The sequence below is a fragment of the Myotis daubentonii genome, chromosome 2, assembly GCF_963259705.1.
Source record: "Myotis daubentonii chromosome 2, mMyoDau2.1, whole genome shotgun sequence".
Classification (NCBI taxonomy): domain Eukaryota; kingdom Metazoa; phylum Chordata; class Mammalia; order Chiroptera; family Vespertilionidae; genus Myotis; species Myotis daubentonii.
Genome location: NC_081841.1, coordinates 71,071,933 through 71,216,111, shown reverse-complemented (window position 1 = coordinate 71,216,111; position 144,179 = coordinate 71,071,933). Strand labels below are relative to the sequence as shown.

Genomic DNA, 144,179 nt, shown 5'->3' with positions numbered 1-144,179 from the left:
TATCACACTATGTTGCCACGTTTTAGGTAAGATGTCTTCATACATTGTTTCCACTTTTTCAGTACTCAAACTACTCCATCGGCTTCCATGGCATTTCTCAGGTATAATTAACAGTAATCTTCATATTGTAAAATTCCGATAGACATTTCTCAGTTATCTGTTTGGCCTTCTCTGCTGCATTTAACTTTATTACCCCTCTAAACTGGGTTACCTATGTCTTCTCTGTGCTCCCATAATACCCTATATATATTTTTATTTTGTGGTTATATAATGCATCATAATTAAATGTACAAGACTTGTCTACTCACTATCTCATAAGCCCCCTGACATCAGATATTGTTTCTTACTTATCTTTGTATGGCTTACCATAGTGCCTGGCACATTGTAGGCATTTAAAAATATTTGTTCAATCAGTGAATAATTGAAAACCATTTACTGATAATTAGTATATTACTTATGGTCATTTCTACACAGACAAACAAAAATCTCTCAAAGGCACAGACTTTATGACCTCCATTATTTATTATAATTGCATAAGAAGTAGGTGGAGGTTGGCCGAGACTCGGCCATTTTTTTCTTCCCCAGTGGGATCCCTGGATGCTCTGTGGAAAAAATGAATTAACAATATTTGTCTTCTTTATGTTCTATAAAGCCTCTGGCGTGGTTTACATTAGAAAAACAACTTCCAATGAACTATGAACTTGACAGCATTAACAGCATCTTTACTACTTCCATCCTCGTGTGTTTTCTCCAAATTTAGGAGCAAAGGAACTTTCATCAGTCATTTTCAGATGCTTTCTTGTTCAGGAACATCAGGGACTACTATTAAGAATCAGTTTGTGTCAGGGCCAGCCTGACAAGGTTGAGCCGGGCTGAGGCAGGGAGGTGGGAATTGAGAAAAGAAAGAAAGACAGGAAAGCGGGATCGGGAGGCCCCCAGTTCTCTCGATGAACTGAAGCGAGTTTATTAGCCACACAATCTTATTTATACACACACTGAATAGGAGGTCTGTCAAGAGGAATGTATTCTTTGTTCCTCTTAATCTCTAAGGGTGGGACAGAGCAGAAGGACAAGTTCTCAGTACAGCATATCTCAGTAAATAGTTACAGACTTCTTGGTAAGCCATGAAAGGCTGTTCTTATTCTACAAATGTTACTCCCATTCTACTGATAATCACCATCCAAACAAGTCTGGGAAAACTGTGTGGGTAAGGGTTCCAGCCTCGCTAGCCCCTTCAGGTGCAAGGACCTAGCCAGCTTACATCTGGCCCCCAACAGATCCCCCTTCTTTGTTTTTTAGGCGAAGTTCATGTTTCAGTGTCCGACAGTTTTTTATGTGTACATGTCAGCAGTAATATTTCAGTTCTGGATGGTGGACAAATGGTGGCAATGTAGGTCCAACCCTCTCTGGTTTGGTCCTGGGCAACCTGCAGCGACGCACAGCTGCTGTCTGCTAGCATGATAAGGCGTCATCACTATCTTCATTTCTGGACCGCTTCTCTTCTTGTTGTCTCATGGGGCCACTGCTATTCTGTGGCTGGAGCAGTCCTGATAATTCCTCTCTGTTGCAGGAATCCATATGGTCTTGGAGTTGTTTTCTGAAAATATACAAATGTATTCTCGACCAAAGGTTAATAAAGGAATCATATCTATAATTTAGACTTGGGATTCTTTTAATTTTTGTCCAAACAATTTTCCTTTGGCTTATTTTGACACCACGTATGTTTTTTATGGGTGTCTTGCTGTTAGCATTATAAATGAAAAAACTTTTCTAGATGTAAATTAGTTACAGGATATATTTCCTTATATGGTATTCTTCCCCTATCCCCCCCCCTTTTTTTAATTATCAGGAGACTTTTTGGAAAATTTATAATGTAGTCTAGATAACTTTAAATTTTAATTTTTTGCACAAAAATATGACTGCTTTAGGTTTATTGTATGTTAAGCAATTTTGCTATGAAATGATAATTATAGTTAATACTTTTTAAATAATTTTAATTAATCTGAAAACTTGAAAACTATTTTACTGTCAAATTTAATACTCTAACAACAATCTTAGTTTATACTGTAAATATTAATGGAAAGGATTATTCTGTATCCTTGAGAAGGCCCTGAGCATTCCTGGTGTTAAGCTAGATTTAGATATAGGGTAGTTGCTGTTAGCCAAGTCTCTGTTATCTGGGTACTGATTTCGGCTGGACTAAGTCTCTATCTGTTATCTGGGTCCCGATCTGAGCTGGGCATGGGAAGTGCAGCAGCCATGGGGGCAGGAGACCTCCCTCAGAAGGGGCGAGTGTTCAAGCCCCTGCACAATTGGGGGGATGAGGATCTGTGCCCCACCTCTGTTGAACCCTAAGTTCTCTCCTACTGGCCCCCCCCCCCGCGACTGTGCCTGTCTTAGTTGCCCCTCCCAGAGGGGTCTTACCCGTCATTGACTACCAGCCATCCTCCGGGGCCAAGCAGGGTGATGTGAGGTTTAGTTCTGTCTCCTTGGTAGCGTATGCCCCTGTGGCCTCCATGCCCAGTAACTGCCTTTGGATCCTCTTGCCTGTTGGCAGGGCCCCGGCATTGATCATGGGGACCCCAGGTTTCTTCTCTAGAGAGGGCCCAGCTTACGCCATTGGGCAAGAGACAGATCTATGGTACCAGCCACCATGAGGCTTTAACCTCAGTATGAGCAGAGAGCTTAGGTAACAGCTATGGGCAATTGGATTGTGAGAAGAGGGACCCTCTTGGCAAAAAGGTCAAGAGAGGTCAATAGAGAATGCTTAAGTGCCTTCCCAGGGGGCCTTCCACACAGTGGAATGGATAAAATCCTTTTATGTTCTTATTAAATTGCTACCAAATATTTAAAGAATTTGTAAGTTTGTTTTGGTATAAATGTACAATATGCTGTTGTAAAATATTAAAAATTATGAATGAGCTTTTGTAGAATAATATCATGTAAGGATATTCTTTGCTCTAGGCCATGGTAATTTAATTTTAAACGGGCTGTCAATTTCTTTTTGTATAGACAAGCTCATAGCTATATTTTCTGTACCTCTCCCAGGAGCAAGTAGTGACAGTCCTCTACTTCCTTGCCCCACCTATGTTCCTACAGGATACTATATTAGGCGGGGGATCAGCCCACGTAAGGGTTCTTACCTATGAAGGGTCAGGAGCATAAGTCTGAAATACTTCTATATTTGCCCTAGGTAATATTACCATATAGATGATTACTGCTAGTATGGTAAGAAAGACATTCTCAGGCGTCAGGCATCTTCTTTACCATGCCTCAGGTGGGCTCCAGGCTGTTTGTTGTCTGGCTCGTCTTCCTCCTGCTGGGTTATACTTGGAAAACTTCAATTAAAAAAAAAAATCTTTTTCTTTTATATTAGGTAATCTACAGGTTACTTCTTGGATGTGGATTGATAGTGCCGTAAGGCTATGTATATCAAGTTAAAGTTATTAAATATTTAATATTTATGGTGATTGTACTTATTTTTAGATTTGGTATTTTAACAGCAAATCATTAGATTATCTTATAAATATTAGCGGCAGATACTTCAAAATTTTAAAATTTCTTCTTTTTATTAAAGTTAAGATAATATTTTTAGAGAAACCAAGATGGCGGCATAGGTTAATGCCGGAGATTGCTGCCTCGAACAACCAATTCAAAAATACACCTAAAAGACAGAACGGACACCATCCAGAACCACAGGAAGGCTGGCTGAGTGGAAATTCTACAACTAGGAGGAAAGAGAATATCATACCCAGACTCAGAGGAGGCGCAGTGCTGAAGTGAAATACTAAGGTGTGGAGTGCACGCGGAGCGGGCTGGAGGCGGAGGGCGCTGTTGTTGTTTTCAATCGGGAGGGAGTTTCAGACTCTGAGCTCCAGATCCGGGCGAGTCTCTAGGGACCCAGACTCAAACGGGAGAAGCAGGACTGTCTGGCTTCGGTCGGAACTCGAAGGCAGCTTTCTCTCCGAGGCTTGCAGCAGTTGCTGGGACTCTATGAGGCAGAGCCCCTAGGGACGGAACTGAGAGCAGCCATAACTGCTCCCTCCACCCACCCTGTAGATCCCCAGGGACCCGCCCCGCCCAAGCCCTGCGCAGAGCCATTTGCGGGATAGCCTCAGGCAAACGCTAGATTAGCACTGCCCTAGGGATCCAGCACAGAAGCTCTCCCACTGCAGACACAGCGGACTCTCATAGCCAGTTAGCCTGGAGGTCAAATCACCCCCAGTATTGCCGACAACAATCAAGGCTTAACTACAACAAGACTGCGCACAAAGACCACTAGGGGGTGCACCAAGAAAGCATAAAAAATGCGGAGACAAAGAAACAGGACGTAAATGTCAGAATTGGAGGATATAGAGCTTAAAACCACACTTTTAAGGTCTTTCAATAATTTTCTAGAAACTGCCGATAAACTTAATGAGATCTACAAGAAATCTAATGAGACCCTCGATGTTGTGATAAAGAACCAACTAGAAATTAAGCATACACTGACTGAAATAAAAAATATTATACAGATACCCAACAGCAGACCAGAGGAGCGCAAGAATCAAGTCAAAGATTTGAAATGCGAAGAAGCAAAAAACACCCAACTGGAAAAGCAAAATGAAAAAAGAATCTGAAAATACGAAGATAGTGTAAGGAGCCTCTGGGACAGCTTCAAGCGTACCAACATCAGAATTATAGGGGTGCCAGAAGATGAGAGAGAGCAAGATATTGAAAACCTATTTGAAGAAATAATGACAGAAAACTTCCCCCACCTGGTGAAAGAAATAGACTTACAGGTCCAGGAAGCGCAGAGAACCCCAAACAAAAGGAATCCAAAGAGGACCACACCAAGACACATCATAATTAAAATGCCAAGAGCAAAAGACAAAGAGAGAATCCTAAAAGCAGCAAGAGAAAGAAACTCAGTTACCTACAAGGGAATACCCATATGACTGTCAGCTGATTTCTCAACAGAAACTTTGCAGGCCAGAAGGGAATGGCAAGAAATATTCAAAGTGATGAATACCAAGAACCTACAACCAAGATTACTTTATCCAGCAAAGCTATCATTCAGAACGGAAGGTCAGATAAAGAGCTTCACAGATAAGGAAAAGCTAAAGGAGTTCATCACCACCAAACCAGTATTATATGAAATGCTAAAAGGTATCCTTTAAGAACAGGAAGAAGAAGAAAAAGGTAAAGATACAAATTATGAACAACAAACATGCATCTATCAACAAGTGAATCTAAGAATCAAGTGAATAAATAATCTGGTGATCATAATAGAATCAGGGACATAGAAAGGGAATGGACTGACTATTCTTGGGGGGGGAAAGGGGTGTGGTAGATGTGGGAAGAGACTGGACAAAAATCATGCACCTATGGATGAGGACAGTGGGTGGGAGTGAGGGCGGAGGGTGGGGCGGGAACTGGGAGGAGGGGAGTTATGGTGGGAAAAAAGAGGAACAAATGTAATAATCTGAACAATAAAGATTTAATTTAAAAAAAAATTTAAGATAATATTTTTAAACAATATTCCCTTTTTGCTTATTTGTATATACAGAGGGATTATGGGAAGTCTTCAGTAATTGTTTTAGAAGAATTTACTTTACTAGGATTTAATTGCTTATAAAGATACTGGCTTCTTATGATAAGTACTTTGATTAATAAAGTTAGTAAATTTAGTAAAGTTTTATGTCTGATTTACAAGGTGTAAAGGCTGCCTATCTCTAGCCTAATTTAAAATGTAGCAGCGAGGAGCTTTTGTTATTTTAAATTACATTTTAAAATTCTATTCCTATATTTTAAGAAATAAAATAACTTGTTTTGCCCTTTCTTAGAGGCAAAAACTTAAAATATATATTTATTAATATTTATTTGATAAAGCTGTCTATGTGATTTCAAGTATATTAAATTGGCTTTATTAAAAAATCCTTTAAGAAAAGAGAATAAACTTTTGAAAACATTTCAGGGCCCATGAAATGTCCTAAAGTTATTCCTCGGTTATAGTTTTGAAATCTGACTTGAAAGACTATTAAATATATATGTGTATATATAATTATTAAGAGATATTAATAAAATTAAAAACTGATCTTTGTATATAAAAATTTTGGTTGGGATTATAGAATTTATCCTCTTTTTTCAATTTTACTATAATTATATGATTTCTCCCAATTTATTTAACCAGAACTTTAAACTCTTAGCTGGCAAGTTAAATATTTAGAATTTCTTAATCAGTAACATTTTTAAGAATAAACTTCAAAAATACAAGATATAATTAATAGATTTAATTCTGTCCTCTAGATTTTTTGTGAGGGAAATTTAGATTAATATTTTAGCATTTTGTTATTTCAGAATATCTAATTCAATTTAGCTAACTCCTAAGCCTCGGGGTGCCATTGACTGAAAACAGGTAACCATTAAAATGCAAATTAGTTACATTCCTTCTACTAAGGATGGGAAACTGAGAAGCAAGCCTCTCTTTAGAAGTTGCCACTGGTAGGAAATTTTTGGCCTACCTGCTCTGTTGGGGCAAGGGAGGCTAGCCCTTCCTCTATTAGAAATTGCTTTGGGAAGCCAGCCTGAATTAAAGGGCGTAGCCGTCTTTTACCTGGGCTACTTAGATTTTTATAATTAATATATTTTAATAATTCTTTTTTTTTTTTTTTTAATATATTTTATTGATTTTTTACAGAGAGGAAGGGAGAGAGATAGAGAGTTAGAAACATCGATGAGAGAGAAACATCGACCAGCTGCCTCCTGCACATCTCCTACTGGGGATGTGCCCGCAACCCAGGTACATGCCCTTGACCGGAATCGAACCTGGGACCCTTCAGTCCGCAGGCCAAGGCTCCATCCACTGAGCCAAACCGGTTTCGGCTTTTAATAATTCTTGAGATTAAAATCCAATTTGTTATTTTAAGGCATATTCTTTAGCAAATTTTTGTAACAGAGACAATTTTACTGAATTTCTTTTTTGGCCTTGAAGTTAACCTTTTAACACCCTTTATTAGTATTTAAAAACTGTTCTTTATTATGGAAATGCCAATCCTGCTGCTAGAATCTAGCCAGCATCTTTTTTCCTTTGGGTTAAATTTTCTATTTTTCTTAGGAAATAATCAGTCTTGGGTTTTATTTTGTATATTTGTAAAGAGATTTCAGCTCGCCGAAACCGGTTTGGCTCAGTGGATAGAGCGTCGGCCTGTGGACTGAAAGGTCCCAGGTTCGATTCCGGTCAAGGGCATGTACCTGGGTTGCGGACACATCCCCAGTGGGGGTTGTTTAGGAGGCAGCTGATCGATGTTTCTAGCTCTCTATCCCTCTCCCTTCCTCTCTGTAAAAAATCAATAAAATACGTACATATTTTTTTAAAAAGGATAATCCTTACCCTGGCCAATGTGGCTCAGTTGGTCGCATGTCGTCCAGTGCACCAAAAGGTTGAGGGCTTGATTCCCGGTCAGGGCACATACCCAAGGTTGTGGGTTACTCCAGTTGGGGTGCATATGGGAGGCCACCAATTGATGTTATGTTTCTCTCTCTCTCCCCCTCTCCCTTTCTCTCTCTCTCTTAAATCAATAAAAACATATATATATATTTCAGACACTGTTTGTGGGAATGTAAAATAATGCAACCATTATGGAGAACAGTATGCAGGTTCCTAAAAAAATTTTTTTAATTACCCTATGATTCCAGCAATCACATGTCTAGGTACATAGCCAGAAGAATTCAAAGCAGGATCATAAAAGATCCTGCATGTCTGTGTTCATTGTAGCATTATTCACTATAGCCACAAGATGGAAGTAACCTGAGTGTCCACCGACAGAGTAATAGGTAAAGAGAATATAGAATAGTCCTGGCCTGGTAGTTCACTTGGTTAGAGCGTCGTCCCAATACGCCAAGGTTGTGGATTCAATCCCTGGTCAGGACACATACAAGAATCAACGAATGAATGCACAAATGGGTGGAACAACAAATCAGTGTTTCTCTTCCTACAATCAATAAATAAAAATTTTAAAAAGGAGAGAGAGAAAATGTAGAATATACATACAATGAAACATTATGCAACATGCCTTGGCCAGTGTGGCTCAGTTGGTTGAGCATTTTCCTATGCACCAAAAGGTCACAGGTTCAATTCCTCAGTCAGGGCACATACCCAAGTGGCAGGTTTGATCCCCAGTTGGGGTGCTACAGGAGGTAGCTGATCAATGCTTCTCTCTCTCTCTTTCTCTCTCTCTCTCTCTCTCTCTCTCTCTCTCTCTCTCTCTCTCTCTCAAAATCAATTTTAAAATACTAAAAAAATTATGCAGCCTTAAAGAAAGAAGGAAATCCTGTCACGTGCTACAATGTGGATGAACCTCAAAGACATTATGCTTAGCTAAATAAGCCAATCATAAAAGGACAAATACTGCATGATTCCACTCATATGAAGTATCTAATGCTGTCAGAATCATGGAGACATAAAGAAGAAAGGTGTTTGTCAAAAGATGGGGGGAATAGGGAGGGAGAGGAGGAATTAGTGTGTATAGAGTTTCAGTTTCATAAGATGAAAAAGTTCTATAGATCTGTTGTCCAACAGTTAACACTACTGAACTTAAAAATGGTTAAGATGGTGCCCAGCCAGTATAGCTCAGTGGTTGAGCATCGACCTTTGAACCAGGAGGTCACAGTTTGATTCCCAGTCAGGGCACACGCTTGGGTTTTGGGCTCAATCCCCAGTGTGGGATGTGCAGGAGGCAGCTGATCAATGATTCTCTCTCATCATTGAGAGAGAATAGATGTTTCTTTCTTTTCTTTTTTTCCTTTTTATTGCTTAAAGTATTACAAAGGGTATTACATATGTGTCCTTTTTTTTTTTTCTTTTTCCGCCCTTGACAATCCCCTGGCCTCCCCTACCCCCCAGTGTCTACAATCCCCTGGCCTCCCCTACCCCCCAGTGTCTTATGTCCATTGATTATGCTTGTATGCATGCATACAAGTCCTTCTGTGAGAATAGATGTTTCTATTTCTCTCTTCCTCTCCTTCCTCTCAATAAAAATATATTTTAAAAAATGGTTAAGATGGTAAATTTAATGTTATATGCTTTTTACTATAATAAAAACAAAAATCCCTCCTCTCGCCAGTTAATCTATCACCTAAGTTCATGTGTATATAGTGTTTTTTCTTTCTATTCTATTGACCTGTTTGTCTTTTCCTACTATATCATATTGATTTGATCGAGTATTTGTATTAAATGTTTAAAATTTAATAAGACAAATATCACTTTTTTATTTTTCATAATATTTTGGCTAATTCTTAGTAATTTCTCTTAGTAATACTACTAGCATTTTATTGGATCTCTTGGGTTTTCTAGGTAAATAATGTCATCATCAGCAGAAAGAAATCATTTAAACTGTTTTTTTAAAATTTTTATATCTTACTGTGTTTATTAAAACTTCCAAGACAGTGTTAAATAAAGATGGTAATACTGTAATTCTATGACTAGTTTCTGACTTAAATTTAAATTGTTTACTTGGCTTGCTATTTAGAATAAATACTACTTGCACAGTTTTAAATAAATGTTTTTTTGTTATATTTTGGTAGTTTCCTTCTACATCTTTTATACTTATGAGACAGCATAGGGACTTAGGGACAGGCGGAAGGAACACCAGATATGCTGACCACAAGAATGCAACCACCCCTTCACTTCCCATGAAAAATGCAAAAGTAGTTATTCTTATCTCCCTTCTAACCACTTACACCAGTGCAGATGTTGAGAACACTGTTCTGCATGTGCAGTGGAATATGGTTTGACCACTCTACACCTCCCTGGGGTGGTGGTAGTGAGCAACACTGCTACCTTGCTCTCCTCAAAGCAGCAGGCTCAGGGGTTGTTGCTAAGCAACTCAAATGCAGGAGGAATTGATCTGACCCTGACACAGAAAAATATTCATGCCCTGCCCAATCTTTTTGCAATCTGTCCTTATCCCCAGCCTATTAAAACAATCCAACAAAACCTCCCAGAGAGCCTAGTCAGGAACCCTGTACTCCTGTGCTGTCTTCCACAGTTCCTCTTGATTTCCATCTTGGGGAACCCGAGAACCCCAATTCAGGTAACACTTAGAATTTTTATTAGGATGGCTTTTATTTCATCAAATAACCTTTTGGCATTTAATTAATGAATTATTTATTTATCCTCACTCGAGGATATTTTTCTATTGATTTTTAGAGAGAGTAGAAGGGAGCGGGGAAAACATACAGAGAGAAGCATCCATGTGAGAGAGATACATCGGTTGGTTGCCTCCTGCACACCCCTCTCCCTGACCAGGGCTGAGGATCAAGACTGCAACAGAGGTATGTGCTCTTGACTGAATTTGAACCTGGGACCCTTCAGTTGAGAGCTGATGCTCTATCCACTGAGCCAAACCAACTAGGGTTCTTTTTGGCGTTTATTGATGGCAACCTATGTTTTTTACTCTTTAATTGTTATAGCAATGCATTATGTTAGAGATTTCCTGATGTTCAAATACCATTACATTCCTGAAAACAATCTTGCATATATATATATATATATATATATATATATATATATATATATATATATATGAGGCCCAATGCACTAAATTCATGCAAGAGTAGGCCTTTGCAGCCACAGCAACTGCCTCAATTCTTCCCTCATAGCTGAGGCAGCTGCAGCCCCAGCTCGGTCCAAAAAGACGTCTGGTCTAATTAGCATATTATGCTTTTATTATTATAGATGAATTTAGTAATTCTATTTACTAAAGTTTTTAAAAACTTTTATTGTTGAGATTATTACAGATGTTCCTCTTTTTCCCCCTCCACTCAGTTCCTGTCCCACACCAGGCCTTTGCCACCCTATTGCCTGTGTCCATAAGTAATGCATACATGCATTTAAGATCTTTGTTTAATCTCTTCCTGCCCCCCACCACAGCCCCTTCCCTCTGAGAATCGTCAGTCTGTTCCATTTCCGTGCCTCTGATTCTATTTTATTCACCAGTTTATTCTGTTCATTAGATTTCTTATTCGTTTGATTTTTAGATTCAATTGTTGATAGATATGTATTTGTTGCCTTTTTTTGTTCATATTTTTAATCTTTTTCTTCTTCTTCCTCTTCTTAAAGAATACCCTTCAATATTTCATATAATACTGGTTTGGTGGTGATGAAATCCTTTAGCTTTTTCTTATCTGTAAAGCTCTTTATCTGACCTTCAATTCTAAATGATAGCTTTGCTGGTTAGAGTAATCTTGGTTGTAGGTTCTTGCTATTCATCACTTTGAATATTTCTTGCCACTCCCTTCTGGCCTGCATAGTTTCTGCTGAGAAATCAGCTGACAATCTTATGGGCACTCCCTTGTTGGTAACTAACTGCTTTTTACTTGCTGCTTTAAAAATTCTCTCTTTGACTTCAGCTGCTTTTAAGATTCTCTCTTTGTCTTTTGCTCTTGGCATTTTAATTATGATGTGTCTTGGTGTGGTCCTCTTTGGATTCCTTTTGTTTGGGGTTCTCTGCGTTTCCTGGACTTGTAAGTCTATTTCTTTTACCAGGTAGGGGAAGATTTCTGTTATTATTTCTTCAAATAGGTTTTCAATATCTTGCTTTCTCTCTTCTTCTGGCACCCCCATAATTTGAATGTTGGTGCACTTGAAGTTGTCCCAGAGGCTCCTTATACTATCTCCATATTTTTGCATTCTTTATTCTTTTTGCATTTCCGGTTGGGTGTTTTTTGCTTCCTTGCATTTCAAATCGATTTGAATCTTGAGATCCTCTAGTCTACTGTTGAATCCCTATATATTATTCTTTATTTCAGTGTATGTTTAATTTCTGACTGGTCCTTTTCCATTTTTTTTTTTTTTTTTACATTCTCCCTAAGATCCTTGAAGGTCTAAGTTCCTTGGAGGTTTCTAGAAAATTCTTGAAAAACCTTATAACCATGGTTTTGAACTCTATATCCAGTAGTTTGCTTTCTTCCATTTCTTTCATTTGTGACATGTTTCTTTGTCTCCACATTTTGGTTGCTTTCGCTTCCCTGTGTTTGTTTCTATGTATTGAATAGAGCTTCTTAGAGTCCCTGAGTTGATAGAATGGTCTTGTGTAGTAGGTGTCCTATAGGGCCCAGTGGCTCAGCCTCCCCAATCACCTGAGGTGGACACTATAGGTGCATTCCTTTGTGGTCTATGTGCACAGTCTTGTTGTAGTTGAGCCTTGATTGCTATTGGTGTCACTGGGAGGAATTGACCTCCAAGTCAATTGGCTGTGAGGACCAGCTGTGGCTACAGTGGGAGAGCTGCTGTGCAGGAGACACCCTTATGGAGAAGGACTTGCTTCAGTGGGGCTTTGGTGCTCACTGAGTCTGCCCCTTAAGTGGGTTGCTTATGAATGTGTAGAGTTGTAATCTGGTATAGTCTGACACTGACCACTGGGTACACTGGCTCTTGGGTCTCCAGGGAGGTGTAAAGTCAGCCACTGCCTGGGGCCACCCAGCAGGAGCTACAGAGATATCTGAAGATTCCTCCTCTTCGTATTGGGTTTGGCAGTTCCCAGACAAGGCTCACTGTGAAGCAAAGTAGGCTGTTGCTGGTACAGGGTCTTGGGCCTTTCATTGATAGGTTTGGGGCTCCCTGACCCAGCTACAGCTTGTTTCACAGGTTTTAGCCTGAGCAAAGACAGGCCATTCATATGCAAAAGCCGCTAGGCACAGCTTGGGTGGGGTTGTAAATTGGATGGGGTGGGGTGTCAGGGAATCACCAGGGTGGAGCAAACAGAAATGGCTGCCAGTCAGCCCTGCAACTGGGGAGGTCCCAGCACAGGAACAATGACCACTGCGAGCACCTCCTTCTGGGAGAAAGCTGCCTGCAAGTTCCTGACCTAATGCCAGACAGTCCAGTTTCTCCTCATATATGTCTGGGTCCCCCAGAGCCTCACCCAGCACTGGAGCTCAGAAGAAGCAGGACCTTGTAAGTTCAGTTTGTGTGCCAGCCTTTTAAGAGGAGCAGGTGGGTCTCCAGCAGCCTCTGTGTCACTGAGTCCCAATCCACACTGGCTTTTTCAGCCTGTAGGGACTTCTTTTCCCAGCTCTGGGACGCTGGGCTGGGTGTCTGGTGTGGGGCTGGGACCCCTCCCTCCTGATTAAAAAAGCGTCATACCTGGGTGCCCGACCAGCCTGTTTGGTGCCTCCACTCCCACCAGTCTCAGTGTGCTTTCTTCTTTACTTCTCTGGTTGTAGGACTTCTATTCAGCCAGCTTCCTGGTGGTTCTGGATGATGGTTGTTCTGTATTTTAGTTGTAATTATGATGTGGTTGTGGGAAGCAGTGAATACAGGCATTTGCCTATGCTGCCATCTTGGTTCCTATCTTTCTAGTTACTAAATTTTTTTTTAAGAGAATTATGCCTCTATAATTGTGAGGTAGAACTAAAATAGATGTTAAATTTAGTACAACTATGGAAAAGAAGCAAAAGGAAAATAGAATAAATATTAACATGATCAAACCAGCTAAAATATGGAAAAAGATATGTAGAAAAGTAAAATATAAATATTACATATAAAGTATGAAGGAGGGAATAACATGTAGTGTATGTTAGGTCTCTTGCCTTTCTCCTCTAATTACTTACATTTTTTAAAAATATATATTTTATTGATTTTTTACAGAGAGGAAGGGAGAGGGATAGAGAGTTAGAAACATTGATGAGAGAGAAACATCGATCAGCTGCCTCCTGCACACCCCCCGCTGGGGATGTGCCCACAACCAAGGTACATGCCCTTGACCGGAATCGAACCTGGGACCCTTGAGTCCGCAGGCTGATGCTCTATCCATTGAGCCAAACCAGTTAGGGCTGCTTACATTTTTTTGTCTTGATTTCCATTTCTCTTTGTTTTCACATTGCACTTTGAGAGGGTATTTACTCTTTTTTACCTTCTAAACCATTGCAGTGACCAATCTCTTTCAATTTGTCTACCAACATATATAGTTGGGGATTCTGTTTTTTATATCTCTAGTAATTTTTCTTTACTACATTGAATTTCATTAACTGTGTTTTGTTTTTTAAATACACACACGTAATTTGTTCTCTTTGTGTTATCAGCGGAATACACCAGTGGAATTCCTCTTTTGTTAGTGGGTGTGGAGTTCCTGGGGTGCCACTGAAATAAGCATTTTCAGAAGCCCCCTTGGGGGAATGAGATGTGGTAAAAGAATTTATTTGCATGAAGTTACATTCCTTGGGTTGTAAAGTCCCATGCCCCTTAACCTAGTCCTGGAAAATGTGCAGCTGTGGGTTCAGCAAAGCCAGAAGCAGGGCCAGTGTCCAGAGTTTCCGTTCAGCATCAGGCAGATTCCGTCTATTAGTCCATTATGGGGAGTCCACATGACCGTGGGCCACATGGGCAAATTCAGGGGAATGGGCCCCCTGCAACAGGAGTCCCAAAAGGCTAGAGGGCCAAGAACCAAGAGAGCGGAGCTCCCTTTTTCTAGGAGTTTAAATATGTAGATTTCATGTGTTTGCAGTGGCCATGCCTGTTCTGGCCACTGACTTGTTCTCAGGTGTGACTGATAGATAGACACCTCTCACGTTGTCCATATCTTACTGGGCATGTGTCTAAACTGCCTTTGTCCAGTCCCTTTCCCCATCAATCTGTGGAGAACATAGAGAATGTTAAGTGCAGCTTCCTGGCAAAGCTGAATAATGAGTATGCCTATATTATCTAGTCTTTCCTCTACTCCTTTCCTGTTTAATAATAACCAGATTATTGCGACAGTATAATTTTGGGGGGATTATTTCTGTTTATCATTTCCCCCCTGGTCTTACCTATATAAGCTCTTTTTCTTTTAATTAATTATTCACCAACACTGTAGTTGCCTTCATAACATCTACCACCACAATGTGCATCTATTTATTTATTTGTGTAATTATTGACTTAATGCCTAACTCCTAGCTAGACTATAAGCTTTATGTTTATTTTGTTCTACTTCCTTAACTTAATGACTTGTGCCCAATATTATGCAATATGCCCATTGTTCATGACTAACTGAGTAAAAAGCTGTTAGTTCTAAATTTTGATTAGTAATTGAAAGATTAAAATTTAGTCCTGAAGGTTTTTTTAAAATATGGTTTTGTTGATTTTAGAGAGAAAGAGATAGAGAAATAGAAACATCAATGAGAGAGAAACATCGATTGGCTGCCTCCTGCATGCCCCCTACAAGGGATCAAGCCCACAACCTGGGATGTGCCCTGACCAGGAATCAGGGCATGTGCCCTGACCAGGAAACCGGGACCTCTTGGTTCATGGGTCGATGCTCAACCACTGAGCCACATTGCCTGGGCCTGAAGGGTTTTCTATTTTTTAAAATATATTTTTATTGATTTCAGAGAGGAAGGGAGAGGGGGAGAGAGATAGAAACATCAGTGATGAGAAATAATCATTGATCGGCTGCCTCCTGCATGCCCCCTACTGGGGATCAAGCCCGCAACTGGGCATGTGCTCCTGACTGGAATTGAACCCAGGACCCTTCAGTCTGTAGGCCAATGCTCTATCCACTGAGCCAAACCGGCTAGGGCTGAAGGGGGTTTTTGATGCTCTATTTCAAAAGTTTATGGTTTGGATGAAGAAATTGATATCTAAGTATTTAAGTGCTTTGGTCAAAATCATTCAACTAATTAGTGATGGAATTAGGACTCAGTCTCATTTCTTCCACTGTCAGTCCAGTGAACTTTCTAGTACTTAGTGATTTGCTACTGCAGATATAAAACAAGGAAATCAAGAAACTAATATTTAGAAATATGGAATGAATAAAGTTAGAATGCAGTCATTCAGAAAAACAATATTTGATGTAAAGAGTTAGAAGATATTGAAAACTGAACTGAGTTTTAGTTTTCAAGTGAAAGCAGGAATAAAACCTTATTTAACCATTGTGAAAGGTTGCTAATCTTTAGTTCATTTTATATTACCATTTGGAACTTGCCCAGTTCCTCAGAAAAGTGGGCCATCAACCAATAAGAAAGCTACCACTCATCAGATTCCTTTACCATTCCAAGTGATTTGCAAACACGGACCAAAAATCTTTTTGCAACTTTTAAGAGTATGTATTTTCTATCATAGATGAGAAAATGAGGTTCATTATCACACAACTTATAAATGTTTTTTAAAATTTATCTTTATTATTGAAAGTATTACAAATGTTCCCTTTTTCCCCCATTGACCCTCCCCACCTCCCCACCCCCTTTCAGGCCATCACCACAATATTGTCTGTGTCCATGGATTATGCATATCCTATCTAATAATAGACAAACATGGTAATTAACCATACCTCCCCTACGCTTCCCATTGGCTAATCAGGGCGGTATGCAAATTAACTGCCAACCAAGATGGCGGCCGGCTGAAGCGAATAGGAGGCTTGCTTGCTCCAGTGATGGAGGAAGCCAAGGTTCCCCACCTGCCGCAGCCCAGCTCTGAGCTGCACTCTACGCAACAATGTTGCAATTATAGAAGCTAAACAAACCCAGAAACCTGCTTTCAGCCACCCGGCCTCGGAGCTGGAGCCGCAACAAAGTTTCAATTACAGAAGGTAAATAAATCCCAGAATAAAAAAAAGAAAAGAAAAAAAGGAGAGACTGGGAGCTTCAGTTGCAGGCTTGGCCCACCTGAAAACAGCCCTCAGCCCCTCATCCAGGCTGGCCAGGCACCCCAGTGGGGAACCCTACCATAAAGGGGGTGCGGGCAGCCTGAAAACAGCCATCAGCCCCTCATCCAGGCTGGCCAGGCACCCCAGTGGGGAACCCCACCGTAAAGGGGGTGCGGGCAGCCTGAAAACAGCAATCAGCCCCTCACCCAGGCTGGCCAGGCACCCAAAGGGACCCCCACCCTGATCCAGGACACCCTTCAGGGCAAACCAGCCGGCCCCCACCTGTGAACCAGGCCTCTATCCTATATAGTAAAAGGGTAATATGCAAACTGACTCTAACAGCAGAAAGACTGGGAATGACTGGTCACTATGACACACACTGACCACCAGGGGGCAGACACTCAATGCAGGAGCTGCCCTCTGGTGGTCAGTGAGCTCCCACATGGAGGAGCTCTGCTCAGCCACAAGCCAGGCTGATGGATGCCAGTACAGCAGTGGTGGTGGGAGCCTCTCCTGCCTCCTCAGCAGCGCTAAGGATGTCTGACTGCAGCTTAGGTCTGCTCCCCACTGGCAAGTGGACATCCTCCGAGGGCTGCCGGGCTGCCAGAGGGATGTCTGATTGCCAGCTTAGGCCCAATCCCCTGGGGAGCAGGCCTCAGCCAGCAGATGGTCATCCCCCGAGGTGTCCCAGACTGTGAGAGGGCATAGGCCGAGCTGACGGACCACCCCCTCCCCCCGCCGAGTGCACAAATTTTTGTGCACCGGGCCTCTAGTATGCATATAAGTTGTTTGGTTAATATCTTCCCGCCTTCCCTCTGAGATTCGTCAGTCTGTTCCATGCTTCTATGTCTCTGGATCTATTTTGTTTGTCCATTTATGTTGTTCATTAGATTCCACATGTGAGTGAGATCATGTGATACTTGTCTTTCTCTGACTGGTTTATTTTGCTTAGCATAATACTCTCCAGGTCCCTCCATGCTATCTCAAAGAGATGCTTCTTTTTTATTGCTCCACAGTATTCCATGTTGTAAATGTACCACATCTTTTTTTATCCACTCATCTACTGATGGGCACTTAGGCTGTTTCCATGTCTTAGCTATTGTAAATAGTGCTGCTATGAACATAGGGTGCATATATTCTTCTGATTGGCGTTTCAGGTTTCTTAGGCATCAAAATTAAATACCACATTTAGTGACTTTCGGTTTCCCATTCGACATGCAAACAGCTTAAAAGTTGTCGATTCCATTTTCACAACAAGAAAAAAAAAAAAAGCTGAAGAAACCGGAAATCAGCAGCACTTCTTAGATTGAGGTCACAGGGAAACTGCTGCCCTGAAAACTGGACAGAATCACAGTTTACAGGGAGCAGAAAGAAGTCCAGGAGTGCAAGCCAGAAGCTCAAGCCAATTTCAGTAGGAACACTTTAAACTGTAATTAACCAATTGCTGGAAGCTTAGTGCAGACTAGCTTGAGAGTTAAAAATTCCTAGAGGGTCCAGGATTAGCGAGGTCCCCACTTTCCTGAATTTTACTTTCAAGAGCCATACCAAGTTCTCACTGTAAAAACCAGAGAAAAATTCCTCTAGTGCAGCGGTTCTCAACCTGTGGGTCGAGACCCCTTTGGGGGTTGAACAACCCTTTCACAGGGGTCACCTAAGACCATCGGAAAACACATATATAATTACATATTGTTTTTGTGATTAATCACTATGCTTTAATTATGTTCAATTTGTAACAATGAAAATACATCCTGCATATCAGATATTTACATTACGATTCATAACAGTAGCAAAATTACAGTTATGAAGGAGCAACGAAAATAATTTTATGGTTGGGGTCACCACAACATGAAGAACTGTATTAAAGGGTTGCGGCATTGGGAAGGTTGAGAACCACTGCTCTAGTGGGAGGGGGCGAGTTTTTTGAAAGATGCCCAGTTTTCCTTAACAAGGTGTCTGTCCCTCAAGGGAAACAATTTTACCCGAGCTTAACTGACTGGGGTTTCACCGAAGCCTAACCCACATGGGGGAAGGGAAATACCAACTCCAGCCTCTTTTAGCCTACTCAAGCTCACTTAAGATTGAGACCTAATTATAGGATTATAGAACACTTCTCCCACACTTCACTACCACACCAATAGGGCTCCGGCATAATAAGAGGAGATTACAGCCAAAAGAACTGCAAGCCTCAGACTTTATTCTTAAATTCCTGTTCTAGGAAAACCCAAAGACAATGAGGTAGACAAAAACAAAGACCCTAGAGAAAATTCTAGCCTCTGACCTCACAGCAAAGAAAACAGACACAGTCTAATTTACAGTCAGATAAACATAAGACCTCATACAAAAAAGCAATCTCAGTTCCTTTTACCTGATGCAGCATGTCCAGCTTTCAACAAAAATTACAAGGCATGCCAAAAGGCAAAAACCACAGTTTGAGAGACAAAACAAGCATCAGACCAGACTCAGATATGGCGGAGATTTTGTAATTATGAGGCCAGGAATTTAAAATAACTGATTATATACTAAGGGCTCTAATGGAAAAAGTAGACAACATGGACATGTAATGGGTGGGTAATGTAAGCGGGGAGATGAAAACCCTAAGAAAGAAAGAATCAAAAGGAAATGCTGCAAATTAAAAACACAGTAACAGAAATGAAGAATGCCTCGCCAGTAGATTGGACATAGCTGAGAAAAGAATAAGTGAGCTTGAAGGTATGTGAGACAAAAACTGATAGAATTCAAGGAGAAATAAAGAAATGCACTGTTATAGTTAAAGACTTCAATACCCTTCTATCAGTAATTGACAGATGTAAGAGGCAAAAAACAGCAAGGATAGAGTTGAATTGAAGAGCACCATCACTCAGCTGGATTTAATTGACTTCAACAACAGCAAAATACACATTCTTCACATTCTGGGATATAAAACACACCTTGCAAATTTAAAAGAATGAACATCAGCCCTGGCTGGTGTGGCTCAGTTGATTGGGCATCATCCCTATGCACTGAAAGGTTATATGTTTGATTTCAGGTCAGGGCACGGGCCAGGGTTGCGGGCTCCATCCCTTGTAGGGGGCGTGTGGAGGCAGCCGATCCATGTTTCTCACACTGATATTTTTTCTCTCTCCCTCTCCCTTCCTCTTTCTCTAAAAATCAATAAAAATATTATTAAAAATAAAGATCTAAGAATAATAATAAAATCAAGGTGTCAGGAGGACTGTGCTCCTTCTTTCTGGAGGCTGTAGGGAAGAATATGTTTCCTGTCTTTTCCAGCTTCCAGACACCATCCACATTCCTTAGGTCATGGCCCCCTTGCTCCATCTTCAAAACTAGCATCTCACTGACTCTTCTTCTGTATTACATCTCTCTTTGACCACTACCAGGAAGTGTTTTCCACTCCCCGCCCCCCCATATTTATTTCTTTTATTTATAGCTTATGGTCAATACAAATCAACTCCATAAAGTGAAACATTATTAAAACATTAAAGCATTATTATGTAAAAAGCATAAAAGCAGGTTCATAGGCACACACACAGCAGCATGAGACCCAGCAGGTGTTTCAGAGGGCAGGACGCTTGCTTTCCTCTTCAAAGCCAAGGCCATATCAAACACTAGAATGCTTCCGCCTTTAGTGTGTATTCATGTGAACCAAAATTTGTATCTAAACATGTTCTTCACGCTGAAACTGTTGTTATTCAGATTCTTAAAGGTTAAAGCAGGTATTTTCAGAGAGAATTTAAAAGAATTATTACAAACTTAATCATGCTGGTGCCCTCCCAGCCTTACTCCGGCATGGGCGTCTTCATCTCTGGTTTTGTTTCGGAGGCTCAGGGCCAGGCCTTCACCACAGCTCCCACCTCTGCTTGCTTCCTTCCCAGGCTCCATTGGCAGCTCCACCCTGGCTCCGGGCAGCATTTTGGCTGTGACTGCACCTACTTCCAAAGTCCTGGCCTAGAACCTCATCCCACAGGGGCCAAAGCTCAGGAATGCCTCCATAGTGATGAGACTTGGGGGCTCCTGCTCCAGCCAGCAGACCCTGCATACAGGCTGCCACAATCCACATCAGGCCAAGGAACTCTTACAGTCTTTGTCTTTCCCAGAAACAATTTGGAGATTTTGTCGATAAAGGTCCAGAATCCGTCACTGCTGCTGCCTCCCTGGGATAGTCTCCAAACCTTTCTGACCTTGGGTGACCGGTGACTGCTCTTTAAACTTTTTAAATTGTCACCTTCTTGCTGAACAAGGTGCTATCAGTAGGTCAGGAGCAGAAACCCATAGAAGCCTGCTGGTAGAGCCAGTACCTGCCACCACAATCGTTACCCGAGGCTCTGTCCCCGTGATGTGAGTCTGTGGGGGCCTTGTCAGGGCCTGGGCAGCTCAGTCTTTGGTGGCCAGTCCCAGGAGGTCTGGGAGCTCAAAGCTGGACCTAGATTGTGGCCTTGCTGGACTGGCTGAGGTCTGACCTGGAGGGGCCAGACTATAGTCTGATTTCCAGTGGCTTTTCCTTCCACACCTTGGACAGGGACCAGGCAGGGGTCTGAGGTTTGGGCAGGACTTGGCCCAGTGTCCTTCTGTTGTAGGCAGCAGGAATGGCACCAGGTGTCTGACTGGTGGGGTCAGACCAAACCTGGGTTCAGCAACCTTGGTACTTGAGTTCTGGCTAAGAAAAGTATTCAGAGCTAAGACCCTAACTCAGTAAAGAAAATTTATTTGAGCAAGCAGAGAGGAAGTACACTCAAAGAGAAATTTTGAGTGGACAGTCCAAAGAGCTGCTGTTTTCCACTTTTAAAGACTGGGATTCGATTGGACCCACTTGATTAACCCAGGATAATCTCATCTCAAGGTTCTTAACCTTAATCCCTTCTGAAAGTCCCGCTTTGCTGTGGAAATAGTTACAGCTTCCGAGGATTGGGACATGGACATCTTTCAGGGACATTATTCTGCCTAGCACACATGGCTTCTCCAAAGGCTTTCACATATATTGACTCATTTAATATCAACAGTGTGGTGGAATAGAAAGTACACATATTAAACTTAATTTTCCATACAGAGAGGCAAACAGAAAGATTGTATTTTGCCCCAAGGTCATACAACTCATATTAGGGCTCTTTACAAAAGGATCTTACCCTACCTCCCCAGCTTCATTTTATACAATTGCCTTCCATCTAATCTCTAGTGAAAGTGACACCATCGTAATTAACCTAGTTATTAATAACAGGAAAGGAGCAAAGAGAAAGCCAAATAGTATAGACATGTCATTTGTTCAACTTTGCCAAGAAGCTGCAGTTTAACACTCCCCAAGGAGCAACCGGTCTATTCCCTGCAGATAGCTGGGGGAAGGGGCTGAACCAGGGGGAGTACAGACACATGCTGGTAAAGTCTGGGTGACATGGGGAAGGTACTTGCTTGTTAGCCATACCTGGGACCAGGTCATTGGCCAGAGTAGGTGTGGCCACTGCAAGCATGGGAAGAGTTGGAATATTTAATCCCCTCAACAAAGAAGTTCTCTCTCTCGTGTTTTCAGAACTCTTGGGATTCTTGTTGCAGGGCGCGCACTCTCTTGGCTCCCCTGCTGTGAGCCATGTGGAACCCACACACACGGATTAATGGACTGCAACTAGCCTAATGCTAAACCGGACCCAATTCCAATCCAACATGGAACAGAAACTCTAGACACTGGCTTTGCTTCTAACTCTGCTGAGGCCCCAGCTGCACATGTTCCACGACTGAATGAAGAGAAATGGGGTTTTGGAAACTCAGGGATGTAATTTCATGCAAATAAAACCCACTCATCCTTCCATGTGAGTCTCAGAACATTCTTTATCTTTCGATATTGTAAGGACCCGCCCCCAGCACTCAGTGCAGAAAAGGATAACCCATTTCCACTGATAATAAAAGTGAACATTTTCCCCCTCAAAAATGTCATACCTGCCTGTCCAGTGTGGCTCAGTGGTTGAGTATCGACCTATGGAACCAGGAGGTCATGATTCGATTCCTGGTCAGGGCATATGCCCGGGTTTCGGGCTTGACCCCAAGTAGGGTGCATGCAGGAGGCAGACGATCAATGATTCTCTCTCATCATTGATGTTTCTCTCTCTCCCTCTCCCTTCCTCTGTGAAATTATATATATATATATGTGTCATGCCCTTTCACAACCCAGTCTTTTGATGCGTCATTGTTTGGTAAATCGGAACCTGGGCCCCTTCCCATGCTCCAACTTCCCCTCCCACCCCGTGGGAATAATAGTGAAGGCCATCTGAATGTGAGATCGTGGGAATCTGGCCAGTAACTTGGTTTAAGAAAGGTCAAAGAGAAACCGCTTGTAGATGTGAGCCTGGATTGTAAACAGGTAGTGTTTTGATCTTACATAGCTTATACACAGATCCCCTCCCACTGCATGCCCTGTTTTCCTCTGTTGTCTGTACTCTAGAAAACCTTGTGTTGGGAAAGTCTGGGTGGTGACAAAACAATAGTGCTGGCTGGCTGCCCACAGTGGGGCCTGTCCAAAGGCCAGATGGGACTTAGCGAGACTGAACCAGTGGCAGCCGGTGCGGCAGTAAACTTCACCCTTCTACCACCACTGGTGCACTCGAAAGTCCTAATAAACCCGTGTCTTTCACAGCCAGTCTTCTAGGCTCTTTATTTGGAATCCACAAACAATACATTGAGGATTTTTGGAACCTCAACACTTTGCATAACAGTTGTCATACCCTCTGGCAGGGAATCCCCTCCATCTTGACTTGGCAAACATTTACTCATCTTCTAATGTTCCACTTAATGTTGTCCGCCAGCTCTTCCTAGATCACCCCGGCAGCCAGTGGCAGAGTCCTCGCTGTGCTTCGTCATGACCTTGCCACACATCATAATACATGTGAACGCGGGGTGTTAGGATGGGGATGACTCTAATTGCCTAGTTTTGATGGAGATGGTAATGAGACACATCAGGAGACTAAAATCAGAATAACACAAACACCCTTCTAGAGAGAATTTGAAACCTGTTACGTAACTCCTGGACTCCGCAGCCAGACCAGAGTTACAAAATGGGGCCAGGGAGGAGAAAACTTTTGCGAGGAGAATAGTGAAGAGTTTCTTAGAAGTGGTAGCCAGACCATGAGTCTCCACTCTAGAGAGGGGACTTGAGAGAGAGAGAGAGAGAGAGAGAGAGAGATTATTAGTGCCTAAATCATGCCTAAGAAAGTTAAAGCTGACTTTCATCCTGGGGGCTGTCTCCTGCCCAGGGATTCCAGAAGGCAAGAAAATGCCTGACTCTTTGATGGTAAAACCAGAGAGGTGCTGCTGCACTGAGATCAGCTAGCACTTTCAGGGGTTGTCAAGGCAAGGGAATTTCCCATGGAGCATATGTAGATCACCTGGTGAAACTCTATTAATAGGTTGTCTTGACAATAGGGCTGCCTGGGAGGTAAGAATATCTCAGCAGAAAGAGGTGAGATGCCCAGGAGTTGAGGAAATAAGAGTGGTAGATTGTTGGAATGAGGCCCCCTCTCCTCCAGTGCAGCACACCTGTCGCCTTTCTCCTTTACAATGTAATGGTACCCCTTCCATGAAGAGGCGGACTACGTTGCCCTACCCTTGGAATCTGAGTGGCCTTTTCACTTTTTTGACCAATAATTGTCACAAAATGACATCATGAGACTTCCTAGGCTAAGCCTTAAGAGACCTTGCAGCTCCTCCTTTTGCTTTCTTGGAGCACCTGTGTCATCAGGCTGTCAGGTGAAAAAGCCTACTGGAGGATGCAGACAGGTCATGCCACAAGCCCAGCCAAGAATCAGCATCAAGTGCCACACATACAAATGAGGCATCGCGACTATCCCCCACCTTACCTGTCAACTGACTGCAAACATGAATGAGCCCAGATGGCAGGATGTAGAATAGCATTGCCCAGCTGAGCCCAACACAAATGGTCAGCCACAAATCGTGAATAAATGGTTTTTGGCTTAAACCACTAAGCTTTGTGTTATTTACATTCATGGACAACTGATACAAGCAACTACCTGCACTAGAGATGAATATGCTGCTGTAAGAACTATAAAAAGAGGAGGGCAGCAGGAAACCTCCAAATAGCCCACAAAAGCATCCTACAAGCTGACACTAGTGTTAACCTTCTACCTACCAGACTCACCCAATAACACCAACTTTGGCCATGCCTACACAACCAAACCTATGTTTACATACCTCTCTTCTTCCTGCCTCTATCTCCACTCCCACACCTGTGTCCTGGTCTGTTCAGGCTGCTATAACAAAGTACCATAGACTGGGTGACTTACACACAACAGGAATTTATTTCTCACAGTTCCAGAGGCTGGAAGTCCAAGGTCAGGGAGCCAACAAGGTTGGGCTTTATGAGGGCCCTTTTCTGGGTTGCAGATAGCCATTTTCTATTTCCTCACATGGTGGAGAGGCTAAGACAGCGGTTCTCAACCTGTGGGCCGCGAACCCTTTGGGTATGGAACGTCCTTTTCACAGGGGTCCTCTAAAACCATTGGAAAACACACATATAATTACATATTGTTTTTGTGATTAATCACTATGCTTTAATTATGTTCAATTTGTAACAATGAAATTGGGGGTCACCACACACAACATGAGGAACTGTATTAAAGGGTCTCGGCATTAGGAAGGTTGAGAACCACTGGGCTAAGAGCTCTTTGGCGTCTCTTTTATAAGGGCACTAATCCCATTCATGAGGGTTCTACTCTCATGACCCAATTACCTCCCAAAGGCCCCATCTCCTAACACCATCGCTTTGGGGTTTAGGATTTCCACATATAAATTTTGGAGGGTAATTGGGTCAATCAGGCAGGCAGGCATACAAACATTCAGACCATAATTCAGCATCTAGATTGGCCAAAACTGGGTTAAAAAACCATCAAAGTAAGAAATGTCTAAACCTGTAAAAATTTTTATGACTTTATTTGAGCCAAACTTACAACAATTGCCGGAAAGCAAACTCTCAACAGATTAAGAAAACACTCCAGAAAATGGCAGTTTTACCACTTATTTTATTTTATTATTTATTTTTTATTGATTTCAGAGAGGAAGGGAGAGAAAGAGATAGAAACATCAAGGATGAGAATCATTGATTGGCTACCTCCTGCATGCCCCCTACTGAGGATCGAGCCTGCAACCTGGGCTTGTGCCCTTGACCAGAATCAAACCATGGACCCTTAAGTCTGCAGGCTGACGCTCTATCCACTGAGCCAAACTGGCCAGAGCTACCACTTATTTTACACATCAGAATCAAAGGGGAAAAGGGAAGGAGGTTACATGAAATTCCCTGGATACAGATTAGGGAGGCAGGGGAAACCTTTGGGATTGAATAAAAAGTAAAATGAATGGAAATACTTTTTTTATTTTTTGTGGGTACAGTCAACAATTAACATGATAACAAAAACAATGAGGGGATTTGTGGTCTCTGCTCTGATATTGTGCTTTGAGGGGTCAGGAAAAAAGGAAGTTACCCTTGTTACCAGAGGGGAGCTTGCCTGGCCTCCCCTGGTTGCTGCTGGGGGTGGGGCTCTTACGATACCCTGAGAAAAGGAATTTTCTGAGACTCCCATGGAAGGACGCCATATGGTAAAAGGCTTTATTTCCGTGGAATTACACCCCTGGGTTTCCAAAGTCCCATTTGCCTTAGCCCAGTCATAGAAGTGTAGCTAGGGTTTCAGTAGAGCTAAAATCAGAGCCAGTGTCCAGAGCTTCCTTTCCACTGAAAGGGTTAGCTGGGTAGCTTAATTAGGCAGGTTTAGGGAATGAGGAGGGTCCGTAGGTGAGGAATACATAGATGGGGACTTGAAGACGCCAGGGTGCTTGTCTTACTTGTACAGAGGATAGAGAAACACCACAGGCAGATGGAAACATTTCTGGCCTCAGCAATTAGAGCAGCCATAAACCAAGGATAGACAGGGGTATCTCTGGCCTGAGCAATTAAAGGGACCATAAGTTAGACCAACAGTAGCCCTGACCTGAGTAGCTGGGAGAGCTATGAGATAAGGCGTCTCTGCCAGCACAACTGGGAGAAAACCACAAGATAAATCAAAAGTGACTCCAGCCTAAACAGATAAGATGCCCAAACGAGGAAAAGTGCAGATGTGGGATCCTGGGAGCTGATTACAGGCCTAAGATCCCATGGTAGAGAAGGAGGGTCTCCAGCCTATTTAATGTCTCAAGACAAAGAAAGCAGCGGTCCCCCTTCTTAGGGGGCCCCCTGCCCACCCAGGAGGGGCAGAGTCTTAGGCTGAGGAACTTAGAGAACACCTTTCTTAGGTGGCCTCTGCCCCTCTGCACCAAGAGGGACAGAGTTTTAGGCTTACAGAGTTTTAGGCTTATATAGAATTACGGTTGGAGAGGTAGTATGTGCTTGCAATACAGTTTCTGTACTTTCCACCCACCACCTTTTGTCCGTGGCTTCATTTTTCGAATCCATCTGGACAAGGACCCGGGAAAGAAATCACCCTGCTCAATAAAACAACCCGAATCACCATGTTGGAGTCCGCTCCAGTTCAGTATCAGGCTAGTTACAGTCCACTAGTCTATTGTGTGTGTGGTCCGTGGTCCGCATGGCGGGTGAATGCAAGAGAACCAAGAGAGCACACCTGAACAAGAAGAGTCCCAAGAGTCCTGAATGCGCAAGAGAGTGAACTCCTTTGTTTAGAGGGTTATGTATTCCAAATTTTACAGTGGCCACGGCCACTCTGGCCACCCATCTCTGTCCCAGGTGTGACTGACATGCATATATCTTCCCTATGTCACCTCAACTTTACTGGGCACGCATTTATCTTCCCTATGTGGTTCCCTCCCCCAGTGATTTGCAGGGAACATGCCTATAATGTCTGGCCTTCCCTTTGCTCCTTTCTTGTTATTTATAACTAGTTAATTACAATGGTATCACCTAACATTCCATAGGTATGTTATTTTAGATGCAAAAAGACAATAGAAAGGCTCAGTTAAGGTAAAGATAAACCTGTCAGGGAAATAATAGCCCAGGACATTACTACCTGCCATGACCTGCCTTTAGGAAGAAAATTTTAATTTCAGACCAGATTGAGGTTTTGCTCCAGAGAATGGCAGTTATGTGCCTTATTTTATACATTACTATCAAAGGAGGAAGCTTAAGGGGGTTACATGAAATTCACTGGTGATAGATTAGGGAGATGGGATAAAGCAAAACTGAAATTTCTGGGATTGGATAAAAAGTAAAATGAATAGACAAATACTTTTTTTACTTTTGTGGGTATAGGATAGTTAACTGTCAACAATTAACATCTATACTAATAAAAGGGTAATATGCTAATTAGACTGGGAGACCTTCCAGGAGACCTTCTGGACGTCCTTCCAGACAAAGCCATGGTGGCAGGGCCAAAGTAGAGGCAGTTAGGGGCAATCAGGCCAGGAGGGGAGGGCAGTTGGGGGTGATAAGGCCAGCAGGGAGGCAGGCAGTTGGGGGAGAGCAGGCTGGCAGTGGGGGGCAGTTAGGGGTGAGCAGGCCGGCAGGGGGGGCAGTTGGGGGTGAGCAGCCTGGCAGGGGAGGGCAGTTGGGGGCAAGCAGGCTGGCAGGGAGGCAGTTGGGGGCGATCAGGCCGGCAAGGGGGGACAGTTGGGGGTGAGAAGGCTGGTGGGGGGGGGCAGTTGGGGGTGAGCAGGCCGGCAGGCAGAGTGGTTAGGGGCAATCAGGCAGGCAAGCGGTTAGGAGCCAGCAGTCCCAGAATGCAAGAGGGATGTCTGACTGCCGGCCCTAAACTGGCAGTCAGACATCCCCCGAGGGGTCCCAGATTGGAGAGGATGCAGGCCGGGCTGAGGGACACTCCCTCCTATGCATGAATTTAGTACACGGGGCCACTACTAATAATAATAACAATGAGGGGAACTGTGGTCTCTGCTCTAGTACAGGTTGTGTTTTGAGGGATGGAGAGAGGGGGAGGGGAAAGGAAATGACTTTGCTATTCCAAAGGTCTTAGATGCAAAAAAAGAGGACAGGCTCAGTTAAGGTGAAGATTGACCTTTGTTAGGGAAAAATACAGCCCTAGGACATGACTACACACCATGAACTGTTTTTAGTTAGGACATTTTGTTTTGATTTTTTTTTTAAATGTTTTTATTGATTTTAGAGAGGAATGGAGAAGAAAAAACATTGGCTGTCTCCTACATACCCTCTACTGGGGATCGGGCCTGTGCCCCTACCAGGAATCAAACCAGTGATCTCTTGAACAATGCTCAACCAACTATTCAGACCATCCATCCTATATGTACTTTAGGTCTTTGAGTTTGTAAGTCCACCATGAAGGCCTCCCTTGAGCTTGTCAGGTTTAGTAGATTGCCCTTTTTTTGTCCATACCTGGGAAGATTCTCACCCCTCAACAATCATGGTTTCCTCTGCACAAAGATAAACTTTGCAGGGGTACAGGATGAGTCACCCCAAGATGCACCTCTTGTGGATTATTTTGAGTTAAAGGCAAACTGAGATCCTGCAGGCTCATGAGAAACTTTTACCTCTCTCCCTTAAAGAATTTAAATTAGGGGCTTTGTCCATAAGAGTTATTACCAGAAATAACTTTTTATGACCTAGCTATAGGGCAGGGCAAACTTTTAATTATTGAACATCTGACCTTATTGTCCTTCAAATAATCTACCTCCCTTCTGAAGCCCCAAGTCTCCCCCTCTCATCCTTAGTTAGAAAGGCATATATACCTTTTCTGTGTCTGAATCTCATGTATGTGTATGTGTGTGTGTGTCTGACTAATGCATGTGGGGTTCCCATATGTAGGTAATAAATTTGGTTATGTATTTTCTCTTGTTAATCTGCCTCATGTAGATTTAATTATTAAACCACCTGAAAGAATAGAGAAAAAAAGGTTCCCACAACTTACCAGAGAATTTAGATGCTTCCTTTTTTTCTTTTTAAAGCAGTAATAATCAAATAGGACATTCCATTTATTATACTAATCATTTCACTTTTAATTTTTTATTGAAATAATAAATGCATATAAATATTCGGTCCAAAACATCTTCACCACTGGATACACCTGTGTAACCACCACCCAGATCAAAAAATATTTTCAGCCCTAACTGGTTGGATCAGTGGATAGAGCATTGGCTTGCAGACTGAAGGGTCCCAGGTTCGATTCCGGTCAAGGGCATGTACCTTGGTTGCGGGCACATACCCAGTAGGGAGTGTGTAGGAGGCAGCTGATCGATGTTTCTAACTCTCTATCCCTCTTCCTTCCTCTCTGTAAAAAATCAATAAAGCCAGCACCGGTTTGGCTCAGTGGATAGAGCGTTGGCCTGCGGACTGAAGGGTCCCGGGTTCGATTCCGGTCAGGGGCATGTACCTTGGTTGTGGGCACATCCCCAGTAGGGGGTGTACAGGAGGCAGCTGATCGATGTTTCTCTCTCATCGATGTTTCTAACTCTCTATTCCTCTCCCCTCCTCTCTGTAAAAAATCAATAAAATATATTTTAAAAAAATCAATAAAATATATTAAAAACATATTTTCAGCACCTCAGAAATTCCTCTCATGAAACTTCCATTCATTATTCTCAACCCTAAAGGTTACTGCTATCCTTGAGTTCTAATAGAATAGACGACTTCTACACATTTTTGTTCTTTATATAAATGAAAACACGGTATGCAATCTTTTGTGTCTGACTTCTTTTGCTCAACCTTATGTTCTGAGACTCATCCATACTGAACGCAGGTCTAGAGTGCTCATTCTCATTATTATCTAATCTAATAAAAGGCAAACATGCAAATTGACCATACCTTCACCATTCCTTAAGCCCACCAGCCAATCAGAGTGACTATATGCAAATTAACCCAACAAAGATGGCGGCCGGCAGCCATGGAGCTGAAGTGAGCAGGAGCTTGGTTGCTACAGTGATGGAGGAAGCCAAGCTTCCCAGCTGGCTCTGAGCTCCACTGAAGGTAACAAAGTTTGAATTATAGAAGGTAAATAAATCCCAGAGTAAAAAAAAAAAAAAAAGGAGAGGCTGGGAGCTTCCGTTGCTGGGGGGGTTGGCCAGCCTGAAAACGGCCCACAGCCCATCACCCAGACTGGCCAGGCACCCCAGGGGGGACCCCCCACCCTAAAGGGGGTGTGGCCAGCCTGAAAACAACCATCAGCCCTCACCCAGGCTGGCCAAACCTCCATGGGGTGAGGGTCCCCACTGAGGGGGGCTTGACCAGCCTGCAAACAGCCATCAGTCCCTCACCCAGGCTGGCCAGGCACCCCAGTGGGGACCCTCACCCTGAAGGGGTGTGACCAGCTTGCAAATAACCATCAGCCCCTCACCCAGGCTAGCCAGGCATCCCAGCAGGACCCCCACCCTGATCTGGGACACCCTTCAAGGCAAACCAGCCAGCCCCCACCCATGCACCAGGACTCTATCCTATATAATGAAAGGGTAATACGCAAACTGACCCTAACAGCAGAAAGACTGGGAATGACTAGTCACTATAACATACACTGACCACCAGGGGGCAGACGCTCAATGCAGGAGCTGCCCCCTGGTGGTCAGTGCGCTCCCACAGGGGGAGTTCTGCTCAGTCACAAGCCAGGCTGACGACTGCCAGTACAGCGGTGGTGTGGGAGCCTCTCCCGCTTCCTCAGCAGTGCTAAGGATGTCCAACTGCAGCTTAGGCCTGCCCCCCGCTGGCAAGTGGACATCCCCCGAGGGCTGCCGGGCTGCCAGAGGGATGTCTGACTGCCAGCTTAGGCCCAATTCCCCAGGGAGTAGGTCTAAACCAGCAGGTGGTCATCCCCCAAGGGGTCCCAGACTGCAAGAGGGCACAGACCAGGCTGAGGGTCCCCCCCACCCCAGTGCACAAATTTTTGTGCACCGGGCCTCTAGTATAGTATATCCATTTTGTGAAAATTCTACAATGTATTTATCCAGCATATTGCTGGGTAGTTTCCAGTTTGGGGCCATTATGAAGAGAACTGGTATGAACATTTCTTTCAAGTATATCCCCAGGCATTGAATTAATGGGTCAAAGTATGTATATTCAACCTTAGTAGATACTGCAGAAACACTTTTATAAAGTGGTTGTACCAATTTATGTTCCCTCCAGCAATATAAGAGTCCTAGCTGTACTACATTTCTTTAAACATTTGGTATCTTGCCAAAACCGGTTTGGCTCAGTGGATGGAGCGTCGGCCTGCGGACTGAAAGGTCCCGGGTTCGATTCCGGTCAAGGGCATGTACCTGGGTTGCGGGCACATCCCCAGTGGGAGATGTGCAGGAGGCAGCTGATCGATGTTTCTCTCTCATCGATGTTTCTAACTCTCTATCTCTCTCCCTTCCTCTCTGTAAAAAATCAATAAAATATATAAAAATATATATATATATTTTAAAAATAAATAAATATATAAATAAATAAACATTTGGTATCTTGCGGGGTAGTTTTAATTTGCATTTCTCTGATGACTAAAGAAGCACATTTTTGGATGTTTACTGGCTATTTGCATATTCTCTTTTATAAAGTGTCCATTCAGATCTTTTACCCATTTTTCTATAAGGTTGAAAGTCTTTTTAAAAATTGATTTGCAGGTGTTTGTTTTATATTCTAAATAGGAATACTTTGTTGAATACACATGCTGCAAATCTTCTACCTACTCTGTGGGTTGTTTTTTATTCTTAATAAAGTGTCTTTTGATAAACAAATTATTAACTTTAATATACTCCAACTTTTTTCTTTCTGATTAACATTTTGTGTTCCATTTAAGAAATCATTGTCCCTATTCTAAATTCACAAAGTTGTTGTTTTCTCAAAAACATTATTGTTTAATCTTTCACATTTAAATCTGTAATTGATTTTTTTATTTTAATTTTATTTTTTAATATATTTTTTATTGTATATACATATACACACACACACACTAGAGGCCCGGTGCACAAAAATTTGTGCACTCGGGGGTGGGGGTGGGGTCCTCAGCCCGGCCTATACCCTCTTGCAGTCTGGGACCCCTCGGATGATGTCCACCTGCTGGCTTAGGACCGCTCCCTGGGGGATCGGACCCAAGCTGGCAGTCAGACATCCCTCTGGCAGCCTGGCAGCCCTCGGGGAATGTCCACCTCCCAGCAGGGAGCAGGCCTAAGTTGCAGTCGGACATCCTTAGCGCTGCTGAGGAGGCAGGAGAGGCTCCCACCACCACCGCTGGACTGGCAGTCATCAGCCTGGCTTGTGGCTGAGCAGAGCTCCCCCTGTGGGAGCGCACTGATCACCAGGGGGCAGCTCCTGCATTGAGCATCTGCCCCCTGGTGGTCATGTGTGTCATAGTGACCAGTCATTCCCAGTCCTTCTGCTATTAGGGTCAGTTTTCATATTACCCTTTTATTATATAGGATAGAGGCCTGGTGCATGGGTGGGGGCCGGCTGATTTGCCATGAAGGGTGTCCCGGATCAGGGTGGGGGTTCTACTGGGGGGGTGCCTGGCCAGCCTGGGTGAGGGGCTGATGGTTGTTTGCAGCTGGTCACATCCCCTTCAGGGTGAGGGTCCCCAGTGGGGTGCCTGGCCAGCCTGGGTGAGGGACTGATGGCTGTTTACAGGCTGATCAACCCCCCCCTCCCCCAGTGGGGACCCTCACTCTATGGAGGTTTGGCCAGCCTGGGTGAGGGCTGATGGCTGTTTTCAGGCTGGCCACATCCCCTTTAGGGCGGGGGGTCCCCCCTGGGTGCCTGGCCAGTCTCGGTGATGGGCTGAGGGCCGTTTTCAGGCTGGCCAAGGCCCCCGGCAACAGAAGCTCCCAGCCTCTCTTTTTTTTCTTTTCTTTTTTTTAATTCTGGGATTTACCTTCTATAATTGAAACTTTGCAGCCTTGAGAGGAGCTCAGAGCTGGCCAAGGCGGGCGGGAGGGAAGCCTCCTGCTTGCTCCAGATCCGTTGTCACAACCAGCTAAAAGCAGGTATCTGGGGTTTATTTATCTTCTATAATTGAAACTTTGTTGCTTTGAGTGGAGCTCAGAGCTAGCCGGGAAGCTTGGCTTCCTCCATCATTGGGGCAACCAAGCCACCTGCTTGCTCCAGCTCCGTGGCTGCTGGCCGCCATCTTGGTTGGGTTAATTTGCATATATCCCCTCTGATTCGCTGGTGGGTGTGGCTTAAGGCATAGCGAAGGTACAGTCAATTTGCAAAGAAAATGTTAAAACTCTAATAATTCCACCTTCCAGGCCTAATTAACATTGAGTGTATATAAAGGGTGTCCCAAAATTCACGCAAGAAGTAATTTTGATAGAAAACACAGGTTTATAATTAAAAATTGTAAATTTTTTATTGATTCATAAAGTATACAGTATAGGGTTATGTATGGAATAGCATACATAAAAACTGGATTATCATGTCGCGATAGCAAGCACCATTAACTGTTACTGCCTGAGCAGCCGCATTTTTGAAGAATGGTCCGATGATGCCTCCAGCCCAAAATCCGCACCAAACAGTGACACGTTGTGGATGCATTTGTTTCTCAACAATCACTCGTGGATTTTCTGAACCCCAAATGCGACAATTTCGTCAATTAACCAAGCCATCAAGAGGAAAATGAGCCTCGTCGAAATTCAGCCACATTTATGCAAAACGGTCATGGAAAATTTCAACAAAAGAGTGCATATGTGCCAGCAAAGCTGTGGAGGCCATATACCTGATATCCTATTCCATACATAACCCTATACTGTATACTTTATGAATCAATAAAAAAAATTTACAATTTTTAATTATAAACCTGTGTTTTCTATCAAAATTACTTCTTGCGTGAATTTTGGAACAACCTATACATCCTGACCTTTTTTAAAAATTTTTTAATTGATTTTTTCAGAGAAAGGAAGGGAGAGGGACAGAGAGATAGAAACATTGATGTGAAAGAAACATCATCAATTGGATGCTTCCTGCCCGCCCCCTACTGGGAATCAAGCCAAAAACCTGGGCATGTGCCCTGAACAGGAATCAAACTGGTACAACCACTGAGCAACACCAGCAGGGCCAGACCTTTTTTCATGGCTGAATAGCTATGAATATTTTTAAACCAAAATGAAAGCATTCCTGTCAATTCTGATTTTTAAACTATTTTTATTTTACTTTTGATGTCAATAGATATGCATCTAAAATATTTCTAATAGCTAAACAGTATTCCTATTTATTTATTTATTTATTTATTTATTTACTAGGGGCCCGGTGCACGAAATTCATGCACTGGGTGTGTGTGTGTGGGGGGGAGTGTCCCCCTCAGCCCAGCCTGCCCCCTCTCACATACTGGGAGCCCTCAGGCGTTGACCCCCATCACCCTCCAATCGCAGGATCGGCCCCTTGCCCAGGCCTGACGCCTCTGTCAGAGGCGTCAGGCCTGGGCAGGGGACCCTCATTTCCCCCCATCACTGGTTCTGCCCCCAGACCCCTCCAATTGCTGGCTCTGCCCCTTGCCCAGGCCTGATGCCTTGGCCAGAGGCGTAGACCCCCATCACCCTCCGATCGCCTGATCGGCCCCTTGCCCAGGCCTGACACCGCCACCAGAGGTGTCAGGCTTGGACAGGGGACCCCCATCTCCCCCTGATCACTGGCTCTGACCCCCGCCCAGGCCTGAGGCCTCTGGCCCAGGAATCATGCCTGGGCAGGGGACCCCCATCTCCCTCTGATCACTTGCTCCACCCCCTGCCCAAGCCTGATGCCTCTGACCCAGGCTTCAGGCCTGGGCAAGGGGACCATCATATCCTCCCAATCCCCGGCTCCGCCCCACACCCAGGCCTGATGCCTCGTCCAGAGGAGTTGACCCTCATCACCCTCCGATCACCAATCACTGGATCGGCCCCTTGACCAGGCCTGAGGCCTCCGGCAGAGGTGTCAGGCCTGGGCAGGGGACCCCCAGCTCCCGCGGTTGCAGGCTCCGCCCCTGCCCAGGCCTAACGCCTCTGGCTGAGGCGTACAGCCCGGGCAGCGGAGACCCGCAGCTGCAGCGGCCCGCGATCGCTGGCTCCGCTTTAGGCCCAGGCAAGGGACCCCTAGCTCCTGGGACTGCCAGCTTCGACTGTGTCCAGCTCCCATCGCTGGCTCCACCCCTACTTCCTGCTATCACTGGCCAGGGCGGCAAAGGCGCCTGATTCTCCGATCATGGCTGGGGGCCCCCTGGGTTTCCGATCACTGTCAGTGGCAGGGGGCTTCTTCCTGCTTTCCCTTTCGCCTCCCTGCATTGTGCCTACATATGCAAATTAACCGCCATCTTGTTGACAGTTAACTGCCAATCTTAGTTGGCAGTTAATTTGCATATAGCCCTGATTAGCCAATGAAAAGGGTATCGCCGTACGCCAATTACCATTTTTCTCTTTTATTAGTGTAGATTTTTTGTTCCTCTGCCCGCTCCCCTTGGCATTGCCGCCCAACAGTATTCCTTTTTAAATTGTACTCCCCGAGATATAATTATTTTGAAATTGTCTGGCTTTCTCATAACATTTCTCATTCATAAGAGGAGAAAAACTTGCCCTGGTTGGTGTGGCTCAGGTGGTTGATCGTTGTCCTGTGCACCAAAAGGTTGCCAGTTCGATTCCTGTTCAGGGCACATATCCAGGTTGTGGGTTATCTGGGTAGGGTTGGGTGTCTATGGGAGGCAACCGATTGGTGTTTCTCTCTCCCTCCATCCCTCTAAAATAAAATAAGTAAAATAAAAAATAAAAAAACATACAAAAGCAAACCTTTAAAAAGAAAGAGAAAAACTTTAGATTTACAAATTTTTTTTTGGTCTTTTTTTTTTTCTTTTAATCCTCACCTGAGGATAATTTTCCATTCATTTTGAGAGAGAGTGGAAGGAAGGGGAGGAGATAGAGAGAAACATTGATGTGAGAGACAGACATTGATTGGTTGTCTCCCATAAGCACCCGGACCAGGGCCGGGGATCGAGCCTGCAACTGAAGTACTTGCCCTTGACCAGAATCGAACCTGGGACTCTTAAGTCGCGGACTGACGCTCTCTCCACTGAGGGCTCTAATCCAGCTAGGGCTCTAATCTTTTTTAAAATAGATTTTTCTTGGATGTAAGCATCCAACTTGAAACTGCAGAATGACAGTAATAAAATTTCACTGATTAAAAAAGAAAGTGTGTCAAAATATACCCCAAACAATTACTATGTAGAAATGATTCAAAGTTCTTTGAGAAGGTGGGAGAGGGAGCAAGATTTGTTGAGGGAAAAGTGGAGGCAAAAGATATTTTAACTTTATCTTTAATGTTCTAATTATTTAAAAAGCAAATTCAGTATATTACTTAAGTAATTAAATATTAATTTAAATAATCCAAACATAAAAAAGAGTTGTCATTACATGTATAAAATAAATTTTGAGAGGGCAAGTTATGATAAATGAAAAAGAATTAACATGTCTAATCTTGGTAGGTAGAATAATTTCAGGAGACTTGCCCTGCCAATACAGCCTTACAATCATTTTCTGACTCATTAGTTCCAAAACCATTAATATTGCATCACATGTATTAAGAATTGTTGGAATCATCACAGTCCTCAAATATTCAGGTACCCAAACTAGTTTTTTATTTTCCTTCAGAAATATGTTCTGATTATCAACTTTCAATGACTTAAAGAAACTTGTTTAGAGTCAAACAACTTAACTTAATAAACATATTAAAGACCCATATATTTTTTAAATGTTCAGGACCTTCTGGAGTTATAAATACTCCATTAGGAAATTGAATAATTAAGCCGCATAATTGTGTTTACATCTTTAAAGCACGTACAATTCATCAAGGATTTGGTGGCTAAGTGCAGTTTTTTCTCACTGTGATAGCCTATTGAGAAAACAGTCTTTTCTCCTCAGGGAAAGAAAGGTATGGAAATCACATGAGAAATATTTTAAAGTACTTTTAGCAAAATAATCCACACCATATCAAAATCTGTTAGAACACAGTTAATCACAGTAAGGAACAATCCGTTAGAACACAGTTAATCACAGTAAGGAACAAAACTGAAAAGTAGAATTCACTTTTGTTGAGGCTATAATGTAAAGGTGAGCACAACTTAACAGGTATGTCACAGGAAATCATAGCATCCATCGTCCAGTATATTCTAGATTAGCAAATAATTTTCCAGTGACTCTTTGTTTGGTATGCCATTGTAAAGCAGATTCCTATACATATTTGAAAGACAGCTAGAAAATACCTTAAAAATATTTACATTTGAGACGTATAGTAAGGTGCATATTTTTTAGATACAGGACAGCTTTCTCTTGCTTTTATTTAAAAATATATTTTTCATGCATTTCAATGGTCATATGAAAAAGACATTTATTTTATTTTTATTACTAACCCCGAGGAAGGAAGAACAAATGTGGAATAGGCCTCACAGCCTAGGCATCAAACTACACACCTTTCACAATTGTAAATGGCAAGTAATGGAAGAAGTCCAGGATACTACACTTATTCAGACTTCCACACACATCAGTTTAAACCACATAAAATGGATGTAACATTTGGGCAACTGGCACAGTGGCATTTCTCTGGCACAGCTGAGAACCATTTTTAAATTGTATGACTTTTAGTCCCCACACTAGTTTAAACAAACAAAACAAAATTTATATCTACCATGTAGAAACTTTCAGTTCAACATATTAGTTTTCAGATCAACATATGCCAATATACAGGGGCATTGTGGTTTCACTGCTCAAGAAGCTCCATTCAGCAGAAGAAAAAATGGGTAAGTTCTATGTACTCTTGTCTTTCACTGGAACGTGTTAACTGATGAGAGGAAAAATGTAGATTTCCATCACAAGGGGATACGAGAGGTGCTGGCATTATCCCTTTGCCATTCTAATTCTTCTTCTTAGGATGAAACTTGGGATTGCAAATTTAGCTGAATTTACCACAGTTTCAACCTTCGTAAATGAGATAAAGTTCACAACCTGGGCCAGAAACCCCAAGCAGCTGTTGGGAGCAAGAGAGCAATAAGGACAGAAGAAAACAGATTTACCGCATTGTTATCAAGAATTGGTTTCCCTGCTATGTGCTTCGCTTCATCCGTTGGGCTGTTGACCACCATGCCAGTGTTTTCATCCAAACCTAGAGTGAAAAAGAAGCCACGTGAGGTCCAAAACCCAAATGACTTGATAAAAAACACCCTTTTTCCTCCAAAGGAAATAATCTTTGAAAGATCAGGAGTCACTTATAAAATGACTTTAGTGGATCATCTATACGGTGAGAGATATGGAACCCTTTATTACAAAAGGCCTCTTTGAATAAATGGGTTTCAGCACCCCTCAATACTGTTTTCTCAACACTGCTAGAGTTCATTCAGAAGTAGAAAAGAGAATATGAAAAGCAGAAATGACATGAAACTGGCAGAGTGGGCCTGCCTTCCTAGTGGTTCCCCTCCAAGACCAGTCTCTAAGGCCCCTGAGAGTAGAGGTCATGTCAGCAGCCTCTGCAATGGATGCCCAGGACCCAGCATGGTGCCAGCACAAAGGAAGCATGCCAAGATTTACTGAATGAATTAACCTGTCCACAGCCCACAATTGTTTTTCAACCTACCCAATATGATCAGAAACGTGTCTAGTTAGAGCCCAGTTTAGAATAAAACTCTTTAAAAAAACTTGTTTGTGTGTGTGTGTGTGAGTACAATAATTGAGCCCTCAGTGTGAATTAAAATCAGATTGATTCCTCCTTAGCATCGAGATGAGACTAAAAAAACAGCACAAACATTTTGATAGGTTGTGAGGGGAGCGCAAGGGCAAGCAGATTATATTGGGGCATGAGAATTGGGAGGACGGTACTCAGGGGAACTTTCTCCAGACTCCCAGCCTCTTCATTATATGAATCAAAGGAGAAAATGCAGTTGACTAGCATGTGGAGCAAATATACTCCTAACGAAATATGTCAGTGCACTGACATGACGGAAGAGCCTCAGAACAAACCACAGAAACCTTTTGGGAAAACTGCCTCTCCCACATATCTTAAGTGGGGCTAAAAACTCAGTAGGGAGGAAAGCAAGCACGACGTCACAGTAGAAAAGGTCACATGTGTATAGTTAGATTAGTACAATAATTGTCTCTCAAATGGACTTGGAAAACAAGTGAAAGCAAATCCCATTCTGCTTTCCCGGGATTAAGTAAAGTCCCATTAGCAAAATGATCTGTTTCCTGCACTGTCATATCCTCCCCACACAGCTTCTACTCCTTGTTCTGCAGGACTAATTCTCTTTCAATGAGCTTAACAAAAAAGAGTAAGAAAATCAAAATCATAGAATAGACTTTGCCTTATCATTCCTGGTCTCTAAACTCCTGGTGTCTTTAGGGTTGTTTTCATTGTCATATCCTTTTATTTTCCGTATTTCTTTCCCATTTCTTTAACACACCAGTAAGTTGCAGTTATAAGTAATATTCTTACCTGTATATTGCATTGTAGCTCCTAAATATGAGTCTGCAATTGACCCTAGTAATCCAGCCAGACCCCCAAATGCAATAATTGGCCACTGGGGAGCAGAAATGTCCAAATCATTAACAAAAACCAACTGTGTGAGGAAGTAGGCAACGCCCACAAAGGTACCACCAAGGAGACTGGAAACAAGGCCCACTATCGTAACCCCTCCATTGGTCCCTGAAGAAGAAACATGGATAAATCATCTAGTTAACCATCAGCAAACAATAAAGTCAAGGAATGCAAAAAATTTTGGTGCCTATCCACTCAAGAGTAATTTAAAGACAGGGCTCTCTTTGATTTAATCCAAAGATCCTAAGACCATAGCCTACTTAGAAAACAGTCTTTTCTCCTCAATAACTATTGACACTCTAAGCAGTGAAGTAGAATGGTTCAGTGGAGCTAGACTGCCCGGCTTCAATCTTAGTTCTGCTGTGACTGTAGTGAAGGTACCTGACTTCTCTATTCCTTAATTTCCTTGTTTGTAAGATAGAAATAATCAAAGAACCAATTCATATGGTTATTAAGAGTACTTAATGGTAATTCATGTAGATCAATGCCTTGCATATAGTAGGGACTCAAATACGTTATCAGCGGTTCTCAACCTGTGGGTCATGACCACTTTAGCAGTCGAACGACCCTTTCACAGGGGTCGCCTAAGACCATCCTGCATGTCAGATATTTACATTACAATTCATAACAGTAGCAAAATTACAGTTATGAAGTAGCAACGAAAATAATTTTATGGTTGGGGGTCACAACATGAGGAACTGTTTTAAAGGGCCAGAAGGTTGAGAACCACTGCATTAGCTGTTCATAATGATAATGATGAAGAAAAAGAAGAAAAGGAGAGAAGGAGCAAGAAAAAGGAGGAGATAGAAAAGGAGGAAAATAAGGCAAGGGAAGAGGAAGAAGGAGAGGACAAGGCAATGACAAAGATGACAAAGAAGTTGTAGTAGTTGGCAACAGCAATGGGAAACGGAGATACATGTGCCAGCACTAACCACATACTAGACCAGTGATGGCGAACCTATGACACGCGTGTCAGAGGTGACACGTGAACTCATATTTTTGGTTGATTTTTCTTTGTTAAATGGCATTTAAATATATAGAATAAATATCAAAAATATAAATCTTTGTTTTACTATGTTTGCAAATATCAAAAAATTTCTATATGTGACACGGCACTAGAGTTAAGTTAGGGTTTTTCAAAATGCTGACACGCCGAGCTCAAAAGGTTCGCCATCACTGTACTAGACCCTCAAGAAATACTCTATCGTTCCCCACCCCTCCCCCTGCCTTTTCCTTTCTCACTGGTATGTCTGTCAATCAATCTCTATGTTTCTGTATTGTTTTATCTAGGGCTCGCTAACTTTTTCTGCAATTTAAGACTACAGCAATTTTCCAATCAAGGAGACTAACAATTCCTCAAAGACTCTTAACTAAGAAACATAATAAATTAAAGTTTTTCTTTTGTTCATTTTTGTTTTTTTAGGAAACTTAAGTAAAGACTCACCAACAGGAACTTTCTCCCACGTTGTTATTAGCCTTGGCGGGCTTTTACTCAGAACAGGGCCAATTTCTGAAGCCCACGTGTCACCAGCACAGCAGGCCAGGGCTGCCAAGAGAGACAAACACAACCAGGAAGCAGTGTGCTGCTTGGAAAAGTCTATTGGGATTTCCCCGGGGCCATTTTCTATCATGTACAGCAGGGCCAGCTCTGTGGGTACAGCTCCATTACAGAACACCTGAATCCAATTCCTCTGCCCGCCTAGCAGCAAACAAGTAGAAAAAAGGACAAGAAATGATTTCTTCTCAGAAGGAAAATTATGCTGATATAGGAACTTAATTATTTTAACATTTAAGAAAAGAAAAATGACTACAATTTTTTAAGTGACTAAAAGTGGGAAGGTACCTTTGCCCACATTCTATATTGTTTTAGAATAATTAATGAAAGACTTTAGTGCTTCTAAAATTTTGCTCTTACTTGTTATTGTGGTGAAAAAATGATAAATGAAATCAGGCTACTACTTTAATTCTCTTATAACATTTATCTATTTCAACAGCCTAAACATGTTTTGATTAAAAGCTTATATGTTAGGATGAAACAAAGTTACTCTTTGAAATAATGTCAAACATTGTCCGGCCGGTGTAGCTCAGAGGTTGAGCATCAACCCATGAACCAAGAGGTCACGGTTCGATTCCTGGGTCAGGGCCCATGCCCAGGTTTCAGGCTCAATCCCCAGTGGGAGGTATGGAAGAGGCACCCGATTGATGATTCCCATCATTGATGTTTCTCATTCCTCTCTCCCTCTCCCTTCCTCTCTCTGAAATCAATTAAAAATAAAAACATATTAAATAATGTCAAATATAATTCATGTTACCTTCTTTATATTCTGAATCTAGACGCTTCTTTATTGCTCCCTTCCATTTAGTGAGTTTTGAAGAAGAAAGGAAAAACATCAGCAAAGAGGTAAAAAAGCTGAAATTTGCAATAGTTAGGATAAATCCAACTATTAGCCCTGAAAGAAACACATATACACACAGAATTACACTTAATCCATACATTAATACTGTGAAAAAAAAGAATGGATTTTTCCCTGGTTATTTTCACATTATAACCTGAAATGTACATTTCCATTTTTACCGATTAAGATTACCAAACAGTAAACTAAATGTCAGTTTGGTTAAATTGAGATGTATTTCTTACCATATTCTGACCTCCTTTCACGCAAACTATGCTATGTAAATGTAAAATATTATTTTAGAAACACTTTATAATGGAATTGCAGGACATAATATGATTTTACTAGGAGCCCGGTGCACGAAATTCGTGCACTGGGTGTGTGAGTCGGGGGAGTGTCCCTCAGCCCAGCCTGACCCCTCTCACATACTGGGAGCCCTCAGGCGTAGACCCCCATCACCCTCCGATGGCCTGATCGGCCCCTTGCCCAGGCCTGACGCCTCTGCCAGAGGTGTCAGGCTTGGACAGGGGACCCCCACCTCCCCCCGATCACTAGCTCTGGCCCCTGCCCAGGCCTGAGGCCGCTGGCCCAGGAATCATGCCTGGGCAGGGGACCCCCATCTCCCTCTGATCGCTTGCTCCACCCCCCGCCCAAGCCTGACGCCTCTGACCCAGGCTTCAGGCCTGGGCAAGGGGACCATCATATCCCCCCAATCCCCGGCTCCGCTCCCCACCCAGGCCTGATGCCTCGGCCAGAGGAGTTGACCCTCATCACCCTCCGATCACCAATCACCGGATCGGCCCCTTGACCAGGCCTGAGGCCTGGGGACCCCCAGCTCCCCGCAGTTGCAGGCTCCGCCCCTGCCCAGGCCTAACGCCTCTGGCCTAGGCGTCTGGCCCGGGCAGCGGGGACCCGCAGCTGCAGCGGCCCCGCGATCGTGGGCTTCGCTTTAGGCCCAGGCAAGGGGCCCCTAGCTCCCAGGACTGCCAGCTTCGACCATGCCCAGCTCCCATCGCTGGCTCCACCCCTACTTCCTGCTATCACTGGCCAGGGCGGCAAAGGCGCCTGATTCTCCGATCATGGCTGGGGGGCAGGGCAAAGGTGGCCCTAGGGCCGCCTTTGCCCTGCCCCCCAGCTCTTAGCTCCCCCCACTGTCAGTGGCAGGGGGCTTCTTCCTGCTTTCGCCTCCCTGCATTGTGCCTACATATGCAAATTAACTGCCATGTTGTTGGCAGTTAACTGCCAATCTTAGTTGGCAGTTAATTTGCATATAGCCCTGATTAGCCAATGAAAAGGGTATCGCCGTACGCCAATTACCATTTTTCTCTTTTATTAGTGTTGATTACTATTAAACAATATGCATTATATATATTATCCTCCTATATAATAAAAGCCTAATATGAAAATTGTCCCCTTGGGTGGTCGTTCGACCAGGAGACTGGGAGTTCAACCGTTCACTATGACATGCGCTGACCACCAGGGTCGGTGACCAACCTCCCGCGGCACCCAGGTGGGGGGCTGTGACCTCTCACCGGCTACCTGGGGCGGGGGTGATGGGGACGGAGGTGCGGTGAGAATGTGGGGTGTCTGCCGAGCTCATTCTCATCCTTTTCATTCCCTCTGCTACCCCCTAGGATGCCAGGGCTAACACGCCAGGGAAGCCCCCCATGCTCAGGTGCCGGGCGCCTATGAGGAGCTCGCCCAACACCCATGCGGCCTTTTCTGGGTGAGCTGGGCCGCAGCCGCTGGGACTGCAGGGGCCGGTCGAGCTCCCTGTGGGTTCATGCAGGAGCTGGTCTGTGAGGCCAGCTGGGAGAGAGCATGCTGCCTGCCCGGCTTCCATGTGGCGCCACTGGGCGGCCCAGAGGCCCACGCTGCACCCCAGCCCGCAGCATCCAGCCGCACTCACTGCATCTCCATGTGGGACTTGGGTGCCGTGACTCAGGCAGAGGGGGACTCGTGGGGGTCCAGGGGCCCAGGTGCTGCCCAGGGCCCAGAGGTCAGCTGGGTCCTGCCCTCCCATGCCAGACGCTCATGCTTCGATTGCTGGCTAGGCCTAAGGACTGCACTCATGCACAAATTTCATGCACCGGTCCTCTACAATATAATATTTGGATGGCTAGTCCAAAGAATTTTCAAATTAATTCTGGCTCTCTCAGGGAGGTAAGACTATCAAGTCTTCCAGGTTTCTATTTTTTACATTTTTCTCCCATAGCCTGGCCAGCCAGCCAACCTCCCATAGTCCCTTCCCCCGGCTGGTCCCTCCCCCTGGTCGGCTGGCTAACCTCCTGTGGTCTCTCCCCCTGGCCAGCCAACCTCTGTGGTCCCTCCCCTGTCCCTTCCACTGGTCAGCAGGCCCCTACTGGCACTGGTCGCCAGCCAGGCCTAGGGACCCCACCTGTGCACGAATTCGTGTACCGGGCCTCTAATTAGGAAATAAGAGGAATAATAATTCCTCTCTCACTGGCTTACTGCAAAAATTTAAAAGAGATAATTTTTATAATGTGATTATATTTTCTGGCACATAGGAGCCCCTTAATAAATGTTAATTAATATCATGGGTAGTGTCTTAACTGGTTTGGCTCAGTGGATAGAGCGTGGGCCTGCAGACTGAAGGGTCCCGGGTTTGATTCTGGTCAAGGGCACATGCCTGGGTTGTGGGCTCCATCCCCAATAGGGGGAGTGTAAGAGGCAGCCGATCAATAATTTTCTTTCACCATTGATGTTTCTATCTCTCTCTCCCTCTCCCTTCCTCTCTGAAATCAATAAAAATATATTTAAAAAAACAAAACAAAATAAGGTGCTTCCAAAGCACTAGAAGTCTCAAGGATTATGGCTGACTTCTGGCTTTAAAATAAGTAAATTCTGTACCTACTAGTTGCCATCTGGGTAAGTAAGAACTGTCTACACACTGTCTACAAATGAGGGCGGGGGTGAAGCTACACCCAAAATTCCAACGAAGGTGATTTAGGTATAATCTTTGGCATTATCAAAATTCTGTAATTTAATAAACTCAAATATAATCAATTGTATCACATGTAATTTCCCTAGAGAAAGATTATGGGACTCAAAAGAAGGCTAGTTAGCCCAAAATAAGAACATCCACAAGAGAAAAATTCTGAGATGCTCTAAATTAAATTACAGCGGGCCACAGAGTGGGAGAAAGATATAAGGGTAATTATCCAGTTAATAGCTGTGGTCCAACTACCAGAAGACCGCACACACTCCTGAATGTATGTTAGAGCTTTGAATGCACTTCCAGGAAGCCATCTAAAAAGAATGGCCAACCTCCAGAGGCCACTGCATCCTGCTTATGAATGAACATTCCTGACTGTTGCCCACAACCAATCAAAAGTAGCAAATATTTCTTCCTTAAGGATTGTGCACCTATCCTAGAATTGCCCCTGCTTCATCCGCTCTTTCTCTATAGCCAGTGTAAATTCTTTCAAAACAACATACATCTTTATTTTTTTAAAGATATTTATTTATTTTATTTATTTTTTTTAAAGATATTTTATTGATTTTTACAGGAGGAAGGGAGAGGGATAGAGAGTTAGAAACATTGATGAAAGAGAAACATCTATCAGCTGCCTCCAGCACAACCCCTACTGGAGATGTGCCCGCACCAAAGTACATGCCCTTGACTGGAATTGAACCTGGGACCCTTGAGTCTGCAGGTCGATGCTCTATCCACTGAGCCAAACCAGTTAGGGCAACAACATACATCTTTAAAAGAGCCCCATCAGTTCTCAACAGTAAGTCCATAATGCCCTATTTAATAAGATAAAGACATTTCTGTCTCTCCAATCTGATTTGCTGCTGGTGTTTTGTATTATATGTCCCAGGACCTGATCTTTTTACCTGGCTAGCATATGACTCAATAACCCCTTTCTTTCACAAAAGCTTTCGGCCGTGAAGGTTTTTTGTTTAACAACATGAAGGCCTAAAGAACCAGAGGTTGGCAGACTTGTGAACACTGTACAAGGAAGGAGATCCTTTGATCTGTGGACTTGCATTACTGTTTCTCAGACTTTGTGCTTACCTAAGCAACCTTCTAATTATCTTTTGACTTCTCAAATAACCTGGCTACAAGAATAGGGCTTGCCTGAACAGTGATGTTCACATTCCAGTTGGTCTGGTAGTTCCATATTTTATCAGATGAATAAAGCAGCATTCTGACTCATGTATCAGTCCCTTGCAACAATGAGCAGCATTAACCAGGTTCCTTGGCTCTAGTCAACTCTGGGTACCTGATAGAATGAGGTTTCCATTTCAGAAAGACTGAACACCAGACCTGAACTATGTTGACTAAAAAGTTGTTAAGGCCCTAGCTGGTTTGACTCAGTGGATAGAGTGTCAGCCTGTGGACTGAAGGGTTCCAGGTTTGATTTCGGTCAAGGACACATGCCTGGGTTGCGGATTTGATTCCCAGTAGGGGGCGTACAGGAAGCAGCCAATCAATGATTCTCTCTTATCATTGACTAGAGGCTTGGTGCACGAAATTTGTGCACTTGTGTGTGTGTGTGTGTGGGGGGGGGGGGGGGGGGGGGGCGGCCTCAGCCTGGTCTGTGCTCTCTTGCAGTCCGGGAGCCCGCAGGGGATGGGGAGTGGGCCTAAGCTGGCAGTTGGACACCTTTAACGCTGCTGTGGGCGTGGGAGAGGCTCCCACCACTGCCACTGCGCTCACCAGCCATGTGCCTGGTTTCTGGCTGAGCAGCACTCCCCCTGAGATGCTCCTGTGTTGAGTGTCTGCCCCCTGGTGGTCAGTGCATGTCATAGTGACTGGTTGTTCTACTGTTTGGTCGATTTGCATGTTAGCCTTTTATTATATAGGACTAGAGGCCCAGTGCACAAAAATTTGTGCACTCGGTGGGGGGGGGTCCCTCAGCCCAGCCTGTGCCCTCTCGCAGTCTGGGACCCCTCGGGAGATAACGACCTGCTGGCTTAGGCCTGCTCCCGGATGACAGAGGGCAGGCCCAATCCCTAGGTGCAGCCCCTGGTTGGGCTCAGAGCAGGGCCGATTGGGGAGTTGGGGCGCTGCCCCCTGTCATGCACAGAGCAGGGCGATCAGGAGGTTGCGATGCCACCCTCAGTCACGCTCAGGGTAGGGCCGATTGGTGGGTTTGGGCACCGACCCCTGTCACACTCAAGGCAGGGTCGATGAGGAGGTTGCGGCGCCACCCCGTCACACACAGAGCAAGGCCAATTCGGGGGTTGGGGCGCTGCCCCCTGTCACTCACAGAGCAGGGCCCATCAGGGGGGTTGGGGAGCTCCCCCCTGTCACGCACAGAGCAGGGTGGATCAGGGGGTTGGGGCGCTGCCCTCTATCACCCACAGAGCAGGGCCGATCAGGGGGTTGGGGCGCTGCCACTGTCACACTCAGGGCAGGGCCGATGGGGAGGTTATGGCTCTACCCCGTCACACACAGAGCAGGGCCCGTGGAAGGGGGGGGTTGGGAGCTCCCCCCATCAGGCACAGAGCAGGGCTGATCAGGGGGTTGGGGCGCCTTCCCGTCACGAACAGAGCAGGGCCGATAGGGAGGTTGTGGCCCCACTCCCTGTCACACAGAGCCGCAGGGCGATCAGGGGGTTTGGGTGCTGCCCCCTGTCACGCTGATCCCAGTGCCGGGAGGCCTCGCAGCTCCACTGATCCTGGTGCTGGGAGGCATATTACCCTTTTACTATATAGGGTGGAGGCCTGGTGCACATGTGGGGGCTAGCTGGTTTGCCCTGAAGGGTGTCCTGGATCAGGGTGGGGGTCCCCACTGGGGTGCCTGGCCAGCCTGGGTGAGGGGATGATGGCTGTTTGCAGCTGGTCACACATCCTTCAGGGTGGGGGTCCCCACTGGGGTGCCTGGCCAATCTGGGTGAGGGACTGAGGGCTGTTTTCAGGCTGGCGGGTGACTGAAGCTCCCAACTGCTCCTATTTTTCTTTTTCTTTTTTTATTCTGGGCCAGCTTTAGCTCTGAGGCTCCAGCTCTTAGGCCTTCGCTGCTGAAAGCTGGTATCTGGTTTGTTTCGGTTCTATAATCAAAACTCTGTATCAACTCCAGCTCTGAGATCCCAGCTCGCTGAAAGCTGGTTTCTGGGGTTTTGTTTAGCTTCTATATTTGTAACTATGTTTCAAACTGCAAGTTCAGAGGCCTGCAAGGCAGGCGGGGAACGTTGGTTTCCTCCGTCACTGAAGCAAGCAAGCCTCATGTTAGTTTCAAGCTGCCTGGCTGCCGGTCGCCATCTTGGCTGGCAGTTAATTTGCATATCTTGCTGATTAGCCAATGGGAAGGGTAGCGGTTGTACGCCAATTACCATGTTTCTCTTTTATTAGATAGGATGTTTCTCTCTCCCTTCCCCTCTGAAATCAATAAAAATATACTTAAATCACCAGCGTTTCCTGACAACACCCCCATTTGCTATGCACTTCCAATACACTTACAGCATCTCCTTCAGGGGATTAAATGCCCCAAACCCATCATAGTTATCATTTGTCTCTCCTGACTACAAATGTAAGCTCTCTGACAGTGGGATTTCTACCCATTTTGTTCACTACTAAATCCTAAGTGCCCAGAACAGTGCCTGGCATACAGGGAACCCTCACTAAATATTTGTTGAACAACTGAATTAACAAAAAAAGGTAAACCATTAAGCCTAATAGTCTTGGTAAGAGAAATTAAATTCAAACTTTCAAGTCAAAAGCTTGATGACATATTGTCCACACTGACATGTTCAAAGGAGTACAGTGAATAACTAGATTAGACAATATTTCTTTGGAGCAAATCACCTGCACAGTACTTTATAGTTTACAAGCATTTTTCCACATATCCTCCCATGTGATTTATTCCACATTCTAGAAATATTCTCTCAAGGAGACTAGAGCCCTCCACTTTAGTGTTCACTTTAAGCATTGCCTCAATCCCTCCTCTCATTCTTCTATCAACATTGAGTATGTGTTCCTATGTCAATAAGGACTCTAAACACCCAGATCCTATGGAAGTTCTGAAACTCTTCTCAATCCTAAGCATGATGGAGAGCATAAGACATTTTTGGGGCTAGCAATCTGAATTAGTCCCAGTAACCTGCTTTCTACTGCACTCTCTTGCTAGCTGATAATTAACTCCATTTGTGAAAGAATGTAGGAGACCAGCAGGAACTCTGTACCTAAATTAATCCCTAATGCACATTCTTGTTAGCCTATAGCCTACTCACTGCCCCTTCTTAATTATCTAGTCCGTCCTTGGTTCCTCCCATGCCAGGTGTCTTCTGGTTATCTGAGTTATGCTGTGCTCAAGGCCGCAAGCTTTCTGCAAGATATCTGCTGAGCACAATAAATCTTTCTCTACCCCGTGTTATTCTCTTTAACCCTTCCAATATATATAGAGAAAGTCTCATTGTCCAGGTTGTTCAGGATCTGGATCTTAGGGTCACCTGAACCAGAAGTGCTACTTTAAATAAAGGCTCTTTCCTGAACCTCAAAGTGTCTGACTGTCACTTCTGCACCAATTTCACAAATTCCATAACAAGCACAGTAAAGGCATAATATGACAAACTTTAGTAAAATTCCTTTGACTATGAATAGTAGTAGTGGAATAAAAACAACAATAACTTACATTTGTAAAACATTATTATGCATGCCAGGTATTATGCTAAACATTTTGCATGGATAACTCCTCATGGTAAGTCAGTGCCCAAGGTACTATTATCCCCTCCTATTTTGCAGATGTGAAAATTACAACACTGAAAATTTAAGTGACTTGTAGTCATACTCCACAACACTATTTCCAAGTACTATGATATGTTTTAAATCAGCATTACAATTTTTTGTCCTTAAGGGGGGAAAAGATACAAGCAAAAAAGATACTAACATGCCATAGAATGAAGTGATTAGGAAAAGAGCAGAGGTTTTAAAATCAATGTACATATGTTTCCTAAGCACTTATTATGTGTGTAACACTATTTAAAGAAGCATAGGACACAGAAGCATAAGATCACTCTGTCTTCAGGGACTTTATAATATGGTTGAAAATAGATAATAAATCACTAAAGGTGAATGTTCGTATAGTTTTAAAAGATGTGTTGCCCTACACATTATCTTGCTTGATCCTTACCAATAAGCCCATAGGTCCTACTTCACAAAAGATAACGAAAAGTGAGGCTCTGTGGAGTTAGGCAAGGTGGCAAAGATCATAGAGCAGGGGTCCTCAAACTACGGCCCGTGGGCCACATGCAAATACAAATATTGTATTTGTTCCGTTTTGTTTTTTTACTTCAAAGTAAGATATGTGCAGTGTGCATAGGAATTTGTTCATAGTTTTTTTTTAAACTATAGTCCAGCCCTCCAACGGTCTGAGGGACAGTGAACTGGCCCCCCGTTTAAAAAGTTTGAGGACTCCTGTCACAGAGATAGCAGGTAGCAATGCTAAGATTCAAATACTCATCTTCTAATTCTAAATTAAGCTAGGTAGAGATGAATGGAGGCCCAAGGGTGAGAAGGTAGAAAAGAAAATGGTAGCAGAAAACAAAACAAAAGTAGAGATCAGAAAAATAAGAGAAAGTCAATATACAACAGGGAAATCAAAGGAAGACAACTTCAAGAAGGACTTGACCCTTCTTGCTATAGATCAAGAATAATAAAAATCAAGGCAAGGATACCTGAGAAAGGATATTTTTAGCAAAGCATAACTCTGTTATTATATTTAAGGAGTGTTCAAATTATTTTCTATAAACAGGGTACTACTTCCAAAGTGCTCAAAACAGTGCCTGATACATAGTATGTATAACATTACATTTACAAAATAAATATAACAACCATTCCTAACACTTATTGATTATATGGTAAGACAAAAATCATATAAAAATATCAACATGGCCCTAGCTAGGTTGACTCAGTAGATAGAGTGTTGGCCTGTGAACGGAAGGGTCTCGGGTTTTATTCCGGTCAAGGGCACATGCCTGGGTTGCGCGCTCGATCCTCAGAGCGGGGGCATGCCGGAGGCAGCCGATGGATGATTCTCTCTCATCATTGCTGTTTCTCTCCCTCTCTCTCCCTTCCCCTCTGAGATCAATAAAAATATATTTTATAAAATTCTTAAGAAAAAATCAATATGTCTGTTAGCTATTTCTTCCAATGGCTCCTTTATTTCACACCTAGGGAGAGTGCTCCAATGTTTCTGCTAGCAGATGCTAAGAGTTTAATCCAACCAAAAGGGCAGAGTAACCAAGGTCCTCAAAAGCCAATTAATTTACTTGCTATAAATTACGAAGTTAAATTTGTACATTACACTAAAAGGGTATGTTACTATCTGAAAACTTGACAGAATAGGAATGCTGAGCAATGTGTAACTTTAACATTGTGATTTATAGTCTCGTATATTCAGAATTTAGAAAACATGAATTTAAATTATATAATCATGCACTTATTACATGGTTAAACATTCAATAGCAAAACTTACCTCCTAAAGCCCCACTGTGATCTAGACTTTTCTTTTCAAAGCCATTTGATGCGATCAAAACAGGAACAACAACAGAAAACAGCCAACGCCAAGGAGAAATAGGCTGCAAGTTACCTGAAAAATTATAAAGGTAGAGTATAAATTGTGTGAAGCTTGCATAGCTTAGTCTCGGCTGTAAACATTGATAACTGCATTCTAGATTGAAATACTGTCAAACGTAGGGAAACTGAAATAAAGTCACCAGTATAAAATATTTATGTTGAGACTTGATAGTTTCAGAGGCAATAACCAAATAAGTCAATAACCAAATAAGTCCTGTCCAAATTTACAACTATTTATAGTAATGGGTAATTAACACATATTTGAAGATTTAAAATGAATTTTTTTTTAGAGGAAGCATGTATTAATTCTCAAGAATAGCACAGAACAAACTCCTTTCTAATAGGATCCAATTATTCCTTTCCCTGCCTTTCAGAGATTTTTTTTTTTAAGTAACATCTCACATACTACATATCTCAGGATTCAATGATTAGCAACTGATTTTTCCAAAGATTGCAGCTCATAGATGTTTTGCTTGGCTAGCATAACGTTTTTAAACAATTTGAGGTACCGAAAAAAACGAGACAAAAAAACCCCCACAAAAAACCCCTAAAAAATAAAAACCAAAGAATAAACTATTTGAGTTAATATTTAAAGATTAGATTTCATGTACCAATCCAGATTCTTGGCTTCTGCCTTGTAAACTAGAAACTTGAGCCATGTGGCAGAATTGACTATAGGCTGCCTCTTTTATTTTTTTAAAAAAATGTTTTTACTGATTTTAGAGAGAGAGGAAGGGAAGGAGATAGAGAAATAGAAGAATCATAGATTGTCTGCCTCCTGCACGCCTGCTACTGGGGATTGAACTTGCTACCAAGCATGTGCCCTAACCAGGAACATCTTGGTTCATGGGTCGACGTTCAACCACTGAGCAACACCAGCCCGGCAGAGGCTGCCTCTTTTAGATGAACCATTGTTTTCCCATTTGAAGTGCCCACCATTCCTGACAGACTCCCTAACACCAAGGCTGAGTGACTACAGTAAAGGAAAATCTGAACTATTGCTTGTGCCTATGTTTCTATCAAAAATAGGAAAATGAAAGACAAAGGTCAAATGTTCAAGAACAACAACAACAAAAAAACCAAGTAAAAATCCTATTTCTGAAAGAGAAAACTATTGCCTTGAGTGTAATATACAAAGACCTGGGACAGCTTCACTCATTTACATCAGGTGCCTGGCTCCAGGGGACCTTCACTTTACAAATCCTGTTTTATTGTATTGAGTTCGTCATAGTTAATACTGTTACTAGGGAGAATCTCCTCTCACATCTCTCCTCCCCAACCTCTCATCCCCTACTGTGACTCATTATGATTGTCAATCTAAGCAATATTCAAACCTGTGAAGAATTTTAGTGAGTTTATTTGAGCCACAACTGTCGACAATTTCTGGGAAACAAAATCTCAACGGATTGAGATTATGCTCCAGAGAATGGCAGTTTTGCATCTTATTTTATACATTACAATCAAAAGAGGAGACGTAAGTGGGTCACATGAAATCCACTGGTGATAGATTAGGGAGGCGGGAGAAAGCAAAGCGGGGAAACCTCTGGGATTGGATAAAAAGACACACACTTTTTTTTTTTTTTTTTTTTTTTACTTAAGTGGGTGCAGGATAATTTAATCAACAACTAAGTAAATGACAATAAGGGATTTGTGGTCTCTGCAGAGTGGTGCCTGTGCTTTGAGGGTTCTGGAAAAAGGAAAATTACTTCTGACATTCCAACAAATGTTACTGTAGATGAAAAAAGACAATAGATAAGCTCAGTTAAGGTAAAGATTGACCTTTGTCAGGGAAGATGCTGGCCAAGGGCATGACTACCTACCACCAACTGCTTTTAGTATAAAAAGTTTTCATTTCAGCCCAGCAGGCGTGGCTCAGTGGTTGAGAGTTGACAGTGCAATTTCCGGGCAGGGCACATGTCTGGGTTTTGGGCTCCATTCCGGGTGGGGGGCATGCAGGAGGCAGCCAATGGATAATTCTCTCTCATCACTGATGTTTCTGTCTCTCCTTTCTGAAATCAATTATATATATATATATATATATATATATATATATATATATATATATATAATCTTTAAAGTTTTAATTTCAGACCATCCTGTGTGGTTACTTTAAGGCCACCATGCAGGTCTTCCCTGAGCTAGTCAGGTAGCCTGTGGCCCCTTTTCCTCCCTATGATGACCAGCCCAGACAGCTTCAGTACCCTGGAGCACACCTATTCGACTATGAACCTGTCTCTGAAAGAGGTCTAAGGTCTGAACTGGTAATCACTTACAATATAATCATTTATGAGTTTACTTCCTCACTCTATTTCTCACTTTTCTCCTTGAACTGAACAGTATTTTGTTTTTATATAAGTACCAAAGAAGTTTGTGTAAATGCATACTTACGCTCTAATGAAGATGCAAAACCTTAACGACTTGAGTCTCAAGGACCTTCTATTTATGCAAAGTGGCCCCAGACTTTAAAAGGACTGTTCTTTTGAAATGACCATAACAGCAAACAAATCCTCTAAATCTCCAACTATAAACACTATATATCTTTTTATTTTTACAAGACAAAACTGATAAACTACATTATGGATAGTCTTATTAAAAGTATTACTTTACGTGTTTTACAAAAACTATGCTTTAGTTATTTCTCACCAAGATAGATGTAATAATTACATAATTACATATTCTGAAATTGATGTAAGTAATGTTATCACAAGCAGCATTTACTAAAGGGTTTAGAACGTTAAAGGCACTGTTTATACTTTCTGGGAAATTAAATCGAGGCTGTGGAAGTTAAGTAAACACAATTCATAATCAACTTATATTCAGAGGATATAAGTTTTGCATTTCACAATGGTACAATTTTAAATTCCACCGATTAGTTTATTTAAAAAAGAACTCGGAACAGTCATACTTACCATAATAGGTGCTTGCAGTCATAGACAAAATCCAGAAAGCTAAAGAAATGCAAATAATCAGGCTCATTATAACTATATTAGTTATCATCTTTATATATTTTTTGCATATACTGACGTCAAGATCTGTCATGAAAAAAAAAGATATGAGCAATTGGGGAAGAAAATATATAGCATTTCTGAGAAAAATAATCATTTAAGTTGCCATCAAAACACTTGTCTGGAGGCGAACATAAATGCCAACATCTTCCAACGATCAAAACAATAATATTAAGGCAAACTATTCCTGGAAACTTGCTGGTGGAGAGGTTAGCGATCCATTGGAAACACAAAATGCATGCTCTCACGGGGCCGGCTCCTCGACCGCGGTCACTTCACACCCGAACACCCCGGGCAGGAAGGTGGAAGAACAGCGGAAGCAGCCAATCAGCGGTCGCGAGGATGGCGAGCTCCGCCCCCGCCGCCCGCCTACGCGCCGACGCAGTGGGTCCGTGCCGCAAAGTGGCGGAAGTGGAGTTGGAACCCGGCCGAGTCCTGGCCGCTAGCCCGGCGGGACAGAGCGCGGTCACGGTCCGGCGGCTGCCCGCGCCGCCCCGGAGTCCAGGTCCAGCCAGCCGCGAACGCCTAGGCCTGAAGCTCAGCCCGCGGCTACCGCGCCTGCACCTCCAGCCGCTCCCCTTCCGCGCGCAGGCGCCGTGGCCGCCCGAGGACGTCGCCTGGTTCACGTGAGCCTTTAAAAGGCGGCTCCAAGGGCGTGGGGCTCGGGCAGTCCCACTGAGTGGTGGCGGCTGCGGCTCGGACCTGGGGGGTTTGCACTGCCCTTAGCAATAGTATTGACATCTGGGACCTTATGTTTGGGGACACATGGAACCGCCAAAAAGTGAAACCACCCCTGGGTAGTAACAGAATAGAGCAGTGGTTCTCAACCTTCTGGCCCTTTAAATACAGTTCCTCATGTTGTGACCCAACCATAAAATTGTTTTCGTTGCTACTTCGTAACTGTAATGTTGCTACTGTTATGAATCGTAATGCAAATATCTGATATGCAGGATGTCTTAGGCGACCCCTGTGAAAGGGTCATTCCACAGCCAAAGGGGTCGCGACCCACAGGTTGAGAACCGCTGGAATAAAGGCATGCAAGTGAATTTAGACCCTGTAAGTCCATTTTGAGCATAATATTCAAATACTTTTTTCCTCTATGAGGCGTTAATGACATATGGATTGGGGAATGGCATACAAATGTGCTGTAAAGAAGGAATTTTATGACGGGCAAAATAATTTAAAACAACATTTAGTACCTGTTAGTTGCTGGGCACTGTTGGCTGCTAGAGGTGTAAAGATAAAGCTAGACATGGTTTCTGCTATTGAGCGCTCAAATGATTGTCATGTTACCACTTTCTATGTGGAAATCTGTTCCCCCGCCTCTCATTCGAAGTGTGTGCATCCAGTCATTGCATTTTGAAAGCAGAAGGTCTTGTTACCAGTAACAATCCAAATGTCGTGGCTGATTTTTACGTTTTACTTGAAATAAATTTTGTTTGCCTGGGTTAACAGTAACTGATACTTACGTTATATTTATGAACTTTTTCAGTTGATAGCTGACAATGTAAAAAAAGCAGGCAGGCCAGTTTCAGACATAGAACCCAAATGTACTTGAACCCACTAAGTATTTTTTAAATACACACTATTTTAAATCTAAAAATACATGCCAAGACAACTTAACACCCTTTCTTGTGTTGAGGGACCTAATTAACTAGTTAACTGAGAACCAAATCTGTGAAGTAGGACTAAATGGTAATGGCCTTCCCTTACTATATAGACTACATGCATATGTGCCCACTTTTTCTTTTAGTCTGTTCTGCACAAATAATTGGATAACCTCAGAAAGCGGACTGGCCCATATCAGTGATATTATTAATAGTAAAAGCTAGTATCTTTCTGGTTTAGCATATTGACCTTGTATCTTCTTAGACAAAATTATAAGCCAGTCTTACTTCTCCCCTCTGCCCCACACTTAATCACAATCACAGGGTAACATTGTCTGAATTTGGTGTTCTGAGATTTTTATGTCAAACAGAAAATCATGGGCTACCTGTGCCAGGACTCTCCTAACAACACTGTCAGCCTAGTTCCTGGATGTCAGGGATGATTTTCTCTTTCTCATGACTGACTGGCTAAAATTGCATATCTACACTAATAAAAGAGAAAAATGGTAATTGGCGTACGACGATACTCTTTTCATTGGCTAATCAGGGCTATATGCAAATTAACTGCCAACTAAGATTGGCAGTTAACTGCCAACAAGATGGCGGTTAATTTGCATATGTAGGCACAATGCAGGGAGGTGAAAAGGAAAGCAGGAAGAAGCCCCCTGCCACCGACAGTGATCGGAAACCCAGGGGGGAGCTAAGAGCTGGGGGGCAGGGCAAAGGCGGCCCTGGGGCTGCCTTTGCCCTGCCCCCCAGCCATGATCGGAGAATCAGGCGCCTTTGCCGCCCTGGCTGGTGATAGCAGGAAGTAGGGGTGGAGCCAGCGATGGGAGCTGGACACGGTCGAAGCTGGCAGTCCCGGGAGCTAGGGGTCCCTTGCCTGGGCCTAAAGCGGAGCCCACGATCGCAGGGCCGCTGCAGCTGCGGGTCCCCGCTGCCCGGGCCAGATGCCTCGGCCAGAGGCGTTAGGCCTGGGCAGGGGCGGAGCCTGCAACTGCGGGGAGCTGGGGGTCCCCTGCCCAGGCCTGACACCTCTGCCAGAGGCCTCAGGCCTGGTCAAGGGGCCGATCCGGTGATTGGTGATCGGAGGGTGATGAGGGTCAACTCCTCTGGCCGAGGCATCAGGCCTGGGCGGGGGGCTGAGCCGGGGATTGGGGGTATATGATGGTCCCCTTGCCCAGGCCTGAAACCTGGGTCAGAGGCGTCAGGCTTGGGCGGGGGGTGGAGCAAGCGATCAGAGGGAGATGGGGGTCCCCTGCCCAGGCATGATTCCTGGGCCAGAGGCCTCAGGCCTGGGCGGGGGCCAGAGCCAGTGTTCGGGGGGAGATGGGGTCCCCTGTCCAAGCCTGACACCTCTGGCGGAGGCATCAGGCCTGGGCAAGGGGCCGATCAGGTGATCAGAGGGTGATGGGGGTCTACGCCTCTCGCTGAGGCATCAGGCCTGGGCAAGGGGCAGAGCCAGCAATCGGAGGGGTCTGGGGGTCCCCTGCCCAGGCCTGATGCCTGGGCCAGAGGCATTAGGCCTGGGCTGGGGGCAGAACCAGTGATGGGGGGAAATGAGGGTCCCCTGCCCAGGCCTGACACCTCTGTCAGAGGCATCAGGCCTGGGCAAGGGGCCGATCCTGCGATTGGAGGGTGATAGGGGTCAACGCCTGAGGGCTCCCAGTATGTGAGAGGGGGCAGGCTGGGCTGAGGGACACTCCCCCGCCACACACACACCCACTGCACGAATTTCGTGCACTGGGCCCCTAGTTAAAAAATAAATAATAGTGCCAATGGCTGACCCTTCAAATGAATATTTCACTTCCTTTTTTTCTCAGTGTCCAATAATTGCTGTTCTCCATAAATAAGTTATTTTTAGCTTAAGGCTGAAATAGTTTGGGGGGATTAGTGAAGTTAAGATATACTATTCTTTTTTAAAAACAACAACAACAACAACCATGATTTTGTAGTGATGACCAGAGGGAGGGGAAGGGGGCTGCTTGGAGGTGAGTAAAGGGGGGAAAATGGGGGACATTTGTAATAGTGTCAACAATAAATTTGTTTAAAAAAACCTATGATTGGCCCTAACCGGTTTGGCTCAGTGGATAGAGCATCGGCCTGCGGACTCAAGGGTCCCGGGTTCGATTCCGGTTAAGGACATGTACCTTGGTTGCAGGCACATTCCCAGTGGGGGGTGTGCAGGAGGCAGCTGATCGATGTTTCTCTCTCATCGATGTGTCTAACTCTCTATCCCTCTCCCTTCCTCTCTGTAAAAAATCAATAAAATATCTATAATAAAAGAGAAAAATGGTAATTGGCGTACGACGATACCCTTTTCATTGGCTAATCAGGGCTATATGCAAATTAACTGCCAACTAAGATTGGCAGTTAACTGCCAACTAAGATTGGCAGTTAACTGCCAACAAGATGGCGGTTAACTGCCAACAAGATGGCGGTTAATTTGCATATGTAGGCACAATGCAGGGAGTCGAAAGGGAAAGCAGGAAGAAGCCCCCTGCCACTGACAGTGATCGGAAACCCAGGGGGGAGCTAAGAGCTGGGGGCAGGGCAAAGACGGCCCTGGGGCTGCCTTTGCCCTGCCCCCCAGCCATGATCAGAGAATCAGGCGCCTTTGCCGCCCTGGCCAGTGATAGCAGGAAGTAGGGGTGGAGCCAGCGATGGGAGCTGGGCACGGTCGAAGCTGGCAGTCCCAGGAGCTAGGGGTCCCTTGCCTGGGCCTAAAGCGGAGCCCACGATCGCGGGGCCGCTGCAGCTGTGGGTCCCCGCTGCCCGGGCCGAACGCCTCAGCCAGAGGCATCCTGCAGGGGCAGGGGCGGAGCCCGCGCGATCGCGGCACCCCCCGCTGCCACTGCAGGTCCCCGCTGCCCGGGCCGGACACCTAGGCCAGAGGCGTCAGGCCTGGGCAAGGGGCCGATCCGGCGATTGGAGGGTGATGGGGGTCAACGCCTGAGGGCTTCCCAGTATGTGAGAGGGGGCAGGCTGGGCTGAGGGACACTCCCCCCCGCCCCCCCCCCCCACCCAGTGCACGAATTTCGTGCACCGGGCCCCTAGTATTTAAATAAACAAACAAACAAACAAACAAACAAATAAATAAATAAATAAAATGGGGTTGACAATGCATAGTAGCCTACATGTATATAAGCCAAACCAATGGACATGGACAACAGGGGGATGGGAGCATGAGTTTGTGTGTGTGGGGGAGGTTGGGGGTTCATGGGGGGGATGAGGACACATTTGTAATACCTGAACTAATAATAATAATAAAAAACATTGAAAAAAAAATAAAAAACCCTATGATTTTACAGGCTGATGATTTTTATAGACTTTAACAATCTTTAAAATTTCAACAGTCTTTTATTATTTACTTTAAAAGCCATTTTCTAGCGACAGAGAATTTCTTTTTAAAAAAAATATATTTTATTGATTTTTTACAGAGAGGAAGGGAGAGGGATAGAGAGTTAGAAACATCAATGATAGTTAGAAACATCAATGAGAGGGAAACATTGATCAGCCACCTCCTGCACACCCCCTACCGGGGATGTGCCTGCAACCAAGGTTCATGCCCTTGACCCAAATCGAACCTAGGACCCTTCAGTCCACAGACTGATGCTCTAGCCACTGAGCCAAACCAGTTAGGGCCAGAGAATTTCTTGTTAAGCATTTCTTAAACTATATTCCTCAAGCTATTAGTAGGTGTGCTACCCTCTACCTCCACTCCCCACCCAATACCTGTGATCAAATTTAAAGTGGAGATATTTTGTATACTCATAGGACTGTGAGATGCATTGTTAAAGGCTCTGAGAAGTTAAGAAACTTGAACATCTTTGTTTAAATCTTTCCAACAGAGTTAATTCTATTTTACCAGATTCATTCTTTTCCCTCAGAAAACATGAGTTTGAGAATTTCTAATCAGAGCAACAGACTTAAAGTTCATTATTGCATTAATAACCTTTAAATGTTACAATATAAATATTTGTTTATTCTTTGACATAAACAAGTTTGGATTTTTCTGGGATAGACATTTGGTACTTCATACCAATTATAACAGTTATCCTGATAGCAAAAAGCACTTACCATTGCCGGGAGAGTATCAATGGATTCTATGTGCAATTCCTTTGAATCTAAACCAAAGGAGTGGTTTAGATTTTCTGAAATCTAGTATTTGAGTGCCTAATATATATGTTAGACCCAAAAAGAAAAAAACAAAACATCTACATACACTGCCTTGAAGGAACATCTACAGATAGTCCTCAGGTTAAGTGGGACTCGACGTACGTCGTTTCATGGTTACATCAGCATCTCCCATCCCATCTAATAAAAGAATAATATGCAAATTAACTGTCACCCCATCACTCCATGACAGATAGCAGTGCCCATAGTGGCTGGGGCAGGATGCTAGCGTCGTCACCCTGGCAACGTGAGCCCAGCAAGCAAGCACGGCCCGCAGGCAGCACCCAGCAGGGCCTGCTTGGCCGTCGCCATGGTGTGGAGGAGGCAAGCCCCACAGAGAGCAGAGAACCACAGGGAGCAGGCCCAAGCCGTCAGTAGGACATCCCCTGAGGGCTCCCGAATTGGAGAGGGTGCAGGTCGGGCTGAGGGACCCCCCCCACCCGTGCATGAATTTCATGCACCGGGCCTCTAGTTCTACATAATAAAAGGGTAATATGCAAACTGACCCTAACAGCAGAAAGACTGGGAATGACTGATCACTATGACACACACTGACCACCAGGGGGCAGACGCTCAATGCAGGAGCTGCCCCCTGGTGGTCAGTGCGCTCCCACAGGGGGAGCTATGCTCAGCCACAAGCCAGGCTGATGGCTGCCAGTACAGCGGTGGTGGTGGGAGCCTCTCCTGCCTCCTCAGCAGCACTAAGGATGTCAGACTGCAGCTTAGGCCTGCTCCCTGCTGGCAAGTGGACATCCCCCAAGGGCTCCCGGGCTGCCAGAGGGATGTCTGATTGCCAGCTTAGGCCCAATTCCCCAGGGAGTGGGCCTAAGCCAGCAGGTGGTCATCCCCTAAGGGGTCCCAGACTGCGAGAGGGCACAGGCTGGGCTGAGGGATCCCCCCCAAGTGCACAAATATTTGTGCACCAGGCCTCTAGTTTATTTATAAAATAAAAAAGTTCCATCATTTCAATGTATGTACATATGTGCTTTATGTTTTTTATTATTATTTATTTATCATAAGTAAAGTTCAGGAATTATCTTTTAAGTTTATTTTACTGTTTCACTTCATTACTGCTATGTATGTGTTCCATGTGAGTGACGTAGGTGCTTATGTAGGTGGGTTCTGACTTACAGCAAAAATTGTGTTATTTTGCGCCATAGGAACAGATCTCCAATTTAACCTGAGGACCTACTGTATATATATAAAAGCCTAAGTGAATGTCCAACTGACTGACCATCCAGTAGCTATGACACGCACTGACCACCAGGGGGCAGATGCTCAACGCAGGAGCTGCCAAGCTACGGTGACTTCAAGCTACGGTGACTTGGCAGCTGCGGAACCACAGAGGAGGGAGCCCGATTCTCAGGTGTGTCACCTGAGACCTGCCCTCTCGAAATTTGGGACCCCTCGGGAGATACCAGAGAGCTGGTTTTGGCCCGATTCCAGCAGGCCAGGCTGAGAGACCCCACTGGTGCACAAATCTGTGCACCGGGCCTCTAGTAGAAGATAAAAGTAGATATGTAGACAATTACATTATCCAACTTTATCCTTATGTATAAAACAGCATTCAAGGAGTAAAGCAGGTATGTCACTTCGGAATGTTAAAGCAGTGATTTTCAACTGGTGTGCTGCAAGAATTTTAAAACATACAATACCTGACTATTTTTCCCTTAGATTGTCAAATTAAAAAAAAAAATGACTACAGCCAACACAACAGCCATCTGCTGTGAATGAGTAAAAATTATACCTTTTTTGTGTGTATCAGATTGACCAAAAAATATGTACTTTTGGTGTGCTGCAGAATTTTAGTAATGAATGTGTGCCATGAGATGAAAAAGGTTAAAAATCTATGTTGAAGGTGTCAGAGAGCGAGTGTTTAAGCTAAGGCTTGAAGGATGATAAGGAGTTTGTTGTTGCCAAACTAAGTGAAAGGCAATCTGTAAAGGTTTGATGGTTAAGAAGAACATGAAAAATAGGAAGTTGAAGAGAATGGAAGAGTTAAAGTTTGAAGTATTATCTAAATAATTTACACTGACAATCTGAGAGATAGGCATATGTCTACTTTCTTGACATTAAACACAAAGATTTTTAAAAAGTTATTGAGCACAATTGAGGCCTAGGCAGTAAATTGAGGACTGATATGTTGAATTAGAGTCAACTCATTCTAAAAGGGCATTAGGAAGAGGGTATGGAACAGTGAGGGCAGGAATAAACAAATGGAGTATTTTTTCCCCAGTAACCTTGAGGACAGGGATCATGTCTGTATAGTTCTTTCTAGTTTGCTCAATGTCTCTTAGTGAATGTTAAGATAGTATGTTTTGAATTAAAGTATTAAGTAATATTTTAATCAGACAAAAATTAAGAAAAATCACATCTTATATCCCTTTTTATTAGAATAATGCTTTGATAATTGTATCTACAAAGCAATCTTTTTGTTAGCCTCAAATTATTGTCAGGGTAGACAGAATTTTTAGTATATCTGATTTAGATTACATAACCAGTATTTAAAACAGTGCAAATAGACTATAATGGATGTTTAGATATAAGTAACAAAAATGATAATGAACATTCCTCTTCCAGGCTTTACATATTTTTATTTACAGTTTGCTTCAATGTAGGGAGAAGAACTTCTACAGAAGTATCTCAGAGGGTCAACTTAGAGAGGAAGGACTTCCACTGAAATGTTCATGTACATTTTTTGGAAATAATAGGCATGATACTAATGTCCTTGGAAAAAAGGTTTTAATATCAACATACTCAGAATACAATTTCTGTGTGAATACAATATATAATTTTAAAATATAAATTATAAAATCATTAATTTTAGAAAGTTTCCAAACTATCTAAATACCAAAAGAAACCCATATTCTGGCATAAAATTGAACCATTTTCTATATATTATACCAAAATTAAAGTTTACCCGTATTCTAACATTGAGAAATGAAATATCAACATTAAAAAGTCTACCTAGAAAAGATCAATGATGACTTTATAGACTACTTTTACAATATATATATATAAAATATTTTATATTAGTTTTTTTGGACATGACTTTTTCTTTTAATAACATGATTTACATATTTAACAGAGGGTTATAATGTGGTGGGTGAATGGAAGACTTGAAGGCTGAAGACCAATGTTCAATCTAGAACCTCCTACATTACTGACATTTTATCCCTTGTGCCAGTTGGCACACTATAAATGTCTGAATGAATAAATACGTTACATCAACACAGATTTCTTCAGCTGTAAATTGGAGGTGATACCACCTATCATACAGAATATTTGTAAAGAACAACCAAGAGAACCAATGGGTGCCATAGTGCTTTGTTAACTTTAAGACTCTTGAGCTAAAATATTTTTAAAGATCTGAGTTAGTAGGGTTGTTTTGTAAAAGCCTCAAATAAACTCCTTGGCTTTGATGTATTTTATTTAGTTATATTTCCTGTTAACAAAGATACCATTAACAACAAATTTGTTCAGTGTTCATTTTAAAGGGAAAAATATGTTACAACTCATTAAAAAAAAACACTATGTAATTCAGGTCAACATTAGTGTCCTTTTACTTCCTTTGGTTAAGTCATAAGAAATCTCTGTTTCAAAAGAAAAGTATCCTATATAATAAAGAACTAATATGCTAATTAGACGGAACAGCCAGACGACCTTCCAGATGTCCTTCCAGATGACCTTCTGGACGAAGCTGGGATGGTGAGGGCCGGCCAGGGCTACGCAGGCCATCCAAGGCAGCTGGGGCTGCGAGGGCCGAGCCCCTTGCACGAATTTCGTGCGTCGGGCCTCTAGTTTCATAAGAAGGTCTGAAGTTTATATTCTCATTAAATTCCAATTCAACACAATTTACCAAAGTACTTAACACATATGTCCTTTATAGCATTTATCATATTGTATAATAATTTTTTTTTTCTCTCAGGAGACTGAGCAACTTAAGGGTAAAAAATTGAGTCAGATTCATCTAATTTTTTTTTTTTTAAAGCATTTTACTTATTTTTAAAATGTTTTTATTGATTTGTTTTTAGAGGGAGGAGAGGGAGAGACACATCGATGAGATTGATTGACTGATTCCTGCACACCACCATTGGGGATCAAGCCTGCAAACTGGGCATGTGCCCTGACTGGGAATGAAATCAGTGACTTTTTGGTGCAAGGAATGACACTCAACCAGCTGAGCCACACTGGGCAGGCTAGATTCATCTTTATATCAAGTTACTATAGCCTTTGGCTGGTTCTCTTTTTTTAAAATGTATTTTTATTTTTATTGATTTCAGAGAGGAAGGAAGAGGGAGAGGTAGAAACATCAATGATGAAAGAGATTAATTGATCAGATGCCTCCTGCACGCCCCACAGTGGGGATCAAAACCACAACCCGGGCATGTGCCTTGACCGGAAATCGAACCATGACCTCCTGGTTCATAGATTGAGGTTCAACTTCTGAGCCATATCTGCCAGACTTGGCTGGTTCTTTGTAGAGGTTAGTGCCTAAGTATACATAGAATGAATGAACAGAGGATATGTGTTGTGTCCAGCAGAGGAAAAAGAGCTAGTATAATTCTGATTAGTTTATAGAATATGGTCAAAGTGATAAGTTTATCAATAAACTAAAAACAGAATTTTAAGTTTCTTTTTAGATTTTATTCTATGAATAAGGCTATTTTTAAGGTAGACAGATGTGTGTTAATGAAAGAATCTGATGCAGAGAGTTTGGAACATGTTATCAGGACAGTAACATGAAAATTACATAGGGAAAACACCAAAAATTTTTCACTTTAAAATTACTCAGTGGTAGTTTATTTAGTGGTCTCAAATAATAATGGAGATTGCTGAAAGGTTGTTGTATTTCATAATGGTCTATTTTTGTGATTTTTAAAATGTTATATTAAGATAGCAAGTTATTATTGTAAATGGGAATCAGTGTACATTAGTGTTTGTATTGGGGAGAGGTGGTGAACTATATGAGAATCTATTTGGAAAGCATAGTTTATGTTTAAATGATTATCTAACTTACTTTGAGGTATAAAGTAGATATGGTCAATAAGTGTTTGCTTATGATTATTGACTAGGTCAGGGGTCCTCAAACTTTTTAAACAGGGGGCCAGTTCACTGTCCCTCAGACCACTGGATGGCTGGACTATAGTTTTAAAAAAAACTATGAACAAATTCCTATGCACACTGCACATATCTTATTTTGAAGTAAAAAAACAAAACGGGAACAAATACAATATTTGTATTTGCATGTGGCCTGCGGGCCGTAGTTTGAGGACCCCTGGACTAGGTATTGGTAAAAAGATAATTTGAAGCCATATTAGAAAAAACCAACAAAATGGAGCTAAATCTAATATTTATGATAAAATGACTAACAAGGTTTACAATACAGGGTGGAGCAAAAGTAGGCTTATAGTTGTTCATATGGGAAATAATACAATAAATAAGAACAAACTCTGCTTCATGTACTCACAACTGTGAACCTACTTTTGCCCCACCCTGTGTACACAAAAGGATTTTCATAAATATTTGTTGTAAGTGCCTTACAATTAAAACAGACTTTCCTACCCTTGCCTTTGTGAAATCTAGTTGCTTGGGAGGCATTCCTTATTAAAAGAGGGTGTCAATAATATAAAAAGACTGTTGCTAGGATCCAAGCAAAACAGCAGTCTAAGCTCTGGCCGGGTAGCTCAGTTGGTTCGAGTGTCGTCCCGATACACCAAGGTTGTGGGTTCAATCCCTGGTCAGAGCACATATAAGAATCAACCAATGAATGAATAAGTGAAACAACAAATCGATGGCTCTCTCTCTCACACCCATCAATAAAATAAAAAGAACAACAACCCAGCAATCTAAACAGTTGGGGGGCGGGGGAAGTATTTTTTTGTGTGTGTTTTTTTTTTAAATCATCAAGTAGCATTTACTTTATAGGAAAGATTTATAGCAATTTACGATTAGGTGTATGTTACTTTTATATGGTGGTGTCAGAAAGCTTGAATCAGGATTAAATAACTTCATGATACATTAGTAAATTTTTGCTGGATTTGATCAAAACTATTTGAAGGAAAGTGTTCTTATTAAACATTTATCTGGTGAAGTAAGGCAAACTCTTTAATTGTTCAAGTGGCAACTATTAAGAATAGTTCTGATATTCTATTTTGTAAAATAATTAGCACTTGCATAGCTTTATTCACAGACACATGTTTTTGTAGAGAAGTACATTTTATTTCCCTTATGCAGTATGGTTGTTCTAGTCTACCCTTACTAAGAAAGGAAATAAAAAGCAAGCTGATGTGTAAGAAAAACAGATTCCATTTTAAGTTATAAGTTGTAAAGATATAATATAGTAAGTACTGTTTTATGATTAAATTCTACTGTTAAGTTTATGGGGGGAAGGGAAAGCTGAAAAGTTTTGGTATCAACATACATGAAGGCAGAGGGAGTTTTCTAACAGGGAACTGGTAGCGTATTTGCTTACTAATGCATCAATTTTGAAATTAAAAAAAAAATTTATTTTTTTAGTAAAAGAGTAGTATACAGTTATCTTTTTGTTAAAGGTAAAAGTTAGATCCTGCTCTCTGCATTATTTCACAACATATTTTCTTAGAAGGTTAATATAACCAGCTACCAGTTTTTACTAGTCTGAGGTACTTGAGTCCTTACTAGCTTGAATGACTCAAGGGTACTTCATATTTAAAATATTTTCAAAATATTTTACAATCCATTTTAAAAGATAATATTCTTATGAGGGAGATTATGATTAGCTCACGTTTACTGTTAAAAAGATATAGAAAGTTTAAATAAAAGAACTTGCCCTGCACCTTAGGCTTTTTTTCTGTAAAGTTTCCAAATCACAGTGTCAGTAATAATTTAATACAAACCTCAGCAGTTTTAAAGTCATATTTAATATTGGTTAACTCCTACTTACCTTACTTAGAATGTAATGTCTCAACTTTGGTACACAAAAACATTTTTTTCTAATATAAATTAAACACATTACTTGTAATAGGCTGTTCTTCAAAAGTTGTTTAAAAAGGCAAAAACACATCTTGCAAAACTTCCTAGCAAATTTTTAATGTATGCAATTCGCATGTAAGGCACTTCCATCCTTTTTCAAATAAGTTTCATAAAGTTTTCTATTTTTGTAATCAAGTCTTCATAAGTTATACAGTAAGAACGTTACTTCAAGTAAAACTTTATTAAATACCCAATTTTGGCATTATTTCCTTAAATATCTTTACCTTTGAATAGAATAAATGATGGGCATCAAGATCGATGCAAGCTAATCTTCTTTTTTTCTTTTTGTGTGCAGGCTACTCTTAAATAAAAGCACTCTTGATCTGGTTTATATTTAGAGAATTGGTAATGTTTTATCTTGTGGGTCTTGTTCAAGAATCTTGAAATCCTCCAAAGGAAGACTGCTTAAGGCAGTTGGTAAAATGTGTTCAGATGTGCCTTTAGGTAATATGTTATTTGCTTCTAGATTCTTCACCAAGCAAGTGGCTTTGATCCATCTTCGAGTTGCTCTGCGTTCTTTTTGTAGGCAAGTTTTCATTTTCCTTCTTAAACTTGCTATTTCTTTTTCCAGTTTAATTATCCTCTTTTTTGCCTCCATAGGATTCCTAAAGGCATAACTGTGTTCAAGTAGCACTTGTTGACTATTAATGTTTGATTTTAAATTAGAAGGTCCGGTTGGAGTACAACTGTTACTTTTCTTCAGAAGATTCCGTGACTTGAGTTTCTGTGCCAAATAATATTAGAGGGTTGTACATAAGTTATGCAATATCACAAATAAATTTTGTCCAGTTTAAATAACAGTATTTAAATTGCTCTTTTAAAAACTGATTTTAAAAGATAGCAAACATCACCAACCCATCTCATGTAATCATAGATTCAAGTTTCTCAAGTGATTGAATTAACTCCAGCCACCTATTTCTTTTTGTTTTCCCTCTACAGAGAGATACTAATATTGGTTTGGAAATAGACACTGGACTGCCAAGGTCCTTCCAAATTATGATTTTATGGAGACTTTAAATATCTTTTGTAATTGTCTAAGGCCAAATAATGTAGACATTTATGTGATACTGATTTGATCTCTTTTGTAGGTAAATATTTGCTCAATTAATATTTCAGACCTTGGATCCTACTTAATAAAAATATATTCCCAAGTATCAAGCCCCTGAATAGATTTAGTACTTATTAATTGTTCAGTTATAGCTTCCACTCAAGGAATTAAAATGGGGGCAGAAATTTTTGCCCAAATCAGAAACCTGAGGAACCTTTTTCCTTTATTACTTTCATTCAATTAGTCATCAAGTCGTATTAATTCTACATCCTATGTATCTCTATCATGAATCATCTCCTCTAGCACTCTTTTAAAAAATTATTATTAAATCTATTGGGGTGACATTGGTTAATATGATCATATAGGTTTCAGGTGTGGGATTCTATGTTACAAGATCTGTATATTGCACTGTGCCCACCACCCAAAGTCAAATCTTCTCCCTTTACCATATATTCAGTCCCCTTCACCCCACCCGCCTCTTTTAGCATTCTTAATGCTACTCCCATCAGGCCTATATTGTATCTAGCTTGAATATGTCATTACCTACCATAGACTTTATATGGGTACAAAAATCAAAAATGGTTGGAACAGCATCCATTTTAAGTCGTCGAGTTTGTCCTGTTAGGTCAAAACAGGAGGCTTCAAAGTGCTTTGAACAAAGAAAAGTGTGTTTTCCTGGCACAAAATTTTTGCGCCTAACCAGGCGAACCCATTCTTTTCTTCTTTTAGGATCCAAAGGAAACCTTAGAAAAACAAAAAACAAAAAAACCCTCAAATTCCAACTATCACAGTTCTGGTTGCACCTAAATGGTTAAAACAAATTTTTTTTTTTAAATATATTTTATTGATTTTTTACAGAGAGGAAGGGAGAGAGATAGAGAGTTAGAAACATCGATCAGCTGCCTCCTGCACATCTCCTACTGGGGATGTGCCTGCAACCCAGGTACATGCCCTTGACCGGAATCAAACCCGGGACCTTTCAGTCCGCAGGCCGACGCTCTATCCACTGAGCCAAACCGGTTTCGGCGGTTAAAACAAATTTTAAGTGGTGATGATTTAAAGTGTCTTCAGCCCAGTCGGTGTTGCTCAGTGGTGGAGTGTTGACCCATGAACTAAGAGGTCCCCGGTTTGATTCCCGGTCAGGGCACATGCCCACGTTGAGGGCTTGATGCCCCAGTAGGGGATGAGCAGGAGGCAGTTGATTAATGTTTCTCTCTCACTGATGTTTCCATCTCTAAATCCCTCTCCCTAAAACCAATAAAAACGTATTTTATAGTGTCTTCAATTTACATACAAAATGTTACATTTCCAATATCCAGACGTTGGCACAGAAACCAATTCATGCTAATTTTTATAAGTTGTAAAAAATTAATTAAAAAAGGACTTGAGTGGTCTTATTTTTCAGGGTTTTAAAAAGAGATCTTTCTTCCTACTCCAGTCCTTAACCTGGGCAGTAAAAATAAACAAGACTACAGTAATCTAGGCCCTGGCTGGGTAGTTCTCTGTTGGTTAGAGCATCGTCCCAATACACCAAGGTTGCTGGTTCCATCTCCAGTCAGGGCACAAGAATCAACCAATGAATGCATAAACAAGTGGAACAACAAATCAGTCTACCCCCGCCCCCCTTTTCCTCTCTCTGTAAAAAAAAAAAAGTATGACTAAACTAGATCAAGCTTATGTAGAGCTGTATAAGCAGGAGTAACTCTACATTGCTCAGATCTGCTGCTTATATATTAGTTCATGGTCAAGATAAATCAAATTAATGCCCAGGTTGCAGGCTCAATCCCCAGTAGGGGGTGTGCAGGAGGCAGCTGATCAATGATTCCCTCTCATCATTGATGTTTTTATCCCTCTCTTCCCCTTCCTCTCTGAAATCAATAAAAATATATTTTAAAAAAGATAAATCACCTACAGATTAAATTTTATCAAGGAAAGCCTAGATAGATTCTGGTATTCCTCTGTGTTCCTTCATTATGACACCATACTGTTTTTATTTGAAATAAAAGTAGATTATAAGTTTCTTGAGGACAGGAATCACTCTATCTTTTTACCTCTATCTTTTTTGTTTATTTTGTTAATCCTCACCCAAGGGTATTTTTTCCATTGATTTTTAAAGTGTTTTTATTGACTTTAGAGACAGGGAAAGGGAGAGTTAGAAACATCAATGATGAGAATCATCGATTGCTTGCCTCTTGCACGCCCCCCCTACTGGGAATAGGGCCCACACCTGGGCATGTGCCCTGACCAGGATTCAAATTCTGACATCCAGGTTCATGGATTGATGCTCAACCACTGAGCCACACCAGCTGGGCCCATTGAGAGAGAATGGGAGGGAGGAAAGAGAATGGGGGAGAGAAAGAGAGAGAGAGAAACATCCATGTGAGACACATTGATTGGTTGCCTCCAGAATGCACTCTGACTGGGGCGAGGGATCAAACCTGCAACTCAGGTATGTGCCCTTGACTGGGAATCCAACCAGAGACTCTTTGGTGCTCAGGACCCCCGGGGCCTATCCTCTACTCACTAAGCAAGGCTGGCTAGGACTTAATCTCTTTAACACGTAGGACAGTTGCCTTGAATAAGGACTTAACAAAAATTTGCTTAATTAAAATGAGACAGAATATGTAAATTAAGAATGCACTGTATTACTTCCACGTAAACAGCCTATATTTTTTTAAAAAAATGAACTCTTAAGCTACGTAATACAGTAGAAATCATAATTACTACAAAAAGTAAAATGCTGCTGACAAGCCCAGCAGGAATGTTTTTCCTTTCATATTTATTTCAAATATAAAATATACTAATGTGTACCCAGTTAAGGAAGAGAAAAATATAAGGGACTGTCAAAATTAGTGGTAACTGTGTTGACTGATTGGAAACATAACCATCAACATTCACATGTAACAACTTTGAGTTCAACTCTTCTTTAGTTTGATTACCTAATGAACTGAGTAGTGTTTAAAAAGAATCATTCAGGTTAGAAGATCATGTGGCTCCCCAACTGAAGCTTCACTAGGTAACAGCTTTGGCTATTATCAGATATCCGGTTTGCTTAAATGACCAGCAATGACGGGCACAAAGAGATGAAAGCCCAGATTTACTGGTAAATACCTTCCAGTCTCTTGTCCCTGTCCCCTCAACTCCAAACATATCCCGACCTGAAGATATTATTAGCATTTGTTTGTCACTCTGTAGTTCACGTTTTCACAAATTTAAGTTTTTTTCTATTTAATTAGAAACCCCTGATTATCTACTGTTTACCCCTCACCTTTTAATAAAATGTATTCTCATTTCAAAGATGTGTTCCAATATTTAATGGTTTGGAAATATTTCCTGTGCCCTAAGCTAAAAAAATCAAGCTTTGGTTTATAAACACTAAACTTAAGAATTTCTTCTTGTTGGGGGCCTCAATAAAGATGCAGAACTTATAAACTAAGTACTATTATTGGATTATCATTTGTATAAGACTCTTCAGAAATATGAAGGCTGTCTTTCAGATATTTAACCCTTTTTTTCTTTAGTTTTTTATTTTTATTTATTTATTTATTTTTTAAAATATATTTTATTGATTTTTTTACAGAGAAGAAGGGAGAGAGATAGAGAGCTAGAAACATCGATGAGAGAGAAACATCGATCAGCTGCCTCCTGCACATCCCCCACTGGGGATGTGCCCGCAACCCAGGCACATGCCCTTGACCGGAATCGAACCTGGGACCTTTCAGTCCGCAGGCCAACACTCTATCCACTGAGCCAAACCGGTTTCGGCATCTTTAGTTTTTTAAAACGAGTTCCCTAATTATGCAATCAGTACCTCCAACTGAACCTTAACCAAATTTTATTTCCTTCTTTTAAGACTCAATTTAGGAATCTCATCTTCCTAAAGAAGTTTTTCATGATCAGAAGATGAGGTTAGATGTTTCTATATGATAAAGAATTAACACCACTGTATTCTAATTGCTTGCTTTTCTATCTCCACCACTGTATCATGTTTTTCCTGGTTAGAACTGTTCTTTACTACTTTATCATATTAAGTAAGCACTCAGTGAGCTTTTCTGAGTGAATCAATGAAAAATGAACTAATGGGGCTAGCTTAGCATTACTAAATAATCTTTATTTAGTTACCTGTGTTTAAATAGAATAATAATCAACAATTTTACTTACTTTTTATATATGTATTTTATTGATTTCAGAGAGGAAGGGAGAGGGAAAGATAGAAACATCAATGATGAGAGAGAATCATTGCTTCCTGAACACCTCACACTGGGGTTGAGCCTTCGACCTGGGCATGTGCCCTGACTGGGAATCGAATTGTGACCTCCTGTTTCATAGGTCGACACTCAACCACTGAGTCATGCTGGCTGGGCTAATCAACAATTTTATATTTAATTTTTCCATAATCATATTTTGCATGTGTTGTTTGGATTTTTCTTAGTATGTTCAAAGGGGGGTAGAGATAGCCCATAGTTGAATTTATAAGAAATTGTCCTCTAAGTATTTAAAAAATAACAGGGTGGCAACAGATGGATATATGTTTGTCTACACCATAATAAAAGTAGGCTTTCAGAAACATTAGATGTTTGGAAAAAATCACTCAGTATTTTAAGCAATGCTATTTGGCCTGGGTCTTTAATAAATGGCTGAATGCTCATATATTCCAAGCACTGCCCTAGGAACTGTCCCAAGTGGTAAATAAAACTGACCTACTTTTACGGTATCTACCTTCTACTAAGGGCACACTGTAATGGGGAGGACAGAGAATTGAACAACTTGATGCAACAGAAAAGAATGACTGAGAACTGTTGTCTCTCAAGTCAAATCAGGGTGTCAATCCTGGTTACTTTACATAACAACTAGGTAACTTTAGGCAAGTTATGCAACCTTTTTAGTCTTTAGTTTTTATTACCCATAAGGTACCATTTTAATGGTATCTAGTGTGGTTTTAGGGGTTAAATGAGACAGTTTATGGTAAATACTAGATAAATGTTATTTGTTACTATAAAAGTAATTACAAATGTCATGGGTGTTCTAAAAAAGGTTAAGTACAAGGTTGAATGGAACCATAAAGCAGGAAGAGATAATCTAGTCAGGAGGCTTTAGGATAGTAGGAATTAGCTAGAGGAATTAGGGTGGGAACAGTGAAGAGTAATGACATGAAATGATGCAAGAGAACTTTCTAAGTTAAAGAGTAATTTTGAACTTTATCCAAAATGGCATTGGCAAGCCATTGTAAGTCACGATTTAGAGCTGATTTTTAAAAACATGTTTTTACTGATTTCAGAAGGAGAGAGGGAGAGGGAGAACATCAGTGAGAGAGAACCACCAATTGGCTACCTCCTGCATGTCCCCTACTGGGAACGGAGGCACGTGCTCCCACCAGGAATTGAACCGGCGACCTCTCAGTGCATGGGATGATGCTCAGCCGACTGAGCCACACCAGCTGGGGGCATTATCTTATTCTTAAAACTATATATGTCTGATATATCTATATGGTATAAAGACTATATAGAATCGTGTGGTACTGCACATTCCTTCCCAACTTTATGATTAGTGATATCAGGTTGGTAGTTTGAAACCAGATAATGTAGGGAGTATTTATATTACAGAATTAGGGCAAATACTATGAATCAGGGCTTTCCCCTTCCTTGGAGATTCTGTTGTTCAACATTTAGCAACACATCACTGATTACAGAAGTTAGGAGTACATGAATGGAAGCACTGAACCAGTTAAGAGGCTGTTGTAATCGAGTCAAAAGGGAATGGTAGGAAGTTAAGGAAGGATAACCTTCTGATTTCTGGGTAGATGATGTTTTCATTTACTGGGAAAAGGCATGTGGGAATAGGAGTAGGTTTGAGGAAAGGGCAAATTCTTTAGTACAGTTTTGATATAAAGCTGAGGAACTGGAGAGGCCAGGGGAATACTGAGACACTTGGCCTATAGATCCAGAATTCAATGAGATTTGGACTGGAGATAATTTGAGAAGCATCCACATGTAAATGTTAACTGAGACCACAGCAACAGTTGAAATTTTTTTACAAAGAGAGGGGCTGGTAGGAGAGATAGACTACAGAAGTAAGTGAAAACCACAAAATTAGTGTCAAATAATTCAAAAGTAGAGAGTATTTCAAGGAGGAAATGATCACATTCCAAGAAAAAGAAATACAGGAGTGACAACTCATGTTAGCAAGAGCAGTTTCAGAAAATTATTCGTGAGACCTAGTCCAGAGTGGGCTAAGAGATAAGAAAAATGAAGATAGTTACATTCAGGCAACATAAGTTGTATATGGGAATAAAGAAGTCTACCAATGTCTTAGGAGAGGAGTTAGTTCATATTGTTTGTTTATAAAATAGAAATGTATTTTTACTTTTGTTATTTTATGACCTACATTTTTGGGTTACACATGAAAATATTAATTTCATAAGCAAATAGTCAAACATGGAAAGGAAGTATGCATGCTACTGTATCACTGTGTCTCTCTTAAACATTCAATATTATTGGTCCTCCTAGACTCTTCCCTATCTCTCATCTTCCAAAACAAATACAATAGTTTCTCCTCAAATATTTCTCAAATCTGCCCACTTCTTTCCATCCTTACTGTCAGTACTACTCTAGTCTAGGCCTCTGGGTGGACTCTCCCTTATTTTAAGACAGGCTCCTGTTTTTTCTCTATCAACTCTCACCTCTCGTGTTCTAGTGCAGGCTGTGCCAGCAAAGAAGTACACTGTGTAGTTCAGTTGACACTGGAGTGTAGATTTCCTTGTGAAAGAAACAGTGGGTAAGTGAACACTCTTTAAACAAGAGTCTTTCTCACTGAATTTCTCTCTCGATGATGCTCAACCAGCACTTTCAATAACACTATTCTCCGTACTTCAGCCAGAGGACTTTTTAATATGCACATTTAATCATGCCACTCTTTTAAAACGTTCCCTGGCTTCTCAAGTACTAATGGATAAAACAGAAAATCCTTAAAGGGGCACACCAGACTGTGTCACCATTTTGTCTCATTTGAAATTTCACATCCTTTGAGAAGTGTTACTTTGACTTTACAAAGCTAACTTAGTTCTCCCTGAATGTCTTTTCTGTGGCACCTAACTGCAATTATATTTGTCTTTCTTTTTTATTATACTCTAAACTTCAAGAATATAAGAATTTTCTGGATCTCTTGCATGATGTCAGGCAAATAAGAACTTGGTACACATTTGATAGATGAACAAAACAGTATATTTGATGAAGTAGTTGAAAACAGAAACATCACAAAGATTTTTTTTAAAGTGGCAACTTTTAATAAGGGGGTACATTTAGTCATCATGAGGTAGGGAAAAGGTCAAGAATATAATTTTCTACATCCTATGAATGTATTAAGTTGTGAGGTATATAAAATCAGAACTGTTTACACTTAACTTTTTAAATGCTTCTTTTCTTCAGTCACATGGCAGGCACTTGCAGAGAAGGTAAACATTTATTTACTGTATTTCATGTAGTGTTCAAAGTGCTTTCAAGAGTTCTGATTTGAGAGAACTAAAGAATTTTCATTGGCCCTATCTGGTTTGGCTCAGTGGATAGAGCGTCATCCTGTGGACTGAAGGGTCCTGGGTTCGATTCCGGTCAAGGGCACAGGCTTGATCCACAGTAGGGGGTGTGCAGGAGGCAGCCGATCAATGTTCTCTCTCATCGTTGATGTTTCTCTCTCTCTCTGAAATCAATAAAAATACATTAAAAAAAAAAAGAATTTTCATTGCTCTTCCAGCAAAGAAGGAAGAACACCTAGGTTCCTTTTATTACTGCTAGTAAGAATAGAAAGCCTATCTTTTGCACTTTCATTAATATAGCTTAATTCCATGATTATCATCAATGATGACTCAACTCCTCTGCAGAGTTACTGTATGGGACTATCAGAAAAAATCCAAATGCTTCTCATGTCAATTCAGCTAGTAAGAATTTCCTGATTTTAATGGGAACACAGTAGGCTTTAAGGCAGTGGTTCTCAACCTTCCTAATGCTGCAACCCTTTAATACAGTTCCTCATGTTGTGGTGACCCCCAACCATAAAATTATTTTCGTTGCTACTTCATAACTGTAATGTTGCTACTGTTATGAATCGTAAATATCTGATATGCAGGATGTATTTTCATTGTTACAAATTGAACATAATTAAAACATAGTGATTAATCACAAAAACATATGTAATTATATATGTGTTTTCCGATGGTCTTAGGCGACCCCTGTGAAAGGGTCGTTCGACCCCCAAAGGGGTCGCGACCCACAGGTTGAGAACCTCTGCTTTAAGGTGATTGCCGGCTTGAACAGGAAGATTTCTTAGAGTCATTAATGTCAAGTCCAGTCTAATACACAGGAGTAAAAGAGTAGAAAATGAAGGTATCCGGCTGTCACTTTTATAAGGAGTAATCACCATACAGAACTTGGATTTCTTTTATAAAGCAAGTACATCTTCCCCAAGGGGAGAAATACTGGGCAGATCTGAGCAACACAATGCTTCCCTGCTACCCCCTGGACTAGACAGCGAAGGGATCAGAATTCGCAGAATCCTCGCGTTCCTTCGACACAAGCAATATTCAATCTAACGGCTCTCACCCCCGCTCCCCGCCCAGGTTACCTGTGGAAGCTGATGTTAATGTGCTTGTTGTAGGTAGTGGCACAGCCCGCCGCGGCGCAATTGGTCGGCATGTCCCTTCCCCCCTCATTCGGCGCCGTCGTGAGCCTGTCCTGAGGCGCTGACGGCTACGCGGGGCCAGCGAGGCAGGGGACAGGCCCGCCGAGCAGAATCGCGGGGCGGGATGGGCAGCAGGGGTGCGGATGTGTGTGCGTCGGGGGTAGGGAGCCACCTTCCCTCTTTATGAATATGGCCGACTTGAGCCCGCAGAGCCGTCAGTCCCGCAGCGCCAGTCGCCTTCCTTTGCCTTCACCAACATGGCGGACACAACCCGGTCCCCTCCCTGGCCCCCAAAGGGGAGAGGGACTACTGCGTCTCTTTAGGACCTGTCCTTGGAGAAGAAAAAAAAAAAGAGGGGTACCATCCACCTCCCCACCCCCTACTTCTATGATACACTCTCGAGACCGAGATTAAGAACAAACCCGCCCATTCCAACACGCACCCAGATATCCCAATCCAGTCCGAGGTGGGTGTGAGTTGTAGACTGGAAGGACAGCCCCTAAAACAGGAAAGGAAAAAAACTACAAGTCCCACTGAGAATAGCGTGGTCTTCGTCGTTATCGCGGGAACTGAGAGCCTGGTTTCCGGCCTTCCGTCGGAAGTGACGTCGTGGGCCACTTTCCGAGCCCCTTTCTCGCGAGGCGGAAGAGCTCCATTCGCGGAGGAGCAAGGGGGCGCTAGGGTAGGGAACTGTTGTGACGGTCCGGCGAGAGAGAGAGCTGGGGTGCCGGGAAGTTGGGGAGCACAGCCCGCTAGGGGTCCGAGTAGGGTAAGGCCGCACCGACCGGGTCCGTTAGGAAAGAAGGGGCCGAGGAGGAAGGTAATTGTCGGGCGGTTCCCCGGACGGAGGACTCCGCTTGTGTGGAAGGCGCTGCTCCCGGGATGGCGACCGCAGATCCTCCGGCCGCAGCGTCCAGTGGCCTGTCGCCCAAGGAAGAAGGGGAGCTAGAAGATGGGGAGATCAGCGACGACGATAACAGCCAGGTACGGAGCCGGAGCAGCAGCAGTAGCAGTGGCTGCGGGCTGTTGCCGTATCCGCGGCGGAGGCCTCCTCACCCGGCCCGGGGCGGTGGATCCGGCGGAGGCGGTGGCTCCTCGTCGTCATCGTCCTCTTCGCAGCAGCAGCTGCAGCTGAGGAATTTCTCACGCTCGCGGCACGCATCGGAGCGGGGCCACCTCCGGGGACACAGCAGCTACCGACCCAAAGAGCCGTTCCGCTCTCACCAGCCCTCCGTGCGGATGCCTTCGAGCTCGCTGTCCGAGAGCAGCCCTCGGCCGTCCTTCTGGGAACGGAGCCACATCGCTTTGGACCGTTTCCGCTTTCGAGGCCGGCCTTATCGGGGTGGGAGTCGCTGGAGTCGGGGTCGTGGCGGGGGTGACCGAGGAGGCAAGCCGGGGGGCAGACCCCCGCTGGGTGGAGGACCGGGGTCCGGATTCAACGGCAGCCAGAGCTGGCGGGAGCCCTCTCCACCTCGCAAGAGTTGTATCCTTAACGTGGCGCTCGGCCCTGGGTGTGTCCCTAGAGTTTCCCTTTAGCGTCCTTCCTAGGTCTGCGGGATGAGTAACTTCCCTGCGCCGCCGGAGCCGCTCGTTTGTTACTTACGGTAAGCTGTTCGTGGGCAATCCCCATGTGTCACGCTGTAGTGCTTCTCAGGATTGCTTTATTGGGTCTATTGCCTTTTAACAGGGCCGAGTCATTGTTTGGGGCCAAGCTAGTGGGATCTAACAGTCTAAGGTCAGGTTTGTAACCGGACCTCAGATGCCCACGTTTTATTAGCATTTGTCTTTGCTGGTACAGGAACTTTAATACGTGAGGTTAACTTGGACTGTTAGAGGGAGAGGAAAATTAAATATAGACAAACGATTTGGGGAATAGTGTTTTTTTTTTTTGTTTGTTTGTTTGTTTTTTGCGGTTAAACAAAACTTTTAATGAGGGAGAAGAGTACCAAGAGGCTGTCTTCCAGAGGTTCTTGGACCTCAGACCTCATTACACTTGGATAGTGTAAATTGTGAAGTTTCATTCTTCATCATCTTGTCGTTTTTGTTTGTGATTTTGTTTTTACCGTTCTTGATTTATTCCTATATATTGGTGTCTTTTAAAGTGGGGGAAAAGGACCATATATTATCTTCACCAACTCTTTTAAGTCAGAGGATTTAAATTCATGTATCTTCTTGGAAAACTTTACTATTTCTTACGTTTACTTTGTGGACATTTTATAATTCCTAGTGCTGACAGATTGGGTCAGAAAGAGAAGGATAAACTTAACAGCATTTTAATTTTTAACATGGGAAGCCATAGGGATGTGTGGGAGGATGGAGATGTGGAGAGGTTGAGAAGCAAAATACCTGATTTTTGTTTCCTCTAACGTTATTCTTCCTTATCTTTAACATTCCTGAGTCTACGCAGTATTTATACTGAGTAATCAGTCACCTGAAGTTTTCCTGTTTTTTGATGGGTTGGTAGAACTATGTCTTGCTTATTCCATGATAACTACATAAAAGTAGTTTACTTGGCACCTTTATTATTGGTTGCAATTTCCATGGTATAATGATTTTGTTAGTGAAGTTATATATGAAACTTACATATAATGACATTTGTTTGGAAAGCACTCAACATTTTTATATTAGAGCCATATGGTCTTTTTTAGATGTCAAGATACAAAGGGGACAAGAAATGTAGGTTAGGTAAGTAGCAGCAGCTTCCGGTGCTAATGCCTTGTAAAAACTTACATTGGCAACCAAAATTTGAGTTAGGAACATTCCAGGATTATTTCAGAGAAAATGATGTAGGTATTTAACTTTTAAAGTGACAGGATGTTTTTCAGTAAAGTTAAAATCCGTGCCTGAGATATTTATTAACCAAGGATTTGTTCATTGTCAATTCTGAATCTAAAAACAGAAAGGTATTTAAGCGCATATATATATATATATATATATATATATATATATATTTTTAAGAATAGAAAAAATGACACTTGTAATTTGTGTTGGAGAGATAGAGTTAAACAATTAGTTTAATATAAAAAGTTCAAATTGAGGGACATAAAAAGGATTATGGGAACTCAAAGTTTATTCTTAAATTATTCTGTAGAAAAGGGGGTGATGAGTGCGTTTCCCTACCTTTTTCCTTTGCCTTCCTTCTGTCCACTCATTTAATATCAACTTGGCCTCTGCCATATACCTTTATTAAGTTAATGTTTTTATTAATAAACAGGCATATGAAGTTGTGGAATAAAGTAACCAGTCTGATTTCTCTATTAACTTATTAGAAATGAGCAGTCTTGATGTTTTTTCTTTTCACAGATGCTGCATTTAAGAAAAGGATGCTTGATTTGATCCTCTGCTAATTGCTTTTCTTGTGAAGTATCATTAATACATCCTAGAGGTGGTATACTTTTAAGAATTTGTGAAGAAAAACAGTTCCCAGCCACTTTTGTATAACATGAGCAAACAAAAATTGTAATGTGAAATTTTATTTATTCAAATTTCTTTCTTTTTAAAAAAATTATCTTTATTGTTGAAAGTATTAGATGTCCCTTTTTTCCCCCAGTCATCCTCCCTTAACCTCTCCCCCAGGTCCCCCATTCAGATGTCTTTAAGACCAAGATTGTACTGAGTTTAATTCATATTTCCATTGTTGATTATAATAATGACATTTTTATTTTACAAGTTTTGCATTCAGAAAGAATAAGTGTTTTTCTGTGGCTCATTTCCATAATCCAGAAGTGAAGCAGCATGAGTACAGGTGGTTGGTGGTTTTTTTTAAAACTTCTTTCTTTGTAATGATTAAGGTATGCTAGATGTAGCTTAAAAGAAGTAGAATAAACCAAATCCTACTGCAGTACTTAACTGTCTTTTAAAAAATATTTTAAAATTGATTTTCGAGAGGGAGGGGGAGGAGGGAAAGTGAGAGAAACATCATGTGGAAGAAACATTCAGCTGCTTCCTGTACGCCCCCCACTGGGGATGGAGCTGGAAACCCAGGCATGTGTCCTGACTGGGAATGGAGCCCTGCACCTCTTGGTGCATGGGATGATTGATGCCCAGTCAACTGAGCCACGCCAGCTAGGGCCAGTACTTATTTTCATTCTTTATTGATTTGAGAGATGGGGAGAGGGAGAGGGGAACATCGATGTAACCGGGAATTGAACTTGCCACCTTCCAGACTACGGGATGATGCTCCAACCAACTGAGCAACACCTGCCAGGGCATTCTCATTCATTTTTAATTTTTTTTAGTGATAGACACTTAGTCTTAGCATATGTCTCCTTTGGTTGACTACTGTTTTAAACCTTTAAATCTGATGAGAGCTAAAATATTAGGCCAGTGTCTCTCATCAGTAGACAGTCATTCTATTTTCACCTGTAGTTGTAAAGGTTGACAGGTAGTTTGTTTTTAAAATCAGGTTTCAGCTAGAAATTGCATCCTGGCCAGCTTAAAATTAAATCCTTTAAGTGTTTGCTTTTAGCTGTTCTGCATAGACAGAAGTAGATTTCAGCCCTGCTGGGTAGTTCAGGTGGTTAGAGTGTTGTCACCAACGCCAAGGTTATGGGTTAGATCCCCAGTTAGTGCACGTAAAAGAAGCAACCAATGAATGCCTACATAAGTGGAACAACAAGTTAATGTTTCTCTCTCCCCACCCCCTTCCATTCTCTAAAATCAATAAAAATAAAAATTTAAAATAAGATTTCATTGAGCCTTGAGGATTAGTCAATTAAAATCATAACTCACTTTTCCTCATTTTTTCAGTCCTTTAGTTATTTTATTTCTTATTGAGAGTATTGAATCTTCCTTCTGTAAAGGTTTCCAATCTTATGTCATTATTATTTTTTTAATTACTGGGGCTGTGCCTTTAGATAGCTTCATTGAAAAGTGAGATGTAAATGCAGTTAATTACAGCATTTGTGTACAAAGAATACATAATGGTAGGGTAGCAAATAATTTTCTGGCTTCAAATAGGTGACATTTGAATTGGGGTCAATTTGAAGAACAGAAAAACCTAGACAAAAGCCATGCATAAATTGTGATGAATAGGGGAAAGGTGGATTGGAAAAGGAAGTACAGGTCAAATGAAGGCATTATATGCCATTATAAGAATTTTGGAGTCTGTTTTTGGTGAGACTAGTGCAGTGGTTCTCAACTGGCCTAGCTGCACAGCCGTGGGCAAACTCCGGCCCGCAGGCTGGATCCGGCCCGTTTGAAATGAATAAAACTAAAAAAAAAAGACCGTACCCTTTTATGTAATGATGTTTACTTTGAATTTATATTAGTTCACACAAACACTCCATCCATGCTTTTGTTCCAGCCCTCCGGTCCAGTTTAAGAACCCATTGTGGCCCTCGAGTCAAAAAGTTTGCCCACCCCTGGCTCTAGCTGCAGTATCGGGGATGACTTGTGGAAGAACTCCAAATATTTGTTCTAGGCCAAGCTTCTCATAGTATGTAAAACTATGGAATGCATTAGAATGCTCAAAATAAAAAGAGAGGCTATATGTTAACATGGAGAGCACCATTACTGGAGTTAAGAAAACTTAAAGGGAAAAAAAATGTGGGGAAACAAGTGGAGAAGGAAGTTATGGAAGCCAAGAGAGAAGTGGCTTAGTGTCTAATGCTACAGAGAGGTCAGGTAAAAAGTGGTGGATAAACTCGGCCAGCAGAAGCCAGATGCCATTGGGTTGAAGAGTGTATAAGATAGGTAATGAGACACTAGTGCAGTGGTTCTCAATCTTGGCTGCACATTAGAATCACCTGGGAATCTTTTTAAAATCTTGATTTCTGGGCCTCATCCTCCGGAAATTCTGTTTCTTTGTTACTAATGTTGTGGCCTCACCCCATGACAAAGAAACAATTTCCAGAGGATGAGGCCCAGAAATCAGGATTTTAAAAAAATTCCCAGGTGATTCTAATGTGCAGCCAAGATTGAGAACCACTGCACTAGAGTTCTTTTAAGAAACGTGGCTCTGAAGAGATCAGAGAACAAATATTTACCCAAACTTTTGCTAGAACCATTAAGATTTTTAGTTGTAATTCTTGTTTAGTTTCTAAAATATTTGGTGTTGATTCCCATTCTTGAATTGGTCATTAGGGAAGTTTAAAATCTTTGCAAGTTGCTTGTCGTGTAAGTTATTAAACAGAAGAAACATTTGGTAACTAATGCTATATTCTAGCCAATTCAAATGATCTGTAGATGACATTGTATTAAAGTCACTTTAAATACTTTTCTCTTGTTAATTTGTAGGCTGGAAAAGGGAGGTATAACAATTCTCATATGTATGAATTATTTTGAATAAAATTTATAGTTTGTAACTTTGTAGCCATTTCCAAGAAAGAAGTTGTACTGTGTTTATCACTATGTTAGAGAAGAAAATAACTAAAATAATTGGTTTAGGTATCCTTATGTTTAGGGGAAATGTTTAGAAGATACTTTTTGAATACTATTTAAGAGTTTGTTTTTTTATCGTAAAACTGCCTTCATTGTCTTAGTTTATGCATGTATTAGATGTTAGTATAGTTGATGAGCTCGGAGATTGTTATGTATTAGGTTTTTAAGCAAATGTTTCTTATTCATAAATCAGTCTTAATTGTCAGTGTTCATTTTTTATCTCTATTTTTTAAAAATTGAGACATGAGAAGAAACTAATTAAAGAGAAGAAACTTTCCTCCTGATTATCTGAAGTGTAAATTATCCACATCTGTGACAAACCATTCAGTTTCTTCCCTCTTGCTTCAGAAAGGAATCTTAACATCAGCTCATTATGGGCTTTCCTGATACCTACAGAAGGAAGGATGTTATAACCTAACCAGATGGAATATCTGTGGATTCTACGGGTAATAATTGACACTAGTGATTTTGTAAGTGGACTATTTATATGGATATTTGTTAAATTTGAAATATGGGCACAGAATGAAGGTGGGCATTAGCAGCATATATATTAAAGTGGAATTTAGTAATTTAAAAATATCACTTCATCTTGAAAAAAGGGAGACAACTCATCTATAACTTAATGTGTTTTTATTAAATTAACTGGAAAGTTTTTGGAAACTGGTTTCCTTAATATGCTGTTCAGCCAAAAGTTTTGGAAGATCTCCATCAAGAAAAAATTATTCATCAAAAAGTGAAAACTGTGGGGAAGAAACTTTTGAAGATTTACTTTTGAAGTACAAACAAATACAGTTGGAACTAGAATGCATCAATAAGGATGAAAAACTAGCTTTGAGTAGCAAAGAAGAGAATGTGCAGGAAGATCCCAAAACATTGAACTCTGAGGACCAAACAAGCACTGAAAATGTCAGTATTATAAAGGACTCAAGTAAAGAATTAGCTCCTGAGGAGAAAACACAGGTCAAAACTTTCCAGGCATTTGAATTAAAACCACTCAGGCAAAAATTGACTTTACCAGGAGATAAGAACCGGTTGAAAAAAGTTAAAGATGGAACAAAACAACTTTCCCTGAAATCTGACGCTACTGAATCCAGTCAAGGTAATAGAATTAAACACTTCAGTTAAGTATAAGAGTCTTGTATTTCTAAAGGGGTACCTAACTACCTATTTTGGTGGCATGCTTCATTGATATTCTAATAATTTATCTGAGTTATTTTTGCACTTTCTACATCGTTATATCATCGAATGAAGGTGTTTATTTCATTCTAATTTTTAAAAAACTTATACAATTTTTAGTATAAGTAATAGTGGGCACCTTTTCCCCCAAACTTAAAGGGAATGCTTTTGACATTTACCATTAAACATGTTTAAACATGTACTATCCCTTGTTGGGTAAAGGAAGTTGTTTTTTTTCCTTTCCCCTATTGCTTGTTTGAGATTTTCAGCATGAAATGGATGTTGAAGCTTATCAAATCTTTTTTCTTCATTATTGAGAAGAGCATGCATGTAATATTTCTTCTTTATTAGTGTAGTGGATTATGTTAATTGATTTTGTAGTGTTAAACTACCCTTGTGTAGTTGAGATAATCCAGCTAGTTCATTGATATATCATTTTTATACATCATGGATTTGGTTTGTTAATTTTTCTTTTTATAAATGTATAATTTATACACAGTAAAATTTATCCTTTTTTACATATGTAGTTTTTTGAATTTTGACAAATGCAGACAGTTGGGTAATCACCACCACTCTCCAGTTAAGATATGGAACAGTTCCATTAACCCCTACCAATTTCTCCATGCCACTTTGTAGTCAGTCCCTCACTTCCCAAACCCTTAGCCCACCTGGTAACTGCTGATCTCTTTACTATCCTTACAGTTTTGCTTTTTCAAGAATGTCATGTAGCCCTGGTTGGGTGGCTCAGTTGGTTGGAGCATTGTCTCATATACCAAAGGTTGAGGGTTCAATTTCTGGCTAGGGTACATGCCTAGGTTGCTTCTAGCTACTTTCTCTTGGCATAGTGTATTTGAGATTCATCCATTTGGTTGTATATAATAGCAGTTTGTTATTTTTTATTGCTGAGTGTTCTTTTGTATGGCTCTGCAGTTTATCCATTTACTAGTTGAGGGACATTTGAGTTCTTGCATTTCGGGCAATTTAAAACCTTCATAAATAAAGGTTTGCTAATGCTTTGTTTAGAATTTTTCATCTGGGTTCAAAGCCTTTAATTTTTTACCTATCTTTTGCTTGCCAAGTTTTAGTATAAGGTTGTGATGCTCAAAATGAGTTGGGGAGTGGTTTCCTTTTTTCATTTTCTGGAATAGGTCAAGATTGGAATCATTGCTGGGATATTTGATAAATCTTGCTGGTTAAAGTGTCTGGGTCTGGATGGAGTTTTTTTTCTGGGAAGGTTTTAAACTACTGACCTATTTCTTTTTGTTCGTTTGTTTTGTTCCTTTTTTTTCTTTTGTGACTCTTCTTTCTATTTCTGGTTAAGGCTGTTTACATAAACTATGTTTTTCTAGTAATGTGTCCATTTCCTGTAAGTTATAAAAGTTTATTAAAAATTATTCTTGCCCTAGCCAATTTGGCTCAATGGATAGAATATTGGCCTGAAGACCAAAGCGTCCTGGGTTCGATTCCAGTCAAGGGCACATACCTTGGTTGCAGGCTCCTCCCCAGCCCGGGTCCTGATTGGGGTGTGTACAAGAGGCAATCAATTGATGTGTTTCTCTCACATCGATGTTTCTCTCTGTCTTTCCCTCTCTTACTCTCCCTAAAAATCAATGGAAAAATATCCTCAGAGAAGGGTTAACAAAACAAACAGACAAACAAACAGTTTTTCTTAAGATGCCTGGCCAGTGTGGCTTAGTGGTTGAGTGTCGACCCATGAACCAGGAGGTCACGGTTAATTTCTGGTCTGGGCACATGCCTGGGTTGCAGGCTCAATCCCCAGTGTGGGGCATGCAGGAGGCAGCCAATCAATGATTCTCATCATTGATGTTACACTTTCTCCCTCTTTCTTTCTCTCTGAAATCAATTAAAAAATATTTTAAAAATTTGTTCTTAAGAATCCCTTACCTTATTTATTTTAATTTCTTTATTTTTTATTTTTTTTTATTGCTTAAAGTATTACAAAGAGTATTACATATGTCTCCTTTTTTTTTTTTCCCCTGCCCTTGACAATCCCCTGGCCTCCCCTACCTCCCAGTGTCTTATGTCCATTGGTTATGCTTATATGCATGCATACAGGTCCTTTGGCTGATCTCTTACCCATCCCCCTCCTGCCCTCCCACCCTCCCCGGCCTTCCTGCTGTAGTTTGACAGTCTGTTCGAGGCAGCTCTGCCTCTGTATCTATTATTGTTCATAAGTTTATAATGGTCTCTATTATCCATGAATGAGTGAGATCATGTGGTATTTTTCCTTCATTGACTGGCTTATTTCACTTAGCATAATGCTCTCCAGTTCCATCCATGCCATTGAAAATGATAAGAGTTCCTTCTTTTTTTACAGCAGCATAGTATTCCATCGTGTAGATGTACCACAGTTTTCTAATCCATTCATCTACTGATGGGCACTTAGGCTGTTTCCAGATCTTAGCTATGGTGAATTGTGCTGCTATGAACATAGGGATGCATATATCCTTTCTGATTGGTGTTTCTGTTTTCTTGGGATATATTCCTAGAAGTGAGATCACAGGGTCAAATGGGAGTTCCATTTTTAGTTTTTTCAGAAACTCCATACTGTCTTCCATAGTGGCTGCACCAGTCTGCATTCCCACCAGCAGTGCACGAGTGTTCCTTTTTCTCCACATCCTCTCCAGCACTTGTCGTTTGTTGATTTGTTGATGATAACCAGTCTGACAGGTGTGAGATGGTACCTCATTGTTGTTTTGATTTGCATCTCTCGGATGATTAGTGACTTTGAGCATGTTTTCATATGTCTCTTGGCTTTCTGAATGTCCTTAAACACAAGTTTTGAAGACGCTGAGGAAATAGCCAAATGGATATCAGGGGGTAGAGGTTACTAGGCAAATAGAATGAATAGCTAGGGCAGTAATTTTTTTTTTTTTTTTTTTTTTTTTTTTTTTTTTTTTTACTGTGGTCCTTGTACCAGCATTAACTGGGAACTTTATAGAAATGCAGATTCTCAGACCCTACTCCAGATACTGAATTGGAAACTCTGGAAGTGGGGCCCAGCAATCTATATTTAACAAGCCTTCCTGTTGATTCTGATACCTCCTAAAGTTTGAGAATCACTGAACTAGGACAACGGTTTTCAATCTTTTTCATCATATGACACATAAACTAATTACTAAAATTCTGCAGTACACCAGAAAATATATTTTTTGCTGATCTGACAAAAAAATAGGTATAATTTTGATTAATTCATACAGAATGGCTGCTGTTGAGTTGGCTGTTATTATTATTTTATTTAACAATCTAAAGGAGAAGAGGTCAGTGCTCCTAAGGCAGTCAGGTATCACATGTTTTAAAAATTCTCGCGGCACCCAAGCTGAAAATCGCTGAACTAGAATAATGACCCTAAGGCAGAGGGTTGCCTGGATTATTTGGGGAATAACAGAGAGGCCTGTGTTACTAAAGAAGAGAGAGTGCCAGCTTTTGTAGCCCAGTGGTTGAACGTCTATCCATGAACTAAGAGCTCAGTAGTTTGACTTCCAGTCAGGGCATGTGCATGGTTGCAGGCTTGATCACCAATAGGGGGCGTGCAGGAGGCAGCCAATTGATGCTTCTCGTTCATTGATGTTTCTATCTCTCCATCCCTCTCCCTTCCCCTCTCTAAAACCTAATAACTTTTTTTTTTTTTAAAAGAGAGTGAGGGGGATGAATAGTGGGAGAGAAGAGGTCAAACAAAGATCGTAGGGATATATCATGCAGAGCCATATAAGAACTTTGGTTTTTATTATGAGTGATTCTTGAGCAAATTCTTGGCATTATTTATTTTGTACATATTCTCAACGGATCACTTTGACTTTTGAGGTCTATATTCAGTGATGTTTTTCTCACTAATCTTGAAATTTTGGGGTTTCTGTGATACCATACACATCTGGAATTTTTTTTTTTTTTTTTTTTTTTACTCCCGGGGGGCGTCCACCTCATGGGCAGGGGACCCCAGGCTGGGCGGGGTGGGGGTGGGGGGTCGTCGGCCTCGGCGGCGGGCTCCCCTCTCCTCCTCCCCTTCCTGGAGGGGCAGGGGCGCCGAGGGCGGGGTGGGAGGCGCCCAGTGCAGCCGCAGCCAGGGTCGTCCAGGCCGTGGGCTGCCAGGCTTCGCTGGAATTTCTTTTAATTTTCTGATTTTTCTTTAAAACATTTCTTGGTAACTTAACTGTTGATGTCCTTAGTGTTCCATTTTTTCTGGGGTGTTTTCAATTATGGTTTTAATTATCACCTATATCATGATGACTGTCTCTAGCTCAGTTTAGGATACCATGTAATAATTAATTTTTAAAATACTGCATTCATTTTGGAAGTATTGAGAATTGAAATAATTTTATTGTAGAGGCACATTTTATTGGTGGACACATGACATTGGTGACTGACTATATGCTTGGTTTTAAAAAATAACCTGCTTTTATACTCTTTGTGTAAAGTTAAATTTATAGTGTGAAATTTATGGTTTGTGCTTGTTTTTAAGGTAACGTGCTCATAAGATATCTGCTAGTGTAATGGATACATGCCTCTATGCTACTTTAAAGCAGGATGCCGTCACCAGTTATAGATAAGATATATTCTCATCAAATAGGCTTCTCATGTAGGAGCAAAGTTTAGTGCTTTTTACACTTATTATTGAAAGTCTATGTCTTTTTTTTCATTTTAGTATTCTTTGAAGTATGATCAATTTTGCTATAATGTGACATGCATTCCTATAAATCACTACTCTGCATAATTTGCAAAATAAAAGCCACAGTGTTTATGAACAAAATGGAATTAGAGAAACATTTAAAAACTGTGTCAGTGACACATGAAAAAAGATAGGAGCCTAATAAAAATTGTAGTGCAGCTGTCCATGTTAAAAGGGGTAAAAAAAAAATGCTTCAAACACTACAATAAATGTCATTTTACTTTGAAAAAGACCTAAAATGTGTGTGTGGAAGTGGAAGATTTTCAGCTTATGAATTATTATTTTTAAAAATATATTTTATTGATTTTTTACAGAGAGGAAGGGAGAGGGATAGGGAGTTAGAAACATTGATGAGAGCGAAACATCGATCAGTTGCCTCCTGCACACCCCCTACTGGGGATGTGCCCACAACCAAGGTATATGCCCTTGATCGGAATCCAACCTGGGACTTTTTAGTCAGCAGGCTGACGCTCTTTGCACTGAGCCAAACTGGTTAGGGCAGCTTATGAATTATTATAAAGTGGAGCAAGAAGGTTATCTGAATTTGGATAGTAAGCTGTTACATCAGATATGGATGAGTGTGGCTGATAACATACACATTGAACTGAAGTAGTTGGTAGATGCTCAAAGTTTGTGGGGTTTTTCTGTTGCTACGTGGCTTGGATCACCGGGGGGTTAGTTTTCTGCATTCTCAATGTTTCTTGGAGACAAATCACACTTAAGCAAACATGAAATTTGTGTTATGCTCAAATTATTTTCTAATATATCAGTCATGTTGCAACAAATTCACATTTTCAAAATACGCCTGAAAGCTTATTTGGTGATTGCCTTCTACTTACTTTGTCTAGGATACTTGTTTAGTAATTTCTCCATTTATTGAATAAGTTGTCTGTTCTTTTACCAGTGCGTCTCTAGGCAATCAAGTTAGGATGTTTGGAACACTGACAGATGAGATGGGGGGAAACTGAACTTGGACTTTAGACTTCATTTGTGTCATCTTGAGGAAAGACTCTCTTTTAGCTTCAGAAGTGTATCTCAATGCTATTGTAAATATGCTGTAACTTTATTGTGTGTAACTTTATTGTTGAGCAGTTATAGGTTAGATAATACATAAACGAGATTTTGTAAATAACTTTTCCAGTAATCTGGGCCCAAGGCTAGAATTCTGGAAAAATGTTGGTTGGATTTAATTTATTGGTACTTAACCTACTTGTGCTGACGCTTTTCTAGATAGAGGACCATTTCTTTGGTGTATAAATCCAATACAATCTCTGAATGTTGAGTTCATTTCATTTAGAGGTGTGAATTAATTATATTTTACCAATGTGTATTATCTGTTTTATAATGATGCAGCTTTGCTTGTTGTCTACTGTAGTTCTCATTTATAATAATTTTTCATTTAAAAGTATTTTTATCAAAATGGGCTTTTAATTTATAATTTAATATCTTGAACCACCAGCTTTCTAACTTTTGGAAATGAAGCCAATATGAGTTTAGTCAGATTTTCATTTTCTCTAACAACATTCTTTTGCTTGAGAGATTGAGAAAATGAGACCCTTTAAAATAATTAATATCAAACATTATATAGCGTTTATTTTAAGTTGATTATAGCTCCCTCAAAGTATGCTGTTTTATTTTAAAGGATTAGAAGATAAGGAACAAAATTTAACAAGACGGCTTAGTGCCTCAGATATTCTATCTGAAAAGGTAAGATACTACTTTGTGGAATTGGATAGCTCTATAAGACTGACCGTTGTACTGCTTTACTCTGTTCTTTCGAAAGGGAAATTGTCTTGCTTTTTACTAATTTACTTTCATCTTTGTGATATCTTTATTTGGACATAAGCTTAAAGATAAGAAAATCTGGATAGACATCTTAGAGTATTTTTTCACTAGGTTCAATTAAATTGTGTTTAATTGAAGTGTTATTTATTTCCTTAGATGATCTCTTTGTTTTTTGAAACTTAATTTTCATCCAGATAATTTTATTTTTTAATTATGGGAGGCATTATCCTGTGTGGGAAAGCTTCGGAGTTAGACAAACCTTGACCTGGTATTCAATTCTAGTTCCTCTTAGCTGATTAGTTTTTAAAAAAATATGTATTTTTATTGATTTCAGAGAGGAAGGGAGAGGGAGAAAGATTGAAACATCAGTGATAAAGAGAATCATTGATCGGTTGTCTCCTGCAGTGCCCCACACTGGGGATTGAGCCCTCAACCTGGGCATGTGCCCTGACTGGTAATCAAACTGTGACCTTCTGGTTCATTGGTCAACACTCAACCACAGGCACGCTGGCTGTGCAGCTGACTGTGCAGCTGACTGATCTTGTGTAAGCCTTTGCTTGCCTCTGTTTTTCTTCTTTACAAAATGAGTTTAATGTCATCTGTTCTCTGGGTTTGTTGTGAGGTTCCATAGGATAAAATACAGAGGCATCACCAATCTGTGTTTGACATTTAATAGGCAGTTAATTATCCAAGCCTTTTGTTGTTGTTGTTGAATTAGAGATCTGGAAATAGCTGCATTTAAGATTTCAGCTAGTTTTTATGAGTAAATGGTAATGATGCAAAGAGCCTAGGAGCTTTAGGAAAGAGGTGGTCCTGCATTTAAGGATGATAATATAACAGATACACACACATGCACATTCATGCATATATATGTGTATATGTTTTTAAATATCAACCCAGCAATTTTGTAAAGTAAGTTGACTATTTTACAGATAAGGTAAAATTTATACAGGTTAAGTGACTTGCCTATAGTTACGTAGGACTTAAACGTCAGAGCAAAGAGTTGAATGAGGTTCAGTGCCCTTCTTGCTGATCAAATAGCTGCTTTAAATAGCATATAGTTGCACAGTAGAATCAGTGGTTTCTTTCTTTTTTAAAAAAAATATATATTTTATTGATTTTTTACAGAGAGGAAGGGAGAGAGAGTTAGAGACATCGATGAGAGAGAAACATTGATCAGTTGCCTCCTGCATACCCCCTACTGGGGATGTGCCTGCAATCAAGGGTACATGCCCTTGACCGGAATCGAACCTGGGACTTTTCAGTCTGCAGGCTGACGCTCTATCCACTGAGCCAAACCGGTTAGGGCAGTGGTTTCTTATATTCTAAAAGGATAGTTGCAAAAAGTAACTGAAGACTTTTAAGTCTCAATGGAACTGATGATAGCTTTATTTTAAACTCTCTAGATCAGCACTGTCCAAAATCTAATAGAATTTTCTGTAATTATGGAAATGTTCTATATCTGTACTCTTTAATACGGTAAGTATTAAACCACATGTGGCTGTTAAGCACTTGAAATGATTATTGTGGCTGAGGAACTGAATTTTGTATTCAGTTTTGGTTATTTAAATTTAAGTAGCCAGATGTGACTCGTTGCTACTATATTGGACAACATGGCTCTAGAACTTTAGTGCCAAGCAGTAGAATTTGGTATGTTTAAGTGACTATAGAGTAAAAAAGGATGATGATAATTTTAAAACTCATTTTTTACATATATTTCCCAATAGTGGGAAAGGTAACTATATCCTGGTTTGTATAAACTGATGTAATGGTAGTTCAGTTGGGGATTTATAATAGTTCATGTAAGAGTGAAACCTGTTGATATAGGAACTACTGTTTCTTTATGCTTAAGAATTAAATAATTGGGTTTTAGGAAAAATGTAATTACAATTCACCTATAAGAAAAAGTCATTAGAGCCCGAATGGTGTGTGGCTCAGTGGACTGAGCGTCATTTCACAGACCAGCAGGCAGGTCCCTGGTTCGATTTCCAATCAGGGCACATACCCAGGTTGTGGGCTTGATCCCCAGTAGGGGACATGCAGGAGGCAGCAGATCAATGTGTCTCTCTAACCGATGTTTTACTCTCCCCCTCTCCTTTTTTCTCTATCTAAAAATCAAAATCCTATATAATAAAAGGCTAATATGCAAGTTGTCCCCTTGACCAGGAGTTTGACCAGGGGGCAGGGCATGGCTGGCCAACTGCCCATGGCCCCTCACCCTGGCCGGACCCTCACCCGTGCATGAATTTGTGCACTGGGCCTCTAGTAAGAACATATCTTTTAATAGTTATTAGATAAGTGATCTTTGACCTTTTTAAGTCTTAGACTTTTGATTTTTTTGCCTCTTCATACATACACATAAAGGAAAAACATATACAATTTTGCATTTAACTTTAAGGGGTGGGGAGGCCAAAGAACCAAACCTCTTTCTTACCTTATTCCCCTGCAAATTCATGCACTCCAATTAAGAACCTCTGCTTAGATTGCCTGACATTTTCAGTTATATTTTAGCTAAAATGTATAGAATTTAATTTATAAAATTCTCTCAAAAGAGGTCTTTTCAGTCAGAAAAAAAGTTCTCAAACATTTGCTCTGAATCTGTCTTCCTGTTTTAGCTTTTCTGAAGAAAAGTCTTGGGTGTTTAAAATATTTTAAATATTCAGATAAATATTTATAGGTTTAGAACATGTAATGTTCAAATATAAGCAAGTCTTTACATCATTTTTTTCAACACTATAGAGTTATAAAATACATATATTTTTAAAGTTTGCAACTTTGAATCTTGACTTTCAGTGTACCAGTTCTCTGTATTACTCACATGATAACCACTTTATTCTTCATTCCTTACCTCTCCTATGGATCCTGGATTGAATTTTTTTTTTGTTTTGTTCACTGGCTTCTAGATTTTAATTCTTTTTGTTTGGAAAGCTCAATTAAATGTTAATCTCTAACCCTTAACTTTCCTTTTTTATTTTAAGAATAGTTTATTGATTATTAGAGAGAAGGGGAAGGAGAGAGAGAGAAACATTGATTAAAGAGTGTAACATTGATCCACTGCCTCCTGCATACCCTCTTTCCCAATAGTGGGAAAATAGTGGGGATCGAGCCTGCAACCCGGGCATGTATCCTTGACCAGGAATTGAACTGGCTGCCTCCCGATGCATATGACAACACCCAACCTACTGAGCTACACAGGCCAGGCCTTCTTTTTTATTTTTTTCTATTATCTTGTTTCATCAGTTGTATCCTTTCCCTCCAACCCTACACGTGAACATATGTACAGATTGATCTTCTGTTTATATTATAGGGACTAAATTAGGGTCTAGGGCTATGGTAAGTAATCTTGTTTTCTTATTTTATTTATATTTGTCATTTAAATATTTGCCTTAGAACCATCATTAAATTTTGATCACATAAAAGATTTGACTTGGTGAAATGTTTAAGGTCAAATAATTTAAAAATTGCAACTTTTTTTTTTTTTTTTTTTTTTTTAAGAAACTTGGTGAAGATGAAGAGGAACTATCTGAACTACAACTTCGTCTTTTGGCTCTTCAGTCAGCCAGTAAAAAATGGCAACAAAAAGAACAGCAGGTGATGAAAGAAAGCAAAGAAAAATTGACTAAGATGAAAGCCGTACAGCAAAAAGTTAAAACCAGTACAAAAACACATTCGGCCAAAAAAGTTAGCACTACAGGTGATCATTTTTGTTAAATTCTTTTAAATGATTTTATCTATCAGTATAGTGTCTAGATTTTAACTCAGAAAGTTTTGAGTGTGGAGAATTATATGGCCTTTGAATAGAGGACAGTTCTATGTAAACAGAACTGAGGACTTAATGATGATGAAAATTATTTTTAAAGCTCTTGTTTTCTTTTATCCTTTAGAAAATTCTAACTGATAGATAACTGATGTTTCTACATTTTTCATTTAAAGCTAAACAAGCATTGAGGAAGCAGCAAACAAAGGCATGGAAGAAACTACAACAACAAAAAGAACAGGAAAGACTGAAAGAAGAGGAACTGCGGAAACAAGCTGAAGAAGAAGAGAGAAGGAAAAGAGAGGAAGAAATCAGAAAAATTCGAGATCTCTCAAATCAGGAAGAGCAGTACAATCGATTCATGAAATTGGTTGGTGGAAAAAGGCGGTCAAGAAGTAAAGTGAGTGTAAGAATATGAAATCAAAGCACTACTCAAATTTAAGAGTCCTTACCATTTTATTTCATAGATTCAGTCAACTGAGAAACATAAAGTTCTTGTGTTTGATACAGCTTATATAACTTTTTTGGGGGAGAAGGAAAGGTTATAATTGAAAATGAGTCTTTTATAGTTATAGATGTTGAAAATAGAAGAAATAAAAGAAAGACTAAAATCATGGTTAGCAAATCCTACATTTAGCTTTTTTTATCATTTTCTCGTTAGATGAAAGTAGGATTACTAAATTGTAGTGAGGACTTATTCTAAAATGGCTGCTACCTAAGTACAGGGCAGAATTTCATTAATTTTTCATTATTTAGTAATGTGGAGTTATAAGTGTGTGATGCTTAATCAATAGACTATTTTAAAGAAAGTTAAATCATCATCTAGTAATAGCCTTAGTGGCTATTTATTTTATTTACTTACTTTTACATATATTTTTATTGATTTCAGAGAGGAAAGGGGAGGGAGAGAAAGAGAGAAACATCAATGATGAGAGAGAATCATTCATTGGTTGCCCTCCTCACGCCTCCTACTGGGGATTGAGCCCACACCTGGGCATGTGCCTTGACTGAGAATTGAACCGTGTGATCTCCTGGTTCATAGGTTGATGCTCAACCACTGAGCCACGCCAGCCGGATGCCTTAGTGGCTGTTTAGTTATCAAGCAATTGTGGGCCTTTAGTATATATGAATCATTGGTAATGACTGAATGACTAATTCTCTTTTATGGATGGTGCCAGGAAATATATTGGAAATTTGATATTGATCTAGTGTTATTATCAGTGATAATTTTTAGAACTCTGAGCTTTGAGACTACATTTGTGAATGTACTAAGAGGATTAGAGATGCTATTAAAAGTAAGAGCTCTTTAATTTTAGGGATTCAGGAGTTTCATTTTCTTAAGCAAGCAATTTGTAAATTTGGACTTCTAAAAAACACTTTGATAGAATCTTCATTTAGAGAAAAATATTGTATTTGCACATTACTCCTATATCCATCTGTATAGGTTTTGCTGTTTTTAGTTTGTTATAAAACATCTCTATGAGTGAAACATTGTAAGAAGTAAAAAAGAAAATATGCAATTATATCGACCAAGAGTTTCTAGTTTTCAGCTATTAATAATTTATTTATAGCTAAAATGTAACTGTTTTTTGGAAAGAATCTAAATACAGTTTTGATGATATAATACTTGAATTATTTATTTATTTATTTTTCTTTAAATTCTCACCAGAGGACATATTTTTCTTTGATTCTAGAGAGAGAGAAAAGGAGAGGGAGAAAGAGAGAGAAGAGAGAGAGATATCAATTGGTTGCCTCCCGTCCTCACCCCAACTGGGGATCGAATCCCCAACCTAGGTGTGTGCCCTGACTGGGAATTGAACGTGTGACCCTTTGGTGCATTGGATGATACTCTAACCAACTGAGCCACACCAGTCAGGGCTTGTCTAGTCTAGTTTTTTATACTGGGATAGGCCATAAGTATTAAAGATTTTGGTGTCATCTTATAGAGGAAATAGAGGCCCGGTGCACAGAATTCGTGCACTCGGCAGGGACGGTGGGGCAAAGGGTCCCTCAGCCTGGCCTGTGCTCTCTCGTAGTCCAGGAGCCCTCACGGGATGTCCAACTGATGGGCCTAAGCCAGGGGTGGGCAACCTTTTTGTGAGTGTGTGCCAAAACCAGCAAAATCTCTGACGCAAAATTCTTCTGTGTGCCAACCCTAATTTTCTGAGAACATGCTATGCCTACTTGATATCTCTTAAGGTGTACGTATATGAAGAACCTTGATGAAATAAAAAAATTTATTCGAGCGACAATAACACAGTATATGATGATGAAAAATACATTTATTTTTTAATGTATACATGTACACTGATAGTCCGACAGAAAACTTTATGACTCCGTTTGATATTATCAGTGAGACTTTTGCTGCTGCATCACTGATGACAGAGATTTTACATCAGGTTTATATTTCGTGACCTTCAGAGATATGCACGAGCTACCACTTTCATCCGTCAGGCTACTCCTATTACAAAATTCATCACTGAGAACAAAGATTCACAATTGTAAATGGAAGATTATAAGAGAGGGTTTCGCGTGCCAGCAAAAGTTACTGGCATGCCATGTTTGGCATGCGTGCCAGGGGTTGCCCACCTCTGGCCTAAGCCATCAGTCGGACATCCTTAGCGCTGCCGCAGAGGCGGGAGAGGCTCCTGCCACTGCTGCTGCACTCGCCAACCTTGAGCCCAGCTTCTGGCTGAGCAGCGCTCCCCCTGTGGGAGCGCATTGACCACCAGGGGCCAGCTCCTGCGTTGTCTGCCCCCTGGTGGTCAGTGTGTGTCATACCAACTGGTTGTTCTGCCCTTCGGTTGATTTGCATATTAGCCTTTTATTCTATAGGATAGGTAATGAGTAGCTCAGCTAACTATGGAGGATTTCATCTGTGTAGATAGTCCCTGATAGTTTCCATTTTTTTTTATCTGACAGTTATCAACTACCTGTCATGTCCAATGAATTTCCCAAATAAGATGTGATAGGAAGCTCTAACTGGAGCACCATAAGTTTTGATACTGTTTCCTAGAAAATAACTATTAATTGTTTTATAATTTCTAGTCTAAGAATAGACTAAGAAAATGCTGTGAAACTAAATATCTTGTGTAATTAGTCTTCAGATCCGGACCTGAGACGATCCTTAGATAAGCAACCAACTGATAGTGGAGGAGGCATTTATCAATATGATAACTATGAAGAAGTTGCTATGGATACAGACAGTGAAACCAGTTCTCCAGGTATGAGCTAAAACTCTTAATACATTTGCATATTCATAATTATTAAATAGAAAATGGTCATGAAACTGCCCCAAACCTTGAAAGAAATGTAATGAACGTGAGATTTGTTAGTGGATTGTTCAACCATAGGCATTATTTGGTGTTGTAAATACTTTGAGAGCAAATTTCAAATGTGTAATATTAACCTTTATTTCCCATTGTTTCTTCCGGATAGCATTTAAATAGAAAGACAGTGTTCAAAAACTCTTAACTCTTTGGTCTGAAAAGTGAAGATTTTAAAAACAGATGAGAATACTGCTTTATGAAAAAAAAACACACAAAAAAAGTGAACAAACCTTTGACCTTAAGTATCTTTATATCCAAGATATTTTGAATTTTAGTCAAAAGGATCTAACTTGCTTTTAGGCTTCCTTCTCCCTCCTTCCAATGATAATACTTGGTAGGAATTAGGAGATGGACGGTGATACTAGTGGCATCTCAGGAAAGACTAGTTAGAACTGGTCAGGGCTCTACCTCAAATAGATTACATATTCTAAGATGTGACTCTAACCTGGAGAGCTAGAGACTTGCTTTAGTTGATATTCAGGGGTGATGGGCTGTGAGATAGCTATTCTCACTAATTCAAACACATAAAACTGAAGTAGACAACTGAATACATTTGGCATTTAGAGCTGGAATACTTATTTAAATAAGACCTTATGATCGGCATATTTCAGCTAGATTCCTACTTTTAGTGTGTCTAGACCAGAGAGACAAGGCAAAGTCTGATTTGAGTAATGTTTATTGTTTTTAGGCTCATGTTTGATAATCTTACATGATATGTTTTGACTTCATAATTTAACTCTCTTTGGTCAATCTTTCATTTTCTTATTTCTAGGTTCTTAAAGATGATTCATAGTAATTTCCAAGTGTTGACAATATTATTAATACTCTGTATTCCCATAAAATAATGTTATGATCTGTACGTTTAAAAATTTTTTTAAAAAAGAATTAAATTCATTATAGATATTTTTAAGAAGTAAAATGTTCTAAAGGCCAGTGTATATTCCAATGGGCCACAAATCAACCTCATAGAAGTCATGTGGGTAATGTCTATATTGACTTGTGTGACAACTGGGACAAAAAAGTTAGTTTTTCTCTTAAGGTTACTGGGTGGCAAGAGTAGTTTGAATCTGCAATACTTTATTGAGTCTTAAGAAACCATTATTTTTATCTGCTAAGAAAGAAGAAATGCTAATAATTTCTGGGAATAATTAATGGGAAGCATCAGTAATTATTTCAGAATTATTAATGTGTACTTTATTGATTAAATGCAGTAGGCAATTCATTTCTAGTCCCATTTGCTTTCTACACAACTTAGTCAATTTCACTTTCTTTGATAGACATGAAGGGAAGAATGGAGTCACCACATCACTGTTTTCCTTTAGTTCGGGCACTTTGGCAGTTTGGGGAATTTTTTGTTTTATTCCTTAAAAAGTATATTTGTAAAAAAATATATGTTTTTAGCCCTTCCTGCTCTATTCCCTGTTATCATCATTAGCTGAAAATTAGAACAAAGTGAAAGGCTAACTTTATGGTGATGTAAGGAAAATTTTAAATAGGTGGAAGTGGTCTCTTGATAATTAAAGATTTTATTAGAGATTAAGAAAGTCTAATTTGTACTCTACCTAGATGCATTTGAATTTCTACAAATGTACATAAATTTAATTTATTCATGTAGAGGTATTTCTGTTATTAAACTCTCAAAAAAATTTTTCAGCTCCTTCACCGGTGCAACAACCATTCTTTGCTGAATGTACAGTGGGATATTTTTCTTCAGCACCATCTATTTCTTTGCCTCCACCACCTCAGGTTACTGTAAGTGAGAATTAATATTAGTTCTAAAAACATTTTGTTGCTTTGTGTCATTTCTAATTTGTTTGAAAACTGGCATGTAATTAATGAATGATTAGGTTTGAAGAGAGATTTTAAAAAAATCAGAATTGTTTATCAAAATTAATAGCTATGAAATCTATGGACTAAGCAGTTGATTATTCATTGGTAGATTTTTTTCAAAAGAAAAAAATGAAAAGAATGTGGAGAAATCACAAAGTCAAAGTTTATTTCTAGACTGAGAGATCCTAGAGACCAAACTGAATCTTTGTCAGTAGGTTAGAGGGAATTTTGCCATTTCAGAGTTCCTAGGTAGACATCTGGTGTCCTCCTAGGAAGTATAAAGTGAGGGAAATATAGAGCACAGAGTGAGAGAGAAAACATTTTTCTTTCTTCCTTGAATTGTTTTAAATGCCAAGAGTAATACTGGAAGATATTTGAAGCAAAAATATATTTAAACTCAGTAAATGGGGAAAATTAGTTTTCTTTATAGATATTCTCTAACAGGCCATTTCACAAGGATTTAAGAGGGTAGTGGGGAATCTTCCTGGCACTTGTTTCTTTTTTCTTTTTCTCTCTTTTTCTTTTGTTAATCATCACCCAAGGATATTTTTTCCATTGATAGTATTGATTTTTAGAGAGTAGAAAGGAAAGGGGAGGGGGAGAGAAAGAGAGAGAGAGAGATATTGATGGGATGAGAGACACATCAATTGGTTGCCTCCTGCACGTGCCCTGACTGGGTTGGGGATTGAACCTGCAAACCAGATTGTGCCCCTGACCTGGAATAGAACCTGAGACCCTTAGGTCTGCAGGCAGATGCTCTAACCATTGAGCAACTGGCCAGTGCTTGGAGCTTATTTCTTAAGATACTCTGTACTATGTATTTTCCAGAATTCCTGGTTCCTAATTTTTTATTTTTATTTAAATACCATGGTTTTTCAGTATCTCTACTTGCTTTCAGGTAGTTATCTAGAGGGACAGACCTTATAAAATTTTTATTCTTTATATTGCTAAATAAAGATAATAATAGGAATGGAAAAGTTTGTATAATTATCTTAAAGTTCAAATATTGATTTTATTTTTATTGCAAAAATTAAACTTTTCATGGCTGAATATTGAATTCATGGATAGTTTTTGAGATTTATAAATACTTACACTTATAGTTAAATAATAACCTAAAGCTTACCTTTTTCTAATTTAATGATGCTTCACAGATAAACATTTGGAATTGGTATAATTTGCATGGTAATTATTATTTCTTCTTTTTTTTAAAAAAATAACTAGTCTTTGCCACTTTTGAGCCAGCCTTATGTGGAAGGATTGTGTGTTTCTCTTGAACCTCTACCTCCTGTACCACCTTTACCACCTCTTCCACCTGAAGATCCAGAACAGCCTCCAAAACCACCTTTTGCAGATGAGGAGGAGGAGGAAGAAATGCTGCTTCGAGAAGAACTACTTAAATCTCTAGCAAATAAAAGAGCTTTTAAGCCAGAGGTAATTTAGATACCTGAACCGCTAGGTGGTGCTCATGAGCTTAAGTTTTAGGAAACCCTACCCTTCTCTTGTTATTTGGAATTCATTGTGTTTGTATAAAGTAGGGGTAAGTGTGGCACTAATTTGCTCAAGATTTTTAAAGACAACAGAAATTTCTTTTTTAGTGTTTCATATCTGTCTCTTTCCAATTTAGGAAACATCCAGTAATAGTGACCCACCTTCACCTCCAGCTCTGAACAATTCACAGCCTGTGCCAAGAAGCAATCTGTCAATAGTCAGTATTAATACAGTATCTCAGCCTAGGATACAGAACCCAAAGTTTCACAGAGGACCTCGTCTTCCACGAACTGTGATCTCGGTAAAAAAACCAAACAAAATATTTAATCCTGTTATTCAAACTGTCTGTGAGAAATTTGTATGCAGTTTCACTGTCTTGTTCCCTCCTTGTTTATTTATATACACATATGAAGCCAAATGTAAATACAAATTTATTTTTTTATGTATTAATAATGAAATGGGTTCATCTTCACTTGAAAAATGGTGGAGTTTATGATAATGTTATGGGGGAAGCATTATTTTCATCAGAGTGGTATACTTTCCTCAGTTTTTTTTCTATATACATTGGTCCATTCAGGATTTCTGTCTATTTTACAGTTAATTTTAGCAAATTGTATATTTTTATTTTTCCTGTCTTTGTTTATACTTTGTTCATATTTTTCCAATTAATGACTGTACTGTAATGTAAGAATTCATGATGTTTATTAAGGAGATGGAATGACAATTTTTTCTGCCTTGTTTTCTAATGGTTTTATGTAAAATAAATGGGGCAAAGTTAAAATGCAATCTTGCCTCCGTTAGGTAAACCAACGTTAGTCACTTACCCTCTACATTATAAATGCAAAAGCCAAAATGTTTTTAAAATAATTATTTAGAATTATTAATTTTTATCTTGGTTGTAAGAGTTAATTTAAAGATGGCATTATGGTTCTTTATAGAAAGTGGAGAAAATAAAACTTAATGAAGAAGGTGATCATAGTAGTGTTCTTAAAGAATATAGAATATTGTATGTTTTTGGCAGGTAACCAGTATTGCTAGAGTGGGACAAAGTCAGTTATGCAGTGTAACTAGAAGGAACCATAGACTGTCTACTTGGAACCCATTATTTTTATGGATTGAAATTTGAAGAGGTTAAGTGACTTGTTCAAGGCCACGCAGCTAATTGTGGTAGAGCCACGAACAGGATAGAGATACTTTTGTCATCAAGGGTAGCAAATATATTGTCTTTGCAGCTTCCAAAGCATAAATCAGTGGTTGTAACACTGAATGATTCAGATGACAGTGAATCTGATGGAGAGGCTTCCAAATCAACAAATAGTGTTTTTGGTGGATTGGAGTCCATGATCAAAGAAGCAAGACGAACTGCTGAGGTGAGTGCAATAACGAAAGATAAAAAGAAAGATAATTTATTGACAATCATTAAAGTTTATTTCCCCCCTTCCCCTGAAAATTAGACCTCCTAGAGGCATTGATTTTTTTTTCTTTAAATATATTTTATTGATTTTTTTTTTTTTTTACAGAGAGGATGGGAGAGGGATAGAGAGTTCGAAACATCGATGTGAGAGAGACATCAATTAGCTGCCTCCTGCACACTCCCTACTGGGGCTGTGCCCGCAACCATGGTACATGCCCTTGACTGGAATCGAACCTGGGACCCTTGAGTCTGCAGGCCGATGCTCTATCCACTGAGCCAAACCGGTTAGGGCGAGGCATTGATTTTTAATATATTAATTTGTGGATATATTTTATTAGGACTTTATATAATACTAGAGGCCAGATGCATGAAATGCGTGCAAGGGGCTCAGCCCTCGCAGCCACGGTGGCTTGCCTCGGCCCTCGCAGCCCCAGCTTCGTCCGGAAGGTCATTTGACTGTCTGGTCTAATTAGCATATTGCGCTTTTATTATAGACTAGAGGCCTGGTGCCTGAAATTCATGCACTGTTTGGGGGGGGGGGGAGTGCTCAACTCAGCCTGTGCCCTTTGTAGTCCAAGACCCCTCGGGGGATGTCTGCCTGCCAGCTTAGGCCTGCTCCCCTAAGCCTTCAGTTGGACATCCCTCTTGCATTCCCAGGCCCCTCGCTCCTTACCGCCTGCCTGCTCGCTGCTCCTTAGCACTGCCACAGAGGCGCCCGCCTCCGCCACTCTACTTGCCAGCCATGAGCCAGGTTTCTGGCTGAGCAGTGCTACCCCTGTGGGAGCGCACTGACCACCAGGGGGCAGCTCCTGTATTGAGCGTCTGCCCCCTGGTGGTCACTGTGTATCATATTGACCCTTCGTTCTGGTTGTTCTGCCGTAACAGTCACTTAGGCTTTTATTATATAGATAATGAAGCATGTATACATTTAGATAGATTTGGCTATTGATCCCCTTTATTTTTATTTCCACTTGACTAGTCCTGTTTTCAAAATAGTGGATAATTGTCTTCTGTACTAAGAAAATGTACTGTTTTGAAATTGTGTTACATTACCAGAAAACAGTTTTTATTGAAGGGTATAGTCTAAGTGCAACTTTTATCCCTATTCTTACTGCAGCAGTTGTTTAGAAAGGATATAGTTCAATTATTTTCAAACTGTAGGTCTTGATTACTTAGTATATTATATAATTAGTTTGGTGGTTAACAACCAGCTAGGGGAGGGAGAAGTGAGTAAAAAGGGTCAAATATATATGATAATAGAAGGGAACTAGACTTTGGGTTGTGAGCACCCAATAGAGTATGCACATGTTGAATTATAATGTTGTATATCTGGAAATTGCATGTTATTAACCAATGTTACCCCAATAAATTTAATTTAAAAAAGGAATAGAAAATAGTGAATATAGTCAATTATTTCTTAATATATAAATACAAATGCACACTAGGTTGCAATGTAAAATATATATCTTAGTATGAGATATGTGAAAGTTGTTGATCTGGTTGAGTTCAAATGTTTTCTAGCAAGCTGCAAAACCGAAGGTACCTCCAAAATCTGAAAAAGAAAATGATCCCATGCGAACACCTGAATCTTTGCCTGAAGAAAAGAAGATTGAATATCGATTGTTAAAGGAAGAGATTGCCAAGTAAGTGGCATTTTATGAAATTAGCTTTAAAGATATGTGTTGTTTTGTTAACTAAGTCTGTATACAGTTTATTGGCATTGGGAAATGAACAGTGCGTGGTTTTATTCAAGATGCAGAGTTAATATTTTTTACAACTCACACAGGAGGGGGAGCCAGATGATCATCTGTAGACTTGACTACAGTGATACACTGAGATCAACAACTTAGAGAAAAAGAGAAAAGCTAATATAAAGGAGAGCTACACTCTCCACTTTGAAAACCATCTTGGGTCATGAATATTGGTCATCATTGTTATTAGTCAACATGACTAGTACTTTTTAGTTTATATTATGAAATAGAATACATCTCTAAAGAAAAATAATTTCCATTTATTCTTTGGTATAATTCACCTGTCTTTATTATTTTAGTCGGGAAAAACAGCGTTTGATTAAACCAGATCAGATGAAGACAAGTTCATCATCTCCAGCAAACTCTGATGTGGAAATTGATGGGATTGGCAGAATAGCAATGGTTACTAAGCAGGTTTCAGATGCAGAAGCAAAACTTAAAAAACATAGGTGAGCCTCATTATCTGATAAAATACTGCATGTATCTAATTCTCATATGTTAGAGGGATATCTTTTTGTGGTATATGTTAATACTAAGAACACTATATGATTACAAATTCTTTTTAAAAAATATATATATTTTTATTGATATCAGAAAGGGAGAGGGTGAGAAAGAGATAGAAACATCAATGATGAGAGAGAATTATTGATTGGCTGCCTCCTGCACACCCCCTACTGGGGATCGAGCCCACAACCCAGGCATGTGCCCTTGATTGGAATCAAACCCGGAACCCTTCAGTTTGCAGGCTGACGCTCTATCCACTGAGCCAAACCAGCTAGGGCTACAGATTCTTTTATACTTGGTAGAATTTTATAAGATTATCATTTTGATGAATTATACATTTACCTAAAGTAATAATATTTAAATAAAAATACCAAGACTTCAAATTAGTTTGTCCCTTCAGTTTTATACATGGCTTATTTGGAATTTTCTTTAAAACTTCTGGCCTGATTTTTGAAATACCTTCTTTAGAGGCATATTTTTATTGTTAAAGATGGACTTAATTGTTGGAAATAGTCATCTAGTTTGTCCAATAAGACACATGGTCAAATCTTGTGTTATTATAAACTGAATATAAAGTTAAGGATCATAAACCTTTTGCATGTTTTGTGAGGTTATTGTATCGTTCAAGTGGTGTTTCAGAATTTTGAGAATGTGTAAAACCTCACAAGTTGAATATGTTGAATGATAGAACGTATTTGAATACATTGGCATATTTGGGGGTTATTTTATTGGGGTATAATTGACAGGTAACAGTTTCAAGTGTACAACGTGTGTAATGATTTGATATTTGGATGTATTGTGAAATGATCACAGTAAGTCTAGTTAACATCCATCACCATGTGTAGTTACAAAATTTTTGTCTTGTGATGAGGGCCAGTAACATATACTTGATAGAAATAATTACATCATTTTATGGATAGACATTTTTTTCCACTCCAAACACCCTGATATCATTAACTGATGGAGAGCAAAATGGTTTTAGATAACATCAACATTTCTGAGCTTTGTTCTGCTACTCAGTCCCCTTTTAGATTTAAAAATACAGGTTTAAAAACATAAGGTTCTGTGCAAAGATGGTGAGACTTTCTCTGTCCTGTTTTTATAATTTGCTAACCAGCTCTTAAAATTTAAATCTTGTTATTTTTTATTTTCTTTTTTCTGAATCTTTATTGTTGGGAGAATTACAGATGTTCCCCTCTTTGTTCCCCCAACCATGGTTCCTGTCATGCCCCTGGTCTTAACCACCCTATTGTCTGTGTCCATGGGTAATGCATATGTGCATATAAGTTATTTGGTTAATCTCTTCATTATATATGAAGTTAAACAGAACATTCTGCCGAAGTCCTCATTTTTCAGAAGTCATATGGGGTCAGATTCATTCAACATTAAACATTTATTATTAACTTAGATTTAAATGATTTAAAAAAAAAGACCTATAGTTACTTTTATAAAATGTAACTGTCTATTTGAATACCTGTGTGATTGGTGAGTATAAAAATATTAATCTTTTAAAACTCTCACCTGTATATCATAAATATATATTTAAAAATGAACTACTGCTTTGTAATTTTTATTCTGATGGTGTTTAGTCCACTAGTTTAGAAAAATATTAACGAGGATTTTGTTGCTTTTAAATTAGGATTCTCTTGATGAAAGATGAATCTGTTTTAAAGCATCTAGTACAGCAAGAAGCTAAGAAGAAAGAATCTGTTCGAAATGCTGAAACAAAGATTGCCAAACTTACAGAACAGCTTCAAGCAACAGAGAAAATTCTCAATGCCAACAAAATGTTTTTGAAGAAGCTTCAGGAACAAGTAATGTTCTTTTTTTTAAATTAAAATATTGTAGTCTCATGTTTACTACCCATTTTCTATGGGCCAAAATTTTTTTAAAAATTTTGTTTTATTGCTTAAAATATTACAAAGCGTAGTACATTTGTCTCCTTTTTCCCCCCCCTTGACCTTCCCCCAGCCTCCCCTACCCCCCAGTGTCTTGTGTCCATTGATTATGCTTATATGCATGCATACAAGTTCTTCGGTTGATCTCTTACCCCACCCCCCACAACCCTCCCCGGCCTTCCCGCTGTAGTTAGACAGTCTGTTCCATGCTGCTCTGCCTTTGTATCTATTTTTGTTCATCATTTTATAATGGTCTTTGTTATCCATAAATGAGTGAGATCATGTGGTATTTTTCCTTCATTGACTGGCTTATTTCACTTAGCATAATGATCTCCAGTTAAATCCATGCTGTTGCAAATGGTAAGAATTCCTTCTTTTTCACAGCAGCATAGTATTCCATTGTGTAGATGTACCACAGTTTTCTAATCCATTCATCTGCTGATGGGCACTTAGGCTGTTTCCAAATCTTAGCTATGGTAAATTGTGCTGCTATGAACATAGGGATGCATTTATCCTTTCTGATTGGTGTTTCTGGTTTCTTGGGATATATTCCTAGAAGTGGGATCACTGGGTCAAATGGGAGTTCCATTTTTAACTTTTTGAGGGAACTCCATACTGTCTTCCATAGTGGCTGCACCAGTCTGCATTCCCACCAGCAGTGCACAAGTGTTCCTTTTTCTCCACATCCTCTCCAGCACTTGTCGTTTGTTGATTTGTTGATGATAGCCATTCTGACAGGTGTGAGATGCTACCTCATTGTTGTTTTGATTTACATCTCTCGGATGATTAGTGACTTTGAGCATGTTTTCATATGTCTCTTGGCCTTCCTTCTGTCTTCTTTTGAAAAGTTTCTATTTAGGTCCTTTGACCATTTTTTGATTGGATTGTTTATCTTCCTTTTGTTAAGTTGTATGAGTTCCCTATAAATGTTATCGGTGCTAACATTGGCAAATATGTTCTCCCATGCAGTGGGCTTTCTTGTTTTGTTGATGGTTTCTTTTGCTGTGCAGAAGCTTTTTATTTTGATGTAGTCCCATTTGTTTATTTTCTCTTTAGTTTCCAATGCCCTAGGAGCTGTATACAGTGGGAGAACTTCTGTGCTGTAGTCACCCTTCTGGGGCAAGACTTGCTTTAGTGGGGCTTTGGTGCTCACTGAGTCTGCCCCCTGAGTGTGTCCCTTATGGATCTGAGGAGTTGTAATCTGGATGGTCCCACTCTGCCCACTGGGTACACTGGCTCTTGGATCTCTAAGGAGGTGCTAATTTAGCCTCATCCTGAGGCTACCCAGCAGGAGCTATGGAGAGATCTGCAGATTCCTTTTCCTTGTTTGGGGTTTGGAGGTGCCCAGATGAGGCCCAGCTGTGAAGCAATGCAAGCTGCTGTGGGGCCTTGGGCCTTCTTTTGGAAGTTCTGGGTCTCTCTGACCCAGCTGCAGTTAGTTAGGTAATTTTAGATTGCAAAGGGCCAGGGCATTCATATGCAAAAGCCTCTGTGCACAGCTTGGGTGGGGCGGGGTCTCGGGGAATCAACTGGGCGGAGCAAACAGCTATGGCTGATCCTCAGTCCTGCCCTAAGAGGCCCCCGGGTCTCAGTGTCCCACGGTAATCGCTGCAAGCACCTCTGAGAGGAAGCCACCCTCGAGTTCTGCCTGCTGCCAGACAGTCAAGTTTCTTCCCGTATGAGTTTGGGTCCCCAGAGACTCGCCCGGAACTGGACTTCAGAGCAGCTGGGAGCTTGTGTCTCCCTCCCGATTGGAAAAGACAACTGCGTCCTCAGTTGCCAGCCCTTTCCACGTGCACCTCCATACCTCCGCACTTTACTTCCACACTGCACCTCCTCTGAGTCTCAGTGTGCTTTTCTCTTTCCTTCTATTTGTAGAATTTCCACTCATCCAGCCTTCCTGTGGTTCTGGATGAAGTCCGTTTTGTCTTTTAGTTGTATTTTTGAAGTGGTTGTGGGAGGTAGCAATTTCCGGTGTTTACCTATGCTGCTATCTTGGTTTTTTTCCTTGAGTTTATTTTTGTGTATGGTGTAAGTTGGTGGTCTAGTTTCATTTTTTTTCATGTATCTGTCCAATTTTCCCAACACCATTTATTGAAGAAACTGTCTTGACTCCATTGTATGTTCTTGCCTCCTTTGTCAAATACTAATTGAGTGTATTGGTTCCGGTCGATTTCTGGGTTCTCTATTCTATTGCATTGATCTATATGTCTGTTCTTGTGTCAGTACCAGGCAGTTTTGAGAACAGTGGCTTTATAATAAAGCTTAATATCTGGTATTGAGATCCCACCTACTTTGTTCTTATAAGCCAAATTTTTAATAAAATAATGTTCTCCTTTGAGACATAATATTGGAATATTTATATTTTCCATTGAATGCCCTGCTGTGTTAAAAAGAAGTTATTTCCTCTTCTACGGCTTAACATTTACATTTTTAGAATTATCCTTTATTTTCAGATTCACAAAGTGCAACAACGTGTTACAGTTAAAAAAGCTTTGACTCTAAAGTATGGAGAAGAGTTTGCTCGGGCAAAGGCAGTGGCTAGTAAAGAAATAGGAAAACGAAAACTGGAACAAGATCGCTTTGGAGTAAGTTGTTTGTAGAAATATTTTATTTTTGGAAAGAAGAAAGTTTTATGATAGTTTTGAGGGTAAGAGATAGATAAAGTAACTCATTCCTGCATATTCAAATAGAATAAGATTAAAGCTTTGTTTTCAAATGACATCCATGTTTTTGGAACCTTGCTTATTTATTTTGTCTTTACTTTGTTTTTTGTTTTGTTTTATAGGTTAACTAGCAAAACTGTTGGAGACTTGTAAAACTGTTTTATGCTCATTATCTAGTTTTATAATGTTGGCATTGTATTGTGGGGATAGCACAGTTACCAGAAATTGTTTATAAAATCATAGCGATATAAAATGTTTATATCATTTTTCCTCCAGCCAAACAAAATGATGAGACTGGACAGTTCTCCAGTATCAAGTCCAAGAAAGCATTCAGCAGAACTAATTGCTATGGAAAAAAGACGATTACAAAAGCTAGAATATGAATATGCTCTGAAAATTCAGAAACTAAAAGAAGCTCGGGCCCTTAAAGCAAAGGAACAACAAAATATCGCTCCAGTTGTGGAAGAGGAACCTGAATTTTCTTTACCTCAACCCTCACTTCACGATCTGACTCAAGATAAATTGAGTCTGGACACTGAAGAAAATGATGTTGATGATGAGATTTTGTCTGGGTCAAACAGGGAACGAAGAAGATCCTTCTTAGAATCCAATTCTTTTACTAAACCTAACCTTAAACACACTGATACACCTAACAAAGAATGTGTAAACAAAGCTAAGAACATGGTAGAAAAACCAGAACTTTTTCTAGGGTTAAAAATTGGTGAATTGCAAAAATTATATTCAAAAGCTGACAGCTTAAAACAACTGATTTTAAAAACCACAACAGGCATTACAGGAAAGGTTTTGTGTGGTCAGGTAATGGAACATTTCATATTCTTTAAAAAAATGTAGAATTCGCCCTAGACGTATTTGCCTTATGAAGTTATTGTTTTCTTTTGCAGGAGATTTCTGTGGATGTAGATTTTATGACAGCACAGAATAAAACAACAGAAGTGAAGCCATGTCCTTTTAGTCCCTACCACAGCCCTCTTCTGGTTTTTAAGTCCTACAGGTAAAAAGAAAGATTCAGTGAACTTCAGTTTCAGGATTACTCCTGTTTTTGATATCTTAACTTCTAATATTTGATGATAATGAAAGAAGAAATTGAATCATGGTCACTGAAAAATGAATTTGCTCTTTTAGGGAAAGTAAAAATTAATGTCTTGTCATATACAGACCATATCAGGAAATAAGGGTTAGCTTACACTTCAGTTTATTAATTGTTATCAGATTCTAATTTCTTGCTACTGGTGGAATTGTGAATTCTTTTTTTTTTTTAATTAAATCTTTATTGTTCAGATTATTACAATTGTTTCTCTTTTTCCCCCATAGCTCCCCTCCACTCGGTTCCCACCCCACCCTCTGCCCTTACCCCCCACCCCCACTGTCCTCATCCATAGGTGTAGGATTTTTGTCCAGTCTCTTCCCGCACCCCCCACACCTCTTCCCCCCTGAGAATTGTCAGTCCACTCCCTTTCTATGCCCCTGATTCTATTATATTCACCAGTTTATTCTGTTCATCAAATTATTTATTCACTTGATTTTTAGGTTCACTTGTTGATAGATATGTATTTGTTGTTCATAATTTGTATCTTTACCTTTTTCTTCTTCTTCCTCTTCTTAAAGGATATCTTTCAGCATTTCATATAGTACTGGTTTGGTGGTGATGAACTCCTTTAGCTTTTTCTTATCTGTGAAGCTCTTTATCTGACCTTCAATTCTGAATGATAGCTTCGCTGGATAAAGTAATCTTGGTTGTAGGTTCTTGGTATTCATCACTTTGAATATTTCTTGCCACTCCCTTCTGACCTGCATAGTTTCTGTTGAGAAATCAGCTGACAGTCGTATGGGTACTCCCTTGTAGGTAACTGTTTTTCTCTTGCTGCTTTTAAGATTCTCTCTTTGTCTTTTGCTCTTGGCATTTTAATTATGATGTGTCTTGGTGTGGTCCTCTTTGGATTCCTTTTGTTTGGTGTTCTCTGAGCATCCTGGATTTGTAAGTCTATTTCTTTCACCAGGTGGGGGAAGTTTTCTGTCATTTCTTCAAATAGGTTTTCAATATCTTTCTCTCTCTTCTTCTGGAACCCCTATAATTCTGATGTTGGTACGCTTGAAGCTGTCCCAGAGGCTCCTTACACTATTTTCATATTTTTGGATTCTTTTTTCTTTTTGTTTTTCCGGTTGGGCATTTTTTGCTTCTTCATATTTCAAATCTTTGACTTGATTCTTGGAATCCTCTAGTCTACTGTTGGGTCTCTGAATAATATTTTTTATTTCTAGTTGGTCCTTTTTCATATCCTCGAGGGTCTCACTAAATTTATCAGCGCTTTCTAGAAAATTCTTGAAAAACCTTATAACCGTGGTTTTGAACTCTATATCTAGTAGTTTGCTTTCCTCCATTTCTGTCATTTGTGTCTTTTTTCTTTGTCTCCGCATTTTTTATGCTTCCCCCTGTGTTGGTAGACTGGCTTTGTGTGCTAGGTGTCCTATAGGGCCCAGTGGCTGAGCCTCCCCAAGTACCTGAGGTGGACATTCTTGGTACACCCCTTTGTGGGCTGTGTGCACAGTCTTGTTGTAGTTAAGCCTTGACTGTTGTAGGTATCACTGGGCGGAATTGACCTACAGGCCAATTGGCTGTGAGAATCAGCTGTGTTTATGGTGGGAGAACTTCTGTGCTGTAGTCACCCTTCTGGGGCAAGACTTGCTTTAGTGGGGCTTTGGTGCTCACTGAGTCTGCCCCCTGAGTGTGTCCCTTATGGATCTGAGGAGTTGTAATCTGGATGGTCCCACTCTGCCCACTGGGTACACTGGCTCTTGGATCTCTAAGGAGGTGCTAATTTAGCCTCTTCCTGAGGCTACCCAGCAGGATCTATGGAGAGATCTGCAGATTCCTTTTCCTTGTTTGGGGTTTGGAGGTGCCCAGATGAGGCCCAGCTGTGAAGCAATGCAAGCTGCTGTGGGGCCTTGGGCCTTCTTTTGGAAGTTCTGGGTCTCTCTGACCCAGCTGCAGTTAGTTAGGTAATTTTAGATTGCAAAGGGCCAGGGCATTCATATGCAAAAGCCTCTGTGCACAGCTTGGGTGGGGCGGGGTCTCGGGGAATCAACTGGGCGGAGCAAACAGCTATGGCTGATCCTCAGTCCTGCCCTAAGAGGCCCCGGGTCTCAGTGTCCCACGGTAATCGCTGCAAGCACCTCTGAGAGGAAGCCATCCTTGGGTTCCACCCGATGCCAGACAGTCCAGTTTCTCCACGTATGAGTCTGGGTCCCCAGAGACTCGCCTGGAACCTGGAGTTCAGAGCAGCTGGGAGCTTGTGTCTCCCTCCCGATTGGAAAAGAACTGCGTCCTCAGTTGCCAGCCCTTCCACGTGCACCCCCATACCTCCGCACTTTACTTCCACACTGCACCTCCTCTGAGTCTCAGTGTGCTTTTCTCTTTCCTTCTATTTGTAGAATTTCCACTCAGCCAGCCTTCCTGTGGTTCTGGATGAAGTCCGTTTTGTCTTTTAGTTGTATTTTTGAAGTGATTGTGGGAGGTAGCAATTTCTGGTGTTTACCTATGCCGCCATCTTGGTTTCTCAGAATTGTCAATTCTTGATTATTGCCTGTTAGAGATTTTAGGAAAAAATAACTGGAGGCCTACAAGAATTTTTAATTTTACTGTTACCATGTGTAAGGAATGCATTGTCCAGCTCTCATAAAATTGAATTAGGGATTCTCAGATGATTAATTTTGTGGCAGGTTGTATTTGTCTTTTAAACTTCTAGAAGTTGTGAGCCTGTTAAATGGGTATGATTCAATTGTAAAATTGTAAAGCACCTACTAGTACAGACTTTTTACTTAGTTTGTTTTTTTTTTTTTGTTGGCGGTGACGTGTGTAAGAAATACCAACATTATGTAGTATTTTATTATGTGATGTGAAAACACTGCTTTTAAAATACAGAGCTTTTTGTTTTCTATTTCAGGTCTTTTATGTTCTGGGTATAAAAGTAGTTTGTCCCTATCACTTTATATTCTGGGGGTGGGGTTGCTATTAAGTATTTAAGTATAGAAATTTTAGTTGGGAAGGAAAATTTTTCTACGTTATGTTTATGGAACATAATATGTCCATCTCTCTTCTTAGATTTAGTCCATACTATCGAACTAAGGAGAAACTTCCCCTAAGCTCAGTATCATACAGTAATATGATTGAACCGGATCAGTGTTTCTGCCGTTTTGATTTAACAGGAACCTGTAATGATGATGATTGTCAGTGGTGAGTAGTTTTAATATGTAAACATTTTATAATCTAAAAGACAGTTTTGGTTGTTTGGACTTTGATATGTACATGATTATCTTTTCTGTGTTGTCATTTTATTTTAGGCAGCATACACAAGACTATACGCTTAGCCGAAAACAGCTATTCCAGGACATTCTATCATATAATCTGTCTTTGATTGGTTGCTCAGAGACAAGCACTGATGAAGAAATTGCTGCTGCAGCAGGTTATTAAAGACCTCTTCTTGTTCCCCAAATGAAAATTTGAATTTAGGCAATTCAAAAATGTAGTATTCAGGTTTTTTTTGACATCTTTTAATTGCTGTCATAATTCAGTTTATTGACCTATGACACTTTATCTAGATCTTCTCTGTCCAGTACAGTAATCACTAGCTATACGTTGCTATTCAAACCTAAATTAAAATGTACTCTATCAAGTCACACTAGCCACATTTCAGTGCCCTATAGCCACTATTGAGTTCAGTAGCTAAGTGGTGCTCAGTGCTTTACCAATAGGACATTGCAAGATATAAGACCTTTCTATCATTGAAAGTCATTTGGATAGAACGCATCTAAACAGTTTAGTTTATTTGGAAGAATATATAAACATTTGTATAGAAATTTTAGTAATGATTTTAAAATAGAGCTCTTTTTATTATATTTTTCAAAAATAAAGAAGAGTTGGACGTTAAGAAAGATGTCTGTAGTTTCAGATTCTACAATGAGATAAAAAGGACTTTGTACACTTTGATATTGTAGAAAGCATAGATTATTTTCAGACATTAATGAGTAAATGTTAAATTTTTCCCTAGATTCAGTGCCAGATATTAAGTTTATTAAATTGACTGTTATCACAACCAAAGTGATTGTAAAGTCACAGAATCTAATCATTCCCTATTTGGGACTTTAAGTTTCACTTGTTTAGTTGGTTTCAGGAAATACATATTTTTTTCAGCTCAAATTGGAATGCATGATGTGGTAAGATTTGCATAGTAGTTAATATGTGGTCCTTGCCCTCTAGAAGCTGTAGGTGTTTTTGTCTACTACCATATACTTCTCTTTAATTCTTAAACTGTTCTTCACTTTATACTCTTTAATTAGCCTCTTCTCTGAAATCCATGTTTTTTATACTTTTTATGATAATAGCATTGGTCTAATTTCAGAAAAATACGTTGAGAAACTTTTTGGAGTAAACAAAGATCGAATGTCAATGGACCAGATGGCGGTTCTTCTTGTTAGCAATATCAATGAAAGTAAAGGCCATAGTGAGTATATATGTCTCTCCCTCTCACAAAAGGATATTGTAGTGTCTTCATGACAGCAAATTTTCTGGCATTACGTTCTCAATATAAAAAAATTATATAGGGTGTCCCAAAATACATATACACACACTTTGAATAATTATAAAGGCAGTATTTATTAAAATATATTTCATTTTCAAAATTGAGCTATCAGCTGTTGAAGTGCGTATACATTCTTTTGGGACACGCTGTATATATGTCATTTCTAACACAACAGAATAAATTTAGCTCTTTTTTAGTGTTATTTGGGTAGCCTTCAAAACCATAAAAACTAGGTGTGTCAACTAAGTCGTTTCCTGTCTACTTTAGCACCTCCATTTACAACCTACAAAGATAAAAGAAAGTGGAAGCCAAAGTTTTGGAGAAAACCTATTTCAGAGAATAGTTTCAGTAGTGATGATGAACAGTCTACAGGACCAATTAACTATGGTAAGAAGTAATTTAAGATCCTGAATCATTCAGTGTGGTGTTCCACTTTACTAATCTTTTGGTGTATCTACTATTGTAGATGTTTTTATTTTTTTATTTCTATTTTTAAAAACCAGTTATGCCATTTAGCATTTAAGGCAATTAGTAGTTCTTTATTGTGTAGAACTGCCCCTTGCATTGCAGAGCATTTTGTATGTTCCAGTAAATCCAGGGATAACTCTGTACTAATCGTGACAACTTCAAATCACTGCCTGGCTTGTGTCTTTTTGAGGGCAGATGTTTTATTTTATTTAATCTTTGATTTGAGCCTGTATTTTCTGACATGCAGTAAGTAGGCTCATAAAATGATTGAGTAAATGAATGAGCAGAGTACTATACGAATGAGTGCCTATTGTCAAGCACATCTTGCATTATAATCTCAAGTTTACATAATTTAATTGTTTGCTATTTGTGGATTAGCAGATACCTGATAGGTGTATGCTCTCTTGTGCTTATTTACATTAACACTTTTTCTCTTAATTTAGATATAGTGGAATAAAAAATCTTCATAAATTAAAACTTTCTCTTATAATTTAATGAATGTGAATTATCAAGTGATGGCACTTACCTTAAAGTAGGGAGACCATACTTCTGTTTGGCCCAGTAAAGTCCTAGTTTAAAGATGAGACCAGTTGTTTTTTCTTGTGTCTGTGGGTAAGAGAAAGTATGAAACTAATGATATCTTTTTATAGCCTTTCAGCCAGAGAACCGAATAAAAGTTCCAGCTTTGGATACAGTTGTGACTCCAGATGATGTCAGATACTTTACAAATGAGACTGATGACATTGCTAATTTAGAAGCAAGTGTGCTTGAAAATCCTTCTCATGTACAACTTTGGCTCAAGCTTGCATACAAGTACTTGAGTCAAAATGAAGGGTAGGTCTACTACTAGTCTTTATGTAAACTGTTGCACATTTATATTTTTGTGTTTGAGGTTCACTCCTTCTGTGGTAATCATATTTCCTTCCTAGTATCAATGGAGCCTTTGTTTTTTTTGACAGAGCTAAAGCACTTTATTGTTTAAAAGCTATTAGAAAATGTTTAAGATTAGATCTTGAGTTGTGTGCATGTCTCAGTGTATAGGTAATAAATTAGCTGTAGTTTTTAACTCTAGTGAGCTCTTATTTCAAAGTAGGATTAGTTAAAACAATAAGTTCTTAGTGGTATAAGGATTATTTATTGGGTTTTTAAAAAAGTAGTGGGACAGGTTAAGTTTTTTTGTTAATCTTCATTTGGAGATTTAAAGCTTGTTTAAGATCCTCTAAATTCTGGTGACTTGCCTGTTTTCTGCAGGAAGTGTTATATTACATGTATGCAAATAAGGTAAATAATAATCTCACAGTTGGCCGCTTCTTTTGTATAAATGTATATTCTAACCTACTTTTTGATAGGTTTATCAGAAATAATCTTACTACCAGGAATCTTTTATTGTCTCAATTTTAAAATGATAATAATTCTGTTTTTTTTAACAGGCTACTTTGATTGTCTATCTTAGAACTCAGTATAAAAGTTTTTTTAATAAGGCAGCACTGCAGAATGCTAATACACCTACATACCTGAATATGGTGCTTATTTAACGTGCCCTGTTGCCATTTCCATGTTAATGGGATAAGTTGCAGTGTTTTCTTTTCTGACTCATTTACTGAGTGAGGGCCAAAGAACTGTACATTATTGTATGAATAGGATCATGAGAGACAATTATCTTCTCCAAGATATAGCAAGACCTTGACTGTTGAAAAGAACTATTATATTGAAAGCTTTGATATTTTGTACTGGCAGTAGCTGGCCTTGAGGGAGAATTGTTTAACTTTTCCCATTCCCAGATCAGTGTAAATCATAAAAAGGTATTGCTGAGTATGGACATAAAGCACATTTGAAGTTGATAATTTAGTGGTTTTATAACACAGTGGTTTTATCTGGTAAATGCTAACTGAGCATCCACTTAGGAAGGAATTGTTGGGTCTATGGGAAATAGGAACAGATGTGACAGAAAATCCTGATCTACCACTCTTTGTCATATGTGACTAGTTTCTTGGTAGGTTCTAGTAGAAAATGGAATTTAAAAATTGACTCAGTAGAGTAGCTCAATTTAAAACTTTTCAAAACATAAAAAAAAATCCTCTTGCTTTTCTTTTAAACATGTAGGCTGTGTTCAGAGTCTTTGGATTCTGCTTTAAATGTTCTGGCGCGGGCTTTGGAAAACAACAAAGACAATCCAGAAATTTGGTGCCATTATCTCAAATTGTTTTCTAAAAGAGGAACCAAGGAGGAGGTGCAGGAAATGTGTGAAACAGCTGTTGAATATGCTCCTGATTATCAAAGTTTTTGGACTGTGAGTAGAAAAGATAACATAGTCCTGTGTGTGCACGTGTGGGTGTGTGTGTATATGTGTTTATAACTCTGGGTCATCTTAAATATTGATATATAGCTTAATGGATCATATTCTTTATTTGCATATAGATATGATACCTTTACTTTTGGTGTCCAGTAACCTCAAAACCACTTCTGTGTCTAGATTAATTTAGATTAAACAAGAAGAAAATACTTAGTGAAGAGGTGATTTTTGTTGTTATATAACTAACTTTGTTGGTATAGAAAAAACATGAACATTTTAAATCATTTTAATACTTACCTATTCTTAAGCAGTTTTTTAAAAAAAATATTAATATTAATCCTTACCCCAGGATATGTTTTTATATTTAGAGAGAGAGGAAGGTGATGGAAGGGGAGAGAGACAGAGACAGAAACATTGATCGGTTGCCTCCCACATGCTCCCGGACCAGGGGATTGAATCTGCAATCTAGGTATGTGTGATGACTGGGCATTAAACCTGCAACCTTTTGGTGTACGGACAATGCTCCAGCCAACTTAGTCACCCTGCCAGGGCCCTTAAGCAGTTTTAGTTTGTGCGAAGTTAAGTGAATTTTGTGCAAAGCGTCTGAAAAAAAAATTTCTTTTGAATTTCTTATTCATGTAAAACATTTCCATGAATACCAAGAAATAATATATTATCTGTCATTTTTAAAAATATGTTTTTATTGATTTTACAGAGAAAGGGAGAGTGAGAAAGAGAGAGAGAGGGAGACATCAATGATGAGAGAGAATCATTGACTGGCTACCTCCTGCACGCCTCACACTGGGGATTGAGCCCGGGCATGTGCCCTGACCGAGAATCAAACTGACTTTCTGGTTCATAGTTCGATGCTCAACCACTGAGCCACTCTGGCCTGGCTGTCCTCATTTTTATAAAAATAAATATTAATCTGTAATTCATACTAATATTGAACCTGGCCAACATAAAAAGATTTGGTGGAAAAATAGGTCTTCCTCATTTTCTGAGAGAATGGTCTGTTTCCTACTCAGGTTTAAACTTAAAATTTTAATGAATCCACCTGTAAAAGAAATACTTATTAATATCTGAACTCTTACCACCTAAACTCAGGAGCTGTTAGATTCAGATACATATTCCGATAAATCAATTACTGTCAGATCTATCATTTTCTTGCCAATTGAAATTCGGGACAAATAAGAATTGAATAACATGGTATCCCTTAATGAATTAACTTGCCACTCTAACGAGCCTAACACAAGTACTGAATAGATGTGAACAGTGAAATATGCTTGATTTTTGACCTGGAGCCATGTAGTACCAAATTAATGCTGTTGATCACCACCAGATTTTTAGGATGTAATATTTGTCCTTAAAGTTGTTTGGTTTTAAAGGGCCTTTTCATTTCTTGATTAAGTCTTTTTCCTTTTTTTTAAAGTATGTTTTTGTTGATTTCAGAGAGAGGAAGGGGGAGGGAAAGAGGGATAGAACATTGATGAGAGAGAATCATTGATTGGCTGCCTTCTGCATGCCTTCTACTGGGGATCCATCCCACAGCCCAGGCATGTGTCCAGACCAAGAATTGAACCTTCTGTTTCATAGGTTGACACTCAACTACTGAGCCACACTGGCCAGGCTGATTAAGTCTTTTTAATTATTTTGCCATCTAGTTCTAATATGAATGCTCTTTTTAGAATTTTTATATAGTCACACACCTAAGCAATGCAAATTGTATGTGATCATAAATGTGAATTTTTGGAGGTATATCATAGTCTTGCTGTCATTTACCTATCGGAAAGGAAAGATGGAATTTTTTCAGTGATAATTCTGAGAGTACATCAGTATTATTCTAGTGTTCATCTGATTTTACTTTCCAACTTGTGGTAGAAGGGGAAACCTAGGTTATAGTACTGGAAGATGAGTTTATGTATATTTATAATTTTCCTTTTTGTAGAAATTGAAGATTTAATATGAGACAGTTTCATAATGAGATGTGAAAAATATGCATTTTACATCTTATCTTATGAAGCATGATTAATTTTATGAAATCTCTTTGGGTAGTTTCTGCACCTAGAAAGCACCTTTGAAGAAAAGGATTATGTATGTGAGAGAATGGTGGAATTTCTGATGGGAGCAGCCAAACGGGAAGCATCAGATATTCTGTCCTTTCAGCTTTTAGAGGCTCTTTTGTTTAGAGTTCAGCTGCACATATTTACTGGAAGATCCCAAAGTGCACTTGCACTTTTACAGGTAAATAGTTGTTGTAGCATTTAATTATACTTTGTAGAGAACTGGCTTTAGATTTGAATTCTTGTTTTACCACTTACTAGTAAGTTGTGTGAAGTTGAGTAAGTTTATGATTGTTTCCTCATTTACTTAGTGGGGATAATACCTTCTTTAGAGTGTTTATGAGGTTTAAAGGAAACTAATGTATGTCCAGTATCCACCAGAATAAATTTCAGTATTCAAACAATAAGGTAAAAAAATTAGTTCATTGTGAAAATCTGCTATATGGATGCAGAGTTTTGTTTGTTTTTACTAATTTCTCTTTATCTTACTAGATTTTGAATAACAAGGCACTGAAAATGTTCAGATAAATTTAATCTTTTTCATTAAGTATGTTATGAACCTTTGCATAATAAAATTTGTTAATTTGATACTGATATTTCTAAAAAGTTTTTGATTAAAAACAAATTGGTGGCTTTCAAAAGTTTTAACGTAGGTATTTAAGAACCACTCCAAAGAAATACAACTGTTTTATTCATTGTTGGCTTTACATTTGAATCTCAGGAATAGGAGTCATTATTTAAAAAAAACCTGAGTCTATTTTTTCGTTAACCTAGAATGCATTGAAATCGGTTAATGATGGAATAGTATCTGAGTACCTTAAAACAAGTGATCGATGTTTGGCATGGCTGGCCTACATACATCTTATTGAATTCAACAGTCTCCCTTCAAAATTTTATGATCCATCTAATGCCAATCCTTCAAGAATTGTTAACACAGAACCATTTATAATGCCTTGGCAAACAGTTCAAGATGTAAAGACTAATCCTGATATGTTGTTAGCAGTGTTTGAAGGTAAGTATAAATGTTTATAAATTATTTAAAATATCAACTTACCCTTTTATGGTTCTTCATAATTAAGTGAAGCAGATTTATAAATTGCAAATTGTAGTTCTATGCTATAGTTCAAGATTAAGGATTGAATCAGAAGAGATTGGCATTGGCATCTATGAAGGCTAGGAACTGTACATAATTAATACTACATAATTAGTTTTTCTGATTATAGCAAAGGATATTAGCTAGATTAATAGATTTGATAGGTTTAATGATTTGATTGGATTTTTAGAAGCAGTTTATCAAGGTGAAAGTTAAAGATTGTATCTTGTTTTTCAAGTAATTAATATTTGATCCATCAATCAATGAATTTGATTGTTACTATATACTAAATAATTTATCTGCTGTGGGACACATAAGGTATAAAGCCTATTCCTTCCTACTAAGAGATATGTAACCTAGTCCAGTGGTCGACAAACTCATTAGTCAACAGAGCCAAATATCAACAGTACAACGATTGAAATTTCTTTTGAGAGCCAAGTTTTTTAAACAAACTGTATAGGTAGGTACATTGTCATTAACTTAATTAGGGTACTCCTAAGGCTTAGGAAGAGATACACTCAAGGGGCCAAAGAGCTGCATGTGGCTCGCGAGCCGCAGTTTGCTGACCACGGACCTAGTCAGAAAATAAAATCTATACATTTTGACATAATTATTAACAGATGAGGCCAGATAACTGTGAATTAGTATATAGTCTAAAATCTCTGCTTATAGAAGAGATTAGAATCTGTGGTTGATACAATTATATGGTACAAGCCATAAATCCAAAGGAAAGACATTATTGTAGGTTGGCATGATCAAGGAAGTCTTCATAGAAGAATTAGGACTTAGAGCTGGATTCTGAAGCTCAACTATGATGTGACATAATGGGCCTCTTCAAAGATAGGATCCTTGTCTTACATCTACATTTTCCAAGTGCCTAAAATGTTTTGACTTTGTGCTAAGTATAAATGTTTATTGAATAAACCAGGGAAGAAGGGAAGGGAAAAAAGGACATTCCTGTTAGGGGAGCTAAGTAAACAAAAAGCAACAAGTGGGTAAGAATTGGTACATTGGATTTGAAGGGAGATTAGAAGAAGGAAGGGTCCTTATTAAAGTGAGAGTTCTGTGCTAAAGAATAGTAGGAATTAACTTTCATAAGTGGAATGATACCTACCAAATTTTCAACTTTGTATAAGTGTATTAGACTTGATGACAGTAGAGGTTCTTGAAGAAAGAAAGAAAAAAAAAAAAGTGCTGAAGAGAATACCACAGGTAGGAAAACCAACCAGAAACTCATTCCCATAACTGAGGCACAAAAAAAGGAAACTGGGAGAGAGAGTATTTATTAGAGATATTTGAAGTTAGCATATAGAGATGCAGGGGACAGATTAAATATCAGGGAAGGAGAGACGACATAGTCAAAGATGAATTTAGGGTCTTGAGACCAGCAAAGGAAAGTGCATTCGTAGAAAACTGATAAATTGGGGAGACTGATTTTGGTAGTAGGAATAGTATTTGTGAGTGGTAATTGGTCATCCAATTGGAAATGCCTGTTGGCAGAAGGAAATAGGAAGATAAGGAAGTGGACCGAAAGTGGACAATTATGGGTAGAGAAATGGATTTGGAAGTTAATTAACGTAGAAGTCACTAAATTACAAAGTGCTTTGCAGTTTTTAATGTACTCTTTCAGTAAATTATTTAGTAGTTGAAGCTATGAGATATTTCCTCTGAGGACATAGACATTTAAAACTATAGTAGTTAGAGATAAAAGGGAGTATATGAGACCAAGAGAACTTATAAACAATCATTTAGAAGCAGATGCAAAAAGAAAAGAAAAAGAAGAGTAAGTACATTATCAAATGCTAATCAAATAAAATGAATGTAGAGATAGGCTTTCAGGTTTGTTTAGTTATGATCCTGTAACTGAACTTTAAATGAATAGTTTCAGAGTGGCATTCACTTTTAAACTCTGCAGATCTGGGGGTCATACTACCATTGGGCAAGGAGGAAATAGTGACAGTTGTACAAAGTAAAACATGATCCTATTCTCTAAGAAGTGGCCTGGTCAAGTAAAATATTCTTTTTTTTTTTTTTTAAAGTGAAGTATTCTTTACAAGGGGGAAGTGTATTTTGAAGGAGTAAGGAAAAGATCTAGTTTAGGGGGAGACACTTAAATGGCTGTATGACAGCAGTCAAGGTCTCTTGAAGTGGGTCAGAGAAAAAAGAAAAGGTAATTTGATTTTTTTTTTTTTTAGGTAAGTTTTAAGGAATTTAGGAAAATGAAAGGGACCTTTGTTTAAATGAAAATATTAATAGAAGCAAGATCTCATATTGGGTTGTTTTGTTTTTACCAGGAAAGTGAGGGTAAGAGATTGAATTTTATGAGTTTAGAAATATCCGAAATATCTCCTTTGGATAAAAGCCAGAAGTTCAGAATAAGATGATGGTCAAGCAAAGAGCTAGACCATCTTCTCCTATTGGTCTTTTAGAGTTGAAAGAACAGTGGAATAATTAATTCTATGTTTGATTCATGCTATTGTGATATTTTTGGATAGATGCAGTAAAAGCTTGCACAGATGAGAACCTTCCTGTTGAGGAAAGAATAGAGGTCTGTGTTCCACTTTACACAAACATGATTGCTCTGCACCAGCTTCTAGAGAGGTAAAACTTAATTGGCAAGCAGTTAATCTTGTGTTAAAAGTTGATTTTTAAAATATGTATAGACATTTTTTTTCTTGTTAAGGTATGAAGCTGCAGTAGAACTTTGTAAACGTTTATTGGAATCTTGTCCCATGAACTGCCAGTTGTTGGAAGCCCTTGTTGCTTTATATTTGCAAACAAGTCAGCACGACAAAGCCAGGGCAGTGTGGCTTACTGCATTTGAAAACAGTCCTCAGAATGCAGAGGTTTTTTATCATACGTGCAAATTCTTCATCATGCAGGTAAAAATGAAATGACTTAGAATGTTTAAATGTGATGTGTTTATGTTTCACAATTTCTTAAATTATTTCAGTCATCAGCCTCTTCAGTATGCTTTTACTGGTCCTTCTGCCCCTTGCAAATTATTTTAGATATTCCTTCTCTCTCTGCTGTAAAATACCCTGTGCATAGTTCTACCATTATGCTTATTAAATTGCTTTGTAATTTTGTTTAGAGCTGCTTTGTATTCTATGTTAAGAACTCCTTGAGGGTAAAGACCATGTCTTACTCAGATTTGGAGCCCCACTACCTACCTAGCACGATGCCAAACATATATTAGAAGCTTGATAGTTAATTGGTGGCTGCAACTTGAGACTGTGGTGTATTGGGTGTCAAGCTGTTTAATTTAATTTGGAAATCAGAATATAGAATTTATCTTTATACCTACTCAAGAAACCTACTCAAATAGTGAATTTTAGGGGTTTTCCTCCCTTGAAAGATTTTAATTAAACATTGTAAGTCTAACGTGTATTCCTCCTTCCTCTTTTAAAAATAGAATCGAGGGGATAATCTTCTCCCATTTTTGCGGAAATTTATTGCATCCTTCTTTAAACCTGGGTTTGAGAAGTATAATAACTTGGATCTGTTTCGGTAAGTTCATAGAACTTAATTTGCAGAGGAATGAGAGTATAGTTCAGTGGGAAGACTACAGATTTTTTTGTGTGTGGATTGACTACATTTTAAAATAATTTTTAAAAATATTTGAACACTTTCTTAGACCATTAGGAAGGCAATAGAATTTAATAGAAACAGAAAGCTGTAAAATGTGTTATAAATCTTTAAAGACACTAATGAAGGTTTATATTAACACCATGGTAACTCATTCTGCTTTTAATTTATTGTTATTGTTAATTTTAGCATACAATACCATAGCAGTGAATTATCCCGAGACAATAAGTGATTTTTAAAAAAATGAGTTTTGCCGAAACCGGTTTGGCTCAGTGGATAGAGCGTCGGCCTGCGGACTGAAAGGTCCCAGGTTCGATTCCGGTCAGGGGCATGTACCTGGGTTGTGGGCACATCCCCCAGTAGGGGGTGTGCAGGAGGCAGCTGATCGATGTTTCTCTCTCATCGATGTTTCTAGCTCTCTATCTCTCTCCCTTCCTCTCTGTAAAAAATCAATAAAATATATATAAAAAAAATGAGTTTTAATTTATTGGTAATCTAAATAAAGTAGATATAAATAATTTGCCTCATACCATTTTTTTCTTCTTCTTTATTCTAAAGAGAACTCTCGCTTCTGAAATGTTGAGTAAGAAGCTTTTTAGGATTCTTTTCTCAACCATCACTTTCTTAGTAACTTATGTAGAGCTCTGTATTTACTGCTTTGGTTTCACTGTGATTTCTTTTTCTAACAACAAGGTCATAGCAGATCATGAAGAATTTTTTTTTTTTAAGTTCTCTTCCCTTCTTCATCCTCACCTCGCTGTAGTGATCAGGGCACTATTTTTATTGATTTTGGAGAGGGAGAGAGAGAGATAGAAACATCAATGATGAGAGAGAATCATCAATTGGCTGCCTCCTTCATGCCCCACACTGGGGATCAAGCCCAAAACCTCTGCCCCAACAGAATTGAACCATGAGCTCCTGGTTCATAGGTCGATGCTCAATCACTGAGCCACACTGGCTAGGCTATATCAAAACAACTCACATTTTGTTAAGTCGCTAGTGCATCCACTGTAGAATATTTTATGAGCATGGCAGTTTTATTGGAGATTTGGCAAAGAAGTTTTGAACCACTATTCTTTCCTAGACTTGAGTCTTTACATCTGTCCTCTTAAGGTAGTCAGTTTATTGACAGTGATTTCAGTGCTCTTTTAAGATTCTTTCTGCTGTGTTACATCTAAATTAATAGCTTAGAATAAATTACAAGAGAATAATTAAAATGCAAATTAATAGAGGAGAATTAAACTATTCTATAAGAAATTTAGATATTATTCAGCTATTCCATGACTTTCTTCCTGTTTAAATTAGATTGCTAAAACATCTCAAACTTCAGCACAGGATAGATCCAAAGCTGAACCAAACTTTTTACGCACTTGCTGATTTTGGTCTCCCATCGGGCATGGATATAATTGGTTTAGCTTAAAAGATGTTACCAGTTCTAGCTGTAGTAACTAATCAAGGATCTTCAGATTATCTTGATGTTAACTAATGAAGCAGGATAAATAACAGTGTCAAAAAACATTTGAAAATACATTGCCTCTAAACAATCTACTGGTTCTTTACTAAGTCATATTTATTAAATTTTTTGTGGGAATAGTCATAATTTATAATTCATCCAGAGTTACAAGAAAAAGATATCTGGTGGTGAGGTTTTTTTAGGTAAATCTGAAAACCTTATTTACACAGAGTGTGCATTTCTGTTAATTTGGGAAATCTTTTTTTGTTTGTTAATCCTCACCCAAGGATATATTTTCCCATTGATTTTTTTTTTTTTTTTTTTAGAGAGAGTGGAAAGGAGGGGAAGAGAAAGAGAAACAGAGAGAGAGAGAGAGAGAGAGAGAGAGAGAGAGAGAGAACCATTGATGTGAGACACACCGATTGATTGGTTGCCTCCCACATGCACCCCAAACGGGGCTGGGGATTGAGCCTGCAACCAGGGTATGTGCCCTTGACTGGAATCAAACCCGGGGTCCTTCAGTCCACTGGCCAACACTATCCACTGAGCACACTGGCTAGGGCTGGAAATCTTTTTTAAGTCAAATATTAGGAAGAATGGCAGTAAGTATAAGATAGTTTTGGGCATTGTCATATTTACTGATATTGATATAAATTTTTAAATGTATGTATATATTGACAAAGTTTATTAATAGAAGTCAGTGCTGTTAATAGGTAAAAAAAAAAAATCTCAGGAGTAGAAATTATAAAATAAAAAACTTAGAACTCTAATATTTACTTAGAGTTTGACTTTATTTTTTTTTCTATGTAACATACTATATACTAAAAGAGAAACATGTAAATTGACTGTCCCTCTGCTACACTCACCAGCCAATCAGAAGTGAGCATGCAAATTAACCTGCCAAAGATGGTGGGTTAATTTGCATACACAGGCACCAGGTGGAGAGCAGAGCGGGAGAGCCCGCAGCTTGGGGGGACGTGGCTCCCTCGGTCGCTCCCAGAAACCGAGGGAGCCACGCCTCCCAAGCCGCTGGGCGGAGAGCAGAACGGGAGAGCCAGCAGAGTGTGGAGCGGCTTGGGGAAATTGGCTCCCCAAGCCGCGGAGAGCAGAGAGGGAGAGCTGGCGGCTTGGAGGACTTGGCAGAGTGGGAGGATGTGGGACAGAGAAGAGCAGGAAGGGAAAACCAAGAGCACGGGGAGCACCAGGAATTCTGGGAATAGTAGTTCCCGTGGCAGCCCCAGGACCGGAAGCGGAAGCCCAGAGCGCGGGGAGCACCAGGAATGCTGGGAATCGTAGTTCTGGTGGCAGATGTATCTCCTAGACCAGTGATGGCGAACCTATGACACGCGTGTCAGAGGTGACACGTGAACTCATTTTCTTGGTTGATTTTTTTTTGTTAAATGGCATTTAAATATATAAAATAAATACCAAAAATATAAATCTTTATTTTACTATGGTTGCAAATATCAAAAAATTTCTATATGTGACACGGCACCAGAGTTAAGTTAGGGTTTTTCAAAATGCTGACACACCGAGCTCAAAAGGTTCGCCATCACTGTCCTAGACACTAGAGCAGTGGTTCTCAACCTTCTGGCCCTTTAAATATAGTTCCTCATGTTGTGACCCAACCATAAAATTATTTTCATTGCTACTTCATAACTGTAATGTTGCTACTGTTATGAATCGTAATGTAAATATCTGATATGCAGGATGGTCTTAGGTGACCCCTGTGAAAGGGTCGTTTGACCGCCAAAGGGGTCGCGACCCACAGGTTGAGAACCACTGCACTAGAGCACAGTGAGCCTGGAGCAAGTTACTGTTGTGGTGGGGGATGGAGGGAAAGCAAGGTGAGAGACATAAGTAAAATCAGAGTGTCTAGGAAAAATTAAAGGGAAGATATCCTAAAACTTCCAGGAAATCTCCACCAATGAAGCAAAGAAAAAAAAAATGCCTCTATTATTTTGTGAGCAACAAACCAAACTGAGTTAGGGTCTTAGAAAATTCGCTCATATGATTGCAAAGACAGACAGAAACTCCCAGATTGGAGAGGGCTCCCCTGAGGGCTCCCAGATTGGAGAGGGTGCAAATTGGGCTGAGGGACCCACCCCCAGTGCATGAATCTTCATGCATCAGGCCCCTAGTTTAGTATAAAGGCAGAAAGAGCTAGATGTGGTAATTGTCATATGTTTCAAATCAGTTTGAAGATTAGTAGATAACTATAACAGTTAACCTGGAGATTTCATTCACTTTATCTAGAAATAGAATTTTACATAGATTAGATTTGAATTTATGTCTACGTCTTACCTCAGTTCTCAGTTGAGAAAACTAATATCCTTAGAAGATAAGTGACTAACTCTGTGGCAGTGGTTCTCAACCTTGGCTGCACATTAGAATCACCTGGGAATCTTTTTTTTTGGGGGGGGAGGGCGGGAATCTTCTTAAAATTCTGATTTCTGGGCCTCATCCTCCAGAAATTCTGTTTCTTTTTATGAGGTGGGGCCACAACATTAGTAACAAAGAAACTGAATTTCCAGAGGATGAGGCCCAGAAATCAGGATTTTAAAAGATTCCCAGGTGATTCTAATGTGCAGCCAAGGTTGAGAACCACTGCTCTATGGTCATATAGCTAGTTACGGCCAAGTTGGGGCGATGACCCAACTTCTAGATGTCCTATTTCTTCCCTTTCTACCATCTGCCCCTATCCCCAAAGCCCCCATGCCTCTTTAATCCATTAAAACTTAGCCCCTTGAAATAATTTTAAAATCCAAGGTAAACAGTTATACTAGTGCGTTATTGTTGAGGTCAATGTATTATCTTTAAAAACATGATTCCTGAAGATGTTGGTAAATATTAAACACACAAATTTAAATATATTGGGGAGAAACTTGAATTAAAGTCAAATAGATTCCTTTACTAATTGACTTTTTAGAGTCTTTAATATCCTAATATGTATGTTGGCATTTCAGGAGGGGGCTATAGTTTTCAATATTTACGAATAGACTTCTTTTGGACATGTGTCTTATGAGCCAATATGTTATAGAATACACTTTGATATCATGTCTAATATTAAATCTGTAATAGTATGTGTGTATTTGTATGGGAGAGATTGTTTTCATTTTTTTAATCCTCATCCAAAGATATGTTTATTGATTTGAGAGAGAGAAATAAAGAGAAAGAAATATGGATGTGAGAGAAACATCAATCAGTTGCCTCCCCGTATGTGCTCCGGCAACGTCCTGACCGGGCATGGAATCTGAAACCTTAGGTATGCGCCCTGCAACTTACTTGGTGTATAGGATGATACAACTTCTTTTTTTTACAAGTTTTCTTGTAAAACTTTTTTTTTATGAAAAAGAACTTTTTTTAGAAGAAAGCACAGATTACCCTAGTTAGAGCATCAAACTGATGCTCATGCCCAGGTTGCTGATCTATCCCTGGTAGAGGGTGTGTAGGAGGCAGCTGCCAAGATTTGTGGATTCAATCCCTTGTTAGGGCACATACAAGAATCAACCAATGAATGCATAAATAAGTGGAACAACAAATTGATCTCTCTCTCCAAATCACTAAATAAAAATTTAAAAAGAGTAAAGCAGATTTTTGTGGGACAACTTTAGATATATGGTTGTCTCATTTGTTACTCTCTGTTTTTAATTAGGTTCAATTAGATGATTATTGCGGTTTAACTTTGGGGATAGAATAAAAAAATCATTTTAAGAATGAGTTATTCATGCAGGTATAAAATAACTATATGATGCTAGAGATGTGATTAAAGCAATGTGGTATGCATGTAAAAATTAAAGTCATTACCTTATAAAAATATTTCAAGGAAATTTAAGTTGAAACTGAGGGGTTCTTTTTGTTTGTTTGTCTTTAAAGTAGTTTATGTGTGCATAGGCATAATTTCAAACAGTATTTTTCCCCCCAGGTATCTCTTAAATATCCCAGGACCACGTGACATTCCAGCCCATTTATGTAAAGGGAATTTTGATGATGAGATGTTTAACCACCAAGTTCCTTATTTGTGGCTGATTTACTGGTGAGACATTATCAGCTGTGGAGAGAAATGTTGCATGCTAGGCTTGCATTTGTTATTTATTACTGAATTACACTGTGTTAAAATCAACCTGATATTAAACTCATTGAAGCAAAATTGAAGGGATGCTACGATTTATACATTATTAAAGAAGAAAGACCAAAAGAAGGATCCCATTGTAATATTTGTAATGTTTAAAATATACTTCGTCATTCCTTTACCTAATAGAATTGAGCCGTAGACATACAGTGTTCTCCTTCATTTTTTTAAACAGCTTTTGTCATCCTCTTCAATCAAGCATTAAAGAGACAGTGGAGGCATATGAGGCAGCATTAGGGGTGGCCATGAGATCTGATATAGTGCAGAAGATTTGGATGGAGTAAGTTTAGTTCCTCTTAATAAGAATGGTATATGGAATAAGGGGATATGGTGGGTAAAGGGTGATTGGCTTTCTTCATGAGAGAATTACTGGTTTAATTATTCTAAATTATAATATTTTTCTTTTGGCAGTTATCTTGTCTTTGCCAATAATAGAGCTGCTGGATCCAGAAACAAAATCCAAGAATTCAGATTGTTTACTGATTTAGTGAATAGATGTTTGGTTACAGTCCCTGCCCGATATCCCATTCCTTTTAGCAGTGCTGATTACTGGTCCAACTATGAATTTCATAATAGGGTAAGAACTTAAAACTTTCTTTTTTTTTAGATGTTTACATAAAGAATGGGCCTTAAAAAATGACAGCAAAACTCCTGTTTTATATCAAGAGTGCTTTTCCTAGGATCACTTTTCTAGCATTTATTATTATTTCTCTTTTTAAACAAATTAAATTTTGGGGGTGACATTGGTTAATAATATACAGGTTTCAAGTGTATAATTCTATAATACTGTTCTTCTTGATCATGTTTACTACTTATCTCTTCCAACCGTAGAAAGAGCTCTTTAAGGTTCGATTAAGATGCATATATCAATTATGGTATATTTAAGAAAATTTAACATTGAAGCAAAATTGAAGAGATGTTAGGGTTTAATATGTATTAAAGAAGAAAGGTCAAAAGAAGTAATTGTAATTATATTTGTAATGTTTTGCTCAAATAGTTGAAAATTTTACTGAATGAAAAATTCTGTAACTTCACAGTAAAAATGGGCTTAATAGTGTAGCTGTTCTTTTTGTTAATATTTTGTCAAGGAAATAGAGTTGTTCATAAAGCATAAAAAAGCTGAAATCAGATGCTGTTTAGAATTTTAAGAGTAGAATTTTGACTAATGATAAATTTATAAAGCTATCTTCTTATAAGCAATGAAAGGTTTTTTTGTTCTTAAATTTTCAGAGACCCCTTTCATTCTGTGCAATGCATATACATGTTTTCTTTTTTGGGGGTAGGGTGTATTGCTAACCGGGATAACCGATTATTATGCTTTGTACTTCTATGCCATTCTTTATCCCAGGATCTCAAATCACTTTATGGACATTAAATCATTTACACACGGGCATTCCATGAGCAAGATGTGGCAGGTATTATTAGCCCCATGACTTGCCCAGCTATACAGCAAGTAAAGGTAGACTCAGGAATGAAAACCCGGACTCCTGGCTTTTTGTCAGTGTTCTCAGTCCATGGCTGTCATCACTAGACCATATTTCCTAATTCATGTTTTGAAAATCACTAATAAAATTAATAGTAGGAACTCATAGCATCATACATTATTATAATTTATACATTCATGTCTTAAGACCATTTTGGTTTTCTCATTAAAACAAATAGGTAATTGGATTTCACATCTTGTTGTGTTTATTTTTCCTTTCCCCTCAACCTTTGCAGGTTATTTACTTTTATTTGAGCTGTGTTCCAAAGACCCAGCATTCCAAAACCTTGGAACAGTTTTGCACAATTATGCCAACTAATTCCGGGCTTGCACTGAGGTAGGAAAAAAAATTATTTTGGTTCTCAGCCTAATAGTATAGGCTTTTTATATAAAATTATTAAGCTTTATAAGAACAATCTGTTCTTCCACTACTACTTCTTCATTGATGTATATGACTTCAATTTTAGAGTTGTTAAGCAGTAGATAGCTACTCATGTAAAAGTCAGTATAAATATCTGGTTACTTCAGGAAACAGTGCAGGTTACAAGGGCTAGGGGGCATATAATTTAGTAAAGTTCATCTGTGTTTCCTAAGTACATACCATGTATTCTTAGCATAGGTATTATAGGCACTAAGTGTGGTTTTACATGGCAAAGGAACATTAAGAGATTTTTAAGGTGTTACAGAGATAGTAGCCAACTATATATCTGAGTTGGCAAAAGTAGGTTTACACTTGTGAGTACATGAAACGCAGAATTTATTCTTGTATTATAACCATAATCTGCATGTCTTTTTCCATACGAACAAATGTAAACATACTTTTGCTCACCCCTGATATATTTTGGTTACTATGACTTATTTCCAGGTAGGTCAGTAGATCTCAAATATTAGCATGCACCAGGAACCAAATTCAGATTCCTGAACTTGAGCTCTCAAATCACATTTGAGAAACATTTATCCAGGGATTTCATACATTCAATTAGAAGGAGATCTAATTGAGCATTTCTTTGTAGTTTCTCTTCTCTGATAGAGAAAACTCATTTTTAAACTTAAGAATTTTACTTTTTAATTCAAAAAGGTACCCTACATACTAATGCTCTGGCTTCTACTTGTGCAGTCATTCTCACTGCATCAGTTGTGTCTTCTGTTTCTAAGTTTGTTTTAGAAACAGATGGCTGGATCATAAGGTACCTAAAATATTTATCAAATATTCCTTTGGGTTTCAAAGTATTTACATTCCTCTTAGCATGTATATAGGAAAATGGGTATAAGAGATTGAAAAACAGCTCTGGCTGGTGTGGCTCAGGTGATTGGTCATTGTCCCATGCACCAAAAAGGTTGCTGGTTAGATTTCAGGCCAGGACACATGCCCAGGTTGCTGATCTATTCCTGTGCAGGAGGCAGCTGCTCCATGTTTTACTCTCACATCATGATTCCTCTCCCTCTAAAAATCAATTTAAAAAAAGAGAGATTGAAAGACATTTAAACGCCTAAGGCTGTGACAAAAATAGCCATAGCATTAAAAAAAAATTATTAGTAAGCATGCTAATCTACAGAAACCAATTACAGAAATTTGTATACGATATGCAACATTGTCTTTGGTGAAACTCGTGAAACAGGAAAATGTGGTTGTTTTGGACTAGTTTCTGCTAGGATAGCATTTTGGACTATAGGTAGTTTAATTGTTAGTTTTCCTGGTAATGCTCCACTTCTTTGTTTTGTTGCTTTTAATTTCCTTGTCTTTTTTTCAGAATAAAGAACTTAGTAATTAGTCACTATACTTACATTTTAGCTCAAGAAACACTCATAATTAAGTATATTCTGTTTAATAAAGAGAGAAAAATATCAGGACATTGTTGTATCAAGTCATTATTTTAGAAAATTTGGGGGAGGGGGCACATGGAGTTATAATTTGGAAAGTATTCTATAAAACTACATGGGCCTTATTTTAGTTTGTTGAAAATGGCATAGGTCTTGACCGGAACACTTGCTAGTTTGCATGTTCCTGCCCCAGGGTAATTTTTGTAAGAGGCATTCTATACATACTTATTGAATAGCCTTGATGGAATTTAACTGACCAGAAGTTGCACCTCATCAAACATTCTGTTCATAGAGCACATTTGGGGTTTCCTACACTTGCAATGCTTTGTTCATTTTCCTGAATATACTTTGCAGGCTACTTCATCATGAATGGGAAGAAAGCAATGTTCAGATTCTGAAACTTCAAGCCAAGATGTTTACATATAATATCCCAACATGCCTGGCCACCTGGAAAATGTAATGCAACAATCATATATATGTTTTTATAGCTATTGCTTTTATTTGTAAAGTTTGCTCCAGACAGGTAAATTTTAAATGACATCTATTGTTTTCATTTTTTTTTACCTGGACAGATTTTTAAATTTACATTTGTTTTTGACACTGCTGAGATTCTATACTGAACATATAAAGCTCATAAACAATTGCTTTAAACGCAAAATAGATAGAATTGTAATTTTTTTTTGAAAGAGAACATTTAGATAACAATACTGTTATCAAATACATAAATCTATTACACACATTTTAAGACCATCCTTTTTGAAATTCAGGGATTTCCCTGACTTAAAGATGATAGTGCCAGGTATTTTTTTACTAGTAATTACGAATTTTTCTTGAACGTTACTTGTGTTCAAAACACTGGTCTGCTTTATTCTTGTAAAGTTGATAAAAATTGTTGAATTTTTCTTTTCACTATAGGTAACCTCCTTGGAAGTTTAGCCTGTTACTTTCAGGAAGTTTTGTACTCAGATTCCCACAGTCAGTATTCTGCCAGTGGTAGTATCTCATTTTGTTCAAAGATATATAAATTTTTCTTTTCCCTTTTCTATATTCCTTTTTTTTTCATAGAGCCATTGCTGCTGAGATTGTTTTAAAGGGACAAAGAGAGGTAAGCCATAATTGACTATCAGATGGGTCATGTTTTTTAAGCTATTCTGCCCCTTTTATTGACTTTTAAAAGGAATAAGGCATAGAAGTTAACATTCCAAGAAATGTAAATGTTTGGAAACTCCCAAACCCAATATAACAATTTTATCTTGAATACTCATAGTAATTATGAATAATAATAAGTATAGTTCAAATAGAATTATGAAGGTGTTTTTCACCATGTTTCCTGATGGAATTGTGTGTATATCTATCTTATAGGTCCACCGTTTATATCAGAGAGCCTTACAGAAGTTACCTCTTTGTGCATCACTGTGGAAAGATGTAATGCTTTTTATCTTTTATTTCACCTTGAAGTTTTCCTATACATTTTCTGCATGTGCCATATCCATTGATGTGGTAATGCTCAGAATCTAGCTAAATCTTACTTCTATGCTTCCCTGTCTTTTACAGCAACTCTTGTTTGAAGCTTCAGAAGGAGGTAAAACTGATAACCTGAGAAAACTAGTTTCCAAGTGCCAAGAGATTGGAGTCAGCCTAAATGAGCTCTTAAATTTAAACAGTTACAAAACAGAAAGCAAGAATCACTGAACACTGGGTGCACAGTCAGTTCTAAGTCCTTATAATAATTGCCAAAATTATTTGAATGATCCTTCAAGATTAGGCTGATCCCTGGCTAAGGTCTGTGTAATGCAGACAAGCATTACTGATCATATCAAGTCCCCTACGATATCCTGCCCTCAAAATCGGAAGCAATGAACATGACCCTCTTCGGTTGGATAAATGAACTTCGTGTTGGTCTGCCTCTAGGCCCTGCCAGATTCTCATAACATCATGTACGTAAGTATAGTTCTTCAAAGTGACTGACATATATTTTAATTTTGCTTTGTTTTTGTTTTTATTTTTTACTTTCCCCTTTTATGTTGTGCTAGTCCTGATTCACTTGACACTCTGATGCCTGAGAGATTCTTGTTTGGGATTTAATTTCCAGGGCTGTGTTTACAGTAAAAAGCAGGCAGTCCCTTTTAGTTCTTCCTCTTTAAACCTTTTGAGATTCTTCATTTCAGGATTTAAACTTAAGCAGTCCGTCTTAAGGAAAGTGTAACTGCCATGGCCACAAGTCTGCTAGTTGCACTTGAATGCTCTAACAGGGTTGTTTATTGCCCTTTCTACGTTCTGGACTCCTTGCCGAGACTGTTTAACTTGAAGATTAAAGAAACGATTTCAAATACCAGTGCATCAGAACCTAAGAGTGGTCAAATATTATGTGCAATTTTTTTGTAATGAAATTTTAATTTATAATAAAGTTTAACAGTTTAAAGAACAGTTAATCTTTGAACTGCTTTGTATTGAAATACGTTGTAGTATTAAAATTGTTTATAAACAAAATATTTTTAATGTAAGTTAACTTTTTAAAAAATGTTGCTGTCTTTATTCACTTTTCACACCCTTGTGGGAAGGGATGAAGGAGATAGGCAGTTATATCCTATAACTATATCAGTATTTTCTTATTTTGAACCTGCTTCCCCATAAAGTCACTTCCAAATCTGTTCTTTTCTGGTCTTGTTCTGTTTTGAGGACAGTGAACAGATAGGTTTGCCCTACCATTAAATTCCTTGTTCTTAAGACCACAGTGTTTAGAAAATATCTCCCCACTGTAGTTTGAATAATTTGCTTAGTGACATGCTGTCTTATGTTGAATATTAATTTGACCAAATTATAAAAGAGACCTTCCTTTTTGTTTTGTTTTTAGCCTATATTGGGGTTTTTTTGCACCCTGTTAGAAAAGCTATTAATGACACACACACAACTGTAACAAATCTGGTCCTACGGCTACAATGCAATCTATTGCAGAGTAGCAGCTCCAGGAAATACTAGGCAAATTTGTACATCTGTACATTTGTATGATGCTCAGTCAAAATAAAACCATGTTTGAGGCCCTTCTCTGCGACTACCAGACAGTGCATATTTAGCTAGTAAGAGCTGTTTGGTTATGTCAGGAACAAAACCCATTTATCTAGTGTGTCTTATTAAACCAAAAAGAAGCTAATTTGTTTTTCTCTAAAACCAAAGACATTTGGGTGGAAGATGGTAATTCCAAAGGGGTATTTCTCCATTGTGTGCATTTACTATTTAACCTTGAATGCTTTTCCTACTCTTATTATTTGAAAGCCATTGTTTGGTACTTGGAAAAATATTTCCAGTCTGTTTCCCCCATATTCTAACAGTTTTGATATTGGCTGAAATCTCAAGTTTTTGGAGATAGTACTAAGTTTTGATTTTTTGTATATTCTAAAACCTCCATTTTGTATATTCTAAAACCTTCAACAATTCCATCGGCAGCAACTTTTCGTCCTTTTTAAAAACAATAACTTTCATTGGTACTTACAATCCTAATTCAGCCATACAAGCTGTGCAATGTAACAATTCCAGCGGTGTTCACATGCTGTACATAGTCATACAGACAAAGCCCCTAGCATATATTAACCAATTGTTTCAGTTTTGATCACATGTCATATTGCTATTTAAAATCATGAAGCTATCTTACAGAAATTACATTGCCTTAAAGATGCCTCTTCTGTCACCTTTTCTATGTCATTTCACAAACTCACTTTAACCTACACAGAAAAGTAGCAAACACTGCTTAGGAGTGAGGCTTATATTTCTTTCATTCTTCCATATTCAACAAGTAGTAACTACAATATTAAATAAAACTTGGGGTTAAATTTGGTACGGTCATTGTAGTAGCATGAATACAATGTTTAACATACTATGTGACTAAAGTCTTTTTTTGGGCAGAGAAATGTCATAGTAAGAAAAGATTAGTCATTGAGGACTGCAGTCCCTTGCACTCCACCACTCTCTCCACGGGGGAGAAAAAGCACAAAAGAGGCATTTTAGACTGTGGGGTTTATCTCTGATAAAGGAAGATTGTGGTGTATTTTCATGTGTTTTTCTTCATTTTAGAGAACAGCCTAATATTTCTATTTGCTTTTTAACGGAAAGTGGACCTTGTAACATTGTTGTCACTGGATTATCTAAGGCGGTTTGCTTTCAATTAAAGGGCATATAAACCTACCTCATAAAGCAGGCTGGAATCTCCAGGTGCAACATCTAAGAGCTAAAAGCACTGAGCAGACAAGCAAAAGGTGATTAAGGTTGACAACAAATGTAGAGGGACTTTATTGAAGATTGTAGTTCAAATATTTATTTTTCAAGGTTGTTGAAAAAGTAGGAACATGTGGCTATAATACAAAGCAGGGCCAATATTGTTGCTTAAAGCTGTCTCATGTTCACAGATAAGTCATAATTTCCTTAAGTCTGCTTTCTAGTCTGTGTGCTAATAGTGTGGGGGAAGAATGGGGAAATACGATTTTAGTGACCTTTCAGGTTTGAGGATTATGACCCTCAGTACAAATTAACAGTGATTATAGTAGAGCATTTTGGAACAAGAACTATTTAAGAAAAGGCAGGTTTTTAAGGAACATTTGATAGTGTTTCTTTTTCATTCCTCATGATTTACAAGTCCCCTTACTTCCTATAGGTATTTTTCAATTGTGTGTTTACTATTTCGAGGGTCAGTGAAGGACCACCTAAGGACATGCTGCCCTATCCTGCCCTTATTCCGATCTTCTATCACTCATGTCAGCTTCCTCAGTAATAGCTATGCAGTGCTTCTTGAATAGTACTTGATTGAGATATCTGCAATTTATGTGAAGTTTTTAATTTTTTTCTCTCCCTGACATCTTTAAAGTACTGAATAGAAAGCTGTATCTGTCTTTCATAGATGGTAAAATGACTATAGGACTTGTCTCCACTTTTTATTTAGTGGCTTTTCATAAGAGGGACTCCACAACACATTTTCAGATTTCCCACAGTGGACAATCAGGCGTTTTTAAATTCCAGAATGTATTTGAGCTCTCCTAGACACTCAATACAAAGATGAATAAAAAGGTCCCCAAATGTAAGAACAGAAGAGTACATGCCAAGGAAGCATCTCCAAAGGGGCTCCAAGTATCGGTAGGAGGTTGAGAAAGTCTTATTGGATGAAAGTGAATTATTGCCTAAAACATAAAATAGGAGGAGGGAAAATTGAAGCCAGTAATACCCCTTTCAAAAACTATTTGCCACTTAAATCTGAGTATTGTAGAATGGTTTGCATATGTTTAGAAACCTGTACAGACTTCCCCAAAGCTTCTTTGGCTTTGTGCAAATTCATTCACAACTGACAGTTTGTTAGACATGATGACAGGTAAGACATTCAAAATTCTACAACAGCCACATCTGTCCAGAAGGGAGACCTCTTGGGGCATGTTGTGCTTGTAAGTCCGCATGAGACTGATGGAGTAGGAGTCATTCATATCAGGCCCAGTTTAAGCAGCCTTGATGTGGAGAGTCTGATTGGAATTAGTAGCAATCTAATGGCTGCTATTAGTTTTCTTTCTCCCCCTAACTTCTGGGGTAATGCATGAATAAAATGCTACTTTTAACATGTACTAATATCAACAACTTTAGCAGAGCTCTGTTTCAGTCCCAGTTAAGGCTATCAAGTTATAGTCTATTACTATCTTTAAGAGTCATGTCTTCCTATTAATGTAAAATCTACCTAGAGATGGCCCAGTCTTCAACGCTTTAAACTGATTTTTCCAAATAACATTTTTGCCCAGCACTAGAAATTTTTTAATGTGGAACTCAGTAATGCCAGGAGTAAAAAAGTTCAGTTTGGAAGCAAAAAAAATTTGCATGAGCTTATAGGAACATGTGCTTCCTGGTTTCATCAAGAAAGAAGATTCAGCCCAACCAGTGCGGCTCAGTGGCTGCCTCCTGCACATGCCCTGACCAGGAATCAAACCATGACCTCATAGGTCAGGGCATGTGCAGGAGGCAGCCAGTGATTCTCATCATTGATGTTTCTCTCCCTCTCCCTCTTTGAAATCAATAAAAATATATTTCTAAAAGAAAGAAGATTCAGCCTAGCTGGTGTGGCTCAGGGGTTGAGCATCGACTGGTGCACCAAGAGGTTGCTGGTTTGATTCCAGATCAGGGCACATGCCTGGTTTAGGCACATGCCTGAGGTTGCACGCTTGATCCCCAATAGGGAGCGTGCAGGAGGCAGCTGATGGATGTTTCTCTCAATGTTTCTGCCTCCCTCTAAAAACATCAATAAAATCATTTAAAAAATAAAAACAATTTCTGGGACCAATCCGTTTGGTCAAGTGATGAGACTGATGGGTCTGGATTTTTTTCCTTCAATGTAAAAATAGATCATTGCATAGAAGATAGTGAATAGAATGTTAAAACTGTGTCAGTTGTATCACACATAGCATAGAACAATGAATATTTTACTTATGTGCAAGACATACATTTTGGAGGCCACCCAAAGTATAAATGAATATGACTCTTCAAGGGCCATATTCTATGAATTTAAAAAAGCCTAAATCCAAACATGAAAACTGCACAGCTCTTCTAAAAGCTGTACTGCCTTTGCCCTTTACTTGGTAATTTGAAAGCTTCAAGATGATCTACTCAGTCAAAATCAAAGATGGGTTTACTATGTTTGGTCAATCAAGCAGCTTAAATCTTGCAAGTGTTCTTTACCTAGTGATGTAAACTTCATGAAAGAGAATGATAGCCAACAGCCTCAGGGAGGTGGACCAATTAGGAAGAGTGATAGGGGACTGGGAGCTGTTTGCATTAATGGAGATAAGGGCATCTGCTGCCAAGACCAAAACAAACACTCAACTTGGCACATTGTACAGTCAAAAACGAGACTGCCTGTGGGTACGGTTGGCACTTCCTGCTGGCTTGAAATGGACCTACAAAGAAATAGTTTCAGGAAATAAAAGGAGTGTGAACCAATGTGAGTAATGAAAACACCTATCTAAAAGATCTGGATTTTAGATTTAGCTCCACTAACTAGTGTGTAATTGTGGCAGGCCATTTCATTGCTCCTTGTCTGTTTCCACATCTACAAAATGGAAATATGTGCACTGACCTCAGGAGTGTTGAGAGATCATATAATAGAAGTTATCTTTAAAAAAATCAGTAATATTTTTAGTTTCAGGTCATTTTCCAAAATTTTGAGGGCAAAGATATGTTACAAAATGATAGTTGCTTTTTCTGGACATAATCTTATTACCATCATTTGGAGCATATGACCCTAACAATGCTCAAGCATGAGCTAGTTGCTGTCAAATTAAGAAACACAACAAGCAAACATAAAGAAACAACAGAGAACACTGCCATCTAAAGTCAGTGAATCACCCCTGGTGTTACTCTCCAAAATAACAGAACTGTCCATTAGCAGATGGTCTTTAAGTCGGAATCAATGTGAAGATTTTACTGTAATGAGGCCAACCTGGCAGAAGCTCTGGTCCCAGTGGTGGAAAGATAAAATCACGGAATGCAGAGCAGAGGATAATTGGTAGTATTCATTTTGAGTGACTGATTAATGAGGTACTCATAAAAGCAATGTGATCTAGTAGGAGGAGGGGGGAAAGAAGGGTTATGAGTCAAAATAGCCAAGAGTAAAATACAGGGCTTCCAGTATGTTGCAAATGAGCCTCTATGTTGGCAATGAAAATGGCAGTGGCTTAAACAAGATAGAATTTTCTCTCAAGTAAAAATCCAAGTAGGTGGGCTAGGGCTGACTGGTAGGGTACTCCATGGTGATGAGACCTGGGAACTGTCTTGTCTGTCTTGTGCTCGGTCCTGTGTGACCTCCATTTTCAAGAGTGCTGCCACATGTGGTTCTGCTGTTCAGGTCCTGCACGTGGGCAAAAGGCTGAAGTCGTAGCAACTGAAATTGAGCCCAGGATCAACATATCAGGTATCCTAGGGCACTGGTTGAGTTGGCCTTGAGGAAGTGGGGCCTTTAAAAAAATTCACTCAAAGGGACTACCTGGGTCCCAAGTTCTACCGAGAGGGCGGGCCTTTTCCTAAATTGCACAACAGCTCTCTTTAGGTGGTGATCCTGATGATTCAAAATGGTGTTCCCAGTCCCAACCCTTTTGTTCACATTCCATTTAGCAGCAAGGAAAAACAAGGACAAACCTCTCTTAAAAGTACTTCCAACAAACTAAACATGTCACATCTGCTTTTGTCCCATTGTTCAGAACACAGACACTTGCCCACTGCAAAGGGGGCTGGGAAATGTTTTTATTTGGGGTGTCTATGTAGACAATAAAAACTCCAGAATGAAGGACAGAATACATATTTAGGAACAGCTAAACATCTCTGCCACACTACCATCAAATAGAGGACTAGTAAACAATAATAGGTGAGGTTAGTGTCTGGAACCTTGCTTGTTCTAATCTCTAAAAAAACTTTTTAATGGTGAACCATGAAAATCTTCATTTTATCAATAGGCCTTCAGGTAGTGAAATAACCTTCCATCACTTTGGTACCAATGCCCTTTGAAATGCAACTGCACCCTTCTGCTTCAGGTGATGCCACGTACTTCTTAATCAGCTCTGGACATTTTTATGCAATGCCCCACACTGAATCAGGCATGTAACCAACCCAACAAACCATTTTACATCCCATTGTCCATAAACTATTAAAATTGAAAAAAAAAATTTTATTCCTCCTTTTTGTGGCCTATATCCTTATTGTTGCTTCCAGTAAACCTCTCAGTGGTTAGCAAGTTTTAGCCAAAATGTCAAGCTATGGAATAGAGTTTTAAAATTTGAGGAGTTAATCAGATAAGTATCAGACACACATGACCTGCAAATCTCTTCAATGAAAAGGAGACCTTTTCTAATCTCCATGCTCCATTTTGCTCTTGATTTTTACAGTTAATTGGAAAATGAACTTTGTTGATGGATGTAGTATATTATGGGTATTTTATTAACACCATTTTATAGATGAGCACTCTGAGGAAGGGAAGGGAAGAAACTTGCCCAAGGTCACACAACTGTTAAGGGTTAGAGCCGGGATTTGAACTTGGGCCACCTGACCTATGAATCTGAATGTTCAACCACTATGTGGTATTCCTCCTCAAAGGAACCACTCAATGCGTATTTACTAAACGATTGAATTAATCTAAGTGTGTACTACACAAATTGTAGAAAAATGTAAACAGGATGGAGATGTCTACAAAGTTCTATAAATATTTCTTAGTCAATGCTTTAGCCAACATTTTCACTCATTTTTCTTTAATTTGAATATAAATTTTCTGTCTGCCTCCACCACTCTGCTTTTGTCTACTCTCAGGATTACTGCTTTTTCTTTTGTCTCCTGTTCTCCCTGACCCTAGGGGTGATAGCTCAATTCCCCATTAAGACCAAACTCCTGGGGCAGTAGAATGCAGTCCTTCTCTGACTTGAGCTTGCATCAGAATCCCCTGGCTCATTTTTTTAAAAAAATATATTTCTTTATTGATTTTTTACAGAGAGAAAGGGAGAGGAATAAAGAGTTAGAAACATTGATGAGAGAGAAACATCGATCAGCTGCTTTCTGCACACCCCCTACTGGGTATGTGCCCGCAACCAAGGTACATGCCCTTGACCAGAATCGAACCTGCGACCCTTGAGTCTGAAGGCCGACGCTCTATCCACTGAGCCAAACCGGTTAGGGCTCCCCTGGCTCATTAAAACACACACACAGCTGGGCTCCATCTCCAGAGTTTTGATTCAGTAGGTCTGGAGTAAAGCCTGATAATGTGAATTTCTAACAGTTTCCTAGGGACCAGACTTGGAAAATCATTAATGTAGTTGCTCAACGAAATGCCTCTAAGAATGATAGTTCTTATTAGTGAGTTTGGGAGAGGCATCTGGCCTGCTTGGGTAATCCCTATTCCCTTTTTTAAAAATTTGGAAGTAGGCCTGGCCAGTGTGGCTCAATGGTTGAACGTCAACCTATGAACCAGGAGGTCATGGTTCGATTCC

At 39.8% G+C, this 144,179-nt stretch overlaps 3 protein-coding genes across 6 annotated transcripts; 1 reads left to right on the top strand and 2 right to left on the bottom strand.

Moving 5' to 3' along the window:
• Positions 1-37,106: 37,106 nt before the first annotated feature.
• TMEM19 (transmembrane protein 19) lies at positions 37,107-55,611 on the bottom strand. Its single transcript, XM_059683649.1, has 6 exons — positions 54,923-55,611; positions 51,913-52,026; positions 42,387-42,524; positions 41,519-41,773; positions 39,973-40,182; positions 37,107-38,649 (listed from the first exon to the last, which is right to left on the bottom strand). Exons 1-6 carry the CDS (start codon positions 55,113-55,115, stop codon positions 38,486-38,488), a joined length of 1,074 nt encoding a protein of 357 aa, XP_059539632.1. The 5' UTR covers positions 55,116-55,611; the 3' UTR covers positions 37,107-38,485.
• A 10,377-nt stretch (positions 55,612-65,988) lies between these two features.
• Positions 65,989-78,104, bottom strand: THAP2 (THAP domain containing 2). The gene is made up of 3 exons (XM_059683648.1): positions 77,477-78,104; positions 69,411-69,606; positions 65,989-68,539 (listed from the first exon to the last, which is right to left on the bottom strand). Exons 1-3 carry the CDS (start codon positions 77,545-77,547, stop codon positions 68,150-68,152), a joined length of 657 nt encoding a protein of 218 aa, XP_059539631.1. The 5' UTR covers positions 77,548-78,104; the 3' UTR covers positions 65,989-68,149.
• Positions 78,105-78,415: 311 nt separating this feature from the next.
• ZFC3H1 (zinc finger C3H1-type containing) lies at positions 78,416-136,617 on the top strand. 4 transcript variants are annotated; one of them, XM_059683646.1, is made up of 35 exons: positions 78,416-79,016; positions 84,600-85,013; positions 91,420-91,484; positions 95,058-95,256; positions 95,496-95,719; positions 98,420-98,543; positions 100,303-100,400; positions 101,700-101,909; positions 102,103-102,267; positions 103,199-103,336; positions 104,902-105,023; positions 105,431-105,580; positions 107,275-107,449; positions 109,990-110,121; positions 110,476-111,015; positions 111,102-111,211; positions 114,320-114,451; positions 114,559-114,680; positions 115,617-115,718; positions 116,064-116,183; positions 116,915-117,098; positions 118,368-118,554; positions 120,613-120,801; positions 121,395-121,632; positions 124,209-124,314; positions 124,397-124,595; positions 125,129-125,223; positions 130,680-130,790; positions 131,062-131,166; positions 131,298-131,463; positions 132,606-132,706; positions 134,545-134,646; positions 135,256-135,295; positions 135,553-135,615; positions 135,745-136,617. In XM_059683646.1, exons 1-35 carry the CDS (start codon positions 78,416-78,418, stop codon positions 135,880-135,882), a joined length of 5,967 nt encoding a protein of 1,988 aa, XP_059539629.1. In that variant the 3' UTR covers positions 135,883-136,617. The 4 variants fall into 4 exon arrangements, with proteins under 4 accessions (XP_059539629.1, XP_059539627.1, XP_059539628.1 ...); XM_059683644.1 differs by having other exon boundaries at positions 130,665-130,790; XM_059683645.1 differs by having other exon boundaries at positions 95,496-95,725.
• The last annotated feature ends 7,562 nt before the right edge of the window (positions 136,618-144,179 follow it).

What these genes read in the sequence shown, in the direction of transcription:
- TMEM19 (XM_059683649.1), bottom strand. Translation starts at nt 55,115, where the DNA reads ATGATTATTTTTCTCAGAAATGCTATATATTTTCTTCCCCAATTGCTC. An exon ending in GACTGCAAGCACCTATTATG is followed by an intron (nt 52,027 to 54,922) that starts GTAAGTATGACT and finishes ATAATTTTTCAG; the next exon opens with GTAACTTGCAGCCTATTTCT. An exon ending in AGCTACAATGCAATATACAG is followed by an intron (nt 38,650 to 39,972) that starts GTAAGAATATTA and finishes TTTTCACTCTAG; the next exon opens with GTTTGGATGAAAACACTGGC.
- ZFC3H1 (XM_059683643.1), top strand. Translation starts at nt 78,416, where the DNA reads ATGGCGACCGCAGATCCTCCGGCCGCAGCGTCCAGTGGCCTGTCGCCC. An exon ending in GTTGTTAGCAGTGTTTGAAG is followed by an intron (nt 121,633 to 124,208) that starts GTAAGTATAAAT and finishes ATTTTTGGATAG; the next exon opens with ATGCAGTAAAAGCTTGCACA. An exon ending in ACTATGAATTTCATAATAGG is followed by an intron (nt 131,464 to 132,605) that starts GTAAGAACTTAA and finishes CAACCTTTGCAG; the next exon opens with GTTATTTACTTTTATTTGAG.
- THAP2 (XM_059683648.1), bottom strand. Translation starts at nt 77,547, where the DNA reads ATGCCGACCAATTGCGCCGCGGCGGGCTGTGCCACTACCTACAACAAG. An exon ending in ATTAACATCAGCTTCCACAG is followed by an intron (nt 69,607 to 77,476) that starts GTAACCTGGGCG and finishes TGTTTTTCTAAG; the next exon opens with GTTTCCTTTGGATCCTAAAA. An exon ending in GTACCCATATAAAGTCTATG is followed by an intron (nt 68,540 to 69,410) that starts GTAGGTAATGAC and finishes TATTTGGCACAG; the next exon opens with AAACTCAAGTCACGGAATCT.